At 37.0% G+C, this 106196-nt stretch overlaps 2 protein-coding genes across 8 annotated transcripts; both read left to right on the top strand.

Moving 5' to 3' along the window:
- Positions 1–7219: 7219 nt before the first annotated feature.
- Positions 7220–23820, top strand: EXOC1L (exocyst complex component 1 like). The gene is made up of 3 exons (XM_059153982.1): positions 7220–7557; positions 16870–17000; positions 23477–23820. Exons 1-3 carry the CDS (start codon positions 7437–7439, stop codon positions 23741–23743), a joined length of 519 nt encoding a protein of 172 aa, XP_059009965.1. The 5' UTR covers positions 7220–7436; the 3' UTR covers positions 23744–23820.
- A 20552-nt stretch (positions 23821–44372) lies between these two features.
- Positions 44373–104629, top strand: EXOC1 (exocyst complex component 1). Of its 7 annotated transcripts, XM_059160894.1 has the most exons (21): positions 44373–44512; positions 47840–47973; positions 53567–53697; positions 56473–56632; positions 59544–59564; positions 61090–61277; positions 63749–63976; positions 64184–64316; positions 64954–65063; positions 65821–65874; positions 73106–73255; positions 79614–79719; positions 84200–84244; positions 85500–85663; positions 86237–86344; positions 87581–87657; positions 88188–88416; positions 95488–95671; positions 98036–98235; positions 101527–101721; positions 103397–104629. In XM_059160894.1, the coding sequence occupies exons 2-21, from the start codon at positions 47850–47852 to the stop codon at positions 103547–103549; spliced, it is 2760 nt and encodes a 919-aa protein (XP_059016877.1). In that variant the 5' UTR covers positions 44373–44512; positions 47840–47849; the 3' UTR covers positions 103550–104629. The 7 variants fall into 7 exon arrangements, with proteins under 7 accessions (XP_059016877.1, XP_059016893.1, XP_059016884.1 ...); XM_059160910.1 differs by lacking the exon at positions 84200–84244; XM_059160901.1 differs by lacking the exon at positions 59544–59564 and having other exon boundaries at positions 103397–104628.
- Positions 104630–106196: the final 1567 nt, after the last annotated feature.

The following is a 106196-nucleotide window of genomic DNA, read 5'->3' as shown; positions in this document are numbered from 1 at the left end:
AGAAGGGTAGATTTGGAGCTGAGAGAGGTGAGGCTCTGTCCTACTTGGGTCATATGCCCAGCCCTGCACCAATCACTGTGACAGGGGAAAGAGTATTCTCATTAGCTAAAATGAGGCCAAGGCCATGTGCTCGTGCCTGTGCAGTGGTCAAGCAAATGGCAGGGGAAAGCAGCCCCACTGCCACACATGGAATGTCTTCTCCATGGAAAAGATGGATTCTTCCACCAGAAGAAAAGAGAGTGCAAGGCAAAGAGAAAAAAAAAAGTAGATATCCTTTGTATATTGTATGTTGTAATATTGTATATTGTACCTATAATGTCCAGCTCCATTTGGAATTGTTGGTATAGCCAAGGGAAAACCACGGCCTTTCCCTAAGACTGATAACTACATTTTCATTAATTTAAGAGACACTTATTAAGAACCTACTAGGAGAGGAATTCATCTTACTGTCCCAAACTACTGGCATTTTTGTGGACACAGGTTGAGTTGAAAGCTCTAAAAATGAAAAGACAGTTAAAAAACAGGTTGAGACAAGAAAATAAGACCCTTACTTACAGATTAAACTGTCCTAAGGAGTATGTCTACAACTTCATAGCAAAGTTTTAAAATACTATTCATGTTCAAGTTGGAACAAGGCAGTATGGACTAGTGGTTCAGAGCACATATTATACAGTAAGACTGCCTGCGTCCAAATCCAGCTCTGTTAGAATGTGAGATTGGGCAAAGAACTGACCACTTGTGTGAAAGTCTTCTCAAACATAAATCTGGAATAACAATAATACCCACCTCATAGGACTATTGGTGAGATGAAAATAAGCTAACATCTATAAAGTTCTTAGAAGAGAAGCTGGCACCTAGTAAGCATTATACAACTATCATGCACTTATTATGAATTGGCTATTATTAGTTGGATATCAAGTAATGTGTGTTTCTATCAACTAATTTGAAATGGCCTTGTCTCCAAAATATGAAAAAAAAACTTGCTTAAAAACATCTAACTGCTACATATATATACATATATACTAGCACCCATTCTATAGAAATAATTTTATTTTTACTACCTTATGGCATTGAGGTATTCTTCTTTTGAACACAAGTCCTATATTCCATGGAACCAAATAAAGGCAAACAAAAATTTGTTCTTGGTGTTATTCTTCAGCATTCAAAGAAAATAGAAAACTTTTCTTTATAACCTTTTCTTTAAATGTTTGTAAAATTGTATGAAAAGACGAAATCGTCCCTATAAATAAATTTGTGTATATAAAAGAATATTTTTTATAAGAGCATTTTTAGGATTTCTTTTTCTTTTTCCCTTTTAGTAGGAAACTGTCTTCTATAAATCCAGTGTTTTAAAATGACACTAGAACATTCCAAGCAAGAAATGTACTCCATCTCTGGCTGAGTCAGAGAAACCCGTTCTTAATGAGGACTCTGGCACTGACTGTGAACCACTGAAGCCTTCCTATTATGACATATTCTGCAATATTAGTGATAAACTGAAGTCTGAAATATCAAATATCTCAGCAAGTCCTGATCAGTGAGTGTTAGAATGTCGGAGAAACTCTAACACCATCAGAATGGTGGTGGGCACCATCAGAAGGAATTCCATTTCTTTTCCTTTCAGGGGTAGGGCTGTAGGCTCTAATAACTCTTGCAACAGAGTTATGGGACTATATGAAGCATCGATAACTGGGAAAAAAGAAATGGAAACCAGAGAAAACACTGGACAAAGTACATCTATTTGGAATTTATCCTAAATCATCAAAATGTGTCCGCAAGCGCACGCGCGTGTGCGCACACACGCACGCACACACATACTGTCTTAGTCCATTTGGGCCACTATCACAGAATACCATAGATTGGGTGGCTCAAACACAAAACATTTGTTTCTCACAGTTCTGGAAGCTTGGGAAGTCCAAGATCAAGGTACTAGCAGATTTGGTGTCGGGTGAGAGCCTGCTTCCTGGTTCTTCTCCTTGTGTCCTCCTCATGGAAGGAACAAGGGAGTTCTCTCTAGCATCTCTTTTATAAAGATAATCCCATTCATGAGGATTCCACCCTCATGACCTAATAAACTCTCAAAGGCTGTACTTCCTAATTCTACCACATTGGGAATTAGGATTTCAACTTACAATCTGATCTACATTCTAGATCATTGTGCACTCGCGCACACACACATGCACACACAGTATTTCTAGACTACAGTTACTAAGAACCTCTTTGATTAAAGAATATTTCTTGGATTAAGTAAAATATGATCTAATACAGTAATGGAATTTTTATGTGTATCTTCTTTATGTGTAAAAAAGATTAAATATTTTCATCCTAACATTGTCCTGATTCCTACAAATGAAAGTTTAAGAAATATAACACAAAATAGGCAATTTTCAATCTGCATGTAAAATAACATTAAAAGTATGTTCAGGGCTCTCATAATGAAAAAGATTTGGTTACAATAATGTATTATTAATAAGATATTCTTACCAAAGGTAGAAGCAATAAATATGGGAGAGAGATGCATTACCCTTCTTGTCAAGCATTAAGTGGGGGGCTACCATGTTTCCACAGAATACTGTCTCCTCCAAGGGAAAATGGAGACAATCATGTACCTACCTCTTAGCTTTATTGGAAGACTAAATTAAACAATGTATATTGCAATGGCCAACACTTAGAGTCTCGAATTGATTAGTGCTGATAAATATTTTCTCTTCTCTCTTAGAGGACGTTCCAAGACTTAGTGATACGAGGGCATACACAACCACAGCCTTTTGCTTAAGCAAAAGGCTTCAGAGTGTGGGTCTAGAAAGAAGACACAGTTGGGAACTAGCCTGTATTCATAGTGTTTACCACCACTTCCTCATGCACCTTCAAAGCAGACTTGAGAAGAGGAGAACTTTGGTCCACAACCTCTCAGTTAAGCCAACTCTCTAATTCCAGGGAACAATTACTCTTAACCCCGAGCTCTGTGCAAGCCTACACTCCCATAATTTGTGAATGTGCAAAAGAGAGAATAATGTTATAACTTGTACACATTATAATCCTGTTATTATGCACAGGTAGGACACTTACTCCTGGGTACCTTAAGCAAATAAATTATTCTGTGGTTGCAAGAGAATGTAAAATTTTTACAGACTAGGTTGGGAAGTGATTACAGCAAAATTCCGAAACTGAAAATTGAAAGTAAAATTGTTCCTTGATATCTGGGGGAAAAGTGTGAGAATAAAATAGATCCGGACTGTTTACAGACCTAGAAATTATAGTCCACTCTTCTAGTTGTAGATTGTGTAGAATCCAGGCTTCAGTTCCCCAATTAAAACAAAAGTTAATTAATCTGTGAGTCTTAAGGACTCACAAGGAGGCCTTTTCTTCTGAGTAATTTACCCCCTGTATACCAGCTGGGTTAATTTGTATAGACATAAGTTTCATTATTTTACCCAGGATGGTGGACTGGCTGGACCTCTTAATGAAACCGTTGGTATTAAAATTTCCTTCTCTAAGGACATCTGTGTCACTCAGTAGGTTGTGTATCAGACTCTTGATTTCAGTTTGGGTCATGATCTCAGGGTCATGGAATCAGGCCCTCCATCAGGCTCTGTGTTCACCATGGAGTCTGTTTGGGATTCTCTCTCCTTCTCCCTCTGCCCCCTGCCCTCCCCCCAACTCACTCTCCTTCTCTCTAAAATAAATAAATATATATATATATATATATATATATATATATATATATATATATATTTTAATGTTGCTTCCCTGTAGGAAATACATTTAGGGGATGATGGAGTTTTAAATATAAGGGTTTCCAAAAAACATCATTTTTTCCAATGGTTTCCTCATCATCATCCCCATTCACAATTCTGTAGGATTTAAAAAAAATAGATTTACAGACTAGAATAATTGCTGGCCATGAGGAAAGAATGTTTTTATAGCTCCATTAAATATTTAAAAAAAAAATTTTTTTAAGTACTCTCTACACCCAGCATGGGACTTGAACTCATCACCCCATGGTCAAGAGCCACATGTTCTACTGACTAAGCCAGCCAGGAACCCATTATAGTTCTCTTAAATATCTTAGTGAACATTTTGGGGGGTCTATTTGTTATTTTTCTATAACCTCTTCCGTTGATGTTAGTTTCTAAAGGTTTAGAAGATTAGTTTCTAAAGTACTGTATTCCTTTCAATTAACAAAGAAATTAGGATATCTAGAGAGTTTCCTTGTTTCCCTTTTTATGATGAATCGCCATTTGTTATTTTCTTAAGGTGGAATCCTTTGATTCTTTATAACTTAGATAATGTTTTGATGGATTGGTCTCATAGAATGAATTAGAATCTCAAAAAAGACACTTATCAGCACTTTAATTTGACTTTTCCCCTGGACTTTCAAACAAATCAATACAATAAGAATATTCAGACCAACTTGCAAATTGTTCCTGAACACACTTGTTGACAGCAAACATTTCAATTCGGAACTGAAAGGTCACTCTGTCAGTTCCTGAATCTCTACTTTCAACATTACTTAAGACCATACCGCAATACATAGCCACTCTTCACTTACGAACTTTCAGAGAAAATTGTAGTAATTTCGTTCAGAAGTGCAGTTGAGACTCTCACAACTAGTGTGTGCCTTCATGGTAACAAGAGCAAATAGATATTGATACAGGATAAGTCATTGATAAGACTGATAACTGTGGAGTCCAGCTATGAGGATATATAATTGCAAAATCGGCTGTGCAAAAAAGGAAGAAAGTCATTGTAAGACTGTTTGATTCCCTGATTTATTCTTTTTATAAATATTTACAGATAAAGTGAGTGAATAAATGAATGCAAGAACATTGAGGCTGTGCTAGACACTGCATATCACATAGCCTGATTGTATGGTCAGCAGAAAAAACACAGTTCCTGACCTCATAAAACTTAAGTCCGGCAGGAGAGAAAAACATTTTTAAAAATCACATAAATAAGTATCTCATTAAATTTCAATGACGATGGTGTTGATGGGCGTTCTGTCATACATCTCCATAAGAGAACTAAAACACCCAGGAAATAACTTTTCAAGTGTAAAAGCTGGAAATAATATTTTCTCTGAAAATCTCTCTCTTGTGATGTGGATCCATTATCTCATTCCCTTAGTGTAAGTGGAAAGCTGCTGTGTCATATTGCCTCTACCTTCCACGTTTCACATCTAATCAAGTACTATGGTATGTTGATTTTATCATCCCAATATATCTTCTATTCATGCCCCTTCTCCTTTTTTTTTTCTTTCTTTCTTTTTTTTTTTTTTTTTAAGAGAAGGGAGAGAGAGAGTGAGAGGGACAGAGGGAGAACAAGACAAAGAATCTTAAGCAGGCTCCACACATAGTGCAGAGCCTGATGCAGGGCTCAATCTCACGAAACTGAGATCATGACCTAAGCGGAACCGAAGAGTCAGATGCTTAATCAACAGAACCACCCAGGCACCCACCTTCTCCATTTCCATATTTGAAAACATAGCACTAGTTCTCTTGTACTCTACCCAAATTGTTTTACTAGACTCCCGAATAGGAGATATTAGAGTAGGAAAGGACCCTAGAGATCATTCTTCAGAGGGGGAAACTGAGGATCAGAAAGACAAATGTCTCACCCAGGACCCCACAATTTGGCCTAACCACAGCCATACCATTAATTTTTTTCTCTAGAGCAGCTAATATGGAAGCCATGGAACACTATTTACTGACTGCTGACGGTCATTCCCGGCCTCTTCTTCCTTGTTAGACAATCCCCTTTCCCGTGGTAGGCACCAAAAATCACATATACTTATTTCCTAGGATGGCCATGTGACCCAGTTTGGGCGATATAAAGGGAAGTCTCTGGCTGCTTTCTGAGAAAGAGTTTGCTTCTGACATAAAAAGAAATCAAGAAGAGTTACCAATCCCTGACCCCCTGTCTTCCTGTCCTTGGAGCTAAACGACAACAGCCTAAGGACAAAAAGCCAACAGTTGAGGGCTGGAAGAATCAAAGCACTTAGGACCCTCATCTATGAGCGCTGAGCTGATCTTGAAACTGTCTCCTCGCAGACCTTTAATGATGAGAGTTTGAAGTCTTTCCTCTGTACAACTTTATGTCACGTGTTCTGTTACTTGCAGCTGAGCGCGTCCTGAATGGTCACTGGTTCATTTCTTTATTTTCGCTTTACCCCTCTAAGCTCTACAGGAGCAAGGAATTGACCTGTCTTTTTCATTGTGTATTCCCTGGCACAAAAGTCAACCCTTGAGAAATATTTGTTGAATGAATGAATGAATGAATGCCCCCAAATCTTCACTGGCTCTCTACTTCTACAGAGTATAGTCCAAAGGGTTAATCTGGCATTCAAGGCCCTTTCTGATCTGGCCCTAGGCTACCTTTCCAGTCTTATCTTTTACTTTTCACACAGGCTACCACTCAGGAAAACAGACTACTTCCCCTCGTCCCAAAGGCCCCTCTGAGCTTTCTGATGAAGGCCTTTGGATCACAGAGTCTGTCTGTGGAATAGGCTCCTTCCCTCTCCCCGCCCCCCCACCCCCAACCTGGATACTTTTCACTCACTCTTCAAGCTCCAGATAAGACCTTCTCCTACAGCACTTCCTCTGATACTTTTCAGGTACAAATATCTTCTCCATTCGTTCCCTTTTCTTTTGTGCCACGTATCACTTTCAAACACTCACGCTAATTATTATGGTGCACTCCTCTCTATCAGATCATAAACTCCCTGGGGATAGAAGACTCACCCTCCCAAGAGACAAACAGAAAGCTGTGCCCAGGTAGATACCTACTACATTTTTTCTTTGTGAGTAGTAGCATAACATCAAAGGGAGCGCATTTAAACAATCATTCGGGCCCAGGAATTGGTGCTGACTTTCACAGAAGCAAAGGTCTGATGAGTGGCAAGAGGGGAAAGAAGAAAGGCAAGAGACTTGTTGGAAGGGTCGCGAGCAAGCTGTCTCCGGCCAATGATAGCAAAGTTCTTAATGGAAGATGATCCCAATCAATAGAACCAGACAGCTGATTTATATAATGGAATCAAGCCGAAGCGGTGGTCTTCCTCTGCAGAGCGGCGCGAAAGGAAAAAGGCTAGAGACTAGAATAACCAAGGGACTCCACAAGTAGAGCTGCCGGTGTTCAGAATTGTGATCCCCATCAGCAAACCACAGGAGAGCTCCAGAGAGCAGCCTCCTTGAGCCTGGATGCGGAGGAGTGACGGTGGGGCGGGTGTTGCCGCCGCCTTTCTGGCCGCTGCCCCTGGGCACGCAGCGCGGTGAGGGGCCTGACCGCGCGCGCCGACCGCTCTGCGGAGCCCGGGTCTGACTGCCAGTGAGAAGTTCAAGTCGGCGAGGGCTGGGAGGTGCAAAGCCCGGCAGGAAATCTAGGGAGCAAAAGGCGAGCGGGGGTGATCTTGAGCCAAGACATCAGGCCAAGTGGAGGAAATGTCATCATTGGTGAAGGAGGACTTGGAGAAGAAACTGTTTAAGCCACTCTCGCAGCATCTGTACGAGTTTATTGAAATCGAGTTCTCGGTCCAGGACAGGTATTACCTCTGCGTGTCAGGTAAGCTGTTCTTTCTCTTATCACTTCGGAATGTAAATACCTCCCAGAGGCGTGGGTGATGAAAAGGACAGGTTTGCACATGTTTTCCGCTATAATAACAGCACGTGTATCTTCTGGTGATAGAGCTTAACCCTGCCAAGTTTAGGAATTTGGATGCCTCAGGATTTTATTTTCAGTGCTAAAATGGAAGACAGAAAAATGATATCGTAGTAAGAAATATCTTGGTTGATCGTTCAGAATGAAGCCAGGTATGTATTTTCCTGCTTTGATTATTTTGTCTCCAATGTTTTATTTAATTTTACTTGCATGGTATGCAATCTTAACGTGTAAGAGCTCATTTTTTAAAAATTCAACAGAGAGCTTTCTGTATATTTTTAAATACACCGGAGAATTGAGTTACAGGGCTCTATTTCCAACCAGCCTGGACAACTAGGAGGTGCTCCTTTTTCATGCCAGGAAAGAGAAAAAGACCTTAGATTTTCTTCTAAAGGCTTTTTTAGACTTCCTGGGGGCTTATTTTGAAAAGAGACATGATCCTCTAAAAATTCTTTCTCTTCTAGGAAGTGTGCTCACAGAAACAATACTTGAATGGTAGAAATTAGTTCATGAAGATGGAACTTTAAGGATAAGGATCTGCTCTCTAAATTCTCTGCTCTCTAAACGACTTTACTAAAATACAGATACAGATACAGATTCCCTCATGTTCTTAAAATTCACAAAAACTTTCCATACATGGGAATAGGCTTTGCGCTTAATTATGATTTGCCTAACCTGTCATGTTTGTGAATTGAGCCAGAAATGTTTGTGCCATTATTGAATTTAATATATAGCATTCCCTTTTCCCAATCTATGCCTTTTACTACTTCTCAGGAGCTTAGGAGGAAAGAGCTCAGAAACTCTCAGTATTCATTGTGGATTTTCTTTTTTAAGGCACACCTCAGCATTTTCAGAAAACAACTTATTATAATTTTCTTCCTGATAATTGCCTCAGAAGGACTCTCTAAAGTTGTCAAGTTGGAGTACTATAGGGAGAGTAGAACAGCTTTCAGTAAAGTGCTAAGAATTTTTAAAAATTCTATCATTCTTAATAAGAACACTATTTACTCAATAATAGGCATATTAATATTTATCTAACACTTTATCTAGCATGTGTTGCTATATAAATACAGAGTAAGAGGACTTGGCATATCAACAAGGTAAAAAACTTAATTGGCCAGGAAAAAGAAATAAATCAAATTGTGGAAAAAAGTCAAATGAAATAATTTTAGAAAATATATTGTATCTTAACCACAAAATTACTGTATTTTTAAGTATTTTGACTTAATATATTAAAGAAGATGTTTATTCCAACATTAATATTTAATCATTTTATTCTTATGGTGATCCTTTTTATAAAGTTAATTACTTATCATGTAACATTAGTATATAAATATTTTTAAAGAAAACTTATAAAAATAAAATATCTGAACAATACGTATATCTAACTTACCAAATACAATTTAATTCTTCTCTCTAATCATATAAATAACTAAACTTGTCCTATCTGACATGAAAAAAAAGGTCCCTAGAATTAAACTTACAGAAATGGATAATGTCTTTTTTTCTCTTGTTCTTGAGTTCTAAGGAAGATCCTATAGACTGGGGTTATCTCCTATCTTTTTTTATAAATGACCTGAATCCTTTTAACAAGGTTCAGAAGGTCAAGAGGTCAACATTCATAACGTGTGAAAACAACCTCTTTAGGGTTCAATTTTCTCATCTGGAAAATGACCAAGTAGCATAGATGATCACTTTCATTAGTAAAATTTAATTATTCTCTTTTGTAAGAAGTAAGGAAGGAAAAAAGAACCAAAAACAACAACAAAACAAAACAAGGTCTTCTCAGATGTGAAGAGAAAGCAAAATTGTGATATTTCAGATAAAAGTTAACATCATAAGTCATAATTATTCCCAATTTTTCATAGCTCTTCTCTGTATTGTATCCATTAGTTTGAGAGCACTTTGACTAAATGTAACATCTCTTTATGACCCTTTCAAATACATTTAGGCAGAATGGTAATTGAAAATGAAGTCAGTGTGATGATTGATGGTCTTTAATCTTTGATCACGCTTTACTCAGAAGATTTCTAATGATGTGAATCAAACAGGTCGTATCACAATTATTGAGGCAAGTAACTCCAAATTTTGAATGCTGGCCACTTTCACAGAATAGATGCTCATAGTTATAATTTTCTCTTTATATCCTACAGTCTAGCAGTTCTAAATTTGTAAGAACTGAAGGCAAGACTAACTGAACTCCATCAGGCATTTTTCAAACTAAAGAAGAAATGTTTAGATAAGTTACATTTTCAACTTATCTAATCCGAATCTGTCTTTTGCAGAGGTCTCACAACCAGATGATTGGGATGTACTGTTATCTTTTTTTTTTTTTTAAGATTTATTTACTTATTTATTTGACAGACAAAGATCACAAGTAGGCAGAGAAGCAGGCAGAGAGAAAGTGGGAAGCAGGCTTGCGGGGCTCGATCCCAGGACCCTAGATCATGACCCAAGCCCAAGGCAGAGGCTTTGACCCACTGAGCCACCCAGGCACTCCAGGATGTACTGTTATCTTGATACTTCACCTGATTGATGTCAAGAATCAGATGCCATAGGGGCGCCTGGGTGGCTCAGTGGGTTAAAGCCTCTGCTTTCAGCTTGGGTCATGATCCCAGAGTCCTGGGATCGAGCCCCGCATCGGGCTCTCTGCTCAGTGGGGAGCTTGCTTCCTCCTCCTCTCTGCCTGCCTCTCTACCTACTTGTGATCTTTGTCTGTCAAATAAATAAATAAAATTTTTAAAAAACAAACAAACAAACAAAAAGAATCAGATGCCACAAACCTAATCTCCTTCTCTGTATTTTGCTAGGATTTACTTTGAGGATTTCCTGGCACCTCCTTCCAACTCAGAGTTTGTAAGGTCATTTCTCCTTGAGTTAAGCTTCCCCTAGCCTAGAGCAACATTATCCCTATCAGCTAAAAGCAGCATGTTCTTACAGAAGACAAAGGAGCCCTATTTTATGCGGGTACTAGAAAGGGATAAGTCACTTGTACAATGATAAGTGAAAATGAATTGAAGAAATTCTGAAGGGCTTGAAATAGTATATGCAGCATTCACCATAACTGAATAGGAAGTTAGCAAGGCATGGTAGAATGGACCCTGGGATGCTCGCAATCAGACAGGTATGGTATAAAACCTGACTCTACTTTGTCCACCTGCCAGCTGTGAAATTTGGGGCAAATAATTAACCTCTCTGGCCTCAGTGTTGGTATCTCTGAAATGGAAATAATGACACCTACATTTACACATAGTTTTCTTCTGTCAAAGCCTAACTAGGAGAAAAACAAACATGATAAATTATGTTCCAAATAAATAAAATAGAAAGTAGGGTTATATTTTTTAAATGTGCAGAAAAATATGTTTTCTGTGAAAACATGCTGAAATATATTTGTATTAATGTATATACTATAAATATTTATAATAAAATTAAAATAGACACTAAACATATGTATTATATTTACTATATAATTAAAATTAATATATATATTTTATAAATATAAATTATATACATATTCAGAAAAAGATTATTTTAAGCATTCTCAATTATTTTTTTTAAGATTTTTTTTTTTATTTATTTGACAGACAGATCACAAGTAGGCAGAGAGGCAGGCAGAGAGAGACAGGAGGAGGAGGCTCCCTGCTGATCAGAGAACCTGATGCGGGACTCAATCCCAGGATCCTGAGATCATGACCTGAGCCGAAGGCAGAGGCTTTAACCACTGAACCACCCAGGAGCCCCAACATTCTCATGTATTTAGAAAAACATTTTTCATTTATAAATGTTAATTTAAAAATAAATGGCATTGTCTAGAATTATGAAAACTGTGTGTATAAATTATCCATATATATTATATTTTAATGTCAGAACAGAATTTTTGTGAACCAGGGAATCTAACAATTTTGTCAAACCATTTACAATAAGAATGGTAACAATAAGGGTGTTAAATAAGAATACATTAACAAGAAAAAGAAACAAAATATTAGAGACTGGGTGCCTTATAAACAACAAATATTATTTCTCAATTTTGGAAACTGAGAAGTCCAAGATCATGACCCCAGTAGACTCAGTGTCTGGTGAAGACCACTTCTTCAGAGACCATCATCTTCCTGTAACCTTACATGGTAGAAAGGGCAAGGGATTTCTCTGGAGTCTTTTCATAAAGGTACTAATGCCACATCACCTCCCAGTGTCTCCACCTCCTAACACGTCACCATGGGGGTTAGGATTTCAAAAATGAATTTTGAGAGGACAGAAACATTCAATCTATAGTGTTCAGTAAGCCCCAAAATTGATTTTATAAAAATATTTCTAGAAAAAAATACAATTTGAAAATTGCTTTTCAAATGAAATCAATAATAGCATTTTCAATGACCCCAAGACATCATTGATACACTGAAACATTTTCACTGAAACTTCCTATCTTTGATATCTCTTGGTGGGTTTTTTCATACTATTTAATTTCAATGATGAAAACAATTATGTAACACAGGATTGTAAAATAGCAGCCATTTGTTTATTTAAAACATTTCTGTATAGCTTATTTGTGAGCTAATTTTTTTCTCCATTCGGCAAAATTGTATTGGCTCAATTAGTCAACCTTCTTTCCATTTAGTCTTATGAATTACAGTGACTGTTTTATCATGGCAATAGAGACAGTTATTAATGTAATGTAATTAAAAGTGAAAATAAATGGTTGGTGTGAAGTTAAGCTCATAATTCTAAAAATGCTAACTAAACTAGTAATATTGGAGCAGGTTATTTTGAAGTTCCCTTAGTCTATAGATATTACTCACTAAGTCATAGCTATATAATGACACCTCTGATGTTACTGAAACCAACTCTCTAACACGTGGACTATATAAACACATTTCTGTTTTAAGACAATGTGGTAAGTTTCCACTTTGCCACTGCATTAATGTGGATATGGCCATTTAATTTCAGCTGTAAGCAGATCCCAAGCATGGAAATTAGGGATTGGGTCTGCTCCAGCATGAGTAGACTTCTTTGACTCTTGGCTATAGACAATTCTTGGAGCCTCCTTGACTCCAGAGGAGGCTACTTTTGCCAAATTGAAGAGTCTGCACTGTGTCTGTGCTGCATCATTGCCTCAAATGGTTGCCTTTTAAAGTGTGTTTGTTTTCTTAGTTTGGTATTAGTGAGACAGCAACCATTAATGTGAGACAGTAACTATTAATGTAAGAAAACTTGATAAAACTTGATAACTGGTAGGTCCTCTCTCCTTAATGTCTCTTTCCATCCTTTATAGAACTGCTCAAGAAAATGTTCTAGAATTTAAAGCTCAGCCTATCACTTAAAATCCTTCAGCAACAACCCTTCTCTCAAGACCCCTACACACACACACACACACACACACACACACACACACACACACAGCTTTTCGGAGAGCATTTCAACTCCTAAGCCTAGCATTCCAGACCCTTGAAGAACTACCTTCTGCTTTCCCTGGTTCTTACCACCTATCCACCTGCATACTTCATGCCAACAATACCAAATATCTAACATGACTCAAAAGAGTCAGGTACTTCATGCTTTTGTACACATGCTGTTCCAGAAGTCCCTCTGCTCCTTTCTTTATTCTGCCAACTCCCACTGCCCTTTACAACTCAGGTGACCCTCTTCAAGAAGCTCTCCCTAACCCCACCAGTTGCCCAATGTCCCTTCTCATTTTCCTCTATTACCCTGTCTGTGCTTCCCTCATTCACAAGTGTTCTTTCAGAGCTTCCTGAGCTCTGTGAGAGCAAGAATGGTGCCTTATGGAAATTTATTGTTTTCATGCCTGCCACAGGGCCCTATACAAAAGGGGAACTCAAATATTTATCAAATTAATGAAATGAATTGGTAGGCCTACAGGCAATCAGCCAACTATCAGAACATGTAGATGAGGCAGTACAATTTGCCTTAAATTACATTTTCACATACTATTCAGTTATTTCTCCCCACACCCACCCTCTCCCGCACCCTAAGTAGCGAGTGAGACAGTAAGCCAGAAAAAGAACATTGTCCTTTTTCCTAAGGTAGAGCCTTTGCCTGAGCAGACACAGATGCCTCCTGGTGGAAGGAACTGCCTCCAAGATCTTGTCTTCAGTAAATCCACAAGCATCAACTCTGCCTCCACTTCAACATGCCATCCTAAAGGTTTCCTTTCTAATCTTTTCCTCTTCCCAAAGCTAACATCCAGACCAATGGAAATAGACCTTTCATAGAGCTGGAGAAATGTACAGAGAAATGTACAGAGAAACCCACCAGTTTTGGGAGGCTCACAGACTCTGAGCCAGTTTGTTGATACCTACTTGAAATCTTCATTTCCGGGTCGTCTCAGGACATACTCTTCAATCACTCCCTTCATCCCCCAGAATACACGATCCTTCCTCTTCCAAACTCTTGGAATATGTGATCTAAATCATAGCCTTTATTCTCCCCCTATTTCTTGTTTTAATCCTACCTAATCCAGGAACTGGCACACAGTATGTACTCAGTAACAGTTCATGCATGAAGGAGTCTTCTGCAAATTGTTCTGCTCTCACCATTCCCGAGAAACTGACCTCAGGAAAGAAATCAATGATATTTCCCAAGTCAGATTCAGTGCCAGGTCTGAATTCTGCTTTACCCAACAAAGTGACTTCATGGGATTGTCTCCAATTTTTTAAATCCTCTGTCCTCTTGATTTCCACAGCATCGCATTATTGGGCTTGTCTCTTCCCATGGCACCTTCTCAAACCTCTCTACTGATACCTTTTTCTTCTCTGTTCTGTCTCACCTCTTTCTTCTGCTCTTTTCCCTATAAACTTGGTCTTGGAAATCTGTCCACACAGAAAAATCCCAAGCCCCTATCTCCACCCCTAAACTACAAACTTCATTCTCCTTCTCTTCTGAGATTCCTTATGGACACCTTCTGTGAATGTCAAAAACTAAACTCATTATTCTGCCCAAGCAGCTCACTATCTGTACTCTCCTGTTTAGGTTTCCATCCAATGTTGTCAATGCCTCATTTGAAATCTTACTTAGATCTGCCACATCTATTACACTGCCCGCATACTGTGCCTAGTTTACAAACAGCCTTTTAGAACAAAACACAATACTTTACCATTTACTGAAAAACAGTCACTATCCTACCTCACTTGTATACTTTATCTTTAGCCTCTACATGCCATGAGTTTGAGTTTGTAGAACTCTGATCTTGCTTTACAACTTGACTGAATGGAGGTTTAGTCTCTCTGGACATAAAGTAGTTTACTCAGACCACACTGTACAAAGTGGTATCATGATTTGAATCCATACTGTCTAAAGCCAGAGCCCACTAAGCCTTTCTGTTCTTCTCCAATGTATTGTGTGCTCCACTGCTCCCAGAAAAATACTCCTTTAACAGGGCACCTCTGTACTAGCCCCTGCTCCAAGGAGGAAAGAGACTTATTGAGTAGGTATTACTGCATGAGCTTTCACTGAACACCTGATGAAGAGCCTTCTTAGATTGTCAACCTGTAAAGGACTGAAGTCACTGAGAACTGGCTGCCTTAATTCAGTCTCACTTGCACCTTCCTAGGTTAATTATTCCCTTCACCAGGCCTGATTCTGGAGCCTTCACTGTCCAGACCAGAATCCCATCCTTTCCACCGGAGGGAGGATTCAGAGAGCACAAGTCCTCAGTGGTTTCTATCCCTTTTCAAATCCAGAGGTTTCAAAACATTTTCACAAATTTCTCTCAACCTAGTTCGCCCTCTTGCCTGCCCTATCCTCTCTCCAACCAGTCTATCCAGTCCACCTGCTCTAATTCTATTGGTGAGGTTCAGCTTCTATTGTCATCCTTTTCCTCATGCTGTCCTTCACCTAGAGATGCTTTCAGTATCACCCCTGCCTTCCCAAATAGGACTGATTTAAATCCTTTCTAAAATTCTTTTTCTCCCGTGCTCGCTTCGGCAGCACATATACTAAAATTCTTTTTCTCCCAGAATCCCTTCCTTAACTATCCTGAACCTCTCCCTCCTCGGGACTCCCGTTGAACATATTGTCTGCTGCACATTTTTATCTAGCATTATGATTATATTATCATGTATTGCTTTATATCTTCTTAACCAAGAGGATATGCCAAAGTAGCACTTTCCAGAACCAAAAGAAAGTTCCTTAAAGACAAATTCCAACCTCACTCTTAGGGGACAGAACCAGTTTGCAACTCTCGAAGTGACATCATCCATCTTGAAAGAAGCTTTCAGATATTCAATTCCCACCCCGACCTCTTTATAATATACCTATATACCATTATATACCATCATTATGTATTTCGTGTTAGAATAGTCTCTTCAACAAACCCATAGTTTCTAGAAGGCAGGGACCATGTCTCACACTTGTATCCCTTTTGGCATCTGTAATAGCTCTATCAGGTAAATAGCAGATTCTCAGTAAATACTTCTTTATTAATTCATTGATCATTTTCAATCTAGGAGCTCCAACATCAAATGTTGATTCTTCTGATGTGTTCAGATGAGACCAAAGATTTTAAGTCCAGGAAATTATTTCCCTCATTTTGTTCACATCAAATAAGCAATGATTTTTCGCATGCTTTTTAAGGTATAGTACTAAAGCTTTTTGTCTTGATGGCACACTTTGAATGCTAAAATTTGGAGACATTCTAAAGAAGATTTAAAAATCTCAAACAATACCAAACAGGCCAACAGCAGCTGCAATCCAAGCACTTCTACATCAAAAATCTCACAGCGACTTTAAAAGAAAGCATGCAGAGTATTCGTATGGTCACTCTTCGACACTATGTTGCTGTGTGAGCAAACTGTTTGCTTTCCTGAACTCATTTTCCATATTGTCATAAATTAAAATTCCAATTTGTTCTGGTAAATACTTTGGCACTGACTGTATGCTAACGCTCTTATTTCCTGCCATGAGTCGAACCCCATTCTCCACCACAAAGCTCATAGCTGAAAGCACATAGCTCAGTGCTCCATCTGACAGACCTTACCACGGCAGTATGTAAGTAAGTTAACATATGGAGCAAATTAGGGGGCGTACTCATGAAGCTTCAGATACATCAGGGTTCATCAGTGGGGTACAGATATAATGAAGCCTCAAACTTGATTCTAGGAAAAGGAGATACATAAATACTGAAAAGTGTAAAAAGTATAACTTGATGAATAATTTATTACCTTCTAAGAGTTTATGTAAACTAAATGTTTTTCTGCCCTCCAGTGACCAAAAATGAAGAAGTAAAAATAATTATGGTGAAACACTACAGAATAGGTTTAGATGAAAAATATGAAGTAACAAAAAAGTGGTCTTTGAACGATCTGCAGATGATTGATGGAAAAGAAGCAGATACCGTAAGTGTTAATGTTTTGCAAGGGAGATGTGGGATCAATATGCTAGAAATCTTTATGTTCAATATCCTACTTTGTATTATTCTTGGCATATACTAAATGTTAAGATGACATAGTGTTCTTAAGTGCTGTGGGTTTTTCTGCTGGGATAATCCTCTGGATTTTTTTGTTGTTGTTGTTCCGTTTTTCTGAGCTGAAGTTTGAATTTTTGTCTTTTAAATTTAAAAGCATCTTTCTCAAGGGGGTCTTAACAGGTTAAACATGATATACCAGTCAATCCTAAAACTTTATATGATGCTTCCACCGTCACCCTCTCCCCACCCCAAGGTCCTCCATTAAATTTTGGGAATTCTTCCTCATCTTCTTCAAACTGCTGTTCCTTAACCACTTGAACCTCCAGAAAAACCAGTAACTCTTGGAAATCCTACAACCTTAGAGTTGAAAGCGGGGGGGGGGGGGGGGGGGGGAAGGGGAGAGGTTGTATATGCAAATGTCTCCACATGACCACTTACCACGTGATTTTCTCAGTCTTCTCTTGAACTCATCCACTGATGGGGAACTCCTTATCATGTGAGGAAGTCCATTCAACTTCTGAATCACCATATTTTATTTTTAAATTTCCTGCTATGTTTAACCAAAAATTTACTTCACTCCTAACACCTACCCATCAGTCCTGGTTTTGCCGTTCAGAGCGATTTAGGAAAAATCCAATCCTCCTTTCACATAGCAGGCTTTTCAATATTTGAAGATGATTATAATGTTCCCTCAATTTTTCACTTTTCTAGGCTAAATGTACCCATTTCATTCTTTAAATAACTTTCATATGAAGATCAAAGAAGGTAATATGGTGGAACAATACAAGTGTTAAGAGGGAGTAGATTTGTTGTGATTTCTTGCTGATGACGTTGCTTCAACACTCTCCCTCCACCGTTTTCTCTCCCCTGGAATGCTCCAGCTTTTCAGAATTAAATACAATCGTTTAGAATTAGTGTGACCAGTTTGTATTTCCTATGATCTAAATTCTTTTTTTCTATTAAACACTTACCTGAAACCGCGGGTCTTTTGTGCCTGAATTACCATTTAACCTGATCTGCCATAGCCTCTACTTACATAGAATAAAATTGAAATTAGGGCTTTTGGTGATCTGGCTCCTTTATTTCTGGTCATTCCCCCTTAAACTATGTAAATCCACAGTGCTTAACTACTGATTCTTGAGGTTTAAAATGCCCAGTCACCTCCATCTCTCACCCCATTCCCAGATTCCCCATTGGATAAAGTCGTACTCATGTTTTCCTTCCCCCAAACCCCCATTGCATTTTGCATGTCAGTTACAGACATAATTCTACAAACTGCAATTGTTGGCTTACTCTGTCTCTCTTCTGGATGGAAACCCCCTAAAAAACTGAGACCGTGACTTTTCATCTTTTATCGTAGTCTTCTGCCTTGTAGATAGTAAGCATTCAATAAGTGTTGGTGGTTTTGTTGGATCAATTTAAGCTTTTTTATTCTTTTTTTATTATTATGTTCAATTAGCCAAGATATATCATTCATTTTTTATGTAGTGTTGAACGATTCATTCGTTGTGATTAACACCTAGTGCTCATCACCACATGTGCCCTCCTTAATGCCCATCACCTGGTGACCCCATCCCCCCACCCGCCCCTTCCTTCCGTAACCCTCAGTTTGCTTCCTGGAGTCCAGAGTCTCTCATGATTTGTCTCCCTCTCTGATTTCTTCCCATTCAGTTTTCTCTCTCTTCCCCTGTGGTCCTCCACACTTTCCCTTATGTTCCACATATGAGTGAAACCATATTATAATTGTCTTCCTCTGCCTGACTTATTTCACTTAGCATAACCCCCTCCAGTTTTATTCATGGCAGTGCATTTGTTCTTAATCCTTGTGAATACCGTATTCTTAGTTTGGTCTATTATTCTCACCTATCAAATCTTTTAACACCTGATTTTTTTTTAATATTCACTGTATTATGATGCAGATTCAATGAACACAACATGTAGGACTTGATTCAAATCAATAATAAAAATGATGAAGCAGGCAGAGCTAAATGCCATTTGGGTAACCTCCAGGTAATTATTAGGTTACTATTACCACCACTTATAACACCTCTCTCCCTGATACCATCTCACATTTAGTGAACTCTTATCAGATGCCAGGAACCACATGAAGCTCTTTTCATATATAATTTCACATAATCATCACAAAACCCTATAGAATTAGATTCTGTTATTGCTTCCAATTTACAGATAAGGAAAACGGAACTCAAAGAGATTAATTGACTTGCTCAAGGTCATAAAGCTATTCAGTGATGGAGTTGGACTTTGCCCAGAAATCTATTAATTTGCCTTCTTTGGACTGCTTGTTTAACATCTCTACAAGTTCGTATATTCATTCATTTATTCATTCATTCTTTTAGAATTTGTGGTATACCAAATTGTGCTAGGCTCTGAAGATACAGTGGTAAAATGGACAGACATAAGCACTTAATTCTACCTTACTTACTTATTTACTTAATTATCTAGTCTGAATGACTGAATTTTGCCATTATGATCTTTACTGAAATCAATATATGCTATCTGCCATTATCTTGACATCACCTAGGAATCAATCCTATTTAAAAATTTGGTATGTTTGGCATAACTTCTTGGCCAAAGCATGCTGGATATCATTGCTTTTTTTTTTTTTTTTCCTGTACTTACATAACATTTTTCTGATAATATATTCAACTTAAAGTTTTAGACACTTAGGAAATAATTATTACTGCATATCTATATGATGAAATGTCACATGTCATTAAAAATCATGCTTCTGCAAGAATGTCTCAGAACACAGTTGTTCACCACTTAATAAGCTTTTTTTGTTTGTTTGTTTGTTTGTTTTAAAGATTTTATCCATTCACCTGAGAGAGAGAGAATGAGAATACAAGTAGGGGGAGAGGCAGACAGAGAGGGAGAAGCAGACTCCTTGCTGAGCAGAGAGCCTAATGTGGGACTCCATCCCAGTACCTGGAGACCAGGACCTGAGCCGAAGGCAGACGCCCAACCATCTGAGCCAAATTTTAATGAGTTTTTTAAAAGTCAGCCAAATACAAAGTTTTTCTTTGCTATTATCTCATTTTGCATATTTAGAATATTTCATATTATTGAAAACTAATATCTGAAACTTAAATTCAATTACAAAAAATACATACAGGTATACATATTTACACATGTATATGTATAGATGAAAGAAATAAGTATTTTAACAACAATTACCTCTGTGTGATGGGATTTCATATTTTTTTAAAGATTTCATTTATTTATTTGACACAGAGAGATCGCAAGTAGGCAGAGAGGCAGGCGGGGTAGGGGTGGGGTTGGGAAGCAGGCTCCCTACTGAGCAGAGAGCCCAATGTGCGGCTTGATCCCAGGACCCTGAGATCATGACCAGAGCTGAAGACAGAGGCTTAACCCACTGAGCCACCCAGGTGCCCCAGGATTACATATTTTTAAATTATTATTTCTTCTTTACACTTTCATGTACTTGTCAAAATTTCTATACTGCATTGAATTTTATCAGAAATCAATTTCAAGGGCCTCCTGGGTAGCTCAGTTGGTTAAGCATCTGACTCTTGATTTCAGCTCAGGTCATGATCTCAGGATGTGAGATTGAGCCCTGCATCAGGCTCTGCACTGGGTGTGGAGCCTCCTTAAGATTCTCTCTCCCTTTCTTCCTCTCCCCCCTCCACCCCCTACTCATGGTCTCTCTCATGCTCTCTCTTACTGTGCTGTTTAATAAATTAAAAACATTTAACTGCCTTTGGCTCAGGTCATGATCCCGGAGTCTCAGGATCGAGGCCCGCATCAGGCTCCCAGCTCCATGGGGAGTCTGCTTCTCCCTCTGACCTTCTCTTCGCTCATGCTCTCTCTCACTGCCTCTCTCTCTCAATAAATAAATAAAAATCTTTAAAAATAAAAAAAAAATTTTAAAAAGAAATTGATGTCAAGTTCACTGATCTAGTTTCATGACTTAACCATCCCTGTCTCTTTTTTGGGCCATTATTCTCTTCTTATTTTTCTCTCAAGTTCTCAAATATTACTGGTGTCATAATGATTTTCTACAAGCTTGGTCAGTGCCTGAGGTTGTATTCAGCAAGGCTGTCAATGTAGATTCCCTGGAAACAGCCTGCTATGGTCTATTTTTTCCTTACCTTCCTGGCCTTGATTCCATCCCAACTTTGTTGACTCTTCCCTTTCCCATGGAAGATCATCATGAACTAGACACAAAAGAAAACTTGAGTATTTCTAATTTTATCACCCAAAATTTTAGGACCTAAAATACTAAACTGCCAGGAAAAAAAAAAAAACACCTTATCATATTCAAAGAGCATTTCTTTCAAAGATTTGCTTTCTGTGGATGAAATGAAAATATCCCAGATATTCTGGGAATTTCTATGTCTCCTCTCTTTTGGAATTGAATCCTCAGAAGTCAGCATTGTTATATTTTTCTCAACAACAACGATACGGTTTTAAATAGAACAGTTTTGAGCCAGAGAGCTGTCAACTTTAAAGTGAAATGGAATTGAAATTGAAGTCAATCTATAAAGCATAAATCAAAAGGACTGGGGATTTGGAGAGTGATGTGGTATACCAGGAGGACGGGTGGTGTAACAAAACATTGGGCTGGGTTGATTGAGATCTTGGTTCTTATCCTGACTCTGCCAACAACTACATGTGCGACCTGGGCTCCACCTCTCTGGAAACTATCATCCCAGCCATAAACAGGAGGTCACTGAGTGATCCATGAGATCCCCTTCTAGCTCTAGGGTTCTATGGGAAGAAAGAACAAGAGAAGAAAGAGAAAGAGAGGGAGGGAGGTACTTGTGTTCCGTGTGCATGTCTCCTCGGGCTTCAGGCTAAAGGAGAAAAGTAATCTCTGAGTATCTCAAAGGCATAACAGATTATCTACAGGATAAGGAACAAATGTTCTGGTGAGAAAACTATATAAAGAGCATGATTAGTATGGTGATGGAAGGGGCGTGATTTCCTTTTACTGGGATTTCCTGCAGAAGTGTCTTTCAAGCTGAAATTATGACAGCCAGGAAACTTTTTGCAAGGTGTGGCTCAAGGGAACACTGTGTTTAAAAATCACATCATTTTTGTACAATCTTTTTTGAAAGCATTGTTTTTTTTTTTTTAATTTAATGGTAGGAAGCAAAGTAGCATTTATACTAGTATCACAATCTATGGGGGAAGATTAGGGGGGGAAAGAGCTATTATTTATTACACTCTACACATGCAGTTTTTATAATTAATCTCATGTAAATTTCATAGTAACCTTTTCTAAAATGAGGAGAAAACTGAAGGCCAGTTCAGGTAAGTACTCTGCCCATGGTTACATCAGAGATTTGAAATCATTATCTAACTTCAAAACTCATGTTCTTTCTCCTGCCTCCTGCAAGAATTTTCTTATTTAAAAGAGAAATTGCAAATGCATAAGCTATTTCTGTATAATGTTTATACACTACATGGTAACAAATTATTAATAGTCTGGTTTGGTCTCTCTCTACCTCCTTGTCATTTAGGGCAACATTTACTCCTCCTGTCTTTTTATAGGACTACTTCTGATCAGTTCAACACACATTTGTTGAGAACTTAGTAGTTGCCACGGATAAGCACTAAGAACACAGAGATAAATAATTCAAAACCTCTGACCTCAAAAAGAGTTAGGAGTTAGACAGTTAATGAATGTGGAAGCATTTTGTAATGGAAAAGCATTTTATAATTGCAAGGCATTGTTGTTACTGCTCCTAGTAACAGCAATGATTATTTTAACATATAGGACCTAGATGAGGTTCGGTGTCCACTTTTTCTCAGAACACCTCCACTAGATGTATAGCAGCAGCCAGGAGCGATCAATAGAGGCAGTCTTAAGTAATTTGACAGTTTCAGTCAAATGATTTAATGATCCCAGCTATTAACTTCAAAGATAATTCCTTGCTATTAACTTCAAAGTCAGCAAGCTGGTGATCTGTAGCATGGCAAAATGAATCTTGCCATCTTATATTACCTGCTTCTACCACTGGAATAGCACAAGGAGCCAATCTTCTAATAAAGGAAAGGAGAAATCTTTTCCCCTTTCCCAAAGTCTGTAAGGGGGGTTATTCTCTTCTTCCACGCATACTTATCCTCTCAAACTTACTACTGTGGGAAGACTTGGTAACCACGCATCTTGAGACATGTTTTATTTGAATCATTGAAAAATCACAGAGGCTTCTGAAAATAATCTTCCGTATTATTGTTCTCTTTAGAAGCAATATGTTTAAACCAGATAGCTTTGGAAAGCTCATTTGTAGATTTCAGGAATATGTTTGATACTGACACTTTAGGATCAATAAGCATATGTAAGAGAATATGAGAGAATCCCCAGGAAATCTAGCTACTTTCCTGGCTACAAGCTAAATCATGCCTCTCTTTTTCTTCTAGGACAATCCATTTTTTGATCTGCATTTCAAGAAAGTATACAGCTTGGAAGCATACAGCTGTGCTTCTAAATATGCCTTTGCTCGAACTGTAAATAAGCTGAATCATGCCTATCTTAAGAAGGACTTACAGATTGTGAACTTTGATTCTACTTACATTAATGATGATTCCATTTGGTCCTCCAACAACAAGGATTGCTTGGTTCTTATGAGAATATGCTTTTATGCTTTCAATCTAGTGTGCTTGTCCTTGTGTCCCCTTCCACTCTGAAGATGTATCCCATATTCCTCCATCAGTGTTCTATGAAAATGGTTCCCTAGGTAAATATCAATAGTTGTGATTTTGTTTTTTCCCTTCATCAGTAACTCTTATTTATATAAAAATAAAATGATGCTTTTTTTTAAGATTTTTTTATTTTTTATAAACATATATTTTTATCCCCAGGGGTACAGGTCTGTGAATCACCAGGTTTACACACTTCACAGCACTCACGCTTTTTGAATGCACTTAAATTTGTTTTGATGCAATCATTCAACATTTGGGACTTTTCCTTTTGCGTTTCTTAGTAACTTTGGAAGGAGCTGGATGGTTTTGCCCCCCTTTGTATTCTGCTAAAAGGTATCAAGAAGTATCTTGAAAGGCCTGAACAAATGGAAAGACACCCGTGTTCATGGATTGGAAGAATTAATATCATCAAGATGTCCGTACTACCCAAAGCACTCTACAGATTCAATGCAATCTCTATTAAAATTCCAAAAACACTTTTAGCGGAACCGGAGAAGGCGATCCTCAGAATCATATGGAATTGCAAGGGGGTCTTACAGAAGTACAAAGCTGAAGGACTCATATCTCCCAATCTCAAAACTTACAACAAAACTACAGTAATCAAAACAGTGTGGTACTGTCATAAAGATTAGCTGTATACACCAATGGGATAGAATTGAGAGTTCAGAAATAAATCCAAACGTCTGTTGATCAACTGATTCTTTTTTTTTAAAGATTTTATTTATTTATTTGACAGAGAGAAGTCGCAAGTAGGCAGAGAGGTAGGCAGAGAGAGAGAGAGAAGGAGGCAGGCTCCCTGCTGAGCAGAGAGCCCGATGCGGGACTCCATCCTGGGACTCGAGATCATGACCTGAGCTGAAGGCAGCGGCTTAACCCACTGAGCCACCCAGGTGCCCTGATCAACTGATTTTTGACAGGGGTGCCAAATTCATTCAAAGAGGAAAGAATAATCTCTTTACCAAATGGGGCTGGGACAACTGGATATCCCCAAGTAAAGGAATGGTAAATCTTCAGGATCTTGGATTTGGCAACAGAGTCTTATGAAATCCAAATTATGGGCAACAAAAGAAAAGATAAATTAGACTTCATCAAAACTGTTTTTATATCCAAGGACAGTATCAAGAAGATGAAAAACAAACCTACAAAGTGGTGAAAAATATTTTCAAGTCATATACCTAAAAAGACAAACAACCTAATTCAAAAATGACTCAAGTAGACATTTCTCCAAAGAAGATAAACAATATGCTCAAGAAAAGATATTCAACATCTTTAGTCACAGGGAAATACAAGTTAAAGCGACAATGAGATACCACTTCACACCTACTAGGATGGCTTTAAAAGCAAAAACAAAACCAGAAAATAACAAGTTTTATCCAAGATGTGGAGGATTGGAGCCCTTATATGTTGTTGGTGGGAACGTAAAATGGTACCTTCACTGCAGAGAACAGTTTCACATTTCCTCAAAAAGCTAAACATCAAATTGCCAAATAACCCAGCAATTCCACTCCTACATGTATACTCAAAGAATTTGAAAGCAGGAGGCTTGAATAGATGTTTGCACACCAATGTCATATATATATATATATATATATATATATATATATATATATATTTAGTCAACATATAGTACCAATGTTCTTTGCAGCATTACTCACAACAGCCAAAAGATGGAAATACACCAAGTATCCATAAACAGATGAATGGAGATGTGGTGTATGCATACAGTGGAATATTTTTCTCCTGTAAAAAACAATGATGTTCTGATACATACTAAAATATGGATGAACGTTGAAAATATGCCGAGTAAAATATCAGACACAAAAGAACAAATATTATATGATTCTACTTACATGAAATATCTAGACTAGGAAAATCCAGAAACAGAAAGTAGGTAAGAGGTTATCAGGGGCTGGAAGGATTTGTTGCTGAATGGTTACAGAGTTTCTGTTTGGGATGAAGAAAAAGTTTGAAACATGGTGGTCATGGCTGCACAACATTGTGCATGCACTTAATACTACTGAATTGTACATTTACAAAATGGTGAAAAAGGTAAATTAATGTTATATGTATTTTACCATGATTTAAAAAATAATAATGTAATATGCTAAAGTCACTGAATTGTACACTTTCAATGAGTGAACTGTATGGTATTTAAATTGTACCTCAATAAAGCTGTTTTAAAAAAAGACTACATTTAGTCTACTTGAAGTCTTCTAGAAGAAAACATGAGTGAATTTTTTTATAAATTGAGACTGGGAAAAACTGCTACCAAATCCATAAATAATGAACAAAAAAAGTGATTAATTTAACTATGCAATTATAAGAAGGCTTTGTATGAAAAAAATATTATAGGGCGCCTGGGTAGCTCAGTGGGTTAAAGTCTCTGCCTTCAGCTCAGGTCATGATCTCAGGGTCCTAGGATGGAGCCCCACATCGGGCTCTCTGCTCAGCAGGGAGCCTGCTTCCCCCTCTCTCTTTGCCTGCCTCTCTGCCTACTTGTGATCTCTGTCTGTCAAATAAATAAATAAAATCTTTTAAAAAAATTATAATCAAATAACAAATGACAAAATTAGAAAAAGTGCAAATTATAACAACATACTAATATTTTTCATAAATGGAGTTTTCCTAAATTTGAGGGCTTAAAAAGACCAACAATGCAGGGCTCCTTGGTGGCTCAACTGATTTAGTGTCAGGCTCTTAGTTTGGGCTCAGGTCATGATCTCAGGGTCATGCGATTGAGCTCCACATCTGGCACCATGCTTAGTGCACAGTCTGCTTAAGTTTGTCTCTCCCTCTCCTTCTGCCCCTCCCCCCGTTCTCTCTCTCTAAAATAAATAAGTCTTTTTTAAAAATTTGCTTTATTTAGCAATTCACTAAAAAATTAGCAAGCAATAAGAACAGACATTTTATTAAGAAGAACTGCAAATGACACTAAAACATTTGAAAAGATGCTTAGGGGCTCTTGGGTGGCTCAGTGGATTAAGCCTCTGCCTTCGGCTCAGGTCATGGTCTCAGGGTCCTGGGATAGAGCCAAGCATCGGGCTTTCTGCTCAACAGGGGGCCTGCTTCCACCCCCACCCCCGGTCTGCCTTTCTGCCTACTTGTGATCTTTCTGTCTGTCAAATAAATAAATAAAATCTGAAAAAGAAAAGAAAAGATGCTTAACCTTGCCCATAATAAGAAAAATTTATTTTTTAATTTTTTTTAAGATTTTATTTATTTGTCAGAGAGAGAGAGACAGAGAGCCCAAGCAAGGGGAGTGGCAGGTAGAGGGAGAAACAGGCTCCTCACTGAACAAGGAGCCCAATTAAGTACTATCCCAGGATCCTGAGATCATGACCTGAGCTGAGAGCAGATGCTTAACTGACTGAGCCACCCAGGTGTCCCAGTGAGAAATTTAATTTAAATCTACAATGTGATCCTGTTTCTCACCTACTAGATGGGAAAAAATCCAAACTTTAGCAATATTTCACTGGAAGTGGGAAAACGGGCTCTCTCATTCATTGTTGTTAGAAATGCAATAGGGTACAAATCCTATAGGAGAGGAATTTGACAATATCTTGCAAAACCACATATATATATACATTTACTCTTTGATCCAGCAATTAAATTTTTTTCCTAGGACTCTATCTCAAAATCTCAAAGATATTTTAGCAAATATACAGAATGACACATGCACAGGCATTTGACATTGTTTACCAGAACAAACTATTTCAAATAGTTCAACGGTCCATCACTGGAGGATGAATGGAATAAACTGTGGTGAATGCATGCAATCCAGGACCATGCAGTAGTACAAAGTTAGGAAATAGTGAAGGCACCAGGTGTGTCCTGTGTGGAGGCTGTTGGCGTAGAAAGCTGCAGGTGGACTAACTAGAAGCAGGGTATCTTAGATGACTGGTTAAAGGCACGTATTTGGCTTTCTCCAATAGGTCCTAAGTTAGAAGTGGGAGCCAAAATTAAGGAAGTTGTCAATTATTAATCAAGTCCAGGCCACTTGGACCATACTATTTGACTTTCTAGGCTGATTGTTACAGATAGTACTTTGACTTCCTGGACTGGTTATTGCACCTACTAGGTTGGCTTCCCACGCTGACTGCTGCAGGTTTGGGTCAGAGCTCTATTCCTGTATGTAGTCTGGTCACGGTCAATTGCATATTCAAAAATATCTTGGGCGCCTGGGTGGCTCAGTGGGTTAAGGCCGCTGCCTTCAGCTCAGGTCATGATCTCAAGGTCCTGGGATCAAGTCCCGCATCGGGCTCTCTGCTCAGCGGGGAGCCTGCTTCCTCCTCTCTCTCTGCCTGCCTCTCTGCCTGCTTGTGATCTCTGTCTGTCAAATAAATAAATAAATAAAAATCTTTTAAAAAAAAGCTTAATTATGGCGTTAGTCACATGACTATATATGCTTGTCAAAATCCACTGAATGTAAACCATATTCTGAAGTTTAATTATTCCTAGTAATAATGTTATTTTGACACAATTGTGACAGTAGTGAGTTTTATAAGATAAAGCATATGTTATCATGTTAATGCCATTGGAAACTGAGACTTCAAGCTTAAGAGAGAGAATACGTTCAAAGAAATTAAAATCCTGAAAGAGTAATTTAACTGAAAATATTAACATAAACCTGTCTTTTATAAGCATGCATTTTCTAGATTTGTCCACTGAGACCTTGAAGCAAAGACAGCAATGAGCCATAAGCATCTTAGCTTTCAGGAGTCATGTATAAACACTATTCCTTACTGAAAAGAATGGGGATTACTTAAAGAAACTAGTAATTCTAAGCCTGGGGCAGAAAATGCACAAGATGAACATGGGACATCCTCCTACAGAGGATGTAATCTAAGCATAACAAAGAAAATGACTATAATAGAATGACACACCGCAAATATATAAGTCCATGAATTTCATAATACTAAAAATCTCATGTATCATCATTGGAATATCTGAAGGTTGTTAAATAAAAGAAAGACTCAAGTATGTATCTTGCCTTTTCTGTAGGAGCTGTATTGTGGGGAAGATTTAAAGTAGAATTCCAAATAATAAATGCCATAGGAATGACAGAACTAGAAAGTTGCTGTTTTGCAATCTCTCATGAAATAATGCATTTAGGCAACAATTATCAGTGAATGCGAAAACCATTAGGGGGAAGTTTACGGGGAACTTACAATGAAGGGATCAGACTGGCAACACTTAAACCCAATGAGCCATCTTAATATCACTAGAAGTGGATGAGCTAGCTTGAAGTACTCATGAGGCGATGAAGTATGTACCCAACACCACCAGTGAAGGAGTCTCACCTAAAAAATGAACATGAATCTAATCCACCTTCTAGGTCTAGCCACAGGAAATACGGAAAATGGAAGAATGAGCTAAACGACACCCAAATACAAAATGTGAAATTCTGGGGCGCCTGGGTGGCTCAGTGGGTTAAGCCGCTGCCTTCATCTCAGGTCATGATCTCAGGGTCCTGGGATCGAGTCCCGCATCCGGCTCTCTGCTCAGCGGGGAGCCTGCTTCCCTCTCTCTCTCTCTGCCTGCCTCTCCATCTACTTGTGATTTCTGTCAAATAAATAAAATCTTTAAAAAAAAAAAATGTGAAATTCTACAACACCAGGGACTCATTTTCTCTAATGAATCAATTATTTTAAAGCATGGAATGTGAGGAGAAGCAATGTTTATTATTATCTTATTTCTTAATAGAAACTTAAGAAATATGGTGTCCAAATACTACACACACACCTGGTTTGGATCCTGTTTTGAACATATCAAGTATAAAAGGACAGTTTTGAAATAGGGAAATAGTAATTTGTAGAGGATTAGATATTGAGGAATGGATTGTTAATTTTGTTAAGTGTGAACAGAATGTGGTGGGTGTGTTTCATTAAAAATCCTTATACAGGGGGCCCCTGGGTGGCTCAGTGGGTTAAAGCCTCTGCCTTCAGCTCAGGTCATGATGATAAATAAAATCTTGAAAAAAAAAAAAAAAAGCCTTATACAGGGTGCTTGGATGTCTCTGTCTGTTAAGCAGCTGCCATCGGCTCAGGTCATAATCCCAGGGTCCTAGGATCAAGTCCCGCATCGGGCTCCCTTCTCATCAGAGAGCCTGCTCTGCCTACTTGTGCTCTCTATCTCTCTGCCAAATAAATAAATAAATAAAATCTTTTTTAAAAAATCCTTATGCATTAGACAAGATAGTTAGATACTTGGACATTTATTGGTAATATGCCATGAAGCGGGGATTTATTTTCAAATACTCCAGGGAGCAAAAAATGGAAAGCGATAAAAAAAAAATAGGATGGGTATAGTCATTATCAAAACTGGATGATGAATCTATGGGAGTTCATTATATTAGCCTCTCAACTTTTGTGTACATTTAAAATTTTCATAATAAAACATTTAAAAATACCTGCACCTATCATCTTGAAACAAAAGTTGGAGCTCATTTTGGAATACCATTGTCCTATAAAAGGAGCCAGAGTTCCTTGAGAAGGGCTCAGCAGGGAAAATACTAGATAAGCCCAGAACATCTTGTGCCAGAAGATGAGGAAGCACTCAAAAAAAAAAAAAAAAAAATCCATGGATGAGGAAAAAAGACTCAGGAGACAACTTGAAATAGCTCCCAGTGGCCAGGGCTGGAACAATTTGAGCAAAACTAATAATGGAAGTATTGGAACCCAACCCAAAGAATTAAGTAAATATTAAAAAAGAAGAAGAAGAAGGTAAAGATGAGCACATACTGATAGACATGAATGAGTGAGGGGAGCAAGGACAACTCTTCCTTGCACTATAATTCCAAATAATAAAAGCAGAAGGAAACAATGGAACTAGTTAATGTAGAAAAATGAGAGAAATAGAAAATCACCAGTAAAACTCCGCAGAGTAATAATCGTTACAAGCAAGATCAAGAGATGAATGCTTGAATTAGTGAGTGAAAGTGTAAGGAGAAATGGGTTGCTTTCATAGCCTCTGAGTGTTTCCCTTAAAATATTTGTTGACTAAAAATGGGAAAAAATAGTAACTTGACATTGGCAGATACCTGATATACACCCCCTTAACCAGGGGATTCAAGATCAGCATCATCGGCAGTAATGGGATGTATCAATGTCGTATGCCCTCTGACATGATGCAGGAGAAAGGCGCATCACTTCCATAACTTTATTCCAACCATGTGGAAACATCAGAGAAATCCAAATTGAGAGACCTTTTACAAGGTAACACTCTTCAAAAGTGTCAAGGTCCCAAAAGATAAGGAAAGACTGAGTGTATTTTCTAGGGTTGCCATAACCAAGAACCACAAACTAGGAGAAGCAACAGAAATTTATTGTTCCACAGTTCCGGAGGTCAAGATAGAAGTTAGAAGTCAAGGTGTCAGCAAAATGGATTCCTTCTGAGAGCTGCGAGGGAAGGATCTGTTCTGAATCACCTTCTCCTGTCTCCATATCATCTTCCCTCTGTACACATCTGGGTTCACATTTCCTCTCTTTATGAGGACAATAGTCATATAGGATTAAGCCCCATCCTAATGGCCTTGTTTTAACTTCATTACTTCTAAAAAGACCCTATCCCTAAATAAAGTCATATTTTGAGGTGCTAGGATTTAGGGCTCCAACAAATGATTTCACACAAATTCAACCCATATTAACACTCACAAACAGATGGAGGAGGTTAAGGGTATATGATAACTCAACACATTATAGGATCTTAGAATTTATCCTGGAACAGGAAAGGGATATTGGTGGAAAAATTGGAAAAATCTGAATAAGATCTATAATTTAGTTAGTGATACTGTCCTAAGGTTAATTTCTTAGTTCTTATAATTGTGTGATGGTGTGTGAGATAGCAGCATTGGGCGAAGCCAGACAGGAAGTATGGAGCTCCCTGTACTATCTTTGCATTTGCTCAGGAAGGCTAAATTTTTTTTCCAAAATAAAATTTTTAAAGCCCTATATGAGTTGATTTCTATGAAGCAGCTAAAAGATGAACAAGGCCATGATGTACAAACAGCATCAAAATGTGGAAAACTTAGTGGTGTCTCACTCCCTGAAACCACAGTTACTTTGTTATCTAGTTGCTTTGAAAATGGAAATGCCCTCTAGTTGAGTACAATCGTGAGTACATCTTTTAATCAAAGCAGGCAGTTCAAATGATGATATGCTAGAAAAATCTCATATATCCCGTGCCAAGTCTTACGTTGCCCTTTCCAACTAATAAAAACCGATCCATATAGCTCACGTGTTTTCTTCTCAGGTAAAGAGTTCAGACTGTGGTTAACAAAAGTGACCACTTCCTACGTTGGAGTGATGTCTTTATAGAGAAAATAAAGATAGTATCTTATTCACTTTTAGAATATACACAGGAGGCACTCAAGATATATGTATTTATTTTCTTGACATGCAATCCTTATAAAGGAAGTCTGACCCTTTAAGTACTTATTGAAAACCTCATCAAATAAACATAATTTTGTGTTTCTTCTCTCTTCCCTTTGCCTTTTCCGTGTTCTTTTTTCCAACTTGTTTTTAGTTGAATTCCTCTGCAAACCAAAATGTCCTATTTCTCTATACTCTGTTCTTAAATATGTTTTCTTGTACTCCTCTTTATTCTCACCACTGTAAGCAGTTTGAAACTCCCAGAACCTAGTTCCCAAGACCAGCAGGGTCACCCGTACAGGCATTCATGTTGCACACTATACAAGAGCACCACGTCTAAAGGGGAATTTCGGGTCACCCAGATGAGTTCTGCAGCAGTGGGGGGGCAAGTGCTGGGGTTTAGGCCTGTCTGAATTGGGCCAAGGTGGCCTCCAAGCTTCAGATGAGTTCAGGTTTGCTCCACATCTCTCTTCCTCCTTGGACCAATGACACCCCAAAATTTTGCTTCTTATGGTCAAAAACAAGAAAATCTTGAATTTTTTTTTTTAAAGGGCAAGTCCAGTTGTACAAGCAGATTTCAAAGTTCTGCTCATATAATCTCCACTAGCAAACTACTGGTCAAAGCAAGTCACCAGATCAAGTCCAAAGTCAAATGGGGAAGTATACTTCACTCACCACAACGTCACCAGGAATATAAATGTATAATAGGAATCCAGGGGAGTAGTAGAGACCAATACCACAATCTAACAAACTCCTCATGTTGCTTCTCTTGCTCACCTTCTTCTCTCAGAAGCCTAAGCCATTCTGGCTTTTTTTCCTCTCCTAGATGGATATAGGAAGGATGAATGGTAGTAGCACAGTATGCATTCTGCCTGCCTAGACTCTGGAAATCTCTCGCAGGGGGAATTATTCAGTTGTACAATAATATACTACCTAATTTTTTTTTTTTGAGAGACAGAGTGTACAAAAGCAGAGAGTAAGGTAACATGAAGCTTGCTGGAGAGTCTCTCAATGCAAAGAAGCATCGAGAAACTCTCCAGCAAGCTCCATGCTCATTGTAGAGTCCAACACAGGGCTCGATCCTATGACCCAGAGATCATGACCTGAGCCAAAATCAAGAGTCAGACCCTTAACCAATTGAGCCACCCAGGTGCCCCATACACTATTAATTAAAATTTAATTTTTTGGGACACCTGGGTGGCACAGTTGGTTAGGTGACTGCCTTGAGCTCAGATCATGATCCTGGAGTCCCAGGATCAAGTCCTGCATTGGGCTCCTTGCTCGGCGGGGAGTCAGCTTCTCCCTCTGACCCTTGCACTTCTCATGCCCTCTCTCTCTCTCTCACTCTCCTCTCTCAGATAAATAAATAAATAAACAGTCTTTATAAAGATATTTAATTTTTTACTTTAAATTAAATAAAGTAAGGTAAACTACATTTACTTTAATTAAGTTCAGATCAAGGCATTGCATGGGTGAGGAAGTGATAGGCTCACAGGGTGGATATGCCCAATGGTCATCAGTTTTCATTCTAAAGTCCTTGAAGGCATGATAAAAGCTTTTCATCTGTGGGTTCCTCGGGGCACATAATACAGTGCCTGTCCCCACCAATGTTCTATAAATATAAAAGTGAAGTTTTATTTGGAAAACCAGATTTATTTTTTATAATACAGAGACCTAAATTGTAAAGGCATTTATTTGATTGATTGCTGTCATACTTCCCACTTGCAAATGATACACATTTTTTTAAATCCTTAAGTAGCAAATAAGTCTATGATCCTGTAAGTCCATTAATGTGTTGCCCCTGAAGGCTGGTTGTAGGAGAAACTTGGAAACTTTCAGTTCTCAAATAAGTGAAGCCAAGTCCTGACAGAAGAGAACTAATGGACATTTCAGCCACTTGTTTCCACATCCTCTGAGAGTAGCTTATTCATGACATAAAAGCAACCACTTTTCCCTTCTTGAGAAAGTCTAAGCCAGGAAATTATTCATTAACATAATTACTTCCCAGATATTATACGTAGGGTACTTAAAGAGATACAATTTTTAATCTAATGTAATTTTTTTAATCATCTAATTTTCTGTTTTAAAAAAATCTCATTAAAAGAAGACATCAGTAAGAATAGTGATGGTTGGGACACCTGAGTGGCTCAGTCTGCTAAGTGTCTGCTTTCGGCTAAGGTCATAATCCTAGGGTGGTGGGATCAAGCCCCGTGTCAGGCTAGAGAGCTCAGCAGGGAGTCTGTTTCTCCATTTCATTCTCCCTCTGTGCTCTGTCTCAAATAAATAAATAAAATCTTTTAAAAAAGAAGAAGAAAAAGAATGACGATTGCCAGGGACTTGGGGGAGAGGGTGATAGGGAGCTATTGATTAATGGGCACAGAGTTTCAGTTTTACAAGATGAAAAGTTATGGAAATGGATGGGGTGCTTGTTGCATAACAGTATGAATGTACTTAATACCTCTGAACTGTACACTTAAAATAGTAAAGATGGTAAATTTTATGTTATGTATATTTTTACCACAACGTTTAAATATTGGGAAAGAAAGAAAACACTGAAAATGTTAAGGAAGTGAGTAATCCACTGTGCTTTCAAAAATTTTCCTGCCCTTAAGCAAACATCCAGATAAAATAAAAACCGTAAACTGTCCTGATAATTAACACTGATCAGAATATTAAGTCAAGTAAAAATACTTGCAATTCTCCACCAATGCAGATATTAACAAGCTCCATTTGTTTTACTGTCAAGAAAAGAGAAAATAAATTTTGTAAGCATCCATAGATTTCAGAAACAAGTCTTTGATTTCAACCATGCTGATGGAAATGTAGTCCAGGTGAGCTCACGTTTCATGGATGGTTAGTCCTCATACCAAGTTTTTGTACATTCTTCTTATATAACCATTCTAGGTTGGACAGCCTCCTGGAGGCCACTTTTACTGAATTTCTCATAACCATTGTGCTTTCCTATTTTCATGGTTTGACTATCGTTTCTCTGCTCACTACCAATTTTAAATATTCTGCCTGAAAGACTGAAGATGCTGTGAAAAAGTAGGTAATAAGTTTACTGCAGAAGTACCAGATTTTATATACATTTCTAAGGGAAAATCAGTCTTGGAAACTCATTTCATGCCTCTCTTAGGAAGTCCTTGATCTTCAAGAGACTTCATTAAAGGAAAAAATAAATTATCTATACTCCTTGCCACTAAGTAATGACAGTAACAGCAGTCTTACCTTTGTACAGTGTAAGCGCTACTTACTAGAAAGTTACTTATTGACTGTTGTTTAAACACATTACTTAGTATATGTGAAAATATATTGCCATTGAGTTTAATGCATAAAATGACTAACAATTTAATAATGTCTTGGAATTAAGGAGGGTTATAAGTCTGAAGCAGTTGGAATATTCAACATGAAATCTGACTTTTAGCAAAAATTAATGTGGTCAAACCTGTGTATTCATTTACAGTCATCTTAGTTTCCTTTACCTCTAAGGTGCAGGTGTAGGTTTGCCAGTGGTGTTGTTCCTGAGTTCCCCAAGTGCAGAGAGAAGAAAAATTCTATGTCCTGTGCTTAACCCAAGTATATTAACAAAGTCATGCTGAGAATAATTAACTTCAACTTCAAGCCAAAATGTGTATATTTTTGTCCATGGTGGCCAGTTCCCAGAAGAGATTCAGAATTAGTTGAGAGCTGATCTCTGCACTTCTGAAAGAATCCCTCTGAGTGTGTGCAGGGAACTTAGCACCATGTCTTTTATTGTAATATCACCCCACAATAGGTACATTGAATAAGGCAGCTGCATTAACAAAGCATGAGACACAATGTGATTCTGCAAGCCAAACTTTGCCTTCCTTGAATCTGTATATCTTATTGTATTACTTTCTGTGTTGTTCAAATGTGAATCTGTTACATAGCAAATATTCATTTTTTATATTTACTTAATTAATAGTGGCACAGAGAATTATCACTCTCATTTAATGGCTCCCTGACTTCCTTCACTAAAGCTGCAAAGAAATGAAAAGTATTATCATGAGATATTTACATCTGTTTCTAATAAAGCCTAAAACAAACACCAATTATTATAGTTGTAAGAGTAGACACTGTTCTGTCATCCTGACACTTCCAAAGCCACTTATAAAGAAAGAGTGTGGGAAGTGGAGCACTGAGATTTTCATTGTTCCAAAAAATACTACTTGGTTTTCTTTGTATTCATACTAATGATCTGACATCTCTGAGAAGTTGTTCTTCCTTCCTTAGTCAGAAATGTGCCTAATTGAATTGTGAAAAAACAATGCTAAGAGAAAGAAAAGAGAGAAATCCAAATAACTGACATAATCAAAGTCCCCAAAGTTAGGAATAAGGAAAAAATGAAACTATATAAACTTATATGATTTATTTAAACATATAAAGGCCTCTTGGCCTTGTATGCAATTAAAATCAATCAGATGTCAACTAGGGGACAGTTGGACTGCAGTGTTAGTGGGCTATGTGAAAGTCCATTTCTGTGAGCCCTGGGGTTTCTCACTAAAGAAAGTCCACAGAGTCAGTTGTGCTCTCCATGGGTATATCATCGAGCAGAGCCCTGGAGAAGGACACTTCCGCTGTTCCTCCCTCAGGGTTTCAAACAGAGGAAAAGGGCTTCCCCCTCCGCCTCCAAGAGGTGGGAAATGAGGAAAAGAGTTATTCTGAGTGCTCCAAGATCATTAAGAATCCAAAAGCTTCCCACCTCTGCTTTTTTGGAGCAAGGTATCAAGAGAGATTTCTCTGAGGAAGCAATTAACTTCAGTAATCTTGCTAATGCTATCATCATCAATATTCACCCGTATTGGCTGCTTGGAAGAAGCTTCTCCCTCAGAGCTTTTTTTTTTTTTTTAAGATTTTATTTATTTATTTGACAGACAAAGATCACAATCAATATTCACCCCTCTTGGCTGCTTGGAAGAAACTTCTCCCTCAGAGCTTTCTTTTTTTTTTCCTTTTTAAAAAATTTTATTTATTTATTTGACAGACAAAGATCACAAGTAGGCAGAAAGGCAGGCAGAGAGAGAGAGAGAGAGAGAGAGAGAGGAGGAAGCAGGCTCCCCAACGAGCAGAAAGCCTGATCCCTCAGAGCTTTCTAACAATGAAAAAGTTATTTCATGCTATCCAAACATGAGATTACCTCCTATGTGATCTATGTTCATACATGTGGCCTTCTGTCTAAGAAAAGGAAGCAGGATCTCAGAGCCTGAGTGACTATCGCTCATTTTTCAAGAACCTCAATCTACCCGATCTAGTCTTCTACATCAACCAGCATGTCATAGCAGCTATCAGGTTTTGACTGCTTACTATGTGTCAAGCACTATCCCAAGTGCTTTACCAGCAATATCTCAGCAAATTGCATGAGAGTCCCAAAAGTTGGGGATTATTATTTTGAACTTCCAGATGAGAAACTTGAGGGTCGGTAAAGTTAGTTAAGTAACTTTCCCTGTGGTCACTGAACCAATAAAGACCTGACTTAAACCTAGTTCTGCATGACCCAGTGTTGATAGTAACGTAAAGAGATATTCATTAAAATACTACTATGTGTTTATTATGTGTCCTGGGGCTAAGTAATTAATCTGTGCCTCCATTTTCTAGTCTTCAAAGTGAGGATCATAAAGATTCTTACCTTACAGTATTGTAGTGAAGATTAAATTAGTTAATACATGTAAAGTGCTTACAATAGTATATAGAACTTAATAAGCGCATTGGTATGAGTTCTCGGAACTGGGAATACAACTGAACAAAATGGACAAAAGTCCTTGCCTCATAAAGCTTCATTCTAGAGAAAGAGAAAGAGCAAGTAGACAAATGCCATATATGACAGGGTATAATGTCATAGTATTCCAGGATGTAAAAAGAACCATGAAGAGGAAAACAAAGCGAAGACAGAAGATAAAGAATGCTAGGTTGGGACACTATTTTATTTTATTTTATTTTTTCTTAAGTAATCTCTACACCTAGTGTGGGGCTTGAACTCACAGCCCCAAGATTAAGAGTCAGTCATTCTACTGACTGAGCCAGCCAGACACCCCTGGGACACTAATTTAAATAGGGCTATTGTGGAAGCCATCACTGAGGTGACATTTGAGCAAAGACTTGAAAAGGATGCTGTAGTGAGTCATGCAGATATTTAATGGAAAATCACTCGAAGCAGAGGAAAAGGCAAGACCAAGGTCCAGTTTGCCCGGACTTTTTGTGGAACAACAAGGAGGTCTGAGGAACTAGACTAGAGTGATCAAGTGGGATAGTGGAAGATGCAGTCCTGGCAGGTGCACAGAGAATCAGATTGTGTAGAGGCTTGTGGGTCATTGTGTGACCTTCAGTTTTTACTCTGGAGCCACTGGATGATTCTGAACAAAGGGTAACATAATCTGACTCATGTTTTTAAAAGGATCACTCAGGAGACTGTGTTAAGAAGGGACTGTCGGGAGACAAGGATAGAAAAGCAGAGCGCAGGGGGCTGTACGAGGTAGTTTGGACAGCAGTAATTCAGGAGAGACGTGATACTGGCAATAATCAAGGAAAGAATAGCCATGAAGATAGTGAAAAGTGGTCAGATTCTGGATTTACTTTGAAGGTAGAAGCAATAAGATTTCTTGAAATATTGGATGTGGAATGTGAGAGAGAGAGAAAAGAGAGATACCGGTAGCCCAGATAGAGAAAGCTGAGGGAGAAGCTGTGTTTAGAAGCCTTTCACACATCATTTTCTTTATTTTTTTTGTAGATTCTTCAGCAGAGGCATCCTGTAAGTATCCACCTCCAAGTCATGCATCATTTTAAATCCTTCCATCTTCACCTCCTATTCTAAGCATTGGGCAGTGAACAGTTCTGCGCAGGTATCGACCAGCTTCTCTTAAGAGCAACAGAACAGCACCTTGTCTCTCTCACTTCCTGCTCATAGCATGGGATGCTTGCAGAAAACAACCCTCCACACCCATGTGCAACCAGAAGCATGAGAAGCCATCTTGACCAATCACAGGTAGACAAGAAGGAATGGATAAATGCTTTCCTCTTTCTCCTTCATTCCAGTGAAGAATTCTGAAAGACATTCCATAAGGCTTCTCAGAAGGCACCATAAGATCAATCAAAGTAGGCCATAGCTTAGGCCACCTCAATAATGTACCCTTGTATTGGTTTTTCCTCCTCTATTTTATTTCCTCTGTGCCCTCATCCTGTTTCCTGAACTCATATTCTCAAATAAATTACAAGCATGTAACCCTTCATCTTGGGCTCGGAATCCTGGGCTCTAAAACTGGCTCTAGACAGGAAACCTTCAGGTGCAGATTTTGGGGGCTGAGCCTATAACATGGATCACAAGACAATAAGGACCCCTGCTGGTGGTAAGTGGTTGGTGGCAAACCCCAAGGGGGGATAGCCGCCGGCATAGATTAACGTCACAATTACCAAGACTCTCAGCTCAGGTAGATTGGAAGGAGGGACAGACAGAAGATGTAGTACTGGGTTAAGCGGTACATACAGTACTTCAGCTTTATGGCAGTAATAGCAATTCTAAGATGGGCTGAGGTCTGTTAACTGCTTTGGAGAGCTTAACGAAAGAAAATGACAGGCTGTGTTCAGCCGATCATGGCACACTGTGAAAACCATTAAGTCCTCTAGGACCATGTAGCTACAGAGCAAACTGTGCTAAAAATCAGCTACAACAAATAATCATACGTGTGGCAGAATTATGAAGAGGTCTGAATGCACAGCTTTTGAAACATCACCCATGTCAAAGCCTGGGTCCTAATGGAAAAATAATGGGACCTTGAGGTCCAGCATGGGGACATTTTTGTGGGCATGCCTTATACTCCTAAGCCCTCGGATTTTTTGTTATCCTCTGTGCCAACAATCTCTTTGCTCCTGATAAAGCAGCCTCTCCTTGTCCAGAAATTCTGCAGAGAATATATCTGAGGCAAGGGCTTCCTAATATAATCTTGTTTCCCTCAATATCCACCCCCATTACCTTCATTACCTCAAGCCTGTAACCACAGTCAGATCTCAGCACAGCCTATGGGGGCGATGGCAATTCCTGCTGTAAGGGTAACAGACCAGGATTTCTCAATCTCAGCCCTTATGACATTTTAGCTAGATAATTCCTTGTTGTGGAGGGCTGTCCTGATATTGCAGGTTATTTATAGCATCCCTGGCATCTCACTACTAGATTCTAGTAGAACCCCTCTAATAATGACAATCAAAAATGTCTCCAGACCATACTAAATGTCCCCTAGGCATCAAAATCACGCCTGGTATAGAACTACTGAACTAGACTAACTCATAAGGAATTGCAAGACTGCTACAACATACCAATGTGAACCAGGGGAATATTGGTGAGAGTGACTATTTAGAGTGTTAAACCAGAGGGATTTGGTTATAATGCTGTACAGCGGAGAATTTATATCAGGGGGCCATTTGCCTGTGATTCTGGATTTAATGTTCCACGAAGTCGTCTGGAGTCAGTTCTAATATAAAACCTTGATGTCTCCTTAAAGCTGGATATGATGATGGCCTGTGCCAAATGAGATGTTAGAACAATTCTTTTTTTTTTTATAAGTAATGACTCATTTAATCCCCTAATAAACTTATCAGCCCCATGTTATTAGAACAATTCTGAATGAGTATTTGAGAAAGGAATCAGAAAACAGAGAAAAAGAAATGTTAGAAAGAATTTATTGAGGTGCCTGGGTGGCTCAGTCAGTAAGCCTCTAACTTTGGCTCAGATCATGATCACAGGGTCCTGTGATTGAACCCCATGTCGGGCTCCCTGCCCAGCAGTAAGCCTATTTCTCCTTCTCCCTCTGCTCCTCCATTTGTTTGTTCTCTCTCTCTCTCTCTCTCTCTCAAATAAGCAAATAAATAAATTAAATTTTAAAAAAAGAATGAATTTATCACGTGAGACTAAAGAACCACCACTAGAATGTATTTCTCAGAAGTAAGGATGTTGGAATGAACTTGTGAAACTAAGTGCCCATCGCTTAGATATGTTCTCACAAGGGCTGTAGTGCAAGTTACTTAATGCTCAGGTCATTCGTTTGAGCAGACCTCATGGTGCAAGAGGGATCTATGATAGATTTTTTAAAAAACACACTTCGACATTTCTGGAAAGCCTCCAGTAAGAGAGTTGCAGTACAGGTTCCTCATGTTCTACAAGGTTATGGTCTCTGAGACAGAGAACTAGTCCCAGGAAAAACTAGAGCTATTTGTCATGACCTGCATAGGATCAGAACCATCACCCATCCATAAGCACATGGGTATAGCAGGAATGAATGAAGTATGGAAATGGTATAGAATTGAGCCTGAGCAGATCCAGCAGACACAAGTAAAAACTACATGACTGAGTGAATCCGACTCCTGACACTTACTTCTACAGCAGTGACATCTGTTCATCAACTCACTCCTACGTCCTTTTAGGATGCCCCTATGTCCACCTAACACAGAATAAAAAATTTAAACCTGGTTCACAGATGAATTGGCATATTAAGTTGGTAGGTAGACAGGACTGGACTGCTGTTGCTCTATAGCTCCACGCAGGGAAGGATCTAGAGAACAGAAGTGAAGGGGAATCTTCCCAGCTGGCAGAACGTGAAGGATTATTCTTCGTTATTTGCTTTGGAGAGAGAGACAAGTGGCCTGAAAGAAAAATCTTCACAGATGTCTAGGTTTTTCTCTCTTGCCTGCAGTGACTCTGCCAAAGTCTATGACCACCAGAATTATAATATTCGTGCTCAACATTATCTCAACCAAGGAAACCATTTCACAGCTAAAAACCAAACCAACTGCACGGTGACAATATACACATCACCATGGAATCCACTGATACTGCAATATCCTTCATCGCTCAGTAGCAGCCAGTCTTATAAAAGTAGTAAAATGTCTTGCTACAAACCCAGTTAACATAGCTGCTGGGAGTCATGGTGTTGTCATAAAAGATGTGCTTAAGGCTCAAAACCAACCAATAAAGAGTATCCTTGGGGGCGCCTGGGTGGCTCAGTGGGTTAAGCCTCTGCCTTCAGCTCAGGTCATGGTCTTGGGGTCCTGGGATCGAGCCCCACATCAGGTTCTCTGCTAAGCAGAGAGCCTGCTTCCCCCTCTCTCTCTGCCTGCCTCTCCGCCTACTTGTGATCTCTGTCTGTTAAATAAATTTAAAAAAAAAAAAAAAAAAGAGTATCCCTGGACACTCAAAGACATGGCTCCAGAAACAAAAGAATTGAAGAAGGATTGGCCCATCTTATCAGTGACTCACTTATAGATTTATGTTTCCTAACTCTCAAATTTAGGTTTTGCTAGATAATAATGATTAGTTCTCCAGGGGTTGGGTGGAGGGATATTTCCACCAGAATACACAGCATGGAATTCAGTGAACTTGAAACTCTTACTATTTCTTGGTCACTTCGGTCTCTACTCTTGCCTTCAGTGGGCAGTTTTGAGACTTATCTCATGAAATTTCTGAGAAGGTCTTAAGGGATCAAGAAAACATTTAAATGTGGTGATAACCAATTCAATAACACATCATTATATTGCCTCTCCCTCTTCCTTCTTTTACTTTCCCTCTCCCTTCTCTTACTCTTGCTCTCCGGGGTCAAAGCCCTAACAAACTTCTGTACACAGGTCTTTGTTTCAGCCTCTTTTTTGGGGAAAGCCAAGAGGGGAGAGGGGAAATAATAATTTAATTTGGACCCATTAGGTTGGGATGTCTAAAAAGACATGCAAGTGGAGATGTTAGGGAGGTGGTCTGTACCCAAATTTGGATTTTAAGGAAGAAGTCCAGACTTTTGAAATGCAATTCACTTTCCAGCTTTGAAGAGAGCGACAAACATACAATTGTTTAAAAAAAAAAAAAAAAAAAAAGCATAATACGACAAAAGAGCACATGCAATTGTCACCTAAATAGGGTCCATGGTAAGAGTTCTAGGACTGAGCACGAAGGGCCAAATGGGTCCTTTTAAAGATAGGGCTAGATACAGATCCTGCTTTTAAAAGGAAAATCATTTAATGAAATTGAAAATCATTCTAAGTGGTATTAACTAGAGCATATTAATCTCAGCAGCAAATAGGTCCTTATTAATTCTGAATTTTTCCAACAAATTATATATTCAGATTAACACTGAAAGACGCTTTACACAGTTATCTTTCTCTTTCTCAGTGACTCCACACCTGAGAGAATTAGTCCCTTCTTCTTTTACAGTCCCATGGTAGTCTCTTTTGTGTTTACCTCACCAAACTATAATTTATCCATGTGTTTCATTCTGTTTCCCCAATCAGAGCGTGCCCTCTTTTTGAATGGAATCCCTGCCTTTGTATCTCCAGCTCCTGACACAATGCCTGGTATAGAGATGGCACTGTTTGTTCAAATAAACTGAATGCACACATAAACGGATCCCTGCAGAATGCCTGCAAAGGACTGTGTTGAGCAGGACCAAAGAAGTTACACCTTTGAATTCCCAGCACACTTATCTCACCTGCACATCTCTTTGGTCCCTTATTTTGTATCTTCTTTTATATGTATTTGCACCTTCCAACCTATGAACTTGTCAGCATTAGGATTCACGTCTGAATCACCTCTGCACCTGGGTTAAGGTGCCTGGCATAAAACCAGGGTCAGGAGTATGGAATCTGAATTATCTGCCTGCAACAGCAACCTCGGCATCATCTGTGCTTCTCAAACTTAAATGTGCATAGGGCTCATTTTGTTGAGACGCAGATTCGGATTCAATAGATCTGAAGCGAGCCAGAGAGTCCGCAGTATCTAAAAAAACTTCAGCTGACGCCCAAGCTGCTGGTCTGTGAACCACACTTAGACTGTCAAGGTCACTACATCAATTGTTCTCGACTGTAGCTGCATTTTAGGATCTCCTCGGAAGATACTTAGGGTACTGAAGTCTGAGTCCTCCCCCTCAGAAATTCTGATTTAAGTCATTTAAACTCCCCATGTTGTAAGTAGCAAGGACCTCGGGTTAACAGACCTTTACATATACAAAAAAAGAAAACAGTTAATCGGATAGCTTCCTAAATGAAATTGCGAGAAATACCTGAATAAATAACTCTTCTAAAGAAAGTAATAGCACGCAACACCAAATTCCAGGGAGCCTAGGCTGTCTCCGGGCGACAGAGTCCCCGCCCTTGCCTGTCTTTGACACGCCCCTCCAGCGGGACCGGGACCGCTTTGCCACGCCCATCACTGCCTCTCCTTCCTTTTCTACGGGGCCGACTTCCGGCGTGGGGTTTGTCACGTGTCCGGAAATGGGAAGTGGTGGCGGAACGGCTCAGGTGACGGGTTCAGGCTAGTAGCGGTGGCCGTTGCGGCCCTATCCGGTCTCTCTCTTGGAGGACCCGCCTTGGCACGGGCCGGGCTCGGTCGGGCGTTGCGGTAAGCCTTGGGCCGTGGCTGCCCGGTAGTTCCGGCGGCGGTGGACAGATTGGCAGACAGGGGGTGCCCGGGTCTGAGGCGGCGCTTCAGCCCCGCTGCTGGCTCCGCGTCCAGGGTCGCGGACCTGTCTCTCCGCGGTCTGGCCTCCCATCCTTTGCCCCTGTGTCTGAGTGAGGCGCAGAGTCCGCTAGGAGCATCCGCCAACTCCTCGTTGTCCTGGGGGCTGGGAAAACAATTCCCACACCTCCCTTCCCTGTTCCACCCATAAGAACCAGGTTTCATTTGTGCAAAATGGCCCTGATCATTCGCTCTTTGGCGCGGACCAGGAGAAAAGGACGTGACAGTGCCTTCTTGCCTTCTTCTTTGTCCAAATCCACATTTTCTTCTAGATCCCTGAAGCGCATTCTCCGGTCTCTGTGCCCAGTTTTCTCTTCTGGATGACAATGCTTCACTTGCTCGGTTGCCTCGATAGCACACAGGGCCCGACCCACGCGGACACTCAGATTGGCAAGCTCTTTGTCGCGCAGTGGAATGGCCCAGCTGATTTTGAGGAAACAGGAACCAGTACAGAGAACAGTAGCTCACTATTTCTGGAACGTGGTCAGGCATGGATTCTTAAACTGGAAAATAGTTTTATTCCAGGATCTCTAGTGATGGATTCACTGACTTACACAAAAGTACTCTAAAGACTCGACCCTGAGGATGTAAATGCCACTGGGGCACGATGTTCTTGTCTTCCTGAACATGGCTGTCATATCCACCTCTAACGTCAAACAGTGCTTGGCACTTAGTAGGCATCCGTATTTGTTGAATGAAAAAGGGTGGCATAGTGCTTTCCCTTATGCCTAACTCCTTTATGAGGTATAATCAGTCCCCTCTTGCTTTACATGTCCCATGCACTCATTGTTGCTTTTGACTAAAGAGGCACTGTGTGGTGAAGGTTGGCCACTGTTACTCATTTGACCAGTTTTTACTATTCAGTTCAGGTTACCTCAAGAGGCATTTGCTGAGTACCTGCAAAGCAAGAACACGGAACTATGCCGGAGCACCTTCTCCTCTCTCTTTCTTCTTTCAAGAGCATTCTTGAGATCTACAAGCTTATGGTCTCATGAATCCATTGGACAGCAAGTGCTTGATTATTTAGTAAATACAGAAAGTGCCCTAGCAATTGAGAGGAGAGATCAGTTTGGATTAAAGTCATTATTGAATCCATTCACATAAATCATGAAGTGTAATTAGGGTTTGGATGGATGATATTCCCTGCATGGAAAAGCACTAAGCAAAGATGCAAAGACTGCGCTGAGTAGAGGGCTTGGACCGGCAGATCTGTATTTGGGAAACTTGGGAAAATGTTGAGCAGGGGCTTGTAGTGATGAAAGCTATGTTTTAATATTATTTGTTTATACAGGGTTTGGGGATTGTGGAAACTTGCAGAGAGATAACCAGATACTGAAGTGTTAAATGGATATAGTTGATGGGAGCCTGGGTTAGTGTGGTAGCAATGAAAGGAAGGGTAAACTGTGTGTAGACGAGGGGAAATCAGCAGAACACGGCAGTAGATTTCTTGTTGACAAAGGAGAATAAAATATGACAGATTTTGAACTCAAGACATTCACTTACAGATGTGAGAGTTGGAAAAGGGAAATCAGGGAAACTATTGTTGTCATGTCATTTGGTGCTATCATTTTTGCTTAATTTTGAAATGCCTGCTATGTCTTTGCCAAGTTCCAGGAATATGAAGATGAAGAAGATATAGCCCTTTCCTACAAAGAGCTATTTTTAATGGGAGAAAGAATACAACTAACTAGAAAACAGGGTTTGTGTTATGTTAGCAGAGTAGAGGTGAAATGTTTGAGAAGTATAAAATGATTATTCTTTGTATGCGTGTCACTACCTCACAGAATAGTTGATATTTTAGTGGGATCTTGAAGAATGAGTTGGAACTTCCTGGGGTCGGGGAGCGGGAGTGGGAGAATTCCAGGAAAAGGAAATTGCATGAACCAAGCACAGAGATGGAGAAAAAAAGTGGCCATTATCCAGAGTTAATTTCCTAAGCAAGTTCACATGTATGAAATAGCACACATTTGCATTGGAAAATAGTAATATGTATATACACATAAATATATATATTTAAAAATAAAGTTGAAAAGAGATTTTTAAACATATTTAACCTAAGTTGATATTTGAAAAAAGGCATTGAATTTAGTGAGAAAAAGGAGTGTGTGGAAACCTTTTTCTTTATAATAGCTTTATTGAGATATAATTCATATGCTATAAAATGGACCCTCTCAAGTATATAATTCAGTAGTCTTTATTGTATTTACAAAGTTATATAACCATTACTACTGTCTAATGCAAGGACATTTTCATCACCCCAAAAGAAACCCCATACCCATTACCAGTCCTTCTTGCTCCTTAACCCTGGCAACAACAGATCATTTTGTCTTTATGGATTTGTCTGGTCTGGACATTTCATGTAAGCAGAATCATAAAATATGTGGTCTTTTAACTGGCTTCTTTCACTTAGCATAAGGTTTTCAAGTTTCATCAATATTATAGCATATATCAGTACTTCGTTCCCTTTTTATGGCCAAATAATATTCCACTGTGTAGATATACTTCATTTTGTTGTATCAGTTCATTAATTAGGGGATATCTGAGTTGTTTCTACTTTTTTATTGGGAGTAAGGCTGCTAGGAACATTCATGTACAAGTTTTTGTGTGGACATATATTTTCAGTTCGCTTGAGTATATACCTAGGAATGGAATTGGTGGGTCATATGGTAATTTCATATTTAACCTTTTGAGGAACTGCCAGACAGTTTTTCCAAAGTGGCTGCACCATTTTACATTTTACAATCACAACAATTATGAAAAAGTTCTTTTTCTCCACATCTTTACCAACACTTGTCTTTTTATTTTAGCCATTCTAGGGGGTGTGAAGTGGTAGTTAGCACATTTGGTTTTGGTTTGCATGAGCATCTTTTCATGTGCTTATTGGCCATTTGTATATTTTCTTTAAAGAAATGTCTAATCAGATCCTTTGCTCAGTTTTTAATTATTTTTTATTGTTGAGTTGTAAGAGCTCCTAATATAGGAAAATTTTTTTTATCATATTTGGGTAGTACTCCAAAGATTATAAAATTTGATAATGCTGGTTCTCTAATTTCTTTTCCAATCATAACGACTTTTTATTTTTATGATGTTGGTATGTTGATGTGTGAAATCATCCTAGCCATAAATAATTTTTAAAATCATAAATGGAACAATATGAGATAGAATGATTTGGAGAATGAGCTTAATATCAATACTCTTAATTTTTTTCAGCTGATTAAAAATGACAGCAATCAAGCATGCATTACAAAGAGACATTTTTACACCAAATGATGAACGCCTGCTGAGTATTGTCAATGTCTGCAAAGCAGGAAAAAAGAAAAAGAACTGCTTTTTGTGTGCCACAGGTGGGTATTTAGTAAGAAAAAGCTCTTGTTTGGCATTCTTTTATTGTTTTATTACCCAGGGGACTTTCCCCCTTGTTTTTAATATTCTCATTGTCTCAGGATGTCTGGATGGCTCAGTCGGTTAAGCATCTGCCTTCAGCTCAGGTCTGATCCGAAGGTTCTGGGATCGAGTCCTGCATTGGGCTCCATGCTCAGCAGGGAGCCTGCTTCTCCCTCTGCCTGTCACTCCCCCTGCTTGTGCTCTCCCTCTGACAAAATAAAATCAAATCTTTAAAAATATATATATTCTCATTGTCTCTATAATTGGAAAAACTGTTGGGCCAACAAATTCATTTTTAAAATTGTCTTTAATTAAATACTGAGTAGATACAACAGAATCTATATCATATATATAAGATGCAAAGACTAAACATACAGGGAACACTCATGTGCTTACCACCCAGTGTAAATAGAATATTACCATTACCTTTGAAGTGTCCTGTGCGCTCTTCCCTAATCCCATTCTCTTCCCTCACTCATTAAGAGGTAACTAGTATCCTGAATTTGGGTTCAATCTTTCCTTGCTTTTCTTTATCATTTTACTATATTTGTTTATAGTCTCAAATAACATATTGTTTAGTTTTGCCTGTCTTTGAAATTTACATGAATTGAATCATAGTGCATGTATCCTTTTCTGACTTTCTCCGCTCAACGTTATTTTCATATTCATGAGTTTAATTTCTGTTTCTTCATATAGCAATAATTCTTTCATTTTCACTCCTATGGAGTGTTCTACCCTGTGAGAGTAGCAGTTTACTTACGTATCCCACTAATGAAGAACATTAGATTTGTTTTCAGGTTTTACTGTTCAGACAGCACTTCTGTGAACGTGTTTGTCCATGTGCCCTCATGTATACAGGCAAGAATTTTCTAGGGTTGATACTAAATGTAAAATTGCTGGGTCATAGGCATGTAAGTGTTCAACATTACTCTAATACCAAACTATTTTCAAAAGTAATTAGACTGGTTTTCAAGTCCACAAGCAGTGTGTGTTTAGAGTTCTTTCTCTACATCCTAGTGAAAAGTTGGTTTTGACACTTGGTTTTGACAGGCTTAATTGATTCCAATCTGGTGGAAATAGTATGTAAAATGGTACTCATTGTGGTTTTAAATTTCATTGCTCTATTAATGATGAAATTTCATGACTTTATTGTCCTTGTCTTAGAAATTTGCCTTAAAGCCTTCTGCTCATTTCTCTATTGTGTTGGTTGTCCTTTTACTGATTTGTACAAGTTCTATATATTTACTAATCCTGTGTTGGTTATATGTATCCCAGTATGTGGCTTGTGTATTAGGTTTTTGATACTTTTTAATGAAATTCCTAATTCTAATGAGATCTTATTAATCAGTCTGGTCCTTTATGGCTTCCACCTTTTTATCTTATTTAGGATATGTGCCCTAGAAGGGCACCTCTTGGTTGGCTGAGCATTTGACTCTTGATCTCAGCTCAGGTCTTGACCTCAGGGTCATGAGTTCAAGCCCCACATTGGGCTCCATGCTGGGTGTGGAGCCAAATTTTAAAAAAAAAAAAAAAAAAGATAAACTTCCCTAGAGTAGCAAAAGTATTCTTCTATACTGTGTTCTTAAAGTTTTATAATTTTGCCATTCACATTCTGATATTTAATTTACCTGTTTCCATGTTTGTAGTGATGAATATGAGTGTGCCCATTTCTTGGTTCTCTCCTGTATCTGGTTTTTATTATGTCTTGTTTTGATTCTTCATTCTTCTACCTAAATTTTAGAATCCACTTGGCAACTGGCAGATTTTCTTTGGATTTTAATTGGAATTGTTTTAAATATGTTTTTAGTTCAAAGAGAACTTGTATTTTCATGATATTGAGTCTTCTTGTCCATGGACATGGTATAGTTCTCCATTTACCTTGGTCGTCTTTAATGCCTTTCAGTAAGTTTTACAGTTTTGGAGTGCCTAGGTGGTCATTGGGTTAAAGCCTCTGCCTTCGGCTCAGGTCATGATTGAGCCCCAATTAGGGCTCTCTGCTCAGCGGGGAGCCTGCTTCCTCCTCTCTCTCTGCCTGCCTATCTGCCTATTTGTGATCTCTGTCTGTCAAATAAGTAAAGAAAATCTTTAGAAACAAAATACTTTAAAAATAAAATAAAATAAAAATTTAAAAATAGGTTTTACAGTTTTAAAGGCTTTCAATAATTTTGCACATTGTTTTATTCCTAGATTTTTTGATACTATCATAAAAAGTTATTAGCACTAATATATCTTTAAGACTTTAATTACTTTTTAAGATTTGTTTATTTATTTATTTGTTGAGAGAGAGAGAGCGTGCACACAACCAGTGGGAGCAGCAGGCAGAGCAGGCAGAGGGAGAAGCAGGCTCCCAGCTGAGCAAGGAGCCCGAGGTGGGACTCAATCCCAGGACCCTGGGATCATGACCTGAGCCAAAGGCAGACACTTAACCCAACTGAGCCACCCAGGCATCCAAGACCTTAATTTCTTAGAGCAGTTTTAGGTTTACAACAAAATTGAGGAAGGAAGTGCACAAATATCCCCTACCCTACATATGTGTAGCCTCCCCCTTTATCAGTACCACTGGCAACAATGACAACAGTTAGCAAGAATGAACTTACACTGACATGTTGTAATCATCCAAAGCCCATAGTTTATCTTAGGGTTTACTCTTGGTGGTGTTCATTGTATGGGTTTGGACAAATGTTTGATGAAATATATCTACCATTGTAGTGTCATACAGAGTATTTTCACTGCCCTAAAAATCCTGTGTGTTCTGCCTTTTCATCTCTCCCACAACCCCTACCCTTTCAACCACTGTTCTTACTGTTTGCATGGTTTTGCCTTTTCCAGGATATCATATCGTTGAAATCATACAATATGTAGCCTGCTCTGTGTGGCTTCTTTCACTTAGTAGTATACATTTACATTTCCTGCATGCCTTTTTATGGCTTGATAGCTCATTTCTTTTTAGCATTGAATAATATTCCATGCCTTGGTGTACCACAGTTTATCCACTCACCAATGGAAGGATATCTCAACTGTCAGTTGGACAGTTATGAATAAAGCTGCTATAACCACCCATGTGTGGATTTTTGCATGGACATATATAGTTTTCAGCTCCTTTGGGTAAATACCAAGGACTGCGATTGCTGGATCATATGGTGAGAGTATCTTTAGTTTGGTAAGAAATCACCAAACTTTCTACCAAAATGGCTGTATCGTTTTGTAGCCAGCAATGTTTGAGAGTTCTTGTTGCTCCACATTTTTGCCAGTGTTTTGGTGTTGTCATGTTCTGGAATTTCGCTATACTAATAGGTGTATAGAGGCATCTCGTTTTAATTTTCATTGCCTTGATAAAACATGGTGTTGAGTATTTGTTCATATGCTGACTTGTTTTTCCATATCCCTTCTTTGGGGAAAAATCTTTTAAGGTCTTTGGCCATTTTTTAATCAGGTTTTTTTGTTTTCTTATTGTTGAGTTTTAAGAGTCCTACGTATAGGGGCATCTGGGTGGTACAGTCCATTAACCGTCCAACTCAGTTTTAGCTCAGGTTGCAATCTTAGGGTTGTGTGATGGAGCCCATGTCAGCTCTGCACTCAGCATTGAGTCTGCTGAAGACTCTCTCTTCCTCTTCCTCTTCCCCTCCCCTACCATGTGTGCAGGTGCTCTCTCTCAAATAAATCTTTAAAAAAAAATAAAAAATAAAGAGTCCTTTGTATATTTTGGATAACATTTCTTCATTAGATGTGTCTTTGGCAAATATTTTCTTACAGTCTCGCTTGTCTTCTAATTCTCTTGATGTTGTCTTTTGCAGAGCAGAAGCTTTTAATTTATTGAACATTAATATATTTAAAAAATCATTTATTAGAATCTGGAAATACAATTTTTTATATGGATTTCTGCATTAATCTTGCTAGACTTTCTTATTAATTCTGATTATTTGCCCACAGACTCTAAGTAGTGATATTGTCTTCCTTCCTTTATAGTCTTTATATTTTTTTAAAAAGATTTTATTTATGTATTTGACAGGGAGAGATCACAAGTAGGCAGAGAGGCAGGCAGAGAGAGGGGGGGACCTGCTGAGCAGAGAGCCCGATGTGGGGCTCAATCCCAGGACCCTGGGATCATGACCTGAGCTGAAGGCAGAAGCTTTAACCCACTAAGCCACCCAGGCGCCCCAGTAGTCTTTATATTTTTTATTTATTTCTGTTGCTTTAGGGTGCTGGTTAGGACCATCAATGCAGTGTTGATCTCAAAAGGAATGGCTTTACCTTTTAGTATAATTGCTATTGGGGTTTTTACAGTATAAAGGAAGCTCCCTTCTGTTCTTGACTTTTTTTTCTTTTGGGGTTTTTATCATTGAAAGGATGTTCAATTTTATCAAATGCTTTTTCAAATCTTTGAGATTATCATATACTTCTTTAATTTATTAGTGTGGTGAGTAATTGTATTTGGTTTTTCAAATGATAAATCGAATTCTTAGAATGACATAACTCAGTCATGATGTACCAGATACCATCAATTCTATCATATTTTATGTACCATTTAAAAAGTGCTGTGATATCACATCAGTTGTTAAGACATACTCTGATTTCAGAAATATTAAACTGTGGAAAAAAGTGTACATCTCAGAATTGTTGAAATGAAATACTACCTTTTGTATATGCTCTTGGATTAAGTTTGCCAGTGCAGAATTTGTTTGTAGTTATTTGTATATTTGTAGTTGTAAGATTTTTCACCCATGTTCATTAATGACACGGTCCTGCAATTTTCTTTTATACACTGTCTTTGTCCTTACATCCAAAGCAATAAAGTAAGTTGGGAGTGTTCCCTTGTTTTCTGTACAGTGCAATAGTTATGTATGTTTGGAATGTTTCCTTGGAAAACTTGGCAAAAGATACCAGTAAACCTGTGTTGGACTAGGTTTTGGGGAAAGAGATTTTTCTCTTACTAATGCAGTGTCTTTAATACAAAAGATTTTCTGTACTTTCTGTTCTTAAGTCAGTTTTGGTAAGTTACATTTCTTAGAGATTCAACCACTTCATGTAAATTTTTAGATGTACTGGCATTCACTCCTATCCATCCATTTGCTGACAGTAGTTTTTAGAAACAAATTAGAGCAGTTCATTTCCCTGATTAAAGTCCTCTAAGAGCACTCCACAACCTCAGATGAAGACCCTTGGTGATCTGAACTTTCACCTTTTTTTGTAACTTCATTTCCATCCACTTTATTGTGTAAACAATCCATATTGAACCACTTAGCACTGTTCTGAAATGGTGTTAGGCTCTTTCAAGCCCCTTGGCTTCACTTAGGTCAGTCATTCTTTAGGGCTCATACTGTTCTTTCAAAACTGGTCTGAAGCTTTGCTTCTCAAGGAATCTGCCTCTGACCCTTTTGTCTGATTTAGATGTTCCCTTTGATGCTCTGTGCATTCCTCAGTCGTGGCATGTATTGGGAAGTACCACTCCTGTTCTAGTACCGTGTACAGGCACCTGACAGCTGTATTTGCAATGAGTGGATGAATGAGTGAAGAATAAGAATATTTCTGATGAAAGTATGTTTTATTCAACAGTGACAACTGAACGCCCTGTGCAGGTGAAGATGGTCAAAGTCAAGAAATCTGATAAAGGAGATTTCTACAAAAGGCAGATTGCTTGGGCCCTTCGAGACCTTGCTGTGGTAGATGCCAAGGATGCTATTAAAGTATGTTTTTCTTAGTGCTTTGACCTGTGTTCAGAAAGTGTCTTTCATTTTCTAATGTAGTACTCTGTCTTCTAAGATGATCTCAGCTGCTTGTTTTATAATCCTCTCCTCTACCAACTCACCAAGAATTAGTCTAAAGTGTATTATTAAACCTTCCATTCTCCCACTCTTCAGTCTCACACTACTAAATCTGTATGCATGTGGTTTCATTGTTTTTGCTTTTTTTTTTTTTTTTTTTTGAGCTATAGTTATGTTTGTGTACAACTTAGGTACACTGGAGCAAAATAACTATATATTTTTGTATTTAGGTTAGGTATATTTAATATAAAATCCATATATTAGTACACATTTGTAAAGTGTTGTGAGTAGTTTTTTTTTTAAAGCCTTCATTGTTCTGATAAAACCTAGTTCAACATCATGTGTAACGCTATAACCAAAGTGAGTCTTCCTTAGTTTGTCTTCATAAATTAATGTAGAATCAGCAGCAGAGGCAACCAGGCTGGCCTTTGAGGCCATGGTTTCAAAGTTGTGGCTCAAGTAAAGGAAGTGATGGTGAGTTACACACCCTTATTTTAAGGAACTTAAAGAGTAAGATACAAGAATGTAAATACCTATACTTTTCCCTGAAGCCACACTCAAACTTTAAGAAAATTGAATAATGTAATAATCGTGTTAAAGGACCATGTTTATTTGTGACAAGTCCACTTTTCACAGAAATACCCTTTTTTCAGAGAGATTAAGTAGCGCTCCTCCGGTGAAATGAGGTGCTCCTTCCCCCTCAGCCTCTCTCACTCTGCCCCTCATCTTCCTTCTGCAGGAATGTTTTGCATCACACCCACTTGTGATGGGCCGGATAGCAAGGCTTACATAAATGTAACTGCAGATGTCCTTTGACTTAACCCTTCAAGTCTCACACATTCACTTCAAAGACACAAAGAAGTAGAAGCTACCTTTGTAGAATAATCCAATAAGATAAAAGTCTCATTTCACCCTTATCCTGGTACAGACCTCTGAGGAACTAAAGGCTGAATGAAATGACAGGCTGTTGAGTTGAGTGTGAAATACTTTTTAAATGAAGCAAAAACAACTTAGGAGAGCTTTGCATGACTACGCAATTCACAATTCAGATTTCTAACAAAGGTGGTGAATGCCTTTCTAGAAGTTTTTTAGGCACACTGGGTTGCAGCTTTATCCCTTAGGGATACCCAAAACACTTGAGTAACTTATTTAATATACTCTGTTACCATGGGAAAAGAGCAAGAGTAGAGACTTTTTTGCTAGGTTTCTATTTAAGAGAAAATACAGTAAGAGCTTTTTAGAAATGTGTCTTTATTAAAGAGGCTTTTTTCTTCAATAGTTTTGCACTTGATAAGCTCACTGACTTGCATAATTCACTAACATTGCTGATGCTTATCTGCATGCTTTCTCATAGCTGATGCCTTCTATTCCTGGCTTTCTTAATGGATATTGTTGTTTTTTTCATTTTATGTAGGCACCTTGGCGTGTGCACCCTATATATGGATATAAAACATAAAATTTTTATACATAGCCTAACATTAGCCATTTCGTGTCACACATTGATCTGTGTGAGTGTTGCCACTGGAGCACTCAGCTTCTTTTATGGCGTTATGGGAAGTATTCCCAGGGGAATTATCATTTCCCATCAAGTTTTAGATTCGTTGCCAATACTCTTAGATTTTTTAATAAGTAATACAATTACCTTTTTATTGGAAATGCAGATTTTTAATCTTCTGATACATCAGTTCTGCTTATTGAGCTAATTACTAGTTCCATGCTGCCTTTATGTGATTGTTGTACCAGGTCAAGTCCTGATCCCTAAATTATCCCCACTCTTCACAGTGAGTCTGATATCATCTCCTTTACCCTGGAGGCGATTATTTACTCCCCTGCCCCAAATGACACTTTGAATGAATCGGATATACTAGTAGCCTTCCGTAGGACATTAATCTATTTTTAATTCCTCAAATGTGAAGAAGAGCATACATCCGTATGGTTTCGTGTTTTAGATAGCAGTCAAGTGATTATGCATTCGGGGGGAAATATTAACCTGGTACGAAATCACTGCTGCAAGCTGGCTGAAGAGACAGGGAGCAGACTGCCCTTCTCCCACAGGTTGAGCTTCTTGGTTGTTTGAAAGAACTTCCAGGCTAGCCAGCATTTTTTAATTTTTGAGGCATCTTTGATCTTTCTCTGTTTGCAGAATTGAAGACAGAATCAATCCCTGCTTTCACCTCTTTTGTTCTTGGGAACCACACCAGGGTGTAGAATGTATTTCTTTCTCATATGTTATAATTAGAAGACATATTCTTTACGAAGGAGTTAGTGTCAGATGACAGTTATGAATAATCGTACATTATCATCAAAGAAGAGGTATAGCTCTAAAACCCCAGAGGCAGTTTAAAAAGAAAAAAATAGGTCCATGTCAAAACTGGAGACCATTGTCATCTTACAGACCAGGAAGCTGGGCCACAAGGCTTTTACCTAGACATCTTATACTTCCACTCATATACCTAAGGGCCATAGGAAGGAAAATACCGAAACACTGTGTTGTTTTTTTTTATCCAGCTTCTTTTGGGAGGTAAAGTTTTTCCTATAAATTGAATTCTCTGAACTGTTCTCTGTAAGTCACTTAGCTGATGTTTAATGGTGATTTTTTTTTTAAAAGAACAACTTCATTTTATTGGAATATAGACTTTATAATAATGCAAAAGGGATCTGATCCGAAACAATATCTTTTGTATATTTTTATTTCAGGAAAATCCTGAATTTGATTTACATTTTGAAAAAATATATAAGTGGGTTGCCAGCAGCACTGCTGAAAAGAATGCATTTATTTCATGCATTTGGAAATTGAATCAGCGATATCTCCGGAAGAAAATCGATTTTGTCAATGTTAGCTCACAGCTCTTGGAAGGTAAAGTTAAATAAAAATGCTTATGTGAAATCAGTGTATCTATAAGTGAATATGTAATTTGACATTACTCAAAATGATTAGCTTACTGATTTACCTTAAATTGCAAAGGAGTTGAAAGATAATTTTTCTTGTTGCAGAAATGATACTTGCTCATTATAGAAATTGATACATTAAACTAAATAAATAAAAATCACTTATAAACTTAATCTTCAGATAACTGCTGTTGATGTTTTGTTAGATGTTCTTCCAGTCTTTTTTCTACGCATATTTAAAAACTTTTTAAAAATTCACATTCTGTTTTCTAACTTACTTTTTTTTATAATGAGCATTTTTCTTATAATGAACATTTTTCATGTTATTAAATACTTAACCCAACATTATTGTTAGTAGTACCATAGTTTTCCATTATATGAATATATCTTACTATATTTAACTAATCATTTATTTTTAAATTTCCAGCCTTTGCTTATTTTAAATAATTTTGACATGAATATTCTTGTAGTTGTATTTTTGTGCAGAGTGTAAGTGTAGTGGTTAAGAACATAACTCGAGTCACACTGCTTGGTTTCAGATCCTGGCTTTGTCACTTCCCAGTCATGTGACCTTGGATTATTCTATGTTCCAGTTTCCTTTATCTCAGAAATAGTGATAATTAGTAGTATCCACTCCATAGGATTGTTGTAAGGATTAAATTATTTGATATATGGCAGTGATGAGAATAGTGCCAGGTGTATAATAAATACTCAACAAATATTAGCTTATTACTATCTTATTCTCTTATTAGGATAAAATCCTTAGACATGAAGTTAAATAGGATATTTTTGATCAGTATATCTTCAGGGATGTTACTATGAATTATTTTGTATTATAAGATGAAAACTTATTTATTAAAAATTCACAATGAAATGTTATTTCTTTAAAATTTCTTTCATAAAGACCTAAACATTGTAAGAAAATGATTCTGTATGCCTTGTGGATACAATTTGTGTTGTATTCTTTATCTCAAAGAAAGCAGTTGAAATAACAGCTAGTATGCAGAAGAAAAGAGTTGTTGCTCCTCTTTATTAATAAAAAAACCAGATTATTCCAAATAATATATATTAGTAAGAAAACTTAGATTTGTCCTAATTTGTATATTAGCATTTTAAATTAGGAGCTTCGTTCTGTTCAGTTAAAACATCTGAAATAGCCAATATTCAAACATTTTGACCTATAAAAATGGTGTTTCAGATGCTTCAAACTATTTACTCAGCCACTTGCCTCTGTCCTTTCTCTATTCTGTTTTACTTGCTCCTTTCCTGTTTGCCTGTGGATATTTCCCTGAAATACAGTATTCCTTCCCAATACTTAGTAATTAGTAAGCTCGTTATTGGTTTCAGGTTTGATGCTTGAAACTGGCAGAGTCAGTTCCCATCTGTTAGGCCCCGTGCTACTTCCCCAGTGAAGCCCTTGTGTAGCCCTTGGGGTCGCCATCTCACCAACATTAGACCCCAGTGTCTTGTCAATTGTATATATTGAGGGAATGACCTTAAAGAAATTTAGGGTAATTTTTCATGCCTTGAATAGTGGTTTAATTTGTTTTGAACGGCTTTTATTTTATTTATTTACTTTTTTGCAATTTCAGGGTTGAACATTTTATTGAGGGAATGATTGCCATTCTGTCTTTAAATATTGTGTATTTCCAGATGTTATTTATTGCCTACGATGTGTTTTAAACCAATATATTTCATTGAGTCATGGGAAAATACCTGGGTTTTCCCTCATTAAGAAATGTTATCTGGTTTACCTCATTAAGAAATATTACCATAATCAATAAAAAGAGTTGCTGTTTTTTAGAATGAAATGTCTAGCTTAAAAAAAAAAAAAGACATTTAATTTTTTAAGGCCTAAAGCAAAAAATGTGGACATTTTCATGTTTATAAAAGTTATAAGTTCAGACCAATTTTAAGTGTACTGTGAAGATCCTTAAGGATCTCACTATTAATATCATTTTCCATAAATCAATAACTGTTGCTTTGGTTTAGAGAAGTCCAGAGAATAGTTTTCTTAATGTCTGTAAATTTGTGTTAATGTTTTAATGGATTTTGAAATCATAGCAGTTGATTCCCATTTAGAAAAAACAATAAATGTGTCTAAGTTTTGGGTGATGTTAGAAAATAAGAAATTGTCACCATCTGCTTTTAAGAGATAAGTGTGAATGCGAACAGTGGCATCTTTAGTGGTTTTTATTGGTGACAATTGAATGTTTACGCTAGTAAGTAGGGTTTCTCAGCAGAAGGCTTTTAAGGTTTTTAAAGGAGGATTTTTGTTAGCAGTCGAAGTAGTGTCAGGTTTTTGTTTGGCTTTTTCTTTTTCATTCTTATAACCAGATTTTAAAAAAGAAATCTTTGACTTGAATCCTTAAAAGCCAGCTTGAACAGATATCTCGTGTGTTGTGTTTTGTTTTGTTTTGTTTAATTATTTCAATCTCGTCCTTTCTAACAGTGTTTTATGACTAATCTATTATGAGGGAGTGTCTGGGTAAAGTTTTGGGGCCTTGAGTGAAAATAACTAGACTAAATGCATGAGTCAGAGCTGAACTAAAAATAATACTCAGGAAGTGATCTATTTCCCAGATTTCTCCAAGGACTAGTTGGTGCTGTTTCTTAAAAGAAAGGAAAAAATAGGAAGATAAATGTATTTTTAGTTATTGTCAGAAAAAGAATAAGAGAATTAACTTTGGAAATTTAGTTTCTGAGGATCTTTCCATCTTGTACTTGATTTGGACATTGTCTTTTAAACTTTGATTGTACCAGAAGTTCAAATGAAATATGGGTAGTATTTAAAAAATTTTAAACCTGTATACTTTTCTACCCAGCTAATATTCTTTGCTTACTTTCCTCTGCTTTTTTCATACCTTTTTACTCTCCAGAACTGCCTAAAGTTACAGAAGGTGCGTAACACCTTTTCTTTTTATTCTATTCCATATATTTTTTATTACTTGCCATTGTTATGTACTGTTGGTTGCATATTTTATGAAATTGTGCATAGGGACAGGTTTATTACCACAAAATCCATATAGTAATAAAATTAATGATAGGATTCATTATTGACTTTCAAAGGACTGTTTCATGGAAGAGAAAATACTTCTGAAGCAGTTATGGTCATTTAAAATATTTATTTTAAATATCTGCTTGTATAAGGAGCTGTATAGTTTGGGCAGTCCCTGCCCCCTAGTGGCTAATAAACTGTCAGATGTGACAATTTGACATTTCCATAGTGAGTTAAAATGGACTCGTTCAAAGGACAGGGAACTAGGTGATTCCTGTCTAAAGAACTATTCATATACTGTAATCTGTAACTGCCTGTACCAAGAGTTTTATTCCCCTCCTTTTTTATTCTGGGATATTACCTAAATCTGCCTAATAATCATTCTTAAGAGTAAATCACTTTGAGTGATTTACTAACTTTGAGTTAGTTGGTTTTTTCCTAGAACAAATTAACCTATGTCAAGTCATGCAGCGTGTAAATGTTTCATTTGCATACAAAATAATGAATGTTTAAAGTGTCCAAAGATTGTGATTTAAATTGTGTCCCAATAAGTTTATGAAAATCAATAACTTTATTTAGAGTTTTACTTAGGGGATAAAAAAAATTTTTTTTTCACATTACCTCTCCTAACCTCACACTTTATAAAAATCCCACAAGCTAAGTATATTTTCTCAAAAAATTGAATTGAAAAAAAAAATTGAATTGAAACATTTATCCAGAAACACCTTACATTTGACCTCTTGGTCTTTTGTAAGAAGCATGAAGACCATTTAAATATTTGTAATTTTGAATAGCCATGTTATTGTTGTTCTTGTTTACTCTAGACTTACTGAGAAAACTTTTATACCTGATCTTTAGAAATTTTATCAATGCATATGAAAGTGTTTTAAACAAAGAAATGGGAAATTCAGTTAATATTTTTAATACCCAAAATAAATTGTGAATACATTTTTCATTTCAACTAAAAGTTATTTGGAGAAAAAAGCATAACCAGGACAAAAAAGAACAGAAGAAAAATGTTACCGGGGGAAAAGAAGGAAAGCATATTATTTTTTATGTGCCATAAATTCATAGTCATTGTTTTGTTAGACTAACAACCACATAGGCTATTCCCACATAGTTCGTTTCTGGTTTTGTATTTGTTTTCATAGTTTAAGTATGTTTTGGGGAATTGTTATAAAGCCTATTTTAACACTTAAAAGTGAGTGAATTAGACTGCATGCTTTGTGTTAAAGTAAATGTTATAGTAAAAATTACATTAACATATGCAGTTTTTCATAAAAATAAGGTTTTTTTAATATTCTGAATCATTCTTTCCTATTTTCCAGCCACTAAATGTGACCTGTGCTTATAACTGACTATAAATACCATGCTATTGTCCTTCCTCCTTTTTTACTACTTTATTTTTAATTTTTACCCTCTTTAAGAGTCTGTTCCAAGTGGAGAAAATCAGAGTGTGACAGGAGGTGATGAAGAGGTAGTAGATGTATACCAAGAGTTAAATGCAAGAGAAGAGCAGGATATTGAAATAATGATGGAAGGCTGTGAATGTGCAATCTCTAATGCTGAGGCCTTTGCAGAAAGGTTGTCCAGAGAGCTGCAGGTGCTGGATGGGGTAAGACCTTTTTATAATCTGTAAGTGACTGATATATAGTGGATTGAGAAGACCAGGGATGCGCAGATTTTACTTCCTCAGCACCTAAGCCTTTATACTGTGATTACTGCCGTCTCTCTCCATAAGCACATTACCAGATGCCTTATCTTCCACTGCTCTTGTTCAAAAGACAGAACCATTCCTATTAATCAGGCCAGTGAAGGCAGTTGGCTGAGGTTGGGGATTTGGGGAGGTTCTTGACACAAAGGGATAGGAAAAAAGTAGCCAACCAGAAACTGTCTTGGGGTCACCTCCCCCAGCCTCTGAAATACTGCAGAATAGTTCAGTGCAGAAGAATAGCATTTTTGTGTTTTGGGGGGGAAAAATGGTACAAATTAGAAATAGAAAAATTAGTTTGAAATAAGTGAATCGTGTACCCAAATGGAGCAGAATTTGTGTTTTGGGGGGGAAAAATGGTACAAATTAGAAATAGAAAAATTAGTTTGAAATAAGTGAATCGTGTACCCAAATGGAGCAGAATTTGTGTTTTGGGGGGGAAAAATGGTACAAATTAGAAATAGAAAAATTAGTTTGAAATAAGTGAATCGTGTGCCCAAATGGAGCAGAATTTGTGTTTTGGGGGGGGAAAAATGGTACAAATTAGAAATAGAAAAATTAGTTTGAAATAAGTGAATCGTGTACCCAAATGGAGCAGAATAAGTATAGTGAAAACAAGGAGCCAGGGGAAAAGGATGTTTGGCTCTCGTGCTAAAATGTTTTGGGATAGCTCTTTTTAATTCATATGCTCAGTTTCTGAGTCTGTAAACTAAAGCACATCTTTAGAAAGTAAAAAGCTAAAAGACAGCTAAAAATAACACCAGTAATGTTGGTAAAGTCTAAAATAAGAACGTGTTTTTTGTTTTGTTTAGACAAAGTAAGCATTTAAGAAAAACCTCAAATTTGAGAGGCAGGGAGAGGGGTTTTGGTGGGGTAGGGAAGGGAAAAAAATGAAACAAGAGGGGATTGGGAGGGAGACAAACCGTAAGAGACTCTTAATCTCACAAAACAAACTGAGGGTTGCCGGGGAGAGGGGGGTCAGGAAAGGGTGGTTGGGTTATGGACACTGGGGAGGGTATGTGCTATGGTGAGTGCTGTGAAGTGTGTAAGCCTGATGATTCACAGACCTGTACCCCTGGGGCAAATAGTACGCTATATGTTAATAAAAATAATTTTTTAAAAAACCCTCAGAGCCTGGGGATAAAAATATATGTATATAAAAAATATATGTTTATAAAAAATAAAAAAAAAAAAAAAAAACCCTCAGAGAATGAAGAATATTTTAAACACTTAAAGAATTTTGACATATTATACATGAAAGGTGCAGAATTTATGAGGTTGAACTCAGGCCCCGAGATTACACAAATAGTGCAAGTTTACAAGTTTATAAAACTCACCAGAAGCTAAGCCTAGAAGAAACTTATAGATGTTACAGTGGAAATTGTCCTGGGCAAGGTCAAGCCCCCGGTCTGCTTCTTGAGAGATCTATTCAGTGGCCCAAAGCCCTGCTGACTCATGCAGTTGGGTTGCACTCACAGTTAAGTTATTATGAATAGCATATAAGATATGTGTGAAATTACAGTATCTATTGTCCTGTGAAATTCTTTTCATTCCTAGACCAAGTTTTTTCCTCATACCCCATTACCTGCCTTCTTAGTGTGGCTTAGTGGTTTATAATTTCTTTTCTAATAAATATTGCATGTATGTTACAAGTTATCCCATTGCTTCCCAGTTTTATTTTGGATTTGACAGCTTCCATATTTCAGGAAATTTAGAATCAATAGTCAGAATCACTTAGAAAACAATGATAAGGGGATGGTGGTTTGTTCCTGCTTTGCCTGGAAAAAAAACGTACAGTAGTTGCAAATGAAAGAGAAAAGAAAGAAGACAATAGAAGGAGCTATCTTATGGATATATAGTCTGTGGCCATATGGTCTTAACGGTCATGGCTCTTCCACATCATGTAAGTACCAATCATACTACAGTTCTACGTTAGCTCAGTGTATCCTTCAAAGACTGATATACCACTGCTACCCTCTTGATTAAAGTATTACACAGGTGATTAGGCTTTTTTTTTTTAGCATTTTACAACAATGTTAAGTATAGAAGTTTTTATAGCTGGTAGAATTGGAAATATCAGAAATGGGAAATATTGACACTGATGATACATTGTGGGGCAAAACCCTACTTGTACAGCCTGTGGAAGTATGAAATACTGAGGCATGGTCCCTAACTTTGATAAAGAGGCAAGTGTATCTGCTTGAAATACTGTGTAAAAAAGGAACATAAACATAGAGTGATAAACTAAAAGAAATGTATAGATGCATACCAGTCTTTGTTACTCGGCTGTCAAAGGGATTTTGCAATATTTCATCTTCTGCTTCTTTTATCCATTTAAATCATGGGAAGAGTTACTTTTGTTTTTCATTTTGTAGGCCAACATCCAATCAATCATGGCCTCTGAAAAGCAAGTGAACATACTGATGAAGTTGTTGGATGAGGCTCTAAAGGAGGTAGATCAGATTGAGTTGAAACTGAGCAGCTACGAGGAAATGCTCCAAAGTGTGAAAGAACAAATGGATCAGATCTCAGAAAGCAACCACCTAATTCATCTGAGTAACACTAATAATGTAAAGCTCCTGTCTGAAATAGAGTTTCTTGTGGTAAGTATGTTGGTAAATTGCTCCCACCAACAAAAAATTTAAAAAGATAATCTAGTATATAAAACCCATTTATAAACATTTTCTAAATTCCTTATGAGAGTAAGATTTAAAATAATTCTAATACCTTATGATAGGATTGAGTAGCATCTTACCTGTAAATTTCCCAAAATTATATGTGTAAATGGTATATTTATATGTAAATTCCAGAACCACATGGACTTGGCCAAAGGTCATATAAAGGCCCTTCAAGAAGGAGATCTCTCCTCTTCTAGAGGCATTGAGGCCTGCACCAATGCTGCTGATGCCCTTTTGCAGTGCATGAATGTAGCTCTTCGTCCAGGTATGTTCATTAGAAATAGTAAAATCTGACCAAGAATCTGAGACTAAACCTGTAACATGGTATAAAGCTTTTAACAGGAAATACATAGTGCAGGTGGTGTAGGGGACTGTAGTATTAGCTCCTCAGACCAGTTTCACATCTTTCCAAACATGTTTCTGTTGGCACTAAGAAGTTTTTCATTTTTCTGTGATTGATCATCAGTGATTCTAGTCAACACCATGATTTTTCTCTAATACTGTCTGCAGAACCTAGCATAGAGTCAATGCTTTGATTAGACCAGAGAGCAGGAGGTTTTGTTAGGCCAGTGGCTCCAAAACTTGAGTTTGCTCATGGAGAGGGTTTGTTAAAACACGTTATTGCCTGGCCCCAGCCCCAGATTCAGTAGGTCTGGGCCAAAGCTCCAGTATCCCAATTTGCAGCAGTTCCCAGACAATGCTGAGGCAGGACCACTCTTGGAGAACCACTGTGCTATATCGTTTTCTTCTCTTTTTACCTTCCTTTTATAAAGCAAACGAATAAACCAATAAAACTTGGGGTTCTTCAAAACAGAAATATAGAGACTGTTATCAATGTATTCATTGAAGAACAGAGAAATCTTTTTATGTCTTAAATCAGTCAAGAAATGTTCTGGTTTCAGGTCATGACATGCTCCAGGCAGTCAAACAGCAGCAGCAGCGTTTCAGTGATTTGCGCGAGCAGTTTGCCCGGAGACTGGCCAGCCACCTCAACAATGTTTTTGTTCAACAGGTAATTTTATTTCATTAATAACACTGCCATGTTTCTATTAGCTTTTCTATATATATTTCCACAGAAATTGTAATGTGTTTAATTGAGATCACAGTATATTCTTTCACATGTTTGTTCAATTTTGAGATTTTTAAACAAGATTTTTTTTTTTAAGTATTTGCTCATAGGTGTATGTTGGGCCTCAACTGTCTTGGGTAGATAGTCTAGTTCCTTTCAACTGAAACTCTCTTGGTTCTAGAAATCAGATAAATAACTCTGCCTACTTGTTAAATATACCACTTATATGTTCTTATTTATGAAAGTAAGTCCAAACTTGGTACATGTTTGCTGCTTAGCCTGTTTTATTTTCCAGTATTTTGACGTGAGAACCAGGATTTGACTCAGGTGTTTTTAATATTTCATTGGCTGTATGTATTTTTATATGGGAGAAAACGGACTACAGCTGAATTGTAAATTCCATTTGATTTACTTTTATATAAACCCTTTGTCTACATTTTTATATGGAAAAGGAGGTTATAATTAAGGTTGTGGCAATAATATTAATAAAAATAATATAAAGAGTACCTTAAAAGGATTTGAATAGAAGGCATTTTAATCTGGCATAATAAATTAGGTTTCTTATGTTTTTCATTTCTTATTAGGGTTATTGGACAAAAAAAGTTGAGAGAAATTTTGTTCATCAAGAAATACTGTCTGAAACATTTCACTTTGCAGTATTCTGAAACAATTGTATTTACTATATTTTATTTCTGATTAGTTTACTCAGGCCCTCCTTCAGCTCTATAACAGGTCCTACTTTCTTTCGGTGCCTGTGAGTACATCAAATTTGGCTCAAGCTTCTCTGATTCTTTTTTTTTTTTTCTATAAAGTTTGCTAAACTTAACTGCAGCAGAATCTTTATAGATTATAACTTTACTGACTTAAGCTGCCTGTTAGCCATATTTATAGCAGTTTTTTAATATCCCATAGCAAAAAGTTTATTTTGGCCAGAAAGGCATTTCATCTCCTTCTGCTTGCCTCTCCTCCTGTCATTCTTTCACTCACTTGCTCCTTCATTTATTTAGAAACCTTTTACAAAAAAAAAAAAAAAAAAAAGGAAAGAAAGAAAGAAAGAAACCGTTTACCAGGTGACTGGGATACACACCAGACATTCACTTCGGATAAGTGAGAGGCTGATCCTGTTCTCAAATGACTCACAGTCTAAGGGAAGGAGGTAGATATATTTAGGAAGGGTAAATGTTATCATAGTGGTCACATATGCGAGCATAAAGGAAGACCATCTCGCTAAGGGTATGAGGGAAACATTGGGGAAGATGTAACGTTTCACTTGACCTGAAAAGTATCAAGAAAAAAGTAAATCCAGAAGTCACACAAGAAATACTAATCACATTTTTCTTACATTAGTATTTTAATATTTATTTCTACCCAATTCCGTAGTTTTTTTAAAATGACAGCGTTGATAGTGATGTTCTCCACATTTGTAGATGGCATTAGAAATGTTGGAATGTTGGAATGCTACTGTAGGTCAGCAGTAGTCCTTTCTGCACCCTTCATTGTTTGTTGTAACATGCAGTTAATTTATGATTTTGCTTCCTTGCCTTATAAACTAATGGCTTTGTTTACTATGAATGCTTCGAGTTCTGAAAATCTAATATGTATTGTAACATGTGAGTGATGCATGTTGAAAAACCAGAATGTTGTAACGACCTAGGATGTGCTGAAGAAAGTGGAGGAGGGTATCTCAAGTACAGAAAATAGATTTTTCTGTGTGTCGAATTCAGTGCATCAAGCCACCTAGCAAAAAGGTTTGGAAACATGGGTATTTCTATTCCTCGTTGTGGAACAAATGAGCTGGGAAAAGTTGATTACCATATTATAGTACATCTCTTTGTCAGTTAGCAGATTTTCTTTATGTGCCTCTTAAATACTTGTTGCCATATGTAAGAATAAGAAATGCCTCCTACACTCCAGATGCTTCTAAGGAGGCATTAAGACTAAAGTACTTAAAGCCCTATAGCAATGCATATATGAAATTGTTAATTGTATGACTATTTATACATAGTTTATGTATATATATGTACAAGTGCTAAAAAGTTTTAATATAAGTGAGTTTACAGAAAATTTAGGTAGTCAAGTATGGCATCATGGATAAGATAAGAAGACTTGAATTAGAGTCTGCAAATGCGGTTTTTGTCAAATGTATCTATATTCAGCATCTATGAGTACTGTACAGAAGATTACAGTGGAAATAATCTGTTGATCACAACCTAACAGTAATTTAAGAGCGATGATTCCCAGTCTTTAAAGTTCATACATCAGTAAAATTAAAAGAAAGAAAATTTGGAGACTTGCTAAGTCAACATTTTTTTTTTTTTTAAGATTTTATTTATTAGAGAGAGAATGAGACACCAAGAGAGGGAACACAAGCAGGTACAGAGGAAGAGGGAGAAGCAGGCTTCTGCCTGAGCAAGGAGCCCGATGCAGGGCTCGACCCCAGGACCCTAAGATCATAGCCTGAGCCGAAGGCAGACCCTTAACAACTGAGCTCCCAGGCTCCCCTAAGTCACCAGTGTTTTATTTTACCAAGTAAAAACTTTTAAAAAGAAATCCTGCCATCTACTTTCACTATCTTTTTATCTTGGCACTGAAAGAAAAAATACAACTTCGAACTTCTAAATTGAATACATTTCCCTTTGTGAGAAACTCTCTACCATCATTTTATTTGTTTCTTAGAGACGTAGGCCAGTAAAAAACATCTTTGCATTTGGTAATCACTGATCTGGTGCACGCTGTTTATGATATAGCTTTCACCTTAGTACTTCCACAGAGCTGTATTTTAATGAAACTTGAAATGCATTTTTTTAAAGATTTTATTTATTTATTTGACAGAGAGAGATCACAAGTAGGCAGAGAGGCAGGCAGAGAGAGAGAAGGGAAGCAGGCTTCCCGCCAAGCAGAGAGTCCGATGTGGGACTCAATCCCAGGACCCCGAGATCATGACCTGAGCCAAAGGCAGAGGCTTAACCCACTGAGCCACCCAGGTGCCCTTGAAATGCATTTTTACTTAATATTTACTTCTTACTATATATACACATAGTAGAGTAATATTTTTAACAGTTGCCTAGATTCTTCTGGCTCTTCTAGATCTTCTTACACACTCAGCTTCCATTGAAATTATAAACTCTTACCTATAATTTTTTACATTTACGAGCGATTTGTATATCTAAGAAGATCTTCAACTAGAGACTCAGGTCAGTTATGCTGATCAGCATTCTGATACTGAAAACAGGCAGTCAAATTAAGGCTAATGAAATTGAGAGAGTATTTGCATAAAATGTATGTATTTAAAAAGTTCTTTTGGTTGTCTTTTGAAAGGTTCAGCTTGAAAGGATAACTCTGCTCTGCCTTTTTGTCCCCCTTGGGTTCTACAGAGACCTCATTATTTTGTACATTGTCTTTTGCAATATGATGAGAACTGATTACACACTGAACTAAAAGTACAACCGGAAAAAACTGAGATTGTGGGGGTTTTGCTATATGCTTAAGCTTGGGAATTTTTCTTCCAACATGTATTTATAGAAACATGGTAAAATAAAGTCTGTGAAATATACCACCAATATTCAGTTCATTTCACAAAAGTTGTTTCCTTAATCATGTTTCGCAATTTCCTAAACATAGGTTAATCTGTAGTTAAAAGTTTAGAAAGACTTATGATCATTTAAGATGAGTTTTTGTGATGTTTGTTGAAACTTTCTCAGACTTTTTTTCTTTAAGAAAACAAAAATAAGCGTGCCATAACACAGAAAGAACGAGTTCCCAATTCTTGAGAATTTAGTTACCATTTGAAATGAGTGTATCATTTCTGTTTGAAAATCAGTTAGAGTGGTTAAGAGTACGATGGTGGAGCCAGATTTCCTGGATTCAAAACCCTGACTCTTTACCTCCTAGCTGGGTGAACTTTAGCAAGTTACATAACCTCTTTGTGCCACAAATTCTAGTACTATATACAGTAACGAAAATTTATAATTTACTAAGTTTGTAGAAAATGCGTCTGTCTTAGATTAATTTGGACAAAACCTACTGTAATATTTTTAATTATGTTAATAATAGAGTTTTGGTATTTTTAAAAAATATTTTATTTATTTATTTGATTAAGAGAGAGAGAGAGAGAGTGTGTGTGTGTGTGTGTGTGTGTGTCTGAGTGTGTGTGAGAGAGAGAGAGACCAGATGGGAGAGGGAGAGAGAATCTGAAGCAGACTCCATGCTGAAGACAGAGCTCAACACGGGGCTCAGTCCTACAACTGCAAGATCATGACCCCAGCCAAAACCAAGATCAGACACTTAACCAACTGAGCCACCCAAGTGCCGAGTTTTGTTATTTTTTAAATGAGGAGGAAAGTACTTTACAAGGTTATTGTGAACATTAGAATTTATATACATAGAGAGAACACTTCGAGCATGACAACAGGCATTCAATAAATTGTTATTGTTATTAATTTAGTACTTAAATTGTGTATCATTAAGTTATTTATAATAAAATATTTTAAATTTAAATTCAATTTAATTAACATATAGTATATTATTAGTTTCAGAAGTAGAATTTAGTGATTCATCTAGTTGCATACAACACTCAGTGCTCATTCCTTTAAGTGCCTTCCTTAATGCCCGTCACCCAGTTACCCTACCCCCCACCCTCAGTTTTTCCTATCGTCAACATATAATAAGAAACTTTAAACAATGTCTTAATTTTTTTAATATATAAAGAATAAAGTTGTGTGCACATGAAAGTGCTAGAAGTGACCTTAACTTATATTAGTGATTGAATTAAACAGTTAATGTAATTTTCCTATTTTCTATAGTTATTTTAGAACAGTTTCTCTAAAATGAAATCTTCTGTTAGCACTAATCACACTTACTCTATCTAAATAGTAATGGTTTGAAGGTAATGATGTTCTTCGTATTAGAAGGCAAATTTTCCGTTGATGGTAATCTTAAAATGCTGTTTGCAAAAGAGCTTTGAATAGTAGCATGTGAAAGAGCTTTATAAACTGTAAAATCCTCTATGAACAATAATTAGTTCTTCCATTTTTAGGGGAGGAGAAGGTTTTTAATTGAAGAACTTTCCTGACACTAAATTAAGTAATATAACTTAACATGTAATGGCCTGAGTTGCAAAAGAACATAAACAGTAATCAGCCATGCAAAAGAGAATGTTCACATAGGTCCGTGCTCCCCTATCCAAAATTCTTGGAATGTTTTTAGAATTTTTCAGATTCTAGTAAGTAATATAAGTAATATAGTAATAAAGTAATATAGTACACATTCTAAATATTACATAGCCACTCCAGGAGGCGGCTGGAGTAGGGCCCTGTGATGAAGCACACAATGTTCCTACAGCAAAAAAAGATGAATAGTCATTCCAAATTCTATAAATAGCCTCACATCAGTTCAGGTCAAGTTTTGCCACTAAAATAGATTTGGTACCTAATTTAAATGGAGGTTTGAGAGTTTTTTGTATATTAGAATTGCTAAAAGGGATTGTAGACCTATGTACGTAGTGTACCTCGTATATAACATCTATAATAGCTGTGAACTTGTGTTGCCTCGCCATTTCTGGTTCTTATTTTGAATTGGTCTAGTTTTCTGATAATTTTCTGCTGTCTCTGGTACAGTTTCCTAAGTAGGTACCAGTAATCTTAAGTAATATCAGTAATATTAATCTTTGGGGTTTTTTTATGTAATCTTAATCTTAGACATATATTGATTGGAGCGCCTGGGTGGTTCAGTCAGTTGGGCATCTGCCTTCAGCTCAGGTCATGATCCCAGGGTCCTGGGATTGAGCACCAAGTCTGGCTCCCTGCTCAGCGGGGAGCCTTCTCCTTCTCCTTCTGCCTCTCCCCTTGGCTTGTGCTCTCTCACTCTCTTGCTCAACTAAAATAAAATCTTTTAAAAAAGAAATACATTGATTATTCTACATAGTTTTATATGGAATTTCTAAATGGGTCCTTATTTTTCTTTTTTCTCTCCATTTTCAAATTGGGTATATAACCTTACAAGAAGAAAATTCTCCCAACAGGCTGATTTGAAAGCTTTAATGAAAAAGGTACTCAAGTAACAATGGTTTTAGTACTTGGCATGTCTTATTCTCCTGCCTTTCTTGCTCTAAAAGTACTTCTCAATTGCTAGAGAATTCTTCATTGCCTTAAACTAAGAATTTTTTCTGGATACTCTGTAGTTAAATTGCTTAACAAATCCATAACCACCAAGTTCTTACTTTGTCTATGTAGTAAAGCATATAAATTAGATAGAGGAAAAAAACCTCTTTTAACTTAAAAGAATTTAAATTCAGGGGCACCTGGATGGCTCATTTGGTTTAGCATCTGACTCTTGATTTCAGCTCAGGTCATGATCTAAGGGTCATGAAATCAAGCCCCGCATTGGACTCCTCGCTCAGCACCACAGTCTGCTTGAGATTCTCTCTCCCTCTGCCCTTTACCCCATGCTGAATAAATAAATAAATAAATAAAATCTTTAAAAAATAAAAATAAAAGCGTTTAAATTCAGGATATTGGGGCGCCTATGTGGCTCAGTGGGTTAAAGCCTCTGCCTTCGGCTCAGGTCATGATCCCAGGGTTCTGGGATCGAGCCCCACGTCAGGCTCTCTGCTCCACAGGGAACCTGCTTTCTCCCCTCTCTCTCTCTGCCTGCCTCTCTGCCTACTTGTGATTTCTCTCTCTCTGTCAAATAAATAAAATCTTTAAAAAATAAATAAATAAATTCAGGATATTTATAAGCTAATCTATGTCAGCTAATATAATACATATATAATTAGGTTTAGGTAACTTTACTAGGAAATGAGTTAATGAGTGCCAAAACTCACTCCCTGTGTCATTTTAACAAAATGCTAACAAGTAAGTTTTAACTAAGCAAATTAGATTGAGTCAGAATGAACATCAAATTAGTCCATCTCTTTCCTTTTCCTTATTCTTGGGAATTTATATTTTCAAGGAGAATATACTCCTTTAATCTTTCAGTTCCTCATCTCTTAGATACTGGCTTTGAGTTCATGACAAATATTGACCAAGTAGCAGAGAGCTAGATTATTTCCAGAGATGGCTGGGAAGATTTTTAGTGTGTGTTTGTTTGTTTGTGTGATTGGTTTTTAGATACCAATAACTAGTAAGCATTTACAGTTTTTGAATCTGGTTAAAATGATTTTGTTAGATATGTTTTTAAAAGAAAATGGAAGCGAGACTCACATGACTGAGGTTCCACTTCTTCCCTCCAGTGTGACCTGAGTGAATCACTTAACCCTTTAAGTTTCCACTTCTTCTAGAAAATAAGGTCATTGAAACAGATAATCTTCCAGGCCTATATTTTTCAAAACAAAAGTTAGGATGCATCATCTAAGACTGACTGATAACTCATAAGTTTATTTACATAAAAACCTTGTCAAGGTTTTAAAATAAAATCTCATGTAGTTATTTAACAAATTCCCAGAAAAACTAAAATGACACTGTTATTAAGTATTATCCAGGAAAGCCCAGGATATCGTCATCTGTAGTGCTTCATAGTTTTAAAAGTTTATATCCTGTATGTTCTTATCTGTTGTTTTAAATATTGTAAACTCTAATAGTAGAAATACCATAGATGTAGACAGTTTGTTTTGAATGACTTTCCTATTTGATGTCTTTCTCAGTACAGTTGTATCATGAGGTTGATTCGCTTAGTAAATAGTAAAATGATACGGTATGGGAGAGACAGCCTTGATTAAAACATTCATTTTCAGCTTCCTTAGAAGATGAAATGGTTAGTTGATGTATCCCAGAGTGCCATTCTTGCATGTTTATGATTATTTTATGGTGATGGTATACAGTAGATTTCACGAGATGATGAAAGAAGCCAAGTAAGTACTCAGTTTTTAATCCCTCTATCTTCTTTTGCTCTTCTTCGGCTGCATTTGGTCACCGTTTAGAATTTTCAGTTACAGCATGTGTTTCTTTTACTGTCAGTGTATTTATTTACTTATTTACTCACTCTAGGGTCACGATCAGAGTTCAACTCTTGCTCAGCACTCTGTGGAACTGGCTTTGCCCAACCATCATCCATTTCACAGAGACTTGCTTCGATACGCCAAGCTTATGGAGTGGCTAAAGAATACAGATTATGGAAAATATGAAGGACTGACAAAGGTATGAGTTTGATATCAGTTACTCACTGCGTGTGGAACGTAGTCTTCTAGAAGCAAGACGTCCTGTATTCAGTTCCCCAAGTAACATTTGAAGTACTGTAGTACTTTCTTAGCAAAGCAGAAACTACTTTAATTTCTGAGTGCTCATTAACCAGGCAGGACATTTATTTTATTTACTTGGGTAAGGAAGAGCTTAATTTCGAACTTCATTACTAGTGTAGTAATGGGCCATACTGTGGCCTTAACCATCATTCAGTTTAGTTTAATGCAATATTTACCTCCTGCATTTTTTTATATGCATTATAGAAACTAGAGACTAGATGATGTATAAGTGAGGTGTTTGCCCTCTAAAAATGGATAACCCATTCGATGAAGCAAATACAGAGTACCTCTTTATTAAGCAAGCATTTCACTATTCCAGGCACATGGGCCCTAACAAACAACCCCTACTTCTAAAGAGCCTTACATCTGACAAGAACAATTATACTTAAAACAGTCGGGAAAACATTAAGTGCCAAACTGAAAATGAGTTTAAATGCATGGCAGTTATAGAAAAGAGCAATCCATGTTCTAAAGCCATGGGGGAAATCTTTAGGACAGAAATTGGAATTGAATTGAGGTTTTGTTTTTGTTTTTGTTTTTGTTTAAGATTTTATTTATTCACTTGACAGAGAGAGATCACAAGCAGGCAGAGAAACAGGCAGAGAGAGAGGAGGAAGCAGGCTCCCCACTGAGCAGAGAGCCTGATGCAGGGCTCGATCCCAGGACCCTGGGATCATGACCCGAGCCAAAGGCAGAGGCTTTAATCCACTGAGCCACCCAGGCACCCCTTGTTGAATTGAGTTTTAAATAATGAATGGGATTAGATAAACCAGAAAAAAGAGAAAGGGCATTCCGGGGATGAGGAGCAAGACATGCAGACAAAGGTGGAAAATACGCCCTTTTGTCAGGACAATGGAGGATGGAGGCCCATGAAGCAGAAATTTCATATTCTGGAGCAGTGAGAAATTATGTTGAAAAAGATGAGCCTTGAGACCTAACAGCATTCCTCATACATGGGAAAAGACTAGATGAGGCAAATTCATTAAGAACCTAATATAATATTCAGATGAAATGAAATCTGAACCAGGAAGATAGTGGTAGGAATAGGGAATAGAAACCAAAAGATAGACTCCAGGGATGGAAGGGACAGGATGATGCCAAACTTTCTAGACTTGGAGACTAGAAGAGCAGTGGCAGCAACATCAGCAGTTGGAGAAGATGAGTCATTCATTCATACACGAATTTACCGAGCACCTGTTGTATTCTAAGTAAGTGCTAGAGAAACAGCACGGAAGGAAATAGGCGAATGCTTGAGTTTTCATAGCGCAGGTTTTGGTGGAGGAAGACCGACAAAAAAGTCTTATATGGTAGGTTAGAAGGTACTACTGAGTGCTCTGGAGAAAATAAAACAGGGAATGCTGGGACTGGGGGAAGACTATAGCTTGAGATAAGGCATCATGAGAAGATAACATCTGAGCGTAGATTTTTTAAATGAGCAAGGGTGTGGGGTGCCTGGCTGGCTCAGTCAGTAGAACATTCCACTCTTTGATCTCAGGCTTGTAAGTTCCAGCCTCATGTTGGGTGTAGAGATTACTTAAAAATAAAATCTTAAAAAAATAAATAAGCAGAGTTGAGCAGGGGGAGTTTCTTTGTGGAAAGCGTTCCAGGCACAGTACAGCTGTCCTATGGCAAGACCATGCCTGTGTACTGGGGGAGCAGCAAGGCACTATGGTTGGAGCACAGAGGACCAGGAACAGGACCTTAGAAAGAAGGTAGGGGAGGTGAAGTGGGGGTGGGGCGGAGCAGATCTGGAAGGGACTGTGTACCCCCGGTAAGGACTTGGCTTTTACTGTGAAGGAGATAGGGGAAGGGGTTTTGGTGGGTTGTAAGCAGTAGAATGACATGATCTGATTTAGCTTTAATAAATGGCCATTGTGGCAGGAAGCCATGGGTATAATACTTTTCTGGCATTTCTGCTATGACCTTTAGTATTGAAATTGACCATGTCACTTTGGGAACTGAAGAATTACTACCTAATTCCAAAATATAAATAGCTGTATTTATATATCAGATGTAAGAGCAGTTTACTTAAAATTCTGAAATACCCTGGAAAACGTGAAATCTTCTAAGTTTTTATGAATTTGGAGTTTAAAACTAAAAAATTTAAGTAAGGCATAAGTTATTTTAATAATTAGTAATAATTCAATTATGTGGACAATATGACCTTAAAAGATGTTCTCGAATTGGAAAGAGGGACGTATTTTGTTTCTTAGAATGAAAACAAAAATATTGAAATTGTTAATATAAAAGCCCTTCCCCTTAACCCATATGCTTGTGGCAAAAAATTTTCTAACAGAATTTAGATAGCAAAATCATCTTATTTTTCGCTAGTTTTGCTAGCCAGAGTTTTTCCCGGTTTTATTTAAAAAATGGTGCTCTCTTTCAGAGTGTTTTATAATGAAGCTTATTCTCTCTCAGGAAACTAATGTTTATACATGAACCCATTTTATCTTCATACTTACTGAAATAATTATTATAACTTCTCCTAGTGTTAGGTTCATACTTCCTGAGAAGGCAGAGAGGATTAGGTAGAAATTTATGAGAACTATGATGATAAGAAAAAAAGCAGGTCGTGCATGCCTATCAGTGTATCAATTTGAACACATTTGGCATAAGGACATTCTTGTATATCAGTCTTTATGTGTTTCAAAGTGCCTTTGCCCACTTAAAGTAAGATCTGATCCCTTTCCTTCTAAACTGAGATCATAAGAAAGGGGACACTAAACCTTGGTAAAAATAAATAATATTTTAAAGTATAATTTTCAAAATGTTTTTCAAAAAGAATATAAGTATTCTGAGGTATTTATGTATATATCTTATCTGGTCAGTTATTTTTAAGATTAATTTTGTTCCTCAGAATTAGTCTTTTAAGTGTTCTGCAACTCTACTGTTATGTTATATTTTGTTTTGTTCTGTTTTGTTTTCATTCAACAGAATTCTGATTTGGAGATATCTTAAGGAAAAATATTTACAGTACTGGAATTCTTTGCCTTTTGAAGTTTTAGGAGGATTAATATTTTGAATAATTAAACATTATTATATCTCCTTAAGAGTTTTGTGCCAACAAGTGCTTTGTCCCTTAGTGAATATTCAAATAAGTAAAATAATCAATAAGCTTTTTGCCTAATTGTGTTCTCAGTGAGTATTATTGCCCTATCTTTATATATAATGCAGTATTCATGAATGTAATTTAAGTAAAGAAAGAAGATGATAGCCAAGCTAGCCATGATTTATGGACTCATTCTCTGCTCACAGTATAGTTTTGATTGACAATATTAATGAGCTTTTTAAATGAAATTGACTTATTTCCCAGGAATGTTACTTGATCCTGTGGCTTGAACTTTTGACAGACTATGTATTTTACCTCATAATCTAATTTGGTTGCTGAAGTCATCAAAAACAGGAATTTGACTAAAAAGGAAGAAGGAAGAGAGGAATGAAAGAAGGAAAGAAAGAAGGAAACAGACGAGTACTTCTTTAGTAAGAAATAATAACAAAATGCTGTTTGCACTGGATTGGGTGTCCGTAGCTCTCCTGCTTTCTGGCAGGAAAGAGAAAAGTCTTCTTCTGTTCAAGGGATAAGAATCACTAGGCACTGCCTAGCTGTGCTTCTAATCTAATCTAAGCAAAGCCCAAAGTTTTAGTATACATAATTAGAGTTTAGGGAAATAGATCAACTGCCCAGATTCCTTCCTCCCCAGGACTACAGCCCCGATCCATGGCTCTGGATTATTCGTGTAGGGCAGTTAAGAATAGAGATGTTCCATCCATGCTTAGGGAGGAAATGAGCTTTCCTCTCCCATTAATTTCCTTCAAGATTACTCAGACGTCTCCTTTCAACCCCCGTTCTGCATTTGTGGAATTTACCCATTTGTGTAAAGAAAAAGTAGAATATAGAGTTCTTGGTAAGACTGCACAGTCAAAACAATGAAAGTTGAAAAGACTGCCTGAGACAACAGTATTTAAACTCTTGATAGTTAAATGTAAGGTGCTTATACAAGGTGCTAAGCTCCTTCTAAGAGACATTCTTCAGAATTTGGTAAATGAATGAACTGATGGTTACACCTCTGTGGCCTTGCCCACCAATGAGTTCTGTTACGTAGCTGGAAAAAGGTTTCTAGTCATTCAAGTTGCATTGGAAAAGGGGGTGATTTTCAATAGTCTGCTCACGTTACTGTTTTCTAGATACCAAAGAAGCTGTTTTCACATGGTTTAAATTGCTTGGGTGGTAATGTGCACTTTAGACAATTTTGGTATTGGAATGCAGTCTGTTATGTTGAATGATTTGAGTAGAAACCACCGATAAAGATTTCACAAATTATGTGAAACTGATTTTCTGTCTGTCAACTCTTCACTGATTTGCAGTGATAATATTTTTTAAAAGATTTTATTTATTTAATTGACAGAGATCACAAGAAGGCAGAGAGGCAGGCAGAGAGAAAGAAGGGGAAGCAGACTCCCTCTGAGTAGTGAGCCCGATGCAGGGCTTGATCCCAAGACCCTGAGATCATGACCTGAGCCAAAGGCAGAGGCTTAACCCACTGAGCCAAAGGCAGAGGCTTAACCCACTGAGCCACCCAGGCACCCCTTGACTAAGTTTTCTTACAGAGACTATGTGGGAAATATATATGGCCTACAAATTGAAAAACCAAGGATCTATATGTTTCATCCAAATATATTTTATAAAGAAATATCTATGAACTAAGAAAATCAGTGGTAAACTATGAGTCAGGATACAAATATTCATATAATATATACCCTTTGAAAGGTACACTTGATGTTTAAAGCAACATAAACCTGCTCTAAAGCTGCATGTATTGGGGTGCCTAGGTGGTTCAGTCAGTTAAGTGTCTGCCTCTGGCTCAGGTCCTGATCCCAGGGTCTAGGGATTGAGCCCCACAACGGGGAACTTCTCCTTCTCCCTCTGCCTCCTGCTCCCCCTGCTTTTAAACTCTCTCCCTGTCTGACAAATCTTTAAAAAAAATTTTTTGAAAGTGAAATATTAATTTGAACTAATAAGGAAGCAGAAGTTTAGATCCCAGGATAAATTTAAAAGAATAGCGAAGTACAGTGGATTTATTTACATCTCGTCAGACTATGTATGGCATTTAACTTAGGACTTGGTAAAATGCATGGTTTCCCACTAGTGAATAATCCTTCCTGAGAGCATAAAATATTTTTATGTGATAATAAGCAGATATGATGAAGAAATGAGTTTGTATGCTAAATTATAGATGAGATGTTTCCATTTGAGCTAGAATAAATCTAATTTGTTTGTAAAAAGTAATTGTGAAAACTGTAAGATGTACTAGTTATAATTAAATTCTTATTGAAAATAACTTATTTTGGAATATCTAAATACCCTAAGCTTATTGAAAGATTATTTTTTAAGTATATTTTTTAAATTTTTTTACTTTTTTAAAAGATTTTATTTATTTGACAGAGAGGGAGATCACAAGTAGGTAGAGAGGAGGGGGAAGCAGGCTCCCTGCTGAGCAGAGAACCCAACACAGGGCTCGATCCTACAACCCTGAGACCATGACCTGAGCCAAAGGCAGAGGCCCAACCCACTGAGCCACCGAGGCGCCCCTTGAAAGAGTATTGAAAATAGCCAATTTGATATGCCTTACTACCCTAAGTTGGGAGGGGACACTGACACTGAATGTGCCCCTTTGTTGCCATTGACGCTGTTGGTGTGATTGTTTTTAATAGCAGCATGGCAATATGGAGGAAGTTACAAAGATTCCCATTTTCTTTGGCCCTGTATTTCCATCCTTAGGAAATGATTCCAAGAAAACAATTCATTAAAGATGAAAAGGTTATTGTAACATTGTCTATCATAGTAAAACATTGAAACCACTTAAGTGGCCTCTGCTAGGGAATTGATTTGCTGAATTGTGGTATATCAACAAAGCATAACACTGTACAGTCATTAAAGTGTGAGGCTGGAAAAACATGATTGCTCAGACCCAAAAATGCTATACAATAGGATTGCAACTCTATTTGAAATCGATGAAAGAAAACACATAAAAGTGAAAATATAAGTGTGATTATATTCGATTTTATATTTTTATAAGTTGCTGTTTTGATGCCTGTTCTTTTTTATTTTTTAAGACAGAAAACAGCCAATTTTTTTATCCTATGAAATACCTCAGGATTTTAGACCAGAAAATTTAAAGCAAGCACGAAGGCTTTGGGGGGACCGAATTGTTATATTTGTTTAATTAATAAGAAGTACCTGTTACTTTTATTTTAAGAATTACATGGATTATTTATCACGACTATATGAGAGAGAAATTAAAGATTTCTTTGAAGTTGCAAAGATCAAGATGACTGGCACAACTAAAGAAAGCAAGAAGTTTGGTAAGCTTAGACACCTCAGTTCATTGTTTTCTTTTCTATTCTATTCTATTAAAAGTGGTTTTATTTATGACAAGTCTAAGACATTTTAGAGCGAGGTGGAAGAAGATACGGTAGAATTGATGAAAAAGTAAGTCTAATGTGTTGGTTTGATTTATAGTTATTTCACAGAACAAATGTTTATATTTGTTAAGTACAGCTTTTACCAGAATTCTCTAGTAAATGAATCTGACAGCAATTGTGTATTCATGCCATAAAGGAAAGCATCTATTCATAAGAAAAGCAGTTGACCAGAGAATGAAGTGCAATCTGGTGGAGAAAGTGTTAGGCTCAGAGACAAGTTGAGAGTTGAGTTTCCGACTTCCTAAAAGACCTTCTGTAGCAGTTGGTGGCAAGTCATCGATCTCTTAAGTCATTGCTCTTTACAGGGAAATGGAAAGTAATTCCTGGCTTCTTACTTCTCACTGGTTATTTTGAATCAAAAAGAAAGTTTGTGTTTCCTCCCCGGTCAAGGGGCTATAAAAATGTCCTCCAAATTTCTCCTGGGATTATACCTTATTTTTCCAAAGGGATATTTTCCAAGCATGCTATTTTTTGTTGCTTCGAAGTATGTTAAGCGGACAGAAACGTGATTTGAAAAGATAACCAGTGAAAGTCTCAAGTTGCGAGGAAGGTGATTTGCCGAGGCCACATTCTGCTCTTGCATGTGTACCCATCTCTGGAGTTCCTTTTGGATGGAGTTCTGTGCCTACTCAAGTCAAAACCTGGCCTTAAATGGCTACAATGTGTACTCCTCAGTGTGTCTGCCTAGTTTCCCTTTAGACCAATGAGTTTAGCATTTGCTTGTTGAAAGGAGCCTATGCCCTAAGCATCTTCTGGTAATCAGGAAACAGGATTGAAATTGATAGCACATCTTTCCGTTCTTTTCCTTTAGGACAGAGAAGACTGTCTTTAGTGGGTAATTATTTAGTAATTCACTGTTGTTGTTGTTGTTATTGTTGTTGTTTTAATTCAACACTAATATATTGATTATGCTAGTCCAGACTGTTGAAATGTTTTGAATCTGTGTACACGTATGTTACACTTAGGTAAAGATACTGATAGGTATCTTGGGACCATAGGCTTTTGGAAACAGAAATGCTAACTCATCCTAAAGGTTAATTGTTCTGAAACAGCAGTGTGTTTATATCCTTGTTAATGTTTCACTGTGGGTATGTTATGCTTTTTTTTTTAAGTAAGCAACATATTAATTCAGTTACATGTTTAATGTTTTCATTTAGTATATTTGTCACCACTTGTTAGTGAACCATTTTATTTTGAGAGAACTCTTCTAACAGAATATGAAAACTGGAGGTAGAAAGAAAATCTTTCTAAAATTATCTCCTTAGGAGGCCGTTAATCTCAGTATCATAATAGTTTATCAAGCCTAAGATTCATATTGAGATAAATGACATAACAAAAATGTAATTTAAAACAAGTACAACACTATCTTAATGGTATCATTGCATTAACCTGAAAATTAATTTTTTTCTTTTTCTCCCTCCTGGGAAGTTCTTAAATTATCTTATTTAAAATAGTTTTAAATTAGAAGTTTAGAAGGCACTTTTATAGTTTTAAAATAGCATTAAAATCACATTTCTTTCTATGTATAAAATAGTAGCAGGAGAGTAATTTGTGATGGTTGATGGCACCAGAAAATCATAGTTTCAGTTATCTTGATAACATCAACTACAAGAGAAGAAAGACTAAATAGTAAACAGAATTCAGAAGACAAGTTAAAACAGATGATTTAAATTCTAAATAAGGTAGAGTGAAAATTTTTTTAAATATCTTTTCATTCAAATTGGGTTTAAATCAACTTTTAATAGTAATATAATTAAAATAGAAACTTGAAATTTTGGAAAGATAACTTGTCCATGAATCAAAATGAAGTAATTATAAATAAAATCTAATTTTGTTTTGTTTTTTTAAAGATTTAATTAATTCAGTTATTTGACAAAGAGATCACAAGTAGGCAGAGAGGCAGGCAGAGAGAGAGGAGGAAGCAGGCTCCCTGCTGAGCAGAGAGCCAGATGTGGGGCTGGATCCCAGGACCCTGAGACCATGACCCAAGCCGAAGGCAGAGCTCTAACCCACTGAGCCACCCAGGCGCCCCTAATTTTGTTTTGTTTTTTACTTGCTCTGAAAATTCTGGGTCATAGATGCTAATACGAATAGAAGGTCAGAAATGTATAGTCAATATTGTTAGAGATTCAGGGGAATACTCTCTTTTTGAACCACTTTGACTCAACTTTAACATCACTTTAGCTCAGGTCATTTAGAATAATGTTGAAATACCAGCAGACATCTTTTCTTTGTAATAAGATCTTTAGTAGATAATTGCCTTTTATAATTAATAGGTTTACCTTGATAAACTCAGAGACATGGAGTTTTCTCCCCAAGAATAATACTTTGGTGGAGTTTTTCCCCTTGTGTTCTGCAAATATACTTAATGAAATGGCAGGCAAAGAAATTTAGAAATTATTTTTTAAATCACCGATTTTTTCTTTCTGTAGCTATAATAACACTACACACACATGCATATTATTTTAGGACCTTAACATATGCATTTATATAATTACTGCCTCCCTTGTATTTAAAATTTTAATAGTTCCAAAATTTTAATAGTGGTATGTCAAAATTGTTTTTCAATCTGTGTTGTTCCAGTAAACTAAGAATCTTGTTGATTCCAAAAGGAGTCTTGAATACAAGACCAAGTTCAGTGCTGGCTAGAAAATTTATTTAATAAATACTGATTATTATATAATAAGCACTGCTAAGTACTGAGAATGCAACAGTAAGCAAAGACCCTACCTCATGAAGTTTACAGTCTAATGGGGATTATTTAAAGATACTTAAAAGGTTACCTGAACGGGTGCCTCGGTGGCTCAGTAGGTTAGGCATCCAACCCTCCATCTCAACTCAGGTCTTGATCTCAGGTTCATGAGTTCAAGCCCCACGTTGGGCTCCATGCCCAGTGTGGAGCCTACTTTTAAAAAATATATATTTATACACCTTTATTGGGTACGAAAAAAAAAAAGGTGTATAAAGTTCAGGCTTTGCTCGTACCAATATTGGGTACGAAAAAAAAAGGTGTATAAAGGTCAGGCTTTGCTCTGAAGCTGGTGAACTTAGTATAGTGACACCTTGAGGCCACTAGGAGGTACTGTTCAGATTGGCCCACTAGTTGATCCAGCGTGATCCCTGCTTTCCACTTATATCTCTAGATTTGGTGTTTCATTCTTCTTAAGCTTCACAAAGCTAGGGCTGCAAAGATGTACATATCCTTGGTATGACATGTCAGTAGCTTTTACTTGGGCTTTTGCCTTGAAGTTTGGTAGGGATGGTGACAGTTTGATACATTGTTCTCTGTATTTAAATTATTTCTAGGTTATAGTTATATTCCTTAATTTTCTCTTTCATTCTGTAAGTTCTTTCTTTGCCTTTCACATTAACTTCTAATTTGAGTTGAGAATGTTTCACAAGATGATCTCTACAATTGATCTGATAAATATTATATAGAGAGAAGTTTTAGAATAAAAGAAATGTCAAATGATCCCAAAAGAACTCAGATTCCTGTATTAAACCTTTTCCTTTGGCTTTAAGCCCTCCATCCACCCATCTCCTGATAATTAGTATTTTGATATCTAATTTTCATTCTAGGTGTTCATAAAGCCAGCTACTAAGTAGTTCAGGTTGACATTTTGAAATGATTTTAACACCCCCCCATGTAATTTTTTATCAGATGTGGTCATAACATTATTCAGTACAGTGGAGACTCCTCTCAGGACTTTTCAGGGAGCGAGAATGTTGATGTGCTTAATATCTAAGTCTACAACTTCATTCTAATAAATTAATTTTTACTTGACCATATGATCTCACTCGTATGTGGAATTTAAGAAACAAAACGAACAAGCAGACAAGAAACAGACACTTAACTATAGAGGACAAACTGATGGTCCCCAGAGGGCAGGTAGGTGGGGGGATGGGTGAAATAGGGGCTGGGGATTAAAGAGTACACTTGTGATTAAAATAAAATAAAATAAAATAAAATAAAATGACTTTTAAAATTTTTAAAAATACTTTTTTCCCAGAAACCAAAACTTACAAATGTAGTCTTTTAAAGTTTAAGCACACCAGCTCCATAAACTTAAAAAAAAAAAAAAAATCACTTAAAAGTGTTGGGAGAGGGGCCGACAAATAAGATATTTTTGCCTCTTTGAGTAACAACAAACATTAGACCAGTAAAGTTTTTTCTCTCAGAATTTGTCAAACAGTAGCTGACCAACTAAACATACGTTGCACCTCTTGTTACTTGATGCTCATGGTTCTTTGCATGTGTCTTTTAAACTAGAGCTTTAACTTCCTCTTGTGCATGGTTTGTGCAAATTGCAGTTTATTAACTTGTCTTTGTCTTTGATGCTTGCAACCTAATCCATCACAGCTACACTGCCTCGAAAAGAAAGTGCTGTCAAACAGGAAACAGAGAGTGAGTATGCTTAGTGTATTAGTAGGTATTCTCAATGCATGTTTGTTTAATGTCTAGAAATTAGTTTTTTGTCTTGAAAAAAGTTACATCCGAAAATATTTGATTGCTCTGAGTTGCCAGGTTCGGTGGAAGAAAACCAGCATGATGGTAGTGGTATGGCTACATTCAAAAAATGTAATTCAAAATATATGGTGGGTAATCAGAAATTATGAAAAGTCTTAACCATTAAACTTCTGTTTTCAGGCTTTGTTTAGAAACTATAAAAATTCTTACAAATATGGTCAGATTTTTGCATAATGAAACTAAGGTGTATCTTTAATTGTCCTTATATCTTCATCTGTCCCTTCTGACCATCAGCAAATAGCATAGGTTAACCGAGAAATATTTTAGAAGATTAAAAAAAATTATTCATTGTTTATATTTAATTCTGAATAAAAATATTACATTTTCTTGTAAAAATGGAAGCCTTTAATTCCTTGATGGATGTAGAATATTGTCTAGCCACATTGTTCTCATTTTTCCTCAAAGATGTCTCATATTATGCATTTCATGATGTATATATTACATATTAGTTGTATTTTAAGTATAACAAGTTTTCAGGTGGTTTTTTCCTCTTCATTTGTTTAGTTTTTAAAGAGCTGTAGATAATCAGTTCACTTACTGTAAAAAACAGTTTCTGGATTCAGGAATGTGTTAAGTTGCATCATATGTAATCTGCTCTTTGTAGGGCAAGAATGATGGCTTATTGGCAGTTTTGTATGGTTCAACCCAATATTTTCATTTAATGTGGAGGCGTGTAATATTAGGATATGGCCGATTTCTTCAGAAAGAAAAAATGTCATTAAAAAATAAAAATAAAAAAGACCTCATAGCTAGTACACCAAGGAGTCATTGGCCTTCATCCATATTTATATCTTTTGAGTAACTCAGGAAGGCAATCTTCATCTACTTTAGCCTAGAAATACTAGGCAACTTTGGTGGCACTGGGTAGGGTATAGATCATGCGATCCTTAAGACCGCTTTTGGTCCTATTCTGTAAATCTGTGTAGTTTTTGCTACTCCTTGCAGTATGCTCAGAAATAGGACACAGATGTTAATGAGAGAGCAGGACACGCTTCCGCACAGCCCATGTGGTCGATTTGTGTGATAACTGATATGAGCGCTGAATACGAAGACAGTAGGCGAGAGCCCTCATTCACACTATGGGTCTTTTATTCATGAAGGTCACAACTTTCAAAGTTTTATTATTTCTTAGGTCTTCATGGAAGTTCTGGGAAATTAACTGGATCTACTTCTAGTCTAAATAAACTCAGCGTTCAGAGTTCAGGGAATCGCAGATCTCAGTCATCTTCTTTGTTGGATATGGGAAACATGTCTGCCTCTGATCTCGATGTTGCCGACAGGACCAAATTTGATAAGGTAAAATAATATAACAAGTATGTCTTAAACATGAACATTTGTTTTCTAATAGCAGTCTGTTATTGCTTTAAGGGTGTTCCAGGATTTGGGCTATGTTGGCTCTCTGAATTAACCATATGTTTCAAATTCTGAATCCGAAAAAAAAAATACTATTCAAATGGCAACTGAAATGTGTATTATCAATTCATTGACATAACAACTTTATTAAAATTTATTATAAATCATTAAGAGCTTGTATCTTTAAGTTCCTTGAGCCAACTACAAAGTAAAGTGGAAATAACAGCTTTTATGAAGCTAAACTGTTCTCTGCAATGCATTAAGCTTAAAAAGTTTGTCTCTGTGTTCCTCTTTCCAGATTCCAAGTGAATAATTATTTTGAGTTGTTTTTTTTTTTAGGTGTGTCTGGCCCTGTTAAGCCTTAATACTTCTGCATTGTCCTATCAATCTTGGAATAATTTCTTTTGGGATTCTATTGAGATTATACGTAAAGCATCTGTGATCTCTCCTGAAAAGTGAATTAAATGTAGAAGATGTTTTTATGCGTTTGGTGCAGTTCATTTTTGTTTTCTTCAGATCTTTGAACAGGTACTAAGTGAACTAGAGCCCTTGTGTCTGGCAGAACAGGACTTCATAAGTAAATTTTTCAAACTACAGCAACATCAAAGTATGCCTGGAACTATGGTATGGCTCACATTTATTTGTTGGCTAATATTTATGATCAGTAGTATAATTAGCCTAATTAATTTATTGTCACAATTTCAACATCAGAACAGAAAAAGAAAAAATTTACAATGCAAGGATTTTTTCAGTATTTTTTGTCATATCACAAAATAATGAAAACAGTGATAGTTGGCTACTCCAGACATTTAGGTCTAAGACAATACTCCAAATTGTCTTAGACCTAAATAGCCTCTAAATTAGTAAGAGGGAATTGGCTGAATTTACTTTGTAAAAAATATTCTTCAAAAGGAAATTTTAGCATTTTAGTAGTCACCAAGAAAAAATACAATTTTCAAAGGAGAAAGATATATGAGTGCATATACCAAGGTTTAACAAAAAAAAGAAGAAAGAAAGAAAGAAACAGGCCCCAAATCTGAACCTTTCCTGTGCCTTTGTTACTAACTAGGTATGAGACCTTAAACCAATTATTTAATCCCCAGTTTTCCTTATCTATACAATGAATAATAACTGTTCAGCATGTCTCTCAGGTGGCATAAATGTAAGAAAATAATATGAGATGCTCTTGCAATATTTTGAAAAACTTAAAAGCACAATACAAATAAAGTGATTTTTAAATTAAGGTCATCTTGGGTGGCTCGCTGGCTCAGTTGATAGAGCATAGGTCTCTTGATCTCCGGGCTGTGAGTTTGAGCCCCATGTTGAGCATAAAGCTTACTTGAAAAAAAGGTCATCTTAATATACAGAACCAATATATAAAAAGCAGTCATAAAATGAATTTGTTCTTATAGATGATGTTGATAGTAAATTTGCTTGTTAGCCTAAGAATTTTTAATAACATTTTTTAAATGCTAAAGTTTTATTTAAACGATTGATGAAATTCTTTAATTTTTAAAATTCTTTCTTAAAAGTTGTTTCTGTTTTTTTGAGCTTCCCTTCCCCTCTGAGCCTCCATCCAGTACCTTCTCTGTCCCTGCTTTCCCCTCATATGCATACACACAGGCACATCTTCTCAGCCCACAGTAATTCTCAGATAAAATCTAAGAACAAAACATTTCCTAACCATTCTTAAACAACATACTAAGTTATATAGTTTTATCAATAGTACTACCTTTAAAAATCATTATTTTTCATAATGTATTCTCTCCTAGGAATTTTAGGACTGAGCAGGCTTTTGCTATATAAACTAGTCAAATTGTTGGTCTTTTATTATGTAAAGTACCCGAATAATTTTTGCAGACTGAAGCAGAGGACCTAGATGGAGGAACATTATCCCGGCAACATAATGCTGGTGTGCCACCGCCTGTCTCATCTGAGTATGTGTTTGTTAATATCTGCTGTTTATCTGGGGAGGGGGACACTTAAAATTGAACCTCAAGGGGTGCTGGTTGGTGAGGAGCCAGATGATTCTGGTGATGTGACAGCCCTCAGAGTACTGACATGTGTGCCCAGTGTCTTCTCAAACGTCTTACTCAGTGAAAATTGGTCCTGTTGTCTGACTCTTCAGCTCTTTTTGGCTCGTAATCACAAAAAAGTGCAATCCATTTAGTGTTTGCTGGTAAGAAGTAGCATTTGAATTGTAGGGTATTTCTCAGAAATTACAAAGCACATTTCAGGATCCAGCTTTACAAATGACATGAAGTTGTATTTTGAGTAATAAAACTTAACTTCAAAAAATATTTTTATGTTGGAAACTGCTGTAGAATAATTAGTTCATCCTATCTGGACGTTTTTCGTTGAAATGTGAAATTTTAGTCATTTTGTATATCTGCAGTGGATTAGAGTTAAAGATCAAGATATGAAACCTCTATAATCAATTCCCATATTTTGTTTGTTTCCTGAACAGGAAAGATATGATCCGTCAGATGATGATTAAAATATTTCGCTGCATTGAGCCAGAACTGAACAACCTGATTGCATTAGGAGACAAAATTGATAGCTTTAACTCCCTCTACATGCTTGTCAAAATGAGCCATCACGTGTGGACCGCACAGAATGTGGACCCTGCTTCTTTTCTGAGTACTACGTTGGGAAATGTTTTGGTGACTGTCAAAAGGAACTTTGACAAATGCATTGTAAGTTGTTTTTTTTTTCTTTTTTTAAATAACTTAAAGTTCTAATCATTGCAAAAAAAAAAACCAGGTAAATATATTTAAATCAAGAGAGAACTGGGTGTTATATGCAAACAATGAATCATGGAACAGTACTTCAGACACTAATGGTATACTGTATGGTGACTAACACAACACAGTAATTTTTAAAAAAGAGAGAGGGATTTTCAGTTCTCCATTGAGTGTCTACTGTTCACATCCCTCAAAGCCCTGAAGCAGAGTGTTGGCTGCAGTTTATAGGCACAGAGTTGGTGGGATGCTACTATGCCAGCTAGCTGCCCTTCTCCACTGTGTGTGAGTCTTGGCAAATTGTGGTGTAAGTGGCATAGAGGCAGCAGCTGCTTGAGAGAGCCACTAAGTAACTGAAACCTCCTTTCACTGATTGGTGACCATAGGTCACATGAAACAACTGAAACTCTCATTTGGATTTATTGTTATCCTTCTTAAAATATGCTCTGATAAGAAAATTAGTAATTGGATCATTTTAATTGATTCTTTAAATTATTTAATTAGGTTTATTAGCTTGATAGCTTTAATTAATAATCATATTGTTTTATTTTAAGAATACATTGTTCTTTGGGGCACCTGAGTGACAAAGTCAGTTAAGTGTCCAGCTCTTGGTTTTTGCTCAAGTAATGATCCCAGGGACCTGAGATGGAGCTCCACATTGGGCTCTGTGCTCAGTGCAAGCCTGTTTGTCCCTCTCCCTCCCCATTTGCCCTCCCCCACCAAGATAAATAAATAAACCTTTAAAAAAATGCCTTAACTTGTACCCCTGGGGCTAATAATACATTATATGTTAATAAAAATTTTTTTAAAAAATTTTTTAAATGCCTTAAAAAAAATAGAGAATACGTTGTTTTTACAATAACTTCCAGCAATCGTTATGTTCTATTGGAAAGAAAAATTATTAGTAATTTTATTTTGTCTAGGTTTTGGTAAGCTTGTAGGTAGGAATTGGTCTGGGCCAGGTTCTAAAATAAAAGCTGAATTTTATTAATGTAGTTAGTATGTAAAAGTGGGTGTCTATCATTTGAATATTTCTACTGTGTAACCTCTGAGTCATATCCAGCTCTTGCATATCCATAAAACAATAGGAGATAAAAATATTAAGGGCAGTTAAAATTCACATCACTTTTGTACTTTTGAAAAACAATATTTATTGACTTTTTAAAATATAAAGGCAATCTGTGTTCATTATAGAAACTTAAATGTCACCTCAATAGGCTTGTTAATCCTCTTTTCTTACCACGTGACTTCACTTGACATTTGAAATATTATAGAATTTGACCACTTTAGACCTCTTGCCTCTCCCACCTTCTCCAGCAGTGATGCTAAACCTAGAGGGTCTGACTGCTAGCTGGGGGCAAAGGGCAAAGGAAGAGCTGCCAACGGCTGAGATAATGAGTCCCGTGTGACACAGCAGGAGAACTAAATCATGAGGACTCTACACTTCCAGACTCTGAAGGCTTTGTTGCTTTTATTAGTAAAATATAGCTGTGTGTAACACCTGTCAGTCCAACCGAAGCTAATTGTTAAAAGCATAGGATGGAGTGTCAGGTAAATAGAGATGTGGCTTCAGATGACGTGCTTATTACCACACTGTCTTACACAGAAGTGACACCTTACTAACTCATCGCTCATAACGGTGGTGCTGCTATTGCCACCAGTGGTAATAATTCCTAATAGTTGATTAAACAATGTTCATGTTATTCTCAAGACCGAATAGTGGAAAAACAAAGTAAGTGAACTTAGACAAGGGTATGAACTCATTATTTTCTTATAAAATTACATGTATTTCTCATAAATTTACAAGTATTTCTAAAGGATCTGTCTTTTCTCACTAAAGGGACGTCTCTTATTTTAATTCATGTCTTCTCACAGTGTCTTATGGGTAGTATGTACTCAGTAAGTGTTGTATTTTGGTATTTGGGACAAGATTAGACCCTAAGGCGTACCTTGAAAAGGTAATAAATGAGCCTGTTTATATTGAGTCAGAAGCATGAATGTCAGATGACTGCAGAAAGTGGAACAGATAGCATCGGGTTTGGCTCTTTCATCTGGTGGCTAAGCTCAGAGCACCTGCTGTTCTTCAAAGAACAGGATTAAGAAAGCTAGCCCAGCCCAAGCTAAAACTAAAGTTAGAAAGTAAGTGACATGCTAAGTACTACCAAGGTAAGCTCTGCTGTCCCATATATTCTTATCTGCACTCAATTTGCTTTTCAGGATTCTTCACACTATAGTGATGTGGACTTGCCCTCTTAAACCTTTGAGAATGTTATGATTTGGTTACATTGCCGTGGGCAGAGAGCACGGTTAAGTAATTCAGTGATCTGTGCCTCGCACCCAGGTTCTAGTCTTAATCTCTGAATAACCTCTGTGTTGAGCAGTCAGCTGCAAATAACATATGAGTTGAGCTTGAGAGAAATTTTATTTGTGTAAGATTTAGTTCACCGATGGTTTTGTTTTGAGAGATAAAGCGTGCACGTGTGTGCAAGGTGGGAGGAAGGGGCAGAGGGAGAGAGAGAGAATCTTAAGCAGGCTCCACGGCCAGTGCAGAGGCCAGCGCAAGGCGATCTCTCAACCCTGAGATCATGACCTGAGCTGAAACCAGGAAATCTGTTGCTTAACTGACTGAGGTACCCATGTACCCCCTGATGGCTCTTTTCTTAAACAAATATATTATTTCTATTCTACCAGTTACAATGCCAGAACTGACAACTGTCATTTAGAATATTTCCTGTTGATGTTTAAGTATATTCAGGCTATAATTCTATCCTGTGCCTTTAAATGCCACACTGAACAAAAATCTTCATGCAGCTTAATAATTACTGTAGACCAGCATTCATAAATTAGTGCTTCCTGGGTACCAGGCACTGGTCTGAGCACCTTGCACACTTTATGTCACCTAAACTTGACACTGTCCTTCCTCCTACATCAAGTAGACTCTGAGGGGTTATGTTACTTTGCCCAGGTCAACAGTAAAAAGTGCTGGAATTAGTGTGCATACCCAGACCGTCTGGTTCCAGCACCTGCAGTATTACACTACCCTCTCTGCTGCATCCATTTTTTACTTTTCACAGTTATCGATACCAATGAAATGGAACACAGGGATACCTCAGAGAATCTTGAGGCTCAGTGGGCCCAAGCTCCCGCAGTAAAGTGAGAATCATAATGAAGCAAGTTACTGAAATAAAGTGAATTCAGATGAATTTTGTGTTTTCCCAGTACATATAAAAGTTTTGTTTATATGTACATAAGAGTACATAAAAGTTATGTTTATCATACTGCATATTTATCATACTGTCATAATCTGTTAGGGTTCAGTAGCATTTTGCCTAAAAAACAGTGTCCATAACTTAATTTAAAAAAATCTTATTGCTAAGAAATGCTAACCATCATCTTAGCTTTCGGCGAGTTCTAAGGTTTTTGCTGATGAAAGTTCTTGACTCCGTGTTTTTGGCCACTGACTGATGAGAGTGGTGGTTGCTGAAGGTTCGGGTGGCTGTGGCAGTTTCTTAAAATAAGACAACAGGGAAGTTTGTCCCATGAATCGACTCTTCTTTTCTGTTTCTCTATAGCACGCAAAGCTGTTCAGTAACATATTACCCACAGCAGACCTTCTTTCAAAATTGGAGACCGTCCTCTCAAACCATGTTGCTTTGTCAGCTAAGTTTATGTAATATTCTAAATCTGTTGCCATTTCAACATTCTTCACAGCATCTTCATCGGGAATAAGTTCTATTTCAAGAAACCACCTTCTTGACTTACCCCTAAGAAGCAACTCCTCATCTATTGAAGTTTTATCATGAGATTGTAGCAATTCAGTCATATCTCAGACTTCACTCGTAATTCTAGTTCTTTCCCCATTTCTACCACATCTGCTGCAGTTACTTCCTCTCCTGAAGTCGTGAACCCCTCAAAGTCCTCCGTAAGGGTTAGAATCCCGTTTACATTATACTTTTGCCCTCTTCCCATGAAGCGCATATGTTCTTAGCGGCATCTAGAATGGTTAATCCTTTCCAGAAGGTTTTCACTTTATTTTTCCCAGATACACCAGAGGAATCACTATTTATAGCAGCTTAGCCTTATAAAATACTTTTCTTAAATAATGAAACCTGGAAGTTGAAATGACTCCTGAATCCACGGGCTACAGAATGGATATTGTGTTAGCAAACACGTAACAGCATTAATCTTATTGTCCATATCCGTCAGAGCTCTTGGGTGACCAGGTGCATTGTCAATAAGCTGTCATATTTTGAAAGGAGTATTTTTTTCTGAGTACTAGCTCTCAACAGTGAGCTTAAAATAGTCAGTAAATCATGTTATAAAAAGATGAGCTGTCATCCAGGTTTTGTTCTATTTATAGAGCACAAACAGAGTAAATTTAGCATAATTCTTAAGGGCCCTAGGATTTTTTGGAATGATAAGTGAACATTGGCTTCAACTTAAAGTCACCAGATGCATTAGCCCGTAACAAGTCAGTCTGTCCCCTGCAGCTTTGAAGCAGGCATTGATAATCTCTGGCTATGAAAGTCCCAGGTGGCATCTTCTGTCAATGGAAAGCTGTTTTTCTCCATGAAAATCTGTTGTTTAGTGTGGCCACCTTTATGAATTCTCTTAGCTGAGTCTTCTGGGGAACTTGCTGCAGCTTCTCCATCAGCACGTGCTGCCTCACCCTGCACTTTGTGTTCTGGACATGGCTTCTTTCCGCAGACCTTGTGAACCAACATCTGCTAGCCGCCAGCTTTCCTTCTGCAACATCTTCACCTCTCTCAGCCTTCCCAGAATGAGTCAGGGCCTTGCTCTGGATTAGGCTTTGGTTGAAGGGAATGTTGTGGCCGGTTTGATCTTCTATCGTGACTGCTAAAACTTTCTCCATATCAGCAAGAAGTTTGTTTCTGCTTTCTTAAAATTTTTGTGTTCACTGGAGTAGCACTTTTAATTTCCTTCAAGAACTTGCCTGTGCATTTACAACTTGACTTTGGTGCAAGAGGCCTAGCTTTCAGCCTGTCAGCTTGTGACATATCTTCCTCCCTAAACTTCATCATTTTTAGCTATTGATCTAAAGCGAGAAACATGAGACCCATCCTTTGACTTGAACACTTAATTGGCCTCATGTCGATATTGTGTCTCAGAATAAAACTGTGTCTGGACCTAAGGAGAGGGAAAGAGAAGGGAGAATGGCTGGTTGATGGAGCAGTCAGAATACACACATTTATTGATTAAGGTTGCCAGCTTAAATGGGCACAGTTTGTGGCACCCCAAACAAAAGATCACTGATCACAAAGCACCATAACAAGTATAGCAATAATGAGAAAGTTTGAAATGTTGCCAGTTACCACAGTGTGACATGGAGGCATGAAATGAGCAAATGCTATTGGAAAAATGGTACTGACAGACTTGCCAATACAGGGTTGCCACAGACCTTCAATTTGTGTTAATAAATAAATAAATAATCAGTATCTGTGAAGTATAATAAAATGGGTGTGCTGTAGTAGGAAAGATAGTATTGAGTGGTTGACAGTACTCCCCAGGACTTTCTAATACTAATGCCTGTAGCCTACAAAGAATTACCTCTTTTTTTTTTTTTTTTTAAGATTTCTATTTACTTATTTGACAGAGATCACAAGTAGGCAGAGAGGCGGGGCGGGGTGGGGGGGGGTGTGGAGCAGGCTCCCTGCAGAGCAGAGAGCCTGATGTAGGGCTTGATCCCAGGACTCTGGGATCATGACCTGAGCTGAAGGCAGAGGCTTTAACCCACTGAGCCACCCAGGTGCCCGCAAATAATTACTTTTCTAACCCACATGTCATATGATTTTCAAGTTACACTACAAAAATCATTTATGAGATTTAGGTAGAAGTAAAAATGTCCTGGAGCACCTGGGTGGCTCAGTGGGTTAAAGCCTCTGCCTTCGGCTCAGGTTGTGATCCCAGGATCCTGGGATCGAGCCCCACATCAGGCTCTCTGCTCGGTGGGGAGCCTGCTTCCCCCTCTCTCTCTGCCTGTCTCTCTGCCTACTTTTGATCTCTGTCAAATGAATAAATAAAATCTTGAAAAAAAATAAAGTGTCTTAACAGTATTTGACAGAGTAATTCTTATCTAGATCCTCTGAGAAGGACGCAGAACTGTAACTGAATCCATGGATTTTTTGAAACCAAATGTCTAGGTTTTGTCTGTGTGAGACATCCCTTTCGTACTTTGTTGCCATCATACACAAGCACTTTGCTGAAATAAATAGAGAATAAGTAGGATAAGTAACTGATAGTTACAAAACATACTTATATAGTATAAATCCATTGTGGAAATGCCTGTTCTCCCTCTGTTCTCATATCCAGAAATCAAAGAACTGGTCTGTCCAAACACAGATTTTAGGCCGATGAGAATTGGAAATGACTATGATTCTCAAACTTGGCCACATGACCACCAACTAGAAATAACGGAGAGAAATCCAGTGTGGGCTCTGGTATCTGCTCTACCCCAAAATGAGCAATTGCCTTTTATTTACCTTTCACGAATGATAGAATCGTTTATTGCTTGTTTTCACTTTAACAAAAACTTGAGCTTCACAAAGTTTGTTTCTTGTTTTAAATAATTTGGCTTTTTTCGTTGACTTCCTTTTCTTAAAATATATGTACATTTGGAGCACCTGCCTGGCTCAGTTGGTTAAAGCTTCCAACTCTTGATTTTGTCTCAGGTTGTAACCTCAGGCTTGTGAAATTGAGCCCCGGTTCTTTCTGGGCTGGCCGAGGAGCCTGCTTCTCTCTCTCTCTCTCTCTCTCTCCCTCTACCCCACCCCACTTTCTCTCTCTCCCTCTTTAAGAACAACAATAAAAAGATATGTGTATGTTCTTTTTAATCTATAAAAATAGTGTTTCTTGGTTACTCCTGTTGTATTAATCTGTAATTAGTAAACATCCAAAATGTTCTAGGTATAAATTATGCCCTTTCTCTGTGATATATACGTTTACTTACAATTATATGTTTCTAAGTTCCTTGTCTATTTCTCTCTCTTGCTTTCTGCCTAACTATAGAGTAACCAAATAAGGCAAATGGAAGAAGTAAAAATTTCAAAGAAGAGTAAAGTAGGAATTCTTCCATTTGTTGCTGAATTTGAAGAATTTGCTGGACTTGCAGAATCGATCTTTAAAAATGCTGAGCGTCGTGGAGATCTAGATAAAGCATACACTAAACTTATCAGAGGAGTATTTGTTAATGGTAAGCCTTTGTGATGTACTGAAGAATTTTTTGGTTGGTCGGTTCACTATGGTCACTCAAGTTGGGAGATAGATATGTTCATTATTTCCATATTCTATAGTCTTATTTAAGTTTTTTGAAAGTAGCTATTTCTTGAATCTGAAAAAATAAGAAGCAGTACATTAAACCCATTCATATTCATCAGGAACCGCTTCTATTTTAGGGTTCATATGGGATTATCACTATGCAAAATTGAAATTCCTTTTTTAATCACAAAAAAAACCAACCCTTTTAAAAAATTTTAAAATGAGATTTTACATTTGCATTTTAGCGAGACTCTTTGGGAGATGATAGGCAGTGATGTCTGTGTAATATTAAACAAATCAATTTACTTCTTTAGGCCTTGGTTTTTTTATCTGACACATAAGGTAGATTAATGCTAAACTACAGTCTTCCTGTGGCAGATCCTACAATTAGGTTACAGAAACAGTATAATGGGCCATTTAGTTTGTAATAAATGATCTGACTGCATATATTCAGGAACTTTAAAAGCTGAAACAGTTGACAGGAAGTGGAATCATCTTTCCAATCACATACAACATTTTCAGTGGTATTTCTTTTAAATTTAAAAATAGCTTTGGGGCACCTGGGTGGCTCGGTTGGTCAAGCATCCAACTCTTGATCTCAGGGTCATGAGTTCAAACCCCAGGTTGGGCTTCATGCTGGGTATGGAGCCTACTTTAAAAAAAAAAATTAAATTCAAAGTAGCTTTGCTTTGTCTGACTGTAAAGTAATATATGCTCATTGTACACCCCCCAAAATGAAAAAAAAAGATTAAAAAAATCAAGTAAAAAATGAAAATAATTTGTAATTTCATCAGGCAGAGAACATTTAATTTTTATTCTTCTAAACTTTTTAATATTTCTCCTTATTTTTGTGCCTACTGTATATATGTGTATGTGTATTCTTGAATATAAGTTTTTTTCATACCTTACACTCTGTTTTGGAATCTGCTACTCTGTTATTCTAATACCTCTCCTTGTCAGTTTTTATTATGACTGTAATCATTTTTAATGAATGTGTAATACTGTATCATTATTTATCATTATCAAATCTTGTATTATTATCATTATTTATCAAATCTTAAATCATTATTTATCAAATCTTCATTAATAGGCATTTAGCTTGTTTCCAATTTTTTGCATATATTTTTATATTCTTGCCCAATAATTTCCTTGGGTTAAATTACTGGAAATGGAATTACCAGGTCAAAAGGTTTGCGTATATCTCAAGGCCTTTGCCAGATTGTCTCACAGAAAGGTGAGTTTAATGTTCCAGGAGTTTAATGTTCTCATTAATGCTGAATATTAGTAAGTATTTTCAGTCTTTTTATTCTTTGTCAACTTAATAGAGTAAAATTGATTTTGTTCATAGTATCTTTTCTTTTGTCATGCAAGAGCTTTGGAAATTTCCTCTCAGATTTATCCATCTCTCCTTTTATGATTTCTAAGTTTTGGATTATCTATAAAAAAATCATGCAATCACAAAATTATTTTTTGTAAGATTTTATTTATTTGGCACAGAGAGAGCACAGGCAGGGGGAGTTGGAGGCAGAGGGAGAAGCAGTCTCCCTGCTGACAGGGAGCCCAATGCAGGGCTCCATCCCAGGACGCTAGGATCATGACCTGAGCTGAAGGCAAACACTTAAGTAACTGAGCCACTCAGGAGCCCCAACGTTATTTTTTAAATTAGATTTATTTTCCTTAGTACTTTTGATTATATTTGTTTATTTGCTTGTTACATTTTTAAGTACTTGAGCAATTTAGAATTTGTTTGGCTGAAAATGGGAAATAGGAATCCAGGGTTTATTAGTGTATTTGAAAGGACCAGCTGGTTGTCCTACCACATTCTGAATAATTCATCATTTCCCCCACTGATTTGAAAAGCTACCTTTATTATATACTACATTTCCATTTATATGTTTATAATTATTTTATTTTATTTAAAGATTTTATTTATTTATTTGACAGAGAGAGATCACAAGTAGGCAGAGAGGCAGGCAGAGAGAGAGGGGGACGCAGGCTCCCTGCTGAGCAGCACAGAACCCATTGCAGGGCTCGATTCCAGGACCCCAAGACCATGACCTGAGGTGAAGGCAGAGGCTTAACCCACTGAGCCACCCAGGCGCCCCTGTTTATAACTATTTCAGTGTGATTTTTGTATTAGGGCTAGGTGGATATGGAGACCCTTTAGACTATCTTAAGTCCAGAAATGTGCTTACTTCTTAAACTTAAAAATGAAAAAAAAATCATGTAAGTATTTTATAGCTAAATATGGTAATCCTAATGTCAGGATGTTATTATATTTTTTCTTCTTTTATTTTAGTGGAGAAAGTAGCAAATGAAAGCCAGAAGACCCCCAGAGATGTAGTTATGATGGAAAATTTTCACCATATTTTTGCAACACTTTCTCGTTTGAAAATCTCATGTCTAGAAGCTGAAAAAAAAGAAGCCAAACAAAAATACACAGATCACCTTCAGTCTTATGTCATTTACTCTTTAGGACAACCTCTTGAAAAACTAAATGTAAGTATATTTTCATTCATTATTATTTTCCTGATTTTGAACCTCTGTACATAAGTTTACATACGAAAAACACAAGACATTCATCCTAAATTTGCTCATGCATTGATGGGAAGGATAAGGAAGGAGGGACCCAGTTATCAAAGGTTCCAGTGTACTAAGATACTGCTAGATGGTCTGTGTTACTTCTTTTAATTGTTGTAAACAGTGACGTGGGGTAAGGTGGTAGCAACCATTTTACAAATGAAGAAACTGAAAGTAAATACACTTGCTTGAAGTTACAACAACTGGCAAGTAGCAAAGCTGGGGAATGAACCCCAGGTCAGGCTTTTCCATTATTCCAGACTCTTCTATTTCATACCTCACAAATGGTGGGTCTTTAACCTTAGTTCAGATGAAGGTTTCAAAAACTTTATCAAGATGAAAGGAAAAACTTAAAAATTTTTCTTCTTCTTTCTTTCCCTTCCTTTCCTGAACTGAGTTATTCCCCAGAACATAGTTGACTAAAATTAAGAAAGGATGGTTTGGAGGCACCTGGGTAGCTCAGTTCGCTGAGCCTCTGACTTGGTTTTGGCTCAGGTCACGATCTCAGGAGTTGTGAGGTCAAGCACCACATCAGACTCCACACTAACTGCTTGATGATTCTCTCCCTCTGCCCCTCCCTCTAGGGTTAAAGGTCTGTCTCAGACCTAAATCCTGTGTGATACTTAACTGCAACATCAGAGACATTCCCTGTGAAATCAAATTTAAAGCAGAAACATTGCTAGATCCTTTAATATTTAACATTGCTGTAGAAGCTCTAGCCAATGCAATAAGACCTAAAACATAAATAAAATATATTGAAAGAGAGTTAACAGGGCACTTGGTGGCTCATCTGATTCTTGATTTCAATTCAGGTCATGATCTCAGGGTCATGAGCTCAAGTGCTTGCATCGAGTTCTGTACTGAGAGTAAGGACCTACTTAAGATTCTCGCTCCCTCTCCCTCTCTCCCTCCCAACCCTGCCCACATGCACACACATTCTCTCTCTTTAAAGAAAAAGAGAGTCAAGATTATAATTACAGGTATATATGTTGAAATTACTGAACTATAATAAATAACAGGATTCAAAATAAAAATATAAAAAACAACTTATTTCCTGTATGTCCTAATAACCAATTAAAAGTTTATATAGAAACAAAAATCTAAAAGCACCAGGAATAGACTTGTTAAAACAATTATTAGCAAAAACATAATAATAATAATTTAATGAAGAATAAGCAAAGAGTAATTGCCAAGAAAATTTTAGAGAAAAGTAATGAGAAGGGGCTTTGCCTTTTCAGTATTAAGAGTATATTGTATAGTGATCAAATACAGACTTGCCAATCAATAAAATTGCATTAAAAACAAATATTAAAAAATTTAAAAAAATAAAATAAAAAACAAATATATTTCAGAGACAACCTGAGATGAATATTTGTAACAGTCCAGTAGTCAGTAATATAAACTATAATATACCTTTTTTAAATCAGTAAGACAAACACTAAAATCCCAACATATAAATGGGCAAGGGTTCTGAATATGCTAGGAAACATATGAAATCAAGTTAACTTCATTTATAGCCAAAAAATTGTGAAATAAAGAAACAAGTCTTTTTCACTCATCAAAGTGCAATGATTTCTTTAAATTGTGATAATATGGTAGCAGTCTCTTCTGTACTATTGACAGAAATATAAATTGTTTGAACTTGCCTGGGAAGCAATTTATGTACATTAACAATCTTCAGAATATTTAAAATTACACTTCTCAACTGAGGAATTATAGTCATAGAAATTTGTGCTGAAAAGTTATCAATAATGTGGGTAAATAGTTGCGTATGAAAGATACTTATGACAATTGTGTTTAAAATAAATTTCTTTTAATCTGAGTAGATTCTGCCAACTTTTAAAAAAAAGTGAAAAGTGTTAAATATCCAGTACTGGAGGAATGAATGTGTAAGTTGTAGTTCAGTCGTTAGATGGAATATTATGTAGCCATTACAATTTATACTTCAAAAAAAAATGTTGCAAAATATTTTTCAGAATTAAAAAAATAAAATAAAATTTTAAATTAAAATTAAATTTAAAAAATAAGTATTACATGGAAAATATAACATACAATATTATTATCTCCCCTATGTACTCATTAGAAATAGGGGCGCCTGGCTAAGTTGGTAGAGCATATAAGTCTTGATCTCAGGGTTATGAGTTCAAGCCCCACACTGATTCTATAAAATAAAATCAAAAATAGAATCTTGGGGCACCTGCGTGGCTCAGTCGCTAAGTATCTGCCTCTCTTTATTTATTTTGTCAAATAAATAAAATCTTTTAAATAATAAAATATTAAAATAAAAATATAGACTCTCTTAAAAAATCTTAAAAAAAAAACAAAAAGATTAGAAGGAAATCTAAAATGGTAACACTGGTTATCTCTGAGTAGTGAAATAATTGTTACTTTATCTTTCATACTTTTATGTATTTTCTGAGTTTTATACAGTTAATAAAATAAACTGTTTTCTAAGTAGGACTTTTTAATTTAAGTGACAATAAAAGCAGTGCTTAGCCATTATTTCTTTTATTTCACATTTTTGTTTTTATTTATTTTGCCTTTTTTTGGGGGGGGTAGTTTCACATTTTTATTTCAGTTCCAGTTAACATACAGTATAGTATTAGTTTCAGGTATAATGATGCATTACTTACATACAACACGCAGTGTTCATCACAGCAAGTGCCCTCCCTTAATACCCCTCACCCACCTCCCATCCAGCAACCCTCAGTGTACTTTCATAGTTAAGAGTCTCTTACGGTGGGACACCTGGATGGGTCAGTGGGTTAAGCATGTGCCTTTGGGGAAAAAAAAAAATCTGCCTTCAGCTCAGGTCACTATCCCGGCACCCTGGGATCAAGCCGTACATCGAGTTCCCTGCTTGGCGGGGAGCCTGTTTCTCGCTGTCCCTCTGCTGCCACTGCCCCTGCTTGCATGTACACGCTTTCTCAATCACTCACTCGCTTGCTCTCTGTCAAATAAATAAGTAAAATTGTAGGGAAAAAAAAAGAGTCTGCTTCTCTTTTTACCCCCTCTGTTCATTTGTTTTTTTTCTTAAATTCCACATGAGTGAAGTCATATGGTGTTTGTCTCTCCAACTTATTTCGCTTAGCGTAATACTCTCGCTTCATCCACTTTGTTGCATGCAAATGGCAAGATTTTGGTTTTTGATGGCTGCATAATATTCCGTTGCATATGTATTCCACATCTTCTTTTTTCATTTCCTTGAAGCATTTCTTTGAAGGCGTTGAAGCTCGAGTAGCACAAGGTATAAGAGAGGAGGAAGTAAGCTATCAGCTTGCATTTAACAAACAAGAACTTCGTAAAGTCATTAAAGAGTATCCTGGAAAGGAAGTGAAAAAAGGTCTAGATAATCTCTACAAGAAGGTTGATAAACATTTATGTGAAGAGGAAAACTTACTTCAGGTATGCCTCCTTCTGTTAACCATTCTAGATTGTACATCTTAAAATATATTGCTTTTCTCCAAACAAGTCCTCTGGAAAGGCTACAGATTTTCTAATTCTAGTGCAGGAGGAAATTTCCCTAAAGTGCTATAAAGTACAGACCAGATCAATGAGTTTTGAGGAAGAAAGGAATAATATGTATAATGTGTTTATATAGCTATGAGGAAGAAAGGAATAATATGTATAATATGTTTAGCTATTCCTGTTTACTTTATATTTCTACTTTATAGTTTTGAGGCATGAGTTGTTTTTCTTTTGTTTGGGGTTGGGGCAGGGGTTTTTTTTAGGCTTTCTGTTTGTTTTTTGAGATTTGAGGGGAATAACTAAATGGAATAGAGTATATGGTACAGTGGAGTGATTCTGAGCATGGGAGCCAGAGTTAGAAACAGGTTCATAATGTGGCTCCAGATTATGCTGCATGACTTTGGGCAAGTCACTTAACATCTCTGAGCCACAATTTTCTTATTTGAAAAGTAGAAATAATACCTCTCTCATATAGTGGACACTACTACTATTGCCATTTATAGATGAGAAAATCAAAGCTTAGAAAAGTCGAGTAACATGGCCCCACAGCTGATGGGTGGTAGAGGCAAATTTAAACCCCAGATGGGGCCATTTTTCTCTATAAACCACACTGGAAGGCCCAGAGATAAGTGAGAATAATTCTGACTTCAATATCATCAAAGCCTTTTTTAGGGCTGTTGAATTTCTCTTGGCCTCTGAAAGTCAGATAGATGCGGATAAAGTGAGAGGAGTAGCAGGTACAAGAAAAACCATGAGCTAAAAGACGTAAAGCAAAAACTATAATACTGTTCGGTAAGTAGACTTAAGGTGACAAGATGCAGGGTTTATGAGATGAAGCGTTTACAAGGAAAATTCCTGGAAAAACTTATTCCCTCATCTGCTGGATAGTAATGATGGTCATAGCACCCACCCTCACCAGGTAGACTTGAGACTTAAATAGGATAATACGTTTATAAAGCACTTTGTACTGTACTGATACAGAATAAGCCTTGATAAATGTCACCTGTTTGTATTAGCTAATATGTCAATGTATATATCAGGTTCTGCCTTGATAGTTATCTACAAAGTAGTTTCCACTACTGAATCATATATATAATCCGTCTATCTCAATTTTGGTATCCTTCATGGCATCAAGCAATGTTTTGTATCATCCATTTTAGATAAATGTTTAAACTTCCATCTGGAATGAAATGTAAGCATTAACTGTTGCATTTCACTTAATTACTAGTCTTAGTTCCACGAATAATTGTGCATATACACATCTCTATTGGATATTGTAGTAGATATAATAATAGCTAAAAGGTAATGAGTGCTTACCATGTCAAACACTGGTAAGCACCTTACATACTTGCACTCATTTAGTCCTCACAAGAAACTTACGAGAAAGGTATTATTGTTACTACCCTGGTTTACAGATGAGGAACTTGAGGCCCAGAGCAGTAATGTCACATACTCCAGGTCACATGTCTTGTAAGCTAAAGGAACAAAGATGCATGTCCTTAACCATTACCCTCTCCTAAAATCTTCGAATATATCTTGATATTATTTCTATACACTTGATTATATATTTCCATTCATAATTTAATGACTTTTATTTTCATTTTTGTAATAGGTGGTGTGGCACTCTATGCAAGATGAATTTATACGCCAGTACAAGCACTTTGAAGGTTTGATAGCTCGCTGTTATCCTGGATCTGGTGTTACAATGGAATTCACTATTCAGGACATTTTAGATTATTGTTCCAGCATTGCACAGTCCCACTAAAAAAGAAAAGATAAATGAAAGGAGTGTCTACTATTTCGTGTGTGTGTATATATACATATGTATATGTGTGTGTACATGTATATGTGTGTATACATACATACACACACACGAAAAAAAAAAAAGCAAAGATTTAGGTGCTAGGGAGCCCCATTGCTTTACATCAACAGATTGAGTAGGAGGAATGCTTATATACAGCTTTCCTTATCTGTGTAACTAATAACACGAGAGCTACCTGCTGCAGTGGTCACTTGGCCCTATGTAATAACAGAGACATGTGAAAGGATGAACACCAAATTAAGTGGCCCAGAAAGTGACAAAACCATACTTTTGACAAGTTTATTTAATCCATTGGAGAAAAGGTACAACTCCAATAAATGTATCATTTAAATGTTTAAAATTTTTAAAACCTTCTGAAAGAAGAAAAAGATAAATGAAAAAAATCACTCTGAGTACACTAGACATTATTCACAATTATCAAGTAACTATTTTGAGAACCCAGACTTGGAACTTTATGTATTATTAAATGTCAGAAAAATGGGTACCCCATACTACAAATATTCAAGAGCGAAAGTACCAATTTATGTAGCAGTTTTATCTGCCCAATAAGTTGTGTACTAACTTAAAACATCATAAAATGCCTTTAGCATTTTTCTGTGACTGAGCAGAAAGTCTCCTTTTATTGTCTAGTTTCTTGTATTTGACAGTGGTTATCCTTTGTATAAGGCATTAGGAGTTCTTCAGTTTTCACTAATTCACTATTGCCTATAAATCATGTAACTACTAAAATATTGTACAGAATTTTTTTCCCTTCTAACTAATGTGTATATGGATAAGGAATCTTGTGATGATCAGTTATAAATTTAGATTTTGAGAATTATGTGACTTGTGTGGCAATGAATCTGAAATAAAGAAATTTTCAAAAAAATTTTTTTCAGAAAAGTTAAAATTTTCTTAGGTCTGTTATATGCTATTTTTATAAAACCAAATTCTTACAAAATCAATATACAAAAATTAATTACATGTTCATTTACCACAAAACACTTAAAAGTATAATAAGAAAAATAGAACCATATATAACAGCATCAAAAATATTTAGTATTTAGGACTAAATCTAACAAAACATTATACTGTATATTGAATTATGCCTTCTCAAAGTTCATTTGTTGAACCCCTAACCACCAAACCCCCCCAACAGCTTGACTGTATTAAAGATAAGACCTTTAAGGGGGTGATTAAGGTTAAATGAGGCCATAAGGATAGAGCCATGATCCAGCAGAACTGGTACCCATATAAGAAGACACTGAAGCTCTTTGTTTGCCATGTGAGGACACAGCAAAAAGGCCACCATTTCCAGGCCAGAAAGAGCTCTAGAATCCAACCATGTTGGCACCCTGATCTTGGACTTAGAGCCTCCAAAACAGAAAATAACATTTCTGTTAGCCCACTTAATCTATGGCATTTTATTATGGCAGCCTGAGCTAATAATGCAAGATGTAAAAGACCTTTACAGAGGAAATTATAAAAACTATTGAAAGATATTAAAGAAGGCCTAAGTAAGTAGAGAATTATATCATGCGTCCAGATAAGAACACAGAGTAGAAATATCAGTTATTCTCAAATGTAAAGATTTGGTACAGATTTCCAATTTCCAGTCCTGTGCAAAAGAAACTTGGAAGTCACCTCTCCATTCTAATAAGTGAAAAGCTGAACAAACTGAAAAATCAACTCTTCTCAGATCTGTAAGAGAAGTCAAGTCACAGGGCAAACCACTGCCACAATTGGAGAGATCCAGCAGGAGAAGACAGAATCACATCTTACCGGACCAGAAACCCACAAGCTGAAACATCCACAGGAACCAGTGTCCACGTAGGGAAAACTGAACTTTAATTAACAAATTCCTTGAGGCTGAGTGTAAGTTAAGTCTGAGAAATGACTCCCGGTCATTGGGAGTCCCTCAAATATTTGTGAGTTTTACCTCCTGTAGTTCTACCAGTGAATGTCAGAGAAAAATCCTCTTGTGCTTCTGGCAGAAGGACAAAGGATCCATTTTTAAATATGGCAGCGTATTCTGCCCCTGACAAATTGTGTTCTCAGTAGAAACTATTTAACCAGGGCTCAAATGACCTGGGAGAAGGGAAGTCCCCAGCTCCAGCTGGCTCTAGCCTTACACATGGAGGAAGAGAAATACCCAACTTCAGTCCATTCTATGTCATCTTTTCCCACATAAAGGGGGAAGGACTGAAAAGCACAGGTAAATTTGTGCCTGGAGGTACAAGCTCACTAAAAGACCTATTCATAGGACTATATAGTTTCTCTCCTCCAACACCCCATCTTCACATTACTAATGGCCTATATATAACAGTTCCATTTACCTAGCTATCTGGCTATCAAGGAAAAAATTACAAGACAAAGGCAAAAAAAAAAAAAAAAACAATTTAAAGAGACAAGCATCAGAACAAGTCTCAGAGAGGACAGGGTTTTTGGAATTATCAGCAGCAGTTGAAAATAATTAGTATGGTAACTGTTCTAATAGATAAAGTAGAGCGCATGCAAGAACAGATGGGCAATGTAAGCAGGAACAAATTCCTTAAGGAAAACCCAAGGAAATCACAGTGATCAAAGCACTGGAACAGAAATTAAGAATGCC

Source organism: Mustela lutreola, chromosome 1 (assembly GCF_030435805.1).
Source record: "Mustela lutreola isolate mMusLut2 chromosome 1, mMusLut2.pri, whole genome shotgun sequence".
In the NCBI taxonomy this organism is placed as follows: domain Eukaryota; kingdom Metazoa; phylum Chordata; class Mammalia; order Carnivora; family Mustelidae; genus Mustela; species Mustela lutreola.
Note: the sequence above shows the minus strand (reverse complement) of the source record. Positions and strands in the feature narration are given on the sequence as shown.

Coding starts and splice junctions, on each gene's coding strand:
- EXOC1L (XM_059153982.1), top strand. CDS start 7,437: ATGTCATCATTGGTGAAGGAGGACTTGGAGAAGAAACTGTTTAAGCCA. Junction 7,558..16,869: donor GTATTACCTCTGCGTGTCAG/GTAAGCTGTTCT, acceptor TCTGCCCTCCAG/TGACCAAAAATGAAGAAGTA. Junction 17,001..23,476: donor ATGGAAAAGAAGCAGATACC/GTAAGTGTTAAT, acceptor TTTTTCTTCTAG/GACAATCCATTTTTTGATCT.
- EXOC1 (XM_059160894.1), top strand. CDS start 47,850: ATGACAGCAATCAAGCATGCATTACAAAGAGACATTTTTACACCAAAT. Junction 64,317..64,953: donor GAATGTAGCTCTTCGTCCAG/GTATGTTCATTA, acceptor TTCTGGTTTCAG/GTCATGACATGCTCCAGGCA. Junction 85,664..86,236: donor ACAGGACCAAATTTGATAAG/GTAAAATAATAT, acceptor TGTTTTCTTCAG/ATCTTTGAACAGGTACTAAG.